This window comes from Schistocerca nitens, chromosome 9, assembly GCF_023898315.1.
Source record: "Schistocerca nitens isolate TAMUIC-IGC-003100 chromosome 9, iqSchNite1.1, whole genome shotgun sequence".
Taxonomy (NCBI): domain Eukaryota; kingdom Metazoa; phylum Arthropoda; class Insecta; order Orthoptera; family Acrididae; genus Schistocerca; species Schistocerca nitens.
In genome coordinates this window covers 254,368,310-254,512,488 of record NC_064622.1, presented here as the reverse complement: position 1 = coordinate 254,512,488, position 144,179 = coordinate 254,368,310, and the positions used below count along the sequence as shown (strand labels likewise).

The window sequence follows — 144,179 nt, the reverse complement described above, 5'->3', positions numbered from 1 at the left end:
AGCTTCTAGTCAAAATCATCATGTCGGCGAGTCGCATGTCGGTCATTGTTACGTCGTTTCGGCGGTTCCATATCAAAATTCGGTGTACCTTGCCAATTTCTTTCATAATTTCCGAAGTGCCCTGAGTTATTATTTTAAGGCTGTTCCGTATTTCTATGTCCCTCTTCCCGTATTGGAGCGCGAGTGTCCTCTGAAATACGTAATTCTTGTATTACCTGTGTCAGCTGATCTTGTGCTTCCCGGATTTCTCTTTGGTGTTGCGTATTAATTTGATTCTGATTTTGTTTGAATTTCCTAATTTGTTCGCATTCTTCTGTGTCATTAAAGACTACTGGTTTTGTGTCATTCAGATTATCATCTACCTTCGTAGATAAATTATTTAGCTGATCCGAAAGTTCAACTACTTTCTCTGATAATGAACTAATTTCCTCCATGTGTCTTTCTACTGTGTCCTTTAAGTTTTCCTGAGATTTTGCAAGTTGCGTAACCGAATCGGTAGATGCAACTGAGTCCATTTTAGCTTGCAAGGTCTCATGATTTTCATGAACAATAATTTGCAGTTCTTTTATGGCTGCTTCGTGATTCTGTAATGCATTTTCATGCCGCGGAAAAATAGGTTGGAAATGCTCACAAATTTGTGTTTTTAGTCATTACAGACTTTTTGAAATTTCGATTCTATTTTATGTATCTCAGTAGTTAAATCTTCACGTGTTTGTTCAAGTGTGGTGTCTAACTTTTGAAGCTTTTGCTGTTTTTGTCTCTGATTTTGTTCCATTGTGTCTAACTGTTGCTGTGTTTGTCTCTGGTGCTGTTCCATTGTGTCTTAACTTTTGAAGACTTTGTTCCATTGTGTCTAACTTTTGAAGCTTTTGCTGTGTTTGTCTCTGATTTTGTCCCATTGTGTCTAACTTTTGAAGCTTTTGTCCCATTTGTTGCATTAATTGTAATAACAATGCACTGGTGTCTGAAACATGTTCCTCAGTGCTTTTCGGCAGTGAATTTGCACCGGCAACAATCACATTTTGACAAGCGGAAAATGCGTCTTGACTCATTTGAGAAAACGGTGAGAACCCAAAACCTAAGTCTACAGTATTTGCAATATTCCGATTCCTGAGGCGACCTGTTGCCGACCGATCGATCGATAATGCTTCCCTGTTTCACTGTCTACACCATTATTTGACGCCCGCTCCATTTCCCTATGCACAGTTACCAAATTACTACTTTGAATATTAGTTAATTCATTACATGGTGGCGCTAACACACTGCTTTCGTCTTCACTGTCATTTCTCAGTTTACTTTGGAGCCTAGTATTACGTCTTTCACACGCCATTATTGTCACAATATTTCACACGATAACTCAGAAAAGCACAATTTCAAGAGCAAAAATAAGAGAACACATTAACATAGCACTGAAAATAATATCTAGTTAATTGCAAGCGCAGCTGCGAAATACTTGCTGCAAATCTACATGCATGCCACTACTGTTTTACTGTACAAGAATGAAAAACTACACTGCAAAGGAAATTCTCTCTAGAATTACGCGCTAGCAATAAACAAAACCTACACTAATTACAAAAACTACAAAAAAAAATCAGAAGATTCCATTGAGGTATCCTAGGCTAAGGGTCGACGTATGAAACGTCCCCTTAGAAAAATTATACAAGACTGTGCTTAAACTGACACACAATATTTTTTAGCGCAACGCAATCTGACTTTCAAAAATCCCTACAAAAGAATGGCCCTGACTAACATTAACCTATACGTTTCGTTTCACAAATCACTTACCTCAGAAAAATCTTCGTTACTCGAACTACTGCAATACAGCGAGCGCCACTACTGCCAGCTAAATAAAAGATTCAAACTACTGAAGGCACTAACTACTGATAGGCGTAGTTAGCAAATGAAAGATTTTGATAGAGAACAAACAATGTATTTACCTCAATAGTGTTCAAAAGTCATAATGTATATAGCAGTTCATGATATCCAGTATTACAAATTTCAAAACTCCGCCATCTCTCTCCTCACATCCACCACTGCTGGCGGCTCACCTCCAACTGCGCAACGACACGCGCCGCTCACATCCAGCTGCCCAACACTACAATGGCAGACAACAATCCAAACCAGCCACAGACTGCACACAGCACAGCCAGCGACTTTCATACAGAGCGCTACATGGCGTTACCAATGAAGAAAACCTAAACAGCCTACTTACAACTCGTCCAATGTTTACGCTCCTTACACCAAGAGAGACGGCGTTTGGCATTTACCGGCGTGATGTGTGGCTTATGAGCAGCCGCCTGTCCATGAAATCCAAGTTTTCTCACATCCCGCCTAACTGTCACAGTACTAGCAATATATCGTGATGCGGTTTGTAAGTCCTGTGTGATGGTCTGGATAGATGTCTGCCTATTACACAATAACCCTCTTCAACTGTCGGCGTTCTCTGTTAGTCAACAGACGAGGTCAGCCTGCACGCTTTTGTGCTGTATGTGTCCCTTCATGTTTCCACTTCACTATCACATCGGAAACAGTGGATGTTTTAGAGTGTGGAAATCTCGCGTATAGACGTATGAGACAAGTGACACCTTATCACCTGACCAAGTTCGAAGTCTGTGAGTTCCGCGGAACGCCCCATCCTTCTCTCTCACATTGTCTAGTGACTACTGAGGTCGCTGATATGGAGTACTTGGCAGTAAGTGGCAGCACAATGCACCTAATAGGATAAAAGTATGTGTTTTTGGGTGTCCGGATACCTCTTAACCCATAATGTATGTTTGCTTCTTTCCATACGCGTTTCGCTCCCTTTATCTAGGGAGAATCTTCAGTGGCTTGTAATACAGGTTGTGGCATTCAAGAGTGGCATTAAAACTAAGGGTGGATGTAAGTGACAAGATATACGATGAGATTGCTATCCTCAGTTACTGTGAAGGTGAATTACAGGATCTGTTGGATGGGGTGAACAGTCCAACGAGTAGAGAATACGTATTGAGAGTGAAACGGATGTAGCAGAAAGGAGAATAATCCAGACTGTGGATCACGAAGTAGATCTACTAACTTGGAAGTAAAATTACGCATGACGGACGAAATAAAGAGGACATAAGCAGCAGACTAACATAGCCAAATATGGCATTCCTGATCAAGAGAAGTATACTGGTATGAAAAAAAATGGACTTCATTTGAAGAAGAAATTTCTGACAATATACGTTTGAAACACAGCATTGTAGAGTAGTGAGTCATGGACAGTGGGAAAACCGTAACAGAAGAGAATCGAAAGATTAGAGATTTTGGGCAATATAAACATGATGAAAATCAGGCGGACTGATAAAATAAGGAACGATGTGGTTTTCTGCATAATAGGTGAAGAAAGGAACGTATGGAAAACACTAACAAGAAGAGGCAGGATTAGGGACATGTTTTATGTTGTCAGGGAGTAGCTGCCGTAGCACTAGAGGAAACTGTAGGAGGTAAAAACGGAAGGGGAAGACAAAGATTTGCACACATCTGACAAATAATTGTGGACGTAGGGTGCAAGTGCTACTCTGAGATGAAGATGTTACCGCAGGATGTCTGATGGCAGTGTTCATCGAACCAAAAAGAACAACGATGACTCAAAAACACAATTGACATGAGAATGACAATAAGTCAGATAAACCGTTATATTATTTTTGGCGTATATGAATACACTGTAGACCAACACTGTTGTGTCTTTCCTAGAGGAATATGCATTGTCCTGCCTTGCCAACATTAGAAGAATGTATTATTGTGTCATAAATGGGAACATAAACGCGTAAAAAATGAAGTAAGATCTTATAAATGACATCATCCTTGAAAAATTAAATAAAGTACAGCACGTATATGTAAAGGAAGCAAAATTAAATTTACATTTCTATAGCCAGAATATTCAGAAATTTAGTACTTCCGGACAATTCGTAACTCATAAGGACAAAAAGATTAGATGTGAACAAATTCTGGACCTTAAAAATGAGCTATAACAAAATGAACTATCAGTTTAATAAGTCACAGCTGCAAAATACTAACGCGAATTCTTTACAGACGAATGGAAAAATTGGTAGAAGCGGACCTCGTGGAAGATCAGTTTGCATTCCGTAGAAATGTTGGAACACGTGAGGCAATACTAACCTTACGACTTATCTTAGAAGAAAGATTAAGAAAAGGCAAACCTACGTTTCTAGCATTTGTAGACTTAGAGAAAGCTTTTGACAATGTTAACTGGAATACTCTCTTTCAAATTATGAAGGTGGCAGGGGTAAAATACAGGGAGCGAAAGGCTATTTACAATTTGTACAGAAACCAGATGGCAGTTATAAGAGTCGAGGGGCATGAAAGGGAAGCAGTGGTTGGGAAAGGAGTGAGACAGGGTTGTAGCCTCTCCCCGATGTTATTCAATCTGTATATTGAACAAGCAGTAAAGGAAACAAAAGAAAAATTCGGAGTAGGTATTAAAATTCATGGAGAAGAAGTAAAAACTTTGAGGTTCGCCGATGACATTGTAATTCTGTCAGAGACAGCAAAGGACTTGGAAGAGCAGTTGAACGGAATGGACAGTGTCCTGAAAGAAGGATATAAGATGAACATCAACAAAAGCAAAACGAGGATAATGGAATGTAGTCAAATTAAATCGGGTGATGCTGAGGTAATTAGATTAGGAAATGAGACACTTAAAGTAGTAAAGGAGTTTTGCTATTTAGGGAGTAAAATAACTGATGATGGTCGAAGTAGAGAGGATATAAAATGTAGACTGGCAATGGCAAGGAAATCGTTTCTGAAGAAGAGAAATTTGTTAACATCGGGTATAGATTTAAGTGTCAGGAAGTCGTTTCTGAAAGTATTTGTATGGAGTGTAGCCATGTATGGAAGTGAAACATGGACGATAACTAGTTTGGACAACAAGAGAATAGAAGCTTTCGAAATGTGGTGCTACAGAAGAATGCTGAAGATAGGGTGGGTAGATCACGTAACTAATGAGGAGGTATTGAATAGGATTGGGGAGAAGAGAAGTTTGTGGCACAACTTGACTAGAAGAAGGGATCGGTTGGTAGGACATGTTTTGAGGCATCAAGGGATCACAAATTTAGCAATGGAGGGCAGTGTGGAGGGTAAAAATCGTAGAGGTAGACCTAGAGATGAATACACTAAGCAGATTCAGAAGGATGTAGGCTGCAGTAGGTACTGGGAGATGAAGAAGATTGCACAGGATAGAGTAGCATGGAGAGCTGCATCAAACCAGTCTCAGGACTGAAGACCACAACAACAACAACAACAAATGACGTTACCGAGCGACTGAGGGACGAAGCGGCTACATATGTACGTGATCTACATCTATACACACTGTGGGCAATCCAACATACTGAGCCTGGCGGAGGTTACCTTGAACCACTACTAACAATTCAGTTCCCTGTTGCAGGACTGGAGCGAGGGAGAAGCAACTGTCCATATGTCCCCGTAAGAGCTTTGAACTCTCTGGTCTGGTCTTCATAGTTTTACGTTGGTGGCAGTAGAATCTTTCTGTAGTCAGCCGCAAATGATCTCTAAACTTTCTCAATAACGTCATCTTCCCTCCATGAATTCCCAGGTAGTACACGAAGCATCTCTGTAATATCCGTGTATTGACTGAACATACCAGTAACAAATCTACCGGCCTGTGTCTGAATTTCTTCAACGTCTTTCTTTCCGATCCGGTGGGATCCTAAACAACTGAGCAGTACTTAAGAATGGCTCACACTAGTGTCTGATAATCATGATGAATAAGAGCGCTACAGCAGTAAAATAAATTACTTCTGCTTTAGAGTCACATCTCCAAGGATGCGAATTTATAATTTATTCCAAACGGCAAGCAGTTTCTCGGCGCTAGAGCCACATCTTCAGGGATAAGAATTTGTAATTTATTCCAAACGAAGGGAATAAATTATAAATCCTTATCCCTGACGATGTGGCTCTAACGCCGCGAAATTAGAAGGCTCATTAATAAGGGTTTATCACACAGGTGAAGCGGTCTAATTTTCTGTACTCTGCAAAAACTGTCACACTAAACCAAAGCCGACCGCCTCAGGCAGCACACGGTTAACAAAAAAATTGGTTCAAATGGCTCTGAGCACTAGGCGACATAACTTCTGAGGTTATCAGTCTCCTACAACTTAGAACTACTTAAACCTAACTAACCAAATGACATCACACACATCCATGCCCGAGGCAGGATTCGAATCGGCGACCGTAGCGATCGCGGGGTTCCAGACTGTAGCGCGTGGAACCACTCGGCCAACCCGGCCGGTCCGTTAACACTGTATTCGAACATTACAGGGTTTCCCTCCACATCTGCGTTACCTTTCATTTGTCTACATTTAGAGTAGGTTGTCATTCATCGCATAAAATACAAATTGTGTCTACGTCATCTTGCATCCTTCTATAGTCACTCTACGCCGACACTCTCCAGTACACTACAGCATCGTCAACGAACAATCGCAGATTGCTGCTCACCCTATTCGTAAGATCATTTAGAAGGCGAGGCAGAGTGCATAGCATTCAAGGATCTGGAGGGACGTATAGAACTAAGGGGGTAGGGGTCTGATATCCATGCAACATTTGAATGGCAAAGGTTTTTAGGTGTGGAGAACAATAGAGGGGTGCAAGCCTCAAGTTCGGCCAGTACGTAGTTTTAGTAGTCTTACTCTGTTGTGGATTTGCTGTTGGATGGTTAGTTGGTGAGGTTTGCCCGCTAGTTGCCGGTAGATGAGTAGTCCAAGGTAGTTTAGTACCTTTAATCGGTTAGGACAGTGATAAACGGTGAGGTAGAAGACGGAAGGTGCGGATTGTACGTACTAAAATATTGCCTGAGGTTTAGAAGAATGATCTTCAGGAATCATTGGTCACATCAGGCGGTAGACTGAGGGGGGGGGGGTGGATTTGGAGGGACTGTTAGGATTTCTGGAGTGTAGGACAAAGGGCGAAGAAAGGGGTGTCATCTGCATACTAAAGGAGATGGACTGGTGGGTGTTATTGGGGTATGAAAGCGGTGTAGAGAAGATAAAGGAAAGAAGTGTGGAGTCTTGGGGCACGCCTGCAGTTGAATGGAAGATAGTGACAAAGGATGGTCGAAAAGAGAGAAAGGATGCTATAAGGAAGACATAATTAATTGGAAGTGCGTAGATATGGAGTTTGATGAGGAGGCCAAAATGTCATACATGGTCGTAGACTTTCTTTAGGTAGAGAGAGACGAAGATGGCGGAATTACGGGTGTTGAGGCTGATGTGATAAAAGATGGATGAAGTGCAGGAGCCTGTCATCAGAGGAGAAAGTGTGCCGGAAGATGCACTGGTTAACGGGAAAGACGTGATGTTGGTTCAGGTGCTGACGGATTCGTAACGAGAGGATGGATTCGAAGACCTTGCGGAAGAAGCAGGATGTGTAGCAAGTATTACCAATTGCTTACTTTTAAGAAAATTAGATACCGGAAACTCTCACTAGCATCTGATAGCACCGATATACTTGACTGCTCTTATTTCAGAAGAACTTCTTATTTCGGACGAATCATTATGAACGGTAGCACTGCCTTTCCACCGCTCCTGGGTAGAGGCAGAACCACACGGTGCTGCGAGGTGGCGGTCCGTTACGCTGCGTTTACGCACGCTGCCCCCCTCTGTGGGCCGCGGCGCGAACTAGGTGGCAAGGTCGCAGACGCCGCCGGCGCAGACGCAGGCGCAGCCGCAGCCGCAGCCGCTGGTACCGTTGCCGGCGACCAGGCGACCAGCCTTGAACTCGCCGACGAAAACGAAAGGAGTGGCGGCGACATTTGCCGCTAACATCCCGCTGCTGATGCGTCCGCCGTCTCATTCTGAGAGGTGCGGCACTCGTTCTCATCTTCACCGAACACTCCACGGCAAGTGGCTAGCCGCTGGCTAACGGTGTGTTAACAGCGAAAGGGCATCCACGACAAACTTCACCCGCTAGGTGGCTTACGGGGTCTAGTCTTAAAGTTTTAATTATCACTTGACAAATTGGACATGTGATGGTGATTCTGTTAATCCAATTATTATTCATCGGTCGACGTGACCCAAATTACCTAACGATGTACGATTTGCGGAGACTGTCGTTGCAAGCCCGCCGTTGTGACCGAGCGGTTCTAGGCGCTTCAGTCCGGAACAGAGCTGCTGCTACAGTCGCAGGTTCGAATCCTGCCTCGGGTATAGTTGTATGTGTTGCCCTTAGATTAGTTAGGTTTAAGTAGTTTTAAGTCTAGGGGACTGATGACCTCAGATATCAAGTCCCATAGTGCTGACCTGAATACCCTTGATTATTTCCTACGGGGTTATCTAAAGTCACCGGTGTATGAGACCCCACCGGATGCGGAGATGGAATTAGTTGCCAGACTGTGATGTGATTCGAAACACACCAGGTATATTTGTCAGGGTACGTCAAAATATTGCTCGACGATGCCATACTTGCATTGAGGTTGACGACCGTTTCAGCAAATTTTGTAAGATATAGTACAAATTCTACGTTCATTGTGTCAGTGATGATAATTACAGTTTGCGAGGTGCCGGGGCTAATAGTGTATTTATCACTAAATTCTACTAGAATCCACATGTGTAAATCATGCTCTAAGCCCCCCCTATTCTAACTCCGACTTTTGCTGTTGCACAAGGATAAAACAAATACGCGAACTGACTCTAATCAACCCTGCTAGTGGAGTAGAAGAGAGTTTGGCACCTGCAATAATTTAATTTGATAAATAAGTTAAATAAACAAAGGTTTCATTAGCATAGTGAGGAATGATAGGGTTGCTCTATTGATTAACAGAAAGAAAGTTCTGTCCAAAATAACAATATGATTTATTAAGATTAAACGCAGAATAGTAAAAGAGACACAGGAAATATAAAACATCAAATTGGCTAAAATTGGAGATTCATACAAACACAGTAAAGGTGAAGTTGTCCCTAACTTAGATCGTGAGGTTTAAGACGAAGTGGTATGTGGAGCCAATTCCTTTCTACTCAAATCTCAAGAGAGACACACAGCTAACCCAATAGTAATTGCTGCTACTCGAAACTGAACAAAGTTAGAAAAGGATGAACAGGCGCGCTCTGCTGAGCTCTGATTATCACCTAGGAAAATCCCTATCTGCCGGTGCTGCGGACGTACATTACCAACAGTCTTCTTATCTCCCAGAACACGATCTGGCGTACCGCAGGCGAGGGCTGGTTGCTCCGACGTCCTCGACCGAAAGGCGACTGCCGACTACTCAGAGCACCCGTACAGGCCGAACACCGAACATTCCCGCCCCCACGACAGTGGCCGTGGTTACGTTCCAATCAGCAACTCGAAAACCGGCGGAAATTCCACTCCATTGCCGGAGCACTACCATTCCACCAATGGAGATTCTTGGCGCCAATTTCTGTGCTGATTTTGCAGAAAGTGCGGGAATTTTCCCGCCACAACTGCGTGGGTACACAAGTCATTCCCACGCCTCGCTGGTAGCCCGCCAGAAAGTGTTTTCGCAAAGTTTCTCTGAAGTAACGGAACCTCTAGCCCAGCCGCTACTTCACACCCCAGCGGGCGTGTCTCTTGACAATGTCGGCGTCTGAAAAGCATTCACTCGACTGCCTCACACACGTCGGCTTAACTCTCTCCAGTTCCACAGAGCCCGCCTGTCACCGGCCCACCCGGGTGACGAGAGATGCTGCGTGGGAAGTACGCGTGTTAAGGAAAAGCAACCCTCCACCGCATGCAACTAGAGAGGAGAATCGTAAGATAGAAATATGAGAGGGGGCTCATGCCACCTCTCATTGCCCCTACGCCATTTTAGATTGTAATTGGTGAGCGGTTGGCTCACTTAGGAGCAAGGTAGTGAGTCAATCGCCCAAGAACAATCTTACAAAGTGACTCCACATACCGCACTCTATAAAAAAGATCATTGCAAATGAAAAATGCAACTCATAGAGGGAGGATTATTTATGATGTAGCCAACTTCACCTTCTTAATATGGAACACTAACACTCACATCACACATCCATACCCAGGGAGCCCCTTCCAAACACCGATTCACGCAGACATTCACGCTCTAAACATGGCCCGGGCATCTGAGCCAAATATGGAGCAGTTTATTCTTTACAATCAGAGTTGGAGTGCTCCGCAATTAAATGCCCAAGATGTTACAACAATTTTAATCATTAAACTAACCTGACCTCACTCACACATGATAATATTTAAGTTAACAATCTCTTTGTGAGTTTTCAGAATCTAGTTACAACCTCCGATTCATTCTGTCTCCCTGCAGCAAGAATAACCTTTACAAAATGTTCCCTGAACTGATGGTCCATTCACAATGACAGTGGTGGTATCTGCTTCAGTTTATGGGGACTTCAGGCACACTGTTAGCATACACACAACAATAAACACAAAATACAAAAAAAACATGATGTGGAGAACAATACAGTAATCTGTAATAAGAATTACAGTGTAAAACACAAACGCATACAAGGTATAACATACATTACAGAAACAACATAAGAGAAAGAAATTTAAGAAAAACAAAAAAAAACAAGGTTCATGGGGCATCAAATTGTGCGTGCACATTGCACAAAGTTCACGACTGTGCTGAGAATGAGGCACTAAATCACATTGTTAGAAATATCCGTGGCACTTCACTGATTCCACTGTACTGACATCACATAAGGCTAAACGTCGGTTGTAGTTGCTACGTTGTGGCAACAGCAATAGGGAGTTCTGGAGTGTCTGCAGTACGCTGTTGAGATTGTAGTCAGACCCACGCATATGATCACGGCCGTATGGTAGGAAGACACAGTGATAGGCTCTCCTCACGTCGATTAATTGTCTCTGAGGTCTACTCGTTGGGATACATCACTAGTCTAGGTCTCTTCTCTCGCTGGACAGAACTTTATGTTTCCCAATATTGCAGTTCGACGAGGGATGATGGCACGTGGAGTGACTCCACAAGTGTGTGAGGTCATCCATACAGGATCGAACTAGGAGCGACTATTGTTAAAAACTGCTCTCTAATAGAGAGGAGAAGTAAGACATGAGACCATACATTTGTTAGTGTGGCACGATACTGCTTTGTGTATGCAGATCGGCCAATGCTAGTGAGTTGTAAAAACCCAAACAGGTGAGTATAGAGCGTCCCTTTCTGTCCTGAGGCACATGAGGCGCAGGTTCTGACACGATATGTGATGTTCTTCGTGTACTCACGACAACGTGGTCTGCCGCAGGGAATCCCTCCAAGCGGCTGCCGCGTCCGGAGAGCTAGCAGGCTGTCGCGTGTCAGGGTCAACGGCCAGCCCCACTTTCGCTTGTGGCGGGGCGAGGGTCCCGTGTAATCCCTCAGGTAGGCAGCCGGGTGACTGTCAGCGTGTAGGACGGGACGCTCGCCCTCTAGCAGGTAGCCGAAGACCTCTTGTTTTTGCGCTGGCTGGCCTCTGCATTGCCACGTTCCTCGTCATCTGTACAATTCTTACAAAAGTCTTATGCCTAACTTTTTCCCATGACCTTCTATGTTATAATAAATTTACATAATGAAACATTGATGGTCTGTCATTTCAGACACTCTTATTTTACTTTTATAGTTATTAATCTATGGCAATCATTATAACATCTAATCTAGACATGGAAATAATTTATTTTGATATACGTGTAGAGACCGATCTCAGTAAGTACATGGTGTGTGATAACTGATGCTTTGTAATGGATGAACAACTAAATGTGCGGGCCCGCACTAATATTACTATTAATTATATAGATCGACAGTAGACATGCTTCAAGAATTAACTACCATATCCCAACGATCTACATTCTACGTCTTTTAATTAAATTATGTTGTTATGCAGGTCTAAGTTTTACTGTGCTATAAAGAACATGCAACTACGCTACTTTCGCTCGCCCGTCGTCCCTCCATCTCGGGTCTGTGGTTTGGTGACCTGAAAAATAGCAACTCAACAGGCGCGCGCCACACTTGTGGTAGAAAACCCCCACAATATTAATCTAGTTATTGTTAAATCCTACAGTTTAACTTATCCTAGTATCGTACTTTCCCTTTTATTTATTTATTTATTTATTTTATTTATTTATTTATTTTTTTTTTTTTTTATTTACCTTATACAATACCCTTACATAGTTCCTGTTACGCTGAGGTGTCTTGCTGCTCGCCGCTATTGACGACAGTGATGTGCGCGCCGTACGACATGACCTTCGAGTTTTCATTACGCCTCACTGAAACTCCAGAGACTGGGTTAGCCATGGCTATACATGACAATAAATTTATAGTTGCAACTTCCTTCTCTATGTGAAGCGGTTTTCGCGATCGAAGTACACCTTTCCAGAAGCAATGTAATATGACCAAGCCAGGACTGGTTGCTGTTGAGGATTCAGACACCCAACACACGCCAGCTACACAGTATGTCACGAATATCCAAGTACAATTCCTTGGTGATTCATCTGTGACAAAAACGAGCAGCACGCTAAATCCCCAACCAGCACATTAGCATGGTAGGCTTTTCTGCCCTCATTTCTCTCGTCTAGGGCACCATTAGAGTCAAATGCTCACAGGTTCACCCCGACTTGCAAGACAACGATACCGGCGCAGCTCTGCAAAAACTATACTGCCCATATTCACCCTCGAAATCGCGCAATATACCACAATCGTGCAGTGCACTGACGCGTGCCTGCAAGCATTGGTATGAACGTCTCACGAACTGGTTGTGGCCGCTATGGAGCGTATCACGACCTCTCAGAACGCTTCTAAGAGCACGTTCTTGTATGCGCCCGTTTGTGCGACGTCTCGTCACTCATCCTTATCCCTTAACATGGACACCAGATAGGAAAGGACAAAAACATTGCTCATGAAAAGGTAGTGTCTCCTACTCCATCGACATTGGAGATCGCAAACATAAACAAAAAGAGGATAGCAGCAGTAAATTCTTATGCAAGACAACGCAGCGTGTTAATACTTTAGCAGTCTTAATCTATTAATGTAACGATTATTGTTCCCCGAACAAAGGTTCATATATTTGCCTATTCTACTATGTACATTTCTTACACTACTACTATTCTACGAACTCCTTTATGTGAGATATGTGGTGGAGTCCTATGGACTTCTTTCCTTTCAGCGTCTCCAATTCATAAGCATTGTGGTGAGCTGCTCTCCTTATACGGTACGGGCCGTTGTAAACAGAATAGAATTTTTGGCATTTCATTTTTTGTTTGTTCGAAAGTCGGAAAGACTTAACGAGCACCTTTTGTCCAACTTGGAAGTGTCGTAGACGAGCTCCCCTGTCGGCACGTCTCTTCCTGACCTCTGCTGCAGCCCGTATCCTCTTGAGAGCCAAATCCACTATGGCTTGGTGCTGCGTTCGCGCCCTTGGTGGGAAGTTTACGACCTTGGTTATCAAGTCCTTAGGAATCCAGTTTTTTAGTACTGTAATGGGTGCCAATTTTGTTATCCCATGGGGTGCCTCATTGATCACCTCCTGGAAGTCTTTAAGGAAAACGTCCCATGTCGTGTGCTGTTTGTTACAGTACAACCGGCACAAGTTTCCGAGTTCTTTAATAACCCGTTCTGCAGCATTCGAGCTCGGATGGTGTGAAGATATAAAAATGGGATCAATTTTACATCGACGCAACGTCTCCTTCCATGTTTTTGACTTAAACTGTGGCCCGTTATCAGAAATGATTCTACTCACATGACCAACCTGTGGTAGGAAATCCCGGATGAGGGCTCGTGATACAGTTCGTCCTGTCGCCCTCTTCAGTGGCGTAAAGGTAACGTATTTGGACGTTAGTTCAACAAACACTAATACGTAAGTATATCCTCTTCTTGTTCTTGGCAAAGGTCCCATCAAATCTGTTGCTGCTAATTGTCTTAATTTGGTCGGTACGATTGGGTATAATGGTGCCTGCATGCTCACAGTGGTGTGCTTAGCCTTTTGGCAGTCTTTACACACCGACAGTACCCTCCGAATTCGACGCTCCATGTTTCGAAAGTAACACATGGTCCTTAGCTTGAGATTGCACTTGCGTGGTCCGAAGTGTCCATAGCTAAGGTGAGTATGCCATATAACCTTGTTTATTAGGTGTTCAGGGATGCATACCCCCCATTCAGTGTCATTGGTATAATTTCGGTGGAAAATTATGCCTTTACGCAAGAGGTAGAACTGCCTGATGGTGGCGTGTCTTCTGTCTATCCATTTCTGCTTCAATAACACTAGGGCAGGGTCCTTGTCTTGCTCCTTCTTGATGTCCTGCATACTACAGGTAATAAAATTCTCAAAGGCTACTTTCTGCATATAGTAAAGGCAGTAGTGATTTTCCTCTAGATCTTCTTCCATGTTGTGCTCAAATCCGATCGGTGACCGTGATAAGGCGTCTGCAATAATGTTCTGACTGCCGGGGATATATTCTATCGAAAAGTTGTACTGCTGTAGATATGATGCCCACCTAATGAGCCGCCTGTGATTAAGCTTTGCAGTCATCAAGAACTCGAGTGCCTTGTGGTCTGTGTAGACTTTCGTCTGGCGACCAAACAGAAGGTATCTGAATTTTTCAAACGCCCATACAATAGCCAGCGCCTCTAACTCGGTTACTGAGTACTTCCTCTCACTCTTGGCTAGTACTCTGCTAGCAAACGCAATTGTCTTCCACACCCTGTTTCCTTCATGTACATAGTCTTGGAACACCATGACACCCAGACCGGAGTATGAACTGTCCGTTACTATGCAAAGCTCTTCAGCTAAATTAGGGTGTGATAGGATGGGTGCTTGTAATAATGCGAATTTTAATGTTTTCCATTCGGATTCGGCCGCCTCATCCCATTCCCAAGGAATCTTCTTTCCTGTAAGTTGATGCAACCGAGGACTGCTCTGAGTTTTGACATGTATAAAGCGGTTGTAAAAATTTATGATCCCCAAGAACCCCCTTAACTGCTTCTTTGTCGTAGGAATGGGAAACTTTTCAATCGCTTCGATCTTTTCGGGATTTGGCGCAATGCCCTCACCCGTGATGATATGTCCTAGAAATTTCACAGAGGACGTCCCAAAATTCGATTTTTCGATATTGATAGTCACACCGTATTCCTTGAATGTCGCTAGGAGTTCACCGAGGACCGCATTGTGCTCTCCCCAAGATTTCTCCGCGATCAGCAAATCGTCCACATAGCTGGTGACATGACGTTTCAAATTATCGCTTAGTATGCCGTCCAGCCCCCGAATGAATGCGGCAGATGAAACGTTCAAACCAAATGGTAGACGACGAAACCGGTAACATCTTCCAAATGCTAAAAAGGCTGTGTACTGTCTGCAATTTGGATGGAGCTCGATCTGCCAGAAACTCGATTTTAGATCAACTGATGAGAAGATTGATATTCCATGGAAGTTTTGTAAGAGTTCCTCTAATCGTTCCGGTCTGTCTGTTTCGGGTTCTATTATGGTATTAATTTGTCGCGAGTCCAAGACTAAACGAATACTACCATCTGCCTTCTCGACTACTCTTAACGGGTTATTATAGGCTGAAGCCGTAGGTTCTATTATTCCTTCACTCAGCATTCGCGTAATTTCAGCTGCTACTTTCTGTCGATATGCCAAGGGGATTGGATAGGGTGGCACACGAAACTGGTTGTGCGGACGTACACGAAATTCATATTGGAAGTTCTTTATTGATCCTGTCTTGGGAAGGAAGACCTCCGCATGTTCTACTAGTAATTTATGAAGTTCTTTGCGGTGTTCGCCCCTTATATTCTTTATTGCTTCCACTTTTTCTCCTATTTTCTCCTTTATTTCTCCCATTATTCCGACTTCATTCTCATCCGTGTCCTCTCCCCTATCCGCAACGTCGTCCTGTTCTTCCTTTCTGTCTTTCAGACACGCATAGTTTATCCGAACACAGTTAGACGGTAGTTGAGCTGGGATCAGCTGATCGTCGAACTTAATGTGGACGGGATTCCCTTTCCTCAAAACCACTTCACCTCGTCCTAGATCAACTATCGCTTCATGTTCATTTAGGAAGTCCGTTCCTATTATCATGTCGATCGCCAGATTTGGCACGATCCAGAAGTTAGACTCTATTTTGTGTCCTTGGCAGGAGAATTCCAGTCTTGTTTGTTGGGTGACCTCCGTACATTTACCCGCTAATGCCCCTTTTATTTTGGTTTTCTTAACCGATAGGACAGGCCAGTCCATCTCCTGAGAGCACCTCTTGTATGCTGCCTCAGATATTGCTGTTATGTAGCTTCCACTATCTATTATCGCATTCAGACTCTTTTCAGCTATTGCTACTGTGATAAGAGGCTGCCGATCATGTCGAGGAGTTGCTTTATGTTCCTCGAGCAGGATTTCTGATAAATCTTCGTAATGTATCATCCGTAGTTGGCCAGGTCCGAGATTACGTGCGAAATTCCGGCGGCCTGTGTTCGCACTAGTCTGGCGTCAATCCCTAGTTAGGCTCCCCCTCCTCTGACGTGCATTAGGATTTGCGGGTCTGGTTTCAATCTCCTGGTTCCACCGTTGTCCTTGGTTTCGCTCTCTCCAATTACGGTCGCTTTGCCGTTCGTTATTCCTTCTATCCCAGATTCCTTGTCTAGATTGACCCTGCTCCCTGACGTTCTGGTTTCCGTGTCTTTGGTTTCCATAACCTTGAATAGCGTAACCTTGACTTCCGTAACCCTGGTTTCCTAACTGACCAGTGCGATTATGCAATCTGCTGTCGTCTTCTGTTCCTGGCCGGTGGTATTTGTTACTTTGCCCCTTCTTCCTGTCCTTTGCGTCTTGTTTATCAAAGACTACTTCGAGTTCGCGCAATAGAATCTTGAATGCTTCTATGTCAGCTCCACACTTGCCGACAAGTGTCTGTTGGTACCTAACTGGCAATTTGGAAAAGCAAAATTTAATGATTTCTCCGTTACTATATGGACTATCTAAAAATTGATTCTTCTTGAGTAAATCATCAAGAAATTTGGTTGCGCTCCTATGCCCGGACACTTCCAGTTCAGGACAAAATATTATTTCCTCTTTAATCCTATCTTGCGTTTCCTTTGACCAGTAGGTCCGCAGGAATGCACCAACAAATTCCTGATAAGTCCGACACGTCACTGCCACACCCCGCATCTTTTCCGCGGCTTGGCCTTCGATGTGTCCACACATGAATTCTAATTTTGCCTGGGTTGGCCATGATGCCGGTAATGAATTTGTAAACTGCATCACCCAGCTCTTCGGATGCATCGACCCTCCATTTTCTTTGAACTTCTGGAATTTCAGTATCGACAGGAAGTGATTGTGATCAAAATCCTGTCTGATCCTCGCACTGGTGTTGTCACTCGTTTCCGATACTTGCACGTCTGCTGAGTGTCCTGTTCTATCTTGCTGATAACTGTGATGTGCAACCTCTGTATCACAGTGGAAGTGGCACTCAGAATTCACTCTCCTAAGTGGGCTATAATTATTGGAGCTATTACTTGCTGTTTCTGCGTGTGCATTGTTAGTTCCGCACTCTGTCACTGGGCTAGAGCACGGCGGGCTTTTCCTCGGAGACACAATTCTGTGTACTCCATCATGGGTATCCGAACGCGCAGTGCTCGTGTGCCCGTTTTGCTCTAGTTTTGCTATCCGCCTCTCTACTTCTTCCATTCGTTTCGTGGAGTTCGCAACCGCGATATTACCTTGAGTTTTTAAGAATGCTAGGGATTTTGAGTGGGATTGTGTTGTACGTCGCAAGCGCCCTGCGAGTTTAGAAGTTGCTTCCGCGACTTTCATTGCCCCTGTTGCTGCAGTTTTGGCAAGGCCTGCTACTTTTTGTGCTACCGTTGACATTTGTTTTGCTTCTCCACATTCTTTCTTTATTGTTAATAATTCCCCACGAATTTCCCCTATATGCGAAATTATTGCCTCCGTGTCCTTCTTACGCTGTTCGTCAGCTTCTTCCTTCTCCTTCTTACGTTGTTTCTCCTCTTCTTCCTTCTCCTTCTTACGTTGTTTCTCCTCTTCTTCCTTCTCCTTCTTACGCTGTTCGTCAGCTTCTTCCTTCTCCTTCTTACGTTGTTTCTCCTCTTCTTCCTTCTCCCTCTTACGCTGTTCGTCAGCTTCTTCCTTCTCCTTCTTACGTTGTTTCTCCTCTTCTTCCTTCTCCCTCTTACGCTGTTCGTCAACTTCTTCCTGCTTCTTACGCTGTTCGTCAGCTTCTTCTTTCATTGATCGTAGGAAGCTCAGTATTGGGTTTACGTCATCTTCTTGATCCTCTTCAAACATGGGCGATGTAACTCTGGACACCCGGGCGCTAGAGCTCTGACGTGACCGAGCTGGCCTCTGTCTGCACTCGTTCGTTTGACTATAAACTTCTGCTACCGTCTCGACCTGTGTGCCTGTCTCTGTTTCATCCTCTACTTCACTATCATAATCACGGCCGCAACGCAGCTCTGAGATCGCGTCCAAATCACCTTCCTCATCAATGCCCCTGGCGTCCTGTCCTGCTAAAAATGTGCCCATCTCATCTCCGAACCTATTCCCGTCAGTAAACTGCCCCTTATCCATTATGCTATCCTCTTTTGTTTTAGCTTCGCCCGATAATAGTCGTGCCTTACTTCTCGTTATCATTCATAAAAACAAATTCATCTAAAATGCACAATAAAATTAATCTACTCCATATATTTTTTACACATAAACATAAAATTTCAACAACGCTGTTCCAACGCTGTAATCACAAACACAATTTGATGTGGTACAGAAACCGCACACAAATCCGACAAAGTGCGATGCGGTACAGACACCACATCAGCGAAACACAAAAAAAACAATGAACAAAAAATATATACACTGAAAACAAAAACTGTAGTCATGCGCCGCTACTTAAAACTAAACGCGGAACTACCAAAAAAAAAACTTGGGTATTAATCATTAAAAAAAATAGAGAGAAAAAAAATTGAATGTTCCTACTAAGAATCCTGTTTGTTTATCAGAGATTCACAGGAAAGATCCGAGGCCAAGGGTCGCCATATTATGCGAGGTGCCGGGGCTAATAGTGTATTTATCACTAAATTCTACTAGAATCCACATGTGTAAATCATGCTCTAAGCCCCCCCTATTCTAACTCCGACTTTTGCTGTTGCACAAGGATAAAACAAATATGCGAAATGACTCTAATCAACCCTGCTAGTGGAGTAGAAGAGAGTTTGGCACCTGCAATAATTTAATTTGATAAATAAGTTAAATAAACAAAGGTTTCATTAGCATAGTGAGGAATGATAGGGTTGCTCTATTGATTAACAGAAAGAAAGTTCTGTCCAAAATAACAATATGATTTATTAAGATTAAACGCAGAATAGTAAAAGAGACACAGGAAATATAAAACATCAAATTGGCTAAAATTGGAGATTCATACAAACACAGTAAAGGTGAAGTTGTCCCTAACTTAGATCGTGAGGTTTAAGACGAAGTGGTATGTGGAGCCAATTCCTTTCTACTCAAATCTCAAGAGAGACACACAGCTAACCCAATAGTAATTGCTGCTACTCGAAACTGAACAAAGTTAGAAAAGGATGAACAGGCGCGCTCTGCTGAGCTCTGATTATCACCTAGGAAAATCCCTATCTGCCGGTGCTGCGGACGTACATTACCAACAGTCTTCTTATCTCCCAGAACACGATCTGGCGTACCGCAGGCGAGGGCTGGTTGCTCCGACGTCCTCGACCGAAAGGCGACTGCCGACTACTCAGAGCACCCGTACAGGCCGAACACCGAACATTCCCGCCCCCACGACAGTGGCCGTGGTTACGTTCCAATCAGCAACTCGAAAACCGGCGGAAATTCCACTCCATTGCCGGAGCACTACCATTCCACCAATGGAGATTCTTGGCGCCAATTTCTGTGCTGATTTTGCAGAAAGTGCGGGAATTTTCCCGCCACAACTGCGTGGGTACACAAGTCATTCCCACGCCTCGCTGGTAGCCCGCCAGAAAGTGTTTTCGCAAAGTTTCTCTGAAGTAACGGAACCTCTAGCCCAGCCGCTACTTCACACCCCAGCGGGCGTGTCTCTTGACAATGTCGGCGTCTGAAAAGCATTCACTCGACTGCCTCACACACGTCGGCTTAACTCTCTCCAGTTCCACAGAGCCCGCCTGTCACCGGCCCACCCGGGTGACGAGAGACGCTGCGTGGGAAGTACGCGTGTTAAGGAAAAGCAACCCTCCACCGCATGCAACTAGAGAGGAGAATCGTAAGATAGAAATATGAGAGGGGGCTCATGCCACCTCTCAAGTTAACTATAGTTAAAGTAAATAAAGAAATACACAGTACTCTCATGTCCTTAACCTTGTTTCACCGATCCAGGTACGCCACCTCAAATCGTTCAGAGGAGCGTCTTCTATGTCCTATTAAATTTTTACACACTCTTAGGGAAACACCCAGTAGGTACGACTTCTGTAGAACCACATTTTTATAGAATCTTAGAGCAATTCTCAGTGCATTGGGAATGTTACCCAAAACTACTTCTCACAAAAGAATGCTGACTATCAGCAGTGAGGTAAATGCTTGTTACATAACATGCTTCCTCTTCACCACTCCTCTCCCTACCTCTTGCGTCTCAAATTAAAATATACTGAATTAAAACGTGTACACTTAGACCCAATTTTTTTAGATCACTATATTGCTGGAATCCTTGCTTCTGAAATGGATTCCAGTGCTTTGTGTCTGATAATAATAATAATAATTGTAGGCCCCATAGCAGTACGGCACCATTAAGTAGTTGCTATTGAGTTGTCAATCATTTCGCTTATTTTTGCGAAGTGAATAACGAAGCAATTTCTGATCTGTTGTGGGAACTACCCACAACTCGGAGAAGGCATTTTCATAAGATATTTAAGCATTTGTGACGTACAAGTCTCAATTTTACTGTCATAGATGCAGCGTCCAAAGCCCAAAGTGTGTGTGCGTATTGGGTGGTTTACGTGAAAAAGATGTTCATACACACGTATCACAATCAGTAACCCCCACAACAATTAGTCATATGTTACAAGTGATTTGGTCCCGTAAGCGAAACACAGTTCAATCCATATTTTTACCCCTCAGAAAATTACGTTTTACCCCTTAGGAGATTAATAACCCCCAATTTGGGAACCAATGCACTGGAGGCATCGTAAAGGCAATGCCCAGGGAAGAAGGACTGCTCACTTTAAGAGCACTGAAGGCCCCGATTCGCCGCTAGGCAGACATGGGTGCACACCCACGAGACGATACGCCGACCATTTGCACGGGTCTACCAACCTCTGCACTCAGTCGTGCTGAAAACAGGAAAATGGAGACTTCAAGAGAAGAACAAAGCTGTGTACTGCGTTTCCTTGCAGAGGAAGGTGAGCGGTGAACAAAAATTCATCGTACAGGTGTACGGAGGACACCGCTTTTCCGTTGCGATTTCGTCGCTCAGTCCGATCTCTGGGGAAATGGTTGTCATCGTAGCTCGCCGGTTCTTAAAAATAAGGGCATGCACGTGCTGGACGTGCTGTCGGGAATGCGGAGTGGCGTTTAAGGTTGTGCGTATTCTGGCAAGGACCTCCGTCCTACCTTGAATCGCTTAGCGCCGTGCCTCGACCCTTGCACCAGACATGCAGCAACCTTCGTATACTTGTGCCGTTCTTTGTCGAGTTTCCGTCGCCCGCTGCCAGAAAAAGCGTTATATCCCATTCCTCTTCTTCTGAAGCCCCTGATTCTCTGTTTTCAGCACGAAGGCGTGCGGTGACGAATCGACGTCGGCACGTGGTCAGTGTATATGCACAATTACCCCTCCATCTTCCCTCACAATTTTCCTCGTCTGAAATAATCTTACGTTCACGTCATTGCCCCTTCAATGCATATACACAACAATCAACAACTATGACGATGACACACGTTCCTGCGTTTCACACACTAAATCATTTATCTTGGCATCCCAGCTTTATTACTGGATATATTTCCTCACGCTGTCAGTTTGAAATTTCTTCCACCAGTCAGTTCAGACCGGCTACCTCTGTGTCTCACACCACCAAATGGAAATGTTTAGTTTATCAGGAGGCTCGAACTCATCATTTTAATCACTGTTCATTGTAATTACTAATTCGATTTGTCAACAGAAAAGAAAGATTGTGTTTCAATTTCTCCTCAAGGACGATTGGAAAACGATGGGGATGGAAATCAGCTGCCGCATCTTCAATGAAACTATTCCGACATTTGTCGGAAATCACGTAATACCAAAATTATTATGATCGGTTGGCACTTTGAATTTCTAATTCACCAAAATACAAGTAGACTGTCTTAACCACTAAGGAACCTCGCTCCGTGATATACTGTATTGATTGTAGGACATCAGTGAAAGACTGCTGGCCGCGGTGGTCTCGCGGTTCTAGGCGCTCAGTCCGGAACCGCGCGACTGCTACGGTCGCAGGTTCGAATCCTGCCTCGGGCATGGATTGTGTGATGTCCTTAGGTTAGTTAGGTTTAAGTAGTTCTAAGTCCTAGGGGACTGATAACCACAGATGTTACGTCCCATAGTACTCAGAGCCATTTGAACCATTTAGTGAAAGACTACGCTCCGTGATCAGGCAGGACCGATTCATGAGAAGTGACAGGTGAAATGGTCCTGAAGATCATGCCACTTTAGAATGAGCGACTTCCAGCCCCTAGTTTTGTGGGTACTGGGCATGAGGTACAGTACGACGGGTGGTCGTAAATTTGCAATGTTCACGTCGAAAAAATAGCTACGTACTTTTTTTGTTTGTTTTCATGTATATGTATGTAGCTCTTCTACAAAATAAAATTCCTGCGTCACAGTATCGTGGCACACCTCTAGAGGAGGCATAAGTGGCGTATCGCGCGATATTTCCATTTTCTGCATTTCAAGGGAGATCATCACAGCAACAACCGATGATGAGTTGACGTTAGTGTATGGCAACAATGTATCATCATGAGGCACAGTGGTTCGATGACACAGACGCTTTCACTGTCACCAAACAAGTCTGAATGACGAAGAACAAAGCGGCAGACCATTTCTCTGTGAAGAACGAGGAATCGCAACGGACGTACCGAGTAGTAATAATTAAAGTGCAGCTATTTAAGGAGGCCCAGTGTGGGTTGTAATCATCGTATGGCAGGGGAACTTCGTAGATGTGCTAATGCGTTGATGTGGAACCGATTTGAACTGGAAAAAAATCAGTTCCAATTTTGGCCACCAGGTGTAAATGTGGCGGCAACATCTCGTCGACGTCTCCAGTGCTCATCTCGAGCATATTGTGTAAGCGGCGGTTAATGATAAAGTCAACGTTAAGCTTATGTCTGATCTTTCCATCGCATGTCGCGTTCTTAATTAATTACGTGTGGAAACATTCCTATACGTCTTTCTTGCGTTCACCGCGCCAGGTTTGCACCTACTGTCCAAAAGTGAAACTATTTTTTTTTGTTTTATTTTTTGCTGCCTACATAGATTCTGCATTAACGTACTAGAAATATACACCACGTTTCGCTACCATATGATAATCATAGCTCACGCAGGACATCTGTGGATAGCTGCAGGTTGATTATATTACTAATGGCGCCGAATCACAATCGAGACGAAAATCGACAAAATTAAATCACATATGGATGTTTTTACATCTTTCATGACTTTTGAACTAGATGAAGGTTGCCGCTCACTGGTTTCCCCGATTGGTCACAACCATTCATAAGGCTCAGCGAACAGAGGCAGCAGCGGAAATGCTGCATGCAGTTGTGTCGGGCCACTGGTATGACTTCAGCCTACTCACCTTGAACGAGTGCTGAGTATATCGCTATGACGTCGAGATGAAGGACCAAAGTATGCTGTGGGAACATGTGGATTCACCACCGCTGAAACAGGTGAAGATTGAGGCGTCATCGGATTCAGTGATTCTGCGTGTTTCCTCGGAATGCTACTGCGTGATCCGTATTACGAAACGGCTATCCGGGGGCAAAAGTCCACTTGCAGGTTGCCTTCTGACGGTTTCCAGGGACGACAAAAATTTGATTTTCAGTATTTCATACAGTTATTGGTCTAATGTAAAAATTGAAAATGCTGTCATAATCTACTTAGCAGCATGTAGAAACTTTTGTTAAAGGTTTAACACAGTGCGTGAAGTATTGCAGTTGGAAACTGCATATGTGCCTGGAGGCAGCTGAACTCCCGCTGCGGGAATTATCCTGGCTTTACAACAACTGTTGCAGAAACAGTCTTAAATGCGTAGGAAGTTTATTTGCTCACTGATGACCAGTTTTGGACGGCTCGTCTGTTATCAGATCACCCCGAAGAAAAATATATAGCAGATGTTACAAAACATGGTAAGAACGACATAATAAAATTACACTACTATCCGAAAGTCTATAACATACCTTGATCATAAATCCTGCGTTACTAGAGGCTTCACTACGTGGCATGGTACCACATTTATACGTTTCGTCGCCTATAACGCTGGAGATACAGATACCTAGACTTATTCATCCATTATTGGAGGATCAGAGCGCTTGGAGACTTGCAACAAACGTAACGCACAATTTCAAACCTTGTTCTTGCTATCAACCACCATCCCTCAAACTGACGAAAGGAAAAATGTTTACCACTTACTACATCTGTCGCTCCCATGCAGTGAAACTGTAACGTCGAGCAGGTCCTTTCAGTTTACTACTTCTTTAGTTCTTTTTTCACGATACATTTTGTAGACAGTATCCAAAATTACCACTAAACGTACCTGCAAAATTATATCACAGCACGACGAATATTTTAGTCATTCAAAAAGAAACGAGGCAGAGGCTTTGAAGAGGAAACTGTTGAAGGGATCGTAAAAAAAAAAAAAAGTGGTACCTGTAAGAGTGCTGAGGCCAAAAGCCCGCCACTAAGGGGACATGGGCACACACGCACGTGAAGGGGCAATGACGTGAACGTAAGTTTATTTCAGACGAAGTGAGGGGTAAGGGCGCATATCAATGGCCAGATTCGTAGGCGACGTAGGCCTTCTCGTCTTATGATACAATCACTTACAAGAACTGAGGAGTGGAATATGCATCAAATGTAGTATAGAAATGCAGTTAATGAGGCAAAAATAAAAAACGGTTGTAGAGCTATCGAAATGAAACTTGTTGAAGATAAAAACTGGTTAAAAAGAAGATAAAAATAGGTTAAAAGAAGTGAAAACTTCAGCTAAGTATGAACATACTTGCTGAAGGGAAGCTACAAGTAAAGGAAATACTAGTTTACGACAAGATCTACAGTACTTGTGACAAATTGGCGAGATTTATTAATCTAAAAATTACGTATCCAACACCACGTCGTCTGAGAAGTATATCCTGGTGGAACCAGAGGAGGAGAAACTGAAATAATTAAAAATGGGTCGAAAGCGAACGATTTTAATAAATGATTGATGGTTGAAAATATGTTATGAAGAGGTGGTTAAAACACGACAGTAAACAAAACTTAAGTAGCAGCAATTTTAAATAGCTAGAAGAAAGTTCAGCATCAAAAGGTGGCATCTTTGAGACGTACGAAAATAATATCCAGATACCAGAATGAGTAATTTCTTCAGATAAAGTCTGTGGTCGTTATCACTCTCTGAATGTATGTCATAGCCTATAGTTAAGAGACACAAAGGGATCAGTGACATTTAGCTGCTATTGGTCATTGAAATACATTAATAGGGAATGCTGAAAATTTGTGCCGGACCAGGATTCGGACCCGGATCTGCCTGCTCGCTAGGCAGATGCTCTGACCACTGTTTTTATTTTATTTTTTTCATTTTGTTCGTCTTTGTTCTCGGGATTTGGTCTGGGTGGACGTCAAACGACAGCCATGCAAGTTCATCGTCGAATATTTCGCTCTTCCTTTCCACACAGGATAACCAGACTTGTCACGAAGGAACAGGCTGGGTTACTGTGCCGGCGACCACCAGGCCGTACGGACGTAATCAGCAGCGCAACGGAACGGACTACCCTATCATGCCTCCCGTCTGAACCAAATTCTCAACTTATCGGCACAGTACTGACGTAGTGCCCCCGCCCATTATCCTTATTACTTGCAACATTTAGCCGATTCCGTAAGAGATCTAATGTGATGTCCATCTGTACTAAACGGATCACCCGCCAACCTCATGTGATGACTGTTCTTACGGACATAACCGAAAGAACACATCACATACATACTATAGTTATAAACGGTTATCTACAGCGGAGCATCAGATTCACGCAACAAATAGTGCCTTCCAGGACAACCTGCAAAGTAAGGAGCAAACCTCGTCACGTATCTCAGTGCCAATCTGGAGGGTCTCAGGTACTCCACAGAGTTCGAAGAACGGAGTCCTACTTTTATGGGGTTGACAGTTGGTCACGAACGTGATAAAACATCATTACACTGTACGAATGACAGCTGTCATGTAGCCAAAGGAACAGGAACAGATAATTACGGTTCCACAAAGATAACCTTTATGTCCCCAAAACGGATATAGACCAAGAGAACAAAGAATTCTCAAAAAGTAAGAGGCAAACTGCAGCTATTAAAACCATGGTAATACAAACATATAAGGTTCATTCAAATAAAACCTGGTCAGTGCGTTTACCTTTTTTGCCTTCGTAGGGTGGCGCCACATAACTGCGGGTATGGCGGCGCCATCTGTTGGTAGAGAGACTGACGCGTGCGCACCGTTTGATGTTGCATAGCGCCAGTGTGGTTTCACGCCGAAGAGAAGGTGGTCTCACAAGTTATCGTCCACTACCGAACATCCAGGCGAGTAAACAGGAGCAATGATGGATGATTCGATTTTTGGCCGCGGAGGGAGTTGGAGACCGTCAAATGTGTCGACGGATGGAGGCTGTGTACGGAGAGTACAGTCTGAGCCGTTCAAGTGTTGTGGAATGGCGCAAACGACTCCTTTAGGGGCGCGAGTCACTGGAAGACGATGCTCGTTCTTTACAGGCTCACCGTGTCATCACACTGAAAATATTTGCGGAAGTGAATGCTTTAGTCTTGGACAGGCGCAGAATCACCGTGGACGAGATCCATCGTTTACTGGGAATTAGCGTGGGCACCGCCCATACCATAATGCATCAAGACTTGAACTTTCGAAAAATCTGTGCACACTGGGTCAAAACGATATTGCAGCAGTTTCGCTGAGAAACGCTGCAACATCCACCTTACAGTCCCGATCTTTCACCGTGTGACTCTCAAGTGTTTGGACCTCTAAAACAAGCTATTCGCGGAGATCGATTCGCAACGGACGACGAAGCGTGTGACTGGGTCCAGGCGTGGATCCGACTGCAGCCTACTAGCTTATCCAAGGATGGAATTGACCGCCTAGTGTCGCAATGGGATAAATGTGCCAACAGTTTCGGAAACAATTCTTGAGTATGTGTACTGTGCATAACTACATTTTGAGTAAATAGAATCGTTACCACTACGTAACACTAACTAGTGACCGGCATTAGACTGCTGTTTATATACAGTGTTACATTTACACTTACACAATCATGATTTCGGCTTCAAAGTGCCATTATCAAGTGTTTTAAGTGTTATAAATTGCTTAGGATGGCATACTGTCGTATTAAAATACACTATTAGACACATTGTCTAAGAGCCATTATTTCTGGCAGAGCCTACTGCTTTGTTTCATTACATTTATGACATTCAGTCAAGATGGTGTACACTGTAATGAAACAAAGCAGTAGGCTCTGCCAGAAATATTGACTCTTAGACAATGAGTCTAATGGTGTATTTTAATACGACACTATGCCATCCCAAGCAATTTATAGCACTTAAAACACTTGATAATGGCGCTTTGAAGCCGAAATCATGATTGTGTAACTCTAAATGTAACACTGTAAATAAACTACAGTCTAATGGCGGTGCTGACTTTAAAGAAATATACTATGACTGTGGCCACGCATAATGAAAAAATTACTAGCGACCGGGTTTCATTTGAAAGCCCCTTATAAATGCAGTTTATTTGATGCCCGGCACGACTTCCTCTCCTGTGCCAACTTCGTCTCAGAGTAGCACTCACACCGAACGTCCTCATGTTTCTGTTGGACGTATCACAATCCAGGTCTTCCAATATCCTTTTTACCCTTTGCAGCCGCATCTAGTAACACGAAAGTTATTCAAAAAAATGGTTCAAATGGCTCTGAGCACTATGGGACGTCACTGCTGAGGTCATCAGTCCCCTAGAACTTAGAACTACTTAAACCTAACTAACCTAAGGACATCACACACATCCATGCCTGAGGCAGGATTCGAACCTGCGACCGTAGCGGTCGCGCGGCTCCAGACTGTAGCGCCTAGAACCGCTCGGCCACCTCGGCCGGCAAAGTTATTCAGAAATGGTTCAAATGGCTCTGAGCACTATGGGACTTATCATCTGAGGTCATCAGTCCCCTAGATTTAGAACTACGTAAACCTAACTAATCTAAGGACATCACACACATCCATGCCCGAGGCAGGATTCGAACCTGCGAGCGTAGCAGCAGCGCGGTTCCGGACTGAAGCGCCTATAAGCGCTTGGCCACAGCGACCGGCAAAGTTATTCTCTGATATCATATCTACACTGCTTGACAATTCCTAAGAACTGACGCTTGATAAGGAACAACTTTCATTTGCTACGAACAACTGATAATTGCTAAGTAACATCCGACTAGTGACGGGACTGGACGTGTTAAGTGCAGTGAACCCCGTGCACGAGCACTTTCTGTGCGTTCGACAGGTCCTGCAGAACAGTATTTAACAAAGGTTGTTTTGGAACGTATTTGTGTGACATTGCGTACGGCACGGCAACGAGTCCGCAAGAGATCATTTGAGTGCTTACGGTTGTGGAAAAGCAGTTGGATGCCTCAAAGCCAGTCAAACTGATCCTATTGTAGCCAAAAGCGTCCTCTCGCGATTAAGGAAGGATGCCGAAGGGGAAATGCTATGGCGAAGTATGACGGTGGCCGTAGATGGACCACCACACCACAAGACGATCGATGCGTAGCCCTAGTGGCGAAGAGCAACAGACATATCACTCTTAGCTATATCATGCAGACTTCGCAACCGCTGCCTATACACCTATATCTGTGTAATTATTTCGTGGCGAGTAATCAGGTTGGTATGTACGCTCGGAATCCCGTTAAATGTATCTCACTTAAACCACGCCATCGTTGAGAATGTGTTCGTTAGTGTAGGGGGCATCAACAATGGTCCAAAGCGATGTTCTCCGACGAATCCCGCTTCTCTGTGGCTCGTGATTCTGGCTACTAGTTAGCGTGGAGAGAGAGGTCAACCACGTTGCAGACCACAGGATGTTCACGAACGTCATTGGTATGGCCTAGGCGTTTGGTGTGTGCAGGCATTATGCACAATGGCCGAACACTGCTGCATATCATCGCGCAAGCTTCCGTTACAGAAGAACTGTATTGCAGGAAGATTATTCTGGATCATGTCAGTCTATTTAGGGGTGCTGTAGGTCCCTATTCTCTGTTGAGGGACAACAATACTCGCTCACACAGGACCGCATGTGTGTCGGACATTGGAAAGTGAAGATACTGAAGGTATGAAATGGGCTGCTTACTCCTTGGACCTAAATTATGTATAATATGCCTTGAATGCTTTTAGCAGACGTGTTTTTCAACAAACACTCCCTCTTCGAACCGAGTAGGAACTGAAGATCACCTACAGAGAGGAGTGGGACAATATCCCTCGAGGATCGTCAATAGTTTTGTAACCAGCTTGACCGGCCGGAGTGGCCGTGCGGTTCTAGGCGCTCCAGTCTGGAACCGCGAGACCGCTACGGTCGCAGGTTCCAATCCTGCCTCGGGCATGGATGTGTGTCATGTCCTTAGGTTCGTTAGGTTTAACTAGTTCTAAGTTCTAGGGGACTGATGACCTCAGAAGTTGAGTCCCATAGTGCTCAGAGCCGTTTTTTTAACCAGCTTGAATAACAGGTAAAAAATGTGCATTACTCCCCGAGAAGGGCTTATTCCTTACAGAGAGTTTGATATCGACCTTTATGTTGGAAGCCCGACACGTGTCAAACATGAACGTTACTTACATTTGTTATCCTGCTTTCCCATGTGGTGAAATCGGTACCAATTTCGTCATAAATATAAATGTACTATTACGTATATATACTATTCCGTAAATATGCTCTTGTGTATGTGCAGCCCTTCTCGTCGTCCATCAATTTTTGTGGGTATTCATGTCGTACAATGCCTCTCTTCCTTAGCAATTGTCAAGCAGGCTATCATCCTGTCCCTTCTTCTTGTCAGAGTTTTCCACATATTTCTGTTATTACCAATTCTGTGGAGAATATCCTCTTTTCTTATCAGTATATGTAATTTTCATCATCCTTCTGTAGCGCATCTCAAATACTTCGATTGTTTTCTTCTCAGTTTTCCCTATAGTGCATGACTGACTTCCGTACAATGCTATACTTCAGATGACCATTCTCAGAAATGTCTTCCTCAAATGAAGGCCAATGAGCTGACCGGATTGGCCGAGCCGTTCTAGGCGCTACATTCTGGAACCGCGCGACCGCTACGGTCGCAGGTTCGAATCCTCCCTTGGGCATGGATGTGTGTGAAGTCCTTAGGTTAGTTAGGTTTAAGCAGTTCTAAGTTCTAGGGGACTGATGACCTCAGAAGTTAAGTCCCATAGTGCTCAGAGACATTTTTTTGAAGGCCTTTGTTTGATACTAGTAGACTTCCTTCGGCCAGGAAAGCCGTGCTTGCCCTTTTTAGCCCTCTTTTTGTATCTTCCTTGCTTCGTCCGTCATACGTTATTCTTTCGCCAAGGTGACGGGAATCCTTCACTTAGTCTACTTCCCGTTCCCCAAGTTTGTTGTTCACCGTATCACTAATCACTTTCCTGCTAGTTTACTGCCAGTACATGGTCTGCGTTCAGTAGACAGTTCATTTCGTTCAGTATGTCTCCTAAGTCTTTCTCACTTCCATGAGGATAACAATGTCATCAACGAGTCGTGTCGGTGATAGTCTTTCACCTTGAATTTTAATGACCTCTTGAATCCATCTTTTAGTTCCGCCATTGTTTCTTCGATGTACAGATTGAACAGCAGGGGTGAAAATAATCCGGGAACATATTTCTTGTTCTTCAGTTCAAAATGTCCCTTTCGATTCTCATACGTGTTGCATATTTCCCGTCTTTGCATGCAGCTTAAACTTTTTTCGAATATCTTACTCCATTTTACATTGCAGTTCAGATTTGGTAATCACACTAGACAACTTAAATTTGGTCACGTGCGGTTCCGCTAGGCTATCAATCGCAACCATGTGGCTTGTGCCCATTGTGTGAATGCTGTAAGACAATGTAAAACATCTTTTCCTTAGGTGCCCATGAACGTAGCCACACCAAAAGTGGCTATTGTGACTGCAGTCAATGATCGCTTATCAGCTAACACTAAAAACAAGTTAAAGACAAAAGTATTAACACTGCATCGCTTACATTGATTTCTAACTGAGAAGTAACTATATTTAAAATCAAGGTGACGGACAGATTTTCAATCAAAGTCATTTACCCATTTTATGCTGTGGTACATGTTATGGCGTTAAGTTACTTGTAATAGTTTAATATGGTTACTAATTAGTAATGTGACAAGGCTCTGGAAATTTCACACTGCCGTACTTCCGGCCTAAGCGAGTGTACGTGAGAAAACATATTAAAAGTGATTCAAATGGCTCTGAGCACTACGGGACTTAACATCTGTGGTCATCAGTCCCCTAGAACTTAGAACTACTCAAACCTAACTAACGTAAGGACATCACACACAACCATGCCCGAGGCAGGATTTGAACCTGCGACAGTAGCGGTCACGCGGCTCCAGACTGAAGCGCCTAGAACCGCACGGCCACACCGACCGGCGGAGACATATTACTAATGTAATATGTGCTAAGGATATATATATATATATATATATATATATAATATGAAAAATATATATTTTAAGTGTATTTTTGTTCCATTTCTTGCCGACGCAGCATTCCAACGGCAGAACCATCGCTGCAGCAGACGTAGATTACGTGGAAGCCAGCCATGCAAGAGGATCCCGAAATTTAGTGTTTCAGAACTGTGACTCTACTGTAAATAAAAAAGACATCGCGAAAATAAAGTAATTGCATAACTAAAATACATCATGCAGTATGTTATACTGAAAAGAGTCACTTCTTGTGTAGTCGTTACGAAGAACACACGAATGAAATCACATGTCGTTGTATGTAATGCCTGTGTTGGTGATACCAGCATACTATAATAAAATGAGAATATTCTGATCCAATAACGATCAGTTCTATAAAAAATATTCAGTAATTTTTTAAAAGATTGTGCACTTTTACTTGCTTAAAGAAAAAGTTAAAAGGAATGAGGGGAAATCAATATCCAACTGTCGCTCAAGAAATGCAAAGAATATCTCTTCGAAATTACGGGAAAACATTTTATGCGAATAAAGAGTCATTTCTGTGATAACTACATGGAATTAAAAGGAATCTTCTTTATTGTTTCGACGATAAACAAACATGACAGAATATCAAGTGAAGAAAATTGACGCGGAGTACGCACTCCTGGAATGTTATGTCGCGCATCGTGTCGCAGTTACTAAACAAAAGCTGTCCGCAAACTGTAGATATGTATCTACCAGCAATTGTGATAGAGCCACTTCAGATGCACCATTATGTAGCCAAAAATGAATAAAAAGGTGGTAGAACGAAGTTCCTTAATTATCGATCACTAGGTGGTCTAGGGGTGCCGGCACGGTAGCTCAGCGTGTTCGGTCAGAGGGTTGCGTGCTCTCTGTAATAAAAATACTGAGTCAAAGAATCCAACGATGAACTTGAACGGATGTCTTGTGACGTCCGCCCAGACCAAACGGAACGAACAATATCGAACAAAAAGAATTTAAAAAAAAAGGTGTAGCGTCGTTGATTGATAATCAATACGTCTTCGGTCCCGGGTTCGATCCCCGCCACTGCCTAAAATTTTGATAAATAATCAGCATTGACGGCCGAAGACTTCCGGCATCAGAAGTCAGCCTCATTCTACCAACGGCCTTGTCAAAGAGGGCGGAGGAGCGGATAGAGGTTCAGGGCACTCTCTTGTCCTAGGGGTGGGAAATTGCCCCTAAAGGCGGAAGAATCAGCAATGATCACCGACATGAGGATGCAGAAGGCAATGGAAACCACTGCATTAAAGACAAGTAACGTGTATCCACAGGACATGTGGCCTGCAATTGAAGAAGTGTCATGATGATCTCTCCATTGGAAAAAGTTTCCGGAATAGTACCCCATTCGGATCTCCGGGAGGGGACTGTCAAGGGGGAGGTTACCATGAGAAAAAGATTAAATAATCAACGAAAGGATAACGTTCTACGAGTCGGGGTGTGGAATGTCAGAAGCTTGAACGTGGTAGGGAAACTAGAAAATCTGAAAAGGGAAATGCAAAGGCTCAATCTAGATATAGTATGGGTCAGTGAAGTGGAAGGAAGACAAGGATTTCTGGTCAGATGAGTATCGGGTAATATCAACAGCAGCAGAAAATGGTATAACAGGTATAGGATTCGTTATGATTAGGAAGGTAGGGCAGAGGGTGTGTTACTGTGAACAGTTCAGTGACCGGGTTGTTCTAATCAGAATCGACAGCAGACGAACACCGACAACGATAGTTCAGGTATACATGCCGACGTCGCAAGCTGAAGATGAACAGATAGAGAAAGTGTATGAGGATATTGAAAGGGTAATGCAGTATGTAAAGGGGGACGAAAATCTAATAGTCATGGGCGACTGGAATGCAGTTGTAGGGGAAGGAGTAGAAGAAAAGGTTACAGGAGAATATGGGCTTGGGACAAGGAATGAAAGAGGAGAAAGACTAATTGAGTTCTGTAACAAGTTTCAGCTAGTAATAGCGAATACCCTGTTCAAGAATCACAAGAGGAGGAGGTATACTTGGAAAAGGCCGGGAGATACGGGAAGATTTCAATTAGATTACATCATGGTCAGACAGAGATTCCGAAATCAGATACTGGATTGTAAGGCGTACCCAGGAGCATATATAGACTCAGATCACAATATAGTAGTGATGAAAAGTGGGCTGAAGTTCAAGACATTAGGAAGAATCAATACGTAAAGAAGTGGGATACGGAAGTACTAAGGAATGACGAGATACATTTCAAGTTCTCTAACGCTATAGATACAGCAATAAGGAATAGCGCAGTAGGCAGTACAGTTGAAGAGGAATGGACATCTCTAAAAAGGGCCATCACAGAAGTTGGGAAGGAAAACATAGGTACCAAGAAGGTAGCTGCGAAGAAACCATGTGTAACAGAAGAAGTACTTCAGTTGATTGATGAAAGGAGGAAGTACAAACATGTTCCGGGAAAATCAGGAATAGAGAAATACAAGTCGCTGAGGAATGAAATAAATAGGAAGTGCAGGGAAGCTAAGACGAAATGGCTATAGGAAAAATGTGAAGACATCGAAAAAGATATGATTGTCGGAAGGACAGACTCAGCATACAGGAAAGTCAAAACAACCTTTGGTGACATTAAAAGCAACGGTGGTAACATTAAGAGTGCAACAGGAATTCCACTGTTAAATGCAGAGGAGAGAGCAGATAGGTGGAAAGAATACATTGAAAGCCTCTATGAGGGTGAAGATTTGTCTGATGTGATAGAAGAAGAAGCAGGAGTCGATTTAGAAGAGATAGGGGATCCAGTATTAGAATCGGAATTTAAAAAAGCTTTGGAGGACTTACGGTCAAATAAGGCAGAAGGGATAGATAACATTCCATCATAATTTCTAATATCATTGGGGGAAGTGGCAACAAAACGACTTTTCACGTTGGTTTGTGGAATATATGAGTCTGGCGATATACCATGTGACTTTCGGAAAAGCATCATCCACACAATTCCGAAGACGGCAAGAGCTGACAAGTGCGAGAATTGTCGCACAATCAGCTTAACAGCTCATGCATCGAAGCTGCTTACAAGAATAATATACAGAAGAATGGAAAAGAAAATTGAGAATGCGCTAGGTCACGATCAGTTTGGCTTTAGGAAAAGTAAAGGGACGAGAGAGGCAATTCTGACGTTATGGCTAATAATGGAAGCAAGGCTAAAGAAAAATCAAACGACTTTCATAGGATTTGTTGACTTGGAAAAAGCGTTCGACAATATAAAATGGTGCAAGCTGTTCGACATTCTGAAAAAGTAGGGGTAAGCTATAGGGAGAGACGGGTCATATACAATATGTACAACAACCAAGAGGGGATAATAAGAGTGGACGATCAAGAACGAAGTGCTCGTATTAAGAAGGGTGTAAGACAAGGCTGTAGCCTTTCGCCCCTACTCTTCAATCTGTACATCGAGGAAGCAATGATGGAAATAAAAGAAAGGTTCAGGAGTGGAATTAAAATACAAGGTGAAAGGATATCAATGATACGATTCGCTGATGACATTGCTATCCTGAGTGAAAGTGAAGAAGAATTAAATGATATGCTGAACGGAATGAACAGTCTAATGAGTACACAGTATGGTTTGAGAGTAAATCGGAGAAAGACGAAGGTAATGAGAAGTAGTAGAAATGAGAACAGCGAGAAACTTAACATCAGAATTGATGGTCACGAAGTCAATGAAGTTAAGGAATTCTGCTACCTAGGCGGTAAAATAACCAATGACGGACGGAGCAAGGAGGACATCAAAAGCAGACTCGCTATGGCAAAAAAGGCATTTCTGACCAAGAGAAGTCTACTAATATCAAATACCGGCCTTAATTTGAGGAAGAAATTCCTGAGGATGTACGTCTGGAGTACAGCATTGTATGGTAGTGAAACACGGACTGTGGGAAAAACGGAACAGAAGAGAAACGAAATATTTGAGATGTGGTGCTATAGACGAATGTTGAAAATTAGGTGGACTGATAAGGTAAGGAATGAGGAGGTTCTACGCAGAATCGGAGAGGAAAGGAATATGTGGAAAACACTGATAAGGAGGGGGGACAGGATGATAGGACATCTGCTAAGACATGAGGGAATGACTTCCATTGTACTAGAGGGAGCTGTAGAGGGCAAAAACTGTAAAGGAAGACAGAGATTGGAATACGTCAAGCAAATAATTGAGGACGTAGGTTGCAAGTGCTACTTTGAGATGAAGAGGTTGGCACAGGAAAGGAATTCGTGGCGGGCCGCATCAAACCAGTCAGTAGACTGATGACCAAAAAAAAAAAAAAAAAGGTGTACAATTCACCCGTAATCTAGGGTCAGCTTATTTGGTAACTAATCAAAACGTCCTTGATCATAGACTCCAAACCCACCACCGCTTAATTTTTGATTCACAATCAGCATTAGTGGCCGAAGACCCTCATTCTGCCAACGGAATTGTCAAAGAGTGCGGTGGAGCATTTAAAGGTTCAGAGCACCGTCTTGCCTTTGGGGTGGCAAATTGCACCTAAAGGCGGAAGAATCAGCAATGATCAAACGGCATGAGGATGCTGAAGGCAATAAAATCCACTGCATTAATGATACATAGCGTATCATGTGACTGACAATTGAGAAAGTGCCATGATGATCTCTCCATTGGCAAAAAATTCTGGAGTAGTCCCCCATTCTGGTCTCCGGAAAGGGACTGCCAAGGGGGAGGTGACCATGTGAAAAAGATTGCATAATCAACGCAAGGATAAGGTTCCAATAGTCAGAAGTTTCAACGTGGTAGGGAAGATAGAATATCTGAAAAGTGAAACGCAAAGGCTCGATCTAGATACAGTAGGGTGAGTGCAATGCTCGTTAACTCACAAGGGGTCAGTGAACTGAAATAGAAAGAACACAAGGATTACAGGTCAGGTGAGTATAGGGCAATATTAATAGAAGCAGAAAATGGTATAATGGGAGTAGGATTCGTTATCAATACGAAGGTGGGCCAGAGAGTGTAATACTGTGAACAGTTCAGTGACAGGATTGTTCTTATCAAAATCGACAGCAAATCAACACCGAAAACGATAGTACAGGTACTCATGTCGACGTTGCAAGCTGATGATGAAGAGATAGAGAAAGTATATGAGAATACTGAAAGGGCTACACATTAAGTGAAGGGAGATGAAATTCTTACAGTCATGGGGCACTGGACTGCAGTTGTAGATGAAGGAGTAGAAGAAAAGGTTACGGGAGAGAGTGAACTTGGGACAAAGAGGAGAGAGACTAATTGAGTCCCGTAATACTCTGTTCAAGAATCACAAGGTATACTTGAAAAACTCTTGGTGATACGGGAAGATTACATCATAGTCAGACACAGATTCCCAAACCTGATACTGAATTGTAAGTTTACCGAGATGCAGATATAGGCTCAGGTCACAGTTAGTAGTGATGTAGAGTAGGCTTAAATTTAAGAGATTAATCAGGAAGAATCAATACACTAAAAAGTGGGATCTGGAAATACTAAGAAATGACGAAATACGCTTGAAGTTCTGTAAGGATAGTGACAGTAAGAGTGCAACGGGAATTCCTCTGTAAATGGTAATGGAGAGAGCGGATAGGTGGAGAGAGTACATTGAAGGCCTCTATGAGGAGGCAGATAGAAGAAGAAACAGGAGTCGGTTTCGAAGAGACAGGGATCTAGTATTAGAATCAGAATTTTGGAAGACTTAAGTCAAATAAGAAGGCTTAGACAACGATCCATCAGAATTACTCAAATCACTGGGGGGGGGGGGGGGAGGGGGGGAAGTTGCAACAAAAAAAAAAATGGTTCAAATGGCTGTGAGCACTATGGGACTTAACTGCTGAGGTCATCAGTCCCCTAGAACTTAGAACCACGTAAACCTAACTAACCTAAGGACATCACACAACACCCATGCCCGAGGCAGGATTCGAACCTGCGACCGTAGTGATCGCGCGGTTCCAGACTGTAGCGCCTAGAACCGCTCGGCCACCCTGGCCGGCGCGGTAGTATCGCTTACACAAAGTATGATAAGGTGAAGCTGTCATTTGTACTCAGGCGATACATGTAAAAAGGTTTCCGTCCTCATTATGGCCACACGACAGGAATTAACAGGCTGTGAACATGAAATGGTAGGTAGTTGGAGCTAGATGCGTAGGAAATTCCTTTGTGGAAATCGTTTGGGAATTCAGTATTCCGAGATCCACACTATGGTATCGATAGCTACGATGCCACAACGTAGGTGCGCTCTGCTAGGCTGGCACTACGACAGACACCGACGACAGCGCACTCCAGCCGGAGCGGGAGAGCTCTACGAGCTCCGCTCCGGATTCTGCCCATTTCATCAAGAGCAGACGGGCGGGACACTTCACTTCAACCTCAGCTTGCTATTGAGACTATGTACTACTAACGACGGGTCTAAGGCTTCGCACCTCAGTGCAAAGTTATGTATTCAGTTAATATTGTGATATAGTAAAACCATTTATAAGAGCAGTACCGAGAGATTTTCACCTTTTCCAGCTCATACTCACTTCCTACATTCGGCCTACCCTTCAGTTTACAGGAGCAGACCGCCTTCCAGGCGGGATACAAAAGTTAGCGACTAGGCTATTTTTTTTCCTATCATTTCCTTTTTGTCTCGGTATTGCTGTAGTTTTTTTGTGATATCCCAGTGTGACCGTGTGGATGCATGACTGCTACCCCCTGTCGCTATAAGACTTTAATTTGTGTAAGCCATGGCTTCGCCAGAGGAACAGGCTTCAGGTCGACAAATCCTACGGATGTGTGTTGATTTTTTTTTAGTCTTGCTTCCATTATCAACCGCAACGTCAGAAATGTCTCTCTGGCGTCTTTACCTTTCCTAAAGACAAACTGATAGTCATCTAGCACATCGTCAATTTTCTTTTCCAGTCTTCTGTATATTATTCCTAACTTGGATGCTTGGGCTGTTAAATTGATTGTGCGATGATTTGCGCACTTGTCAGCTCTTGCAGTCTTCCGAATTTTGTGGATAATATTTTTCCGAAAGACAGATGGTTTGACGCCAGTCTCATACATTCCACACAGTAACGCGGATAGTCGTTTTGTTGCCACTTCCCCCAATGATTTTAGAAATTCTGGTGGAGTGTTATCTATTCCTTCTGCCTTATTTGATCTTAGGGCCTCCATAGCTCTCTCAAATTCTAATACTGGATCCCTATCTCTTCTAAATCGACTCCTGTTTCTTCTTCGATCACATCAGACAAAATTTCCCCCTCACAGACGTCTTCAGTGCACTATTTCTACCTATCCTCCCGCTCTTCTGCATTTAACAGTGGAATTCCCGTTGCACTCTTAATGTTGCAAGCCTTAGTTTCAATTCACCGAAGGTTATTTTGTCTTCCTTATATGTTGAGTCAGTCCTTCCGACAATCATTCCTTTTTCGATTTCTTCATATTTTTCATGCAGCCATTTCGTCTTAACTTCCCAGCAGTTTGTGTCTATTTCATTCCTCAGCGACTTCTATTTCTGTATTCCTGAATTTACCTACACATTTTTGCACTTCTTTCATCAATTAGCTGAAGTATTTCTTCCGTTACCCATGGATTCTTCGCAGTTAACTTCTTTGTTTTTCTTCCCAACTTCTGTGACTCCCTTTTCAGAGATATCCATTCCTCTTCAGCTGTACGGCCTACTGAGCTATTGCTTACTTCTGTATCTATAGCGTTAGATAACTTAAGGGTATTTTGTGATTCCTTAGTACTTCATCATTTCACTTCTTTGCGTGTTGAATCTTCCTGACTATTTTCTTGATCTTGACCCTACTCTTCATCACTACTAAATTGTGATCTGTGTCTATATCTGCTCCCGGATTCGCCTTACTATCCAGTATCTGATTTCGGAATCTCAGCCAGACCATGATGTAACTAACTGAAGTTTTCCAGTACCACTCGATCTTTTCCAAGTATAACTGCTCCTCCTGTGTTTCTTGAACAGAGTATTTGGTATTACTAACTGAAATTTATTACAGAACTCAATTTGTCTTTCTCCTCTGTCATTCCTTGCACAAGGGCATAAAATTTATTACAGAACTCAATTTGTCTTTCTCCTTTGTTGCCCAAGCGCATATTCTCCTACAACCTTTTCTTCTACTCCTTCCCCTACAAATCCATTCCAGCCTTCCGAGACTATTAGATTTTCATCTCCAATTACGTATTGTATTAACCTTTCAGGATCCTCATATACTTCCTGTATCTCTTGCTCTTCAGTTTGCGACTTCGGCATGTATGCCTGAACTGTCGCTGTCGGTGATGGCTTGCTGTCGATTTTGTTTAAGAACAACCCTATCACTGAAATGTTCACAGTAACACACTCTCTGCCCTATCTTTCTATTCATCACGAATCCTACTCGAGGTATACCATTTTCAGCTGTTGTTGATATTAACCTACACACACCTGACCAGAAATCCTTGTCTTCTTTCTATTTCACTTCACTGACTCCTACTATATCTGGATTGAGAGTTGGCATTTTCCTTTTCAGATTTTCTAGCTTTCCAACCACGTTCGTGCTTCTGACATTCCACGCCCCGACTCGTAGAACGTTATCTTTTCGTTGGTTTTTCAATTTTTTTTCTCATGGTCACCACCCCACTGGCAGTTCCCTCCAGGACATCCGAATGGGGGATTTTTACGGAATCTTTTGCCAATGGAGAGATCATCACGACACTTTCCAATTACAGACCACATGCTTCTTTAATTGAGTGGTTTCCATTCACTTCTTCATCCTCATGCCATTAATCATTGATGATTCTCCCCCCTGGGTGGAGTTTCCCACGCCAAGGGCAAGAGATTGCCCTGAATCTCTGTCCGTTCCTCCGCCCTCTTTGACAAGGCCGTTGGCGGGATGAGAGTGAGTTGGTAGTCTTCGGCCGCTAATGCTGATTATTAATCGAAATTTAAGTGGTGTCGGGTTTCGAACACGGGACCTTGGACGTTTTGATTGCTAATAAAAGATGCTACTTATAGACTTGCAATTATGTGCAGTAGCCTAGCAGCCAGGAGAGGAGATACATGGATTTATTTCTGGAACAAAAGTTTTTGGCGTTAGAGAATATAACCATATTTTATGGCAGATGTGTCTTTGATTCAGTCATCCTTTATCAAAGCAGGGAACATAATGTACACCAGATAGTATAGGAAATGAGCGCGGCGCGGAGTTGCCGCTCGTTTAGAGGCGCCATGTCACTGACTGCGCGGCCCCTCCCATCGGAGGTTCGAGTCCTCCCTAGCGCATGGGTGTGTGTGTTGTTCTTAGCATAAGTTAGTTTAAGTAGTGTGTAAGTCTAGGGACCGATGACCTCTGCAATTTGGTCTCTTAGAAATTCACACACATTTAAACATTTTTTTGAAAATGAGCACAACACACTTTTGAAGCGTAAAATTGTAACTTTCTTGACATAATGCTCTGGAGAAATTGTATGAATATATAATTTTGGAAGCAGCCTTGTACAGCCAAGCCAAGTCGCGACGTCCTGAACACTATGAACATGTGTATTATACGCAGCCCCGAATTTTACAGTTATCGCCAATAAACACAGAAACTGAGAAAGGACTACGAATTTTAAAGCAAATTTAATACGATAGTGGTTTTCATTCATAGTAGAACGTATGTGTAACAAACTGAAATATAAAAGCGGAGACGTAACCAATTAAAGTAGTACCAGCAATATGAAGTATATTAGTTCAGAACATAAAAATGATGGAATATTTTCAAATATAACTTTTAATTCTGCGTTTAAGGTAAATATTATTTAAAAGTTATGTCTTCGATGTGACATAAAAATAGCAAATAAGTTTTATCAAGTCCGACGGGTGCGGTTTTCCGTGTAATAGTATTGTGAAAAGTAAAATGGGAGGCAGCTTCTTGACACGTTGCAAATAATATACTCGTAGATACGGAAAAAAGCTTGGGAACTGGAAAGCATCGATAAAAATCTGAGAAAAGAATCGATAAATATAAAAAAAAAATTGTGCAGCGCTGGCGTAGAGCATTATCTGGACACAATGGACGAGCTAAAACTTTGTGCAGCAAAGCGGAAGGAACCGGATAAATTAGTAAATGGACGTCATGAAGTCATGGGCTAGATTTCGACATGAGCGGTAATCAACTGCTCTAGAATGCTCAATCCATGCCTGCTGGGCCGACGGTCCAGTCCTGCTGCTGATGTCTGCGACACTCGACTGACTACGACGCAGAGAACATGTAACGGACCTCGACCAATTCTGCGTTCTAGTTTACAGTTCCTTTTTAACTGTCACAAGATAAAGAAACAAGAATCATACGTGTAACAAATTCTTGATAGAACGTTTACACTTCTCATTTTAACGAGACAGGATAACGCACATAATGCATTTTTATCCCTTTTGTAACCACCACCAAATGTCGATAATAAAAGAATTTTTACTCTATTTTTCTTTTTCTTTTCTACTATATAAAATGTGGCAGAATACTTTTATGTTAGTGACAACACAGGGCCTTCTTGCGCGGCAATAAGGTACGACAGTTTTTACTATCCCTTTATTTTAATATACGTAGCTTTTAATTTGGTTTTTAATTCTGAAGATGGCCGTTTGAGATCGTCCAAACAGGTAATGTGTGATGACATTTGTGTTTATGTCGAAAGAAGAAACATTATAACAGGAATATAAATTCCGTAGGTGAAAAGGAATATTGAAGTTAAACGCAACGTTGGCTATGAAGTCGTTAAAAACAACGCTGAAGCTCGTAACGGACACAACTGATGCAAGAAATATGCCTTGGTTTTTCAAACCAATTCAGCAGCAGACTGAACTGTTTCAGAGAACCAATGAAATCTCTAAACCGTATTTTTGTAGCAGTTTGGACTTGGCTTCCCTCTCTTTCGGCATGCGGATGCGGTACCTGTGCTTGATGCGGCTGGACGTATTAAGTAGCGCCTCGATACACTCCTCCAATAATACAGTGCTACTACAAACGAAATGTAGCTTTTTTTCGCAAAAGGAATGCAACGATGTGAACTGATGGTTTTATAAATATAAATAATATTTGATAACATAGCCACAACAAACCGAGAATTTATCTGATGCTCACAAAAATAAATACGAGAAGCATAGACCATACACACAGAAAGACCCATGACGTTTCCACAACAATAATCTGAAATTGACGAAAATCCCAAGTAACCTACGTCTCTCGATGTGTTTCCGATAGCATATTTCCAAAACGTACCTAATAAAGTTACGAGAGTTGCTTAGGTATTTCGTTTAAGAGACAAAATCAGCTTCCTGAACCCCGACAGCACATAACTTATAAGATTCAAGGGAAAGGAAAGACTTTCTGAGGTACAACAGTAACTCTTTGGGAGATTAGAAGAAGTTTTTTTGTGTTTCATACAGTTTTTCGCAATTTTGTGCACCTTTGTCATTCCGCTGCTATCTGTTGTAAGGACGATGAACTTTTTTACTGCAGTGGAAGTTTTCAAATCTAAGCGGTGCTCAGAAACTGATCTGTCACTCTGTAATTGAGTTTTCAATACAGTAAGGTCTGCCCACTATCTACAAGCTTATTTTAAAATCTACGAAATACGTCCAAAAAGGGTAATTTTTGAGAACATTTCTCTTGGAAAACAGCGTTTTTTTTAATTACTTCAAAATGAACATGAACAGTCACATTCGCTAGAAACTTCTTTTTCTATGAGGTTATCGGTATCGGTCTGGTTTAGACCATATCCATACATCACACCACCACGATAGACGAAAACGAACCATTAGCGGTAAGCGTTCGAGGAGTCGTTGCGCCTGTTCCGTTCTCAGCCACTACCATAATGGTGTGAGGTAAGAAGATGGTCTAAAACAGACCGAAAACAGTAGCCTCAAAGAAGTTTCTTGCGGTTGTGACTGATCATCTTCATTTTTATGTCCAAAAACTTTGTCTCCTTTTCCATTGCGTGTTTGGATACAATTGTTGCACACATACAATCAACGGGCTGCATTTTTCAGAAAAGTATCGTTATAGTATTCTCACTATTGACAGCTGTGTGTGTATAGACTGTGCACACCACACGTCTATTGAACTGGATACAGAGCCCCTGAGTCAAAGGATACTCGTATAATGCAACGAATGATAAGAGTGGAATGGCTGAACCCTTTGTCTTTCATTCGAGAGCATTTAGTCTTCCATGACAGGTAAATAACTGGATGCATCGTTTCAAAAACTCACGGCCGATCTCCATTTCTATGCTATATATTCTTATTACAACGTCGGAACAGTAAAGCTTAATATCCTTTTACTGCCATAACTCAAGTTATGGCAGTTGAGCGGTTCATTGTGTTTAGTAAAATACTTAGGAACACAGCTGTCAACGTTGTATTGTTGCTCTGTACTTTATTGATGATAATGTTTGCAGCTAACTATAAGCGACGATTAAGTGACTGCCAAGCCTCTTCCTGTGCAGTGACAGAAATTTTATTTTTATGCAAAAGCACATAAATGCAAGGAAGAACAATAGAGGGATATTGTATGAACCTAGATTAGGTATAAACGCGGAGAGGTAATTGTGTGAAACATTGCAGTTGAATGTACATCACTGGATGATCTGTGATAAATAGCAGTTACTCAAATAAACAAGGAAGTGAACTCTCCAGCAAGGAATTTACTGTTGTCTATTACCATTCCTTACTTAAAAGGATGTAAAATTAATGCAAAAATATGCAACGGGGAACCTGTGAGTGATAGTGTATTTCCGCACAGGAGTCAAAATCTGTTCCAAAAATAATTTCCTACAATAGTCAATTGTACGACTTAAGCATCAACAAGACAAGAGAAGTAGGTACCTTTTGACGGATTTCAAGCATTATCCTGTGAGTATCTGTGCCTGCTAGATACTGTTAACATTTTCCTCTGTGGTAGTCAGATTTCTGAATTTTACATTTGTTTCTGTGCTTCATATCCCCAGCTCTCCTGGGGATGGACAGAAGAGATCTAAACAGAAAACAGTTCGTGACTGTCAAAGTTGGGTGACCTGTGAGAATGCATCTGACCTTTGCTGCAGAGATTCCTTTACCTAGAGTACTCCCATGTAATACCGTGAGTGAAAGTCGAAAGATAGAATCTGATTCATCCGTCTTTATTGTCTGGCGCTCTCTTCAGGAAAGAGAATTCTAGATTTATGTATGTCATTGATAAAATATTATTCAACTGTGTCGTATCGCTATTGACGTAATGTGATGCAAGACTGTATTTAATTAAAACATTGAAAATACTTTTTTACGGTATAAGAGTCATTCCCGGCGCAATGGGAACGATGGAAAGAAAGCATGAACTGCTGATGTTCCATTCGGCCAGTATGAAATATGACAAACGAACAGGGTTCAAAATTCTGAAAAAATTACTAAAACTTCATTTCTTAAATAGATTCTTATAGGATGCAAACCGTAAACATCTATCTGCCAGTTTATACTCTTCCATATTACTCACTTTCGCTACACTTAAAGAAACCGATTGCAAACGTGAGGGTTTTACTTTCTTTCAGACCAAAATAAAGTGCTTAATGAAACCACTTTTCCCCGATCCATGTGCTCCCTAACATGTTGCTGCTGTTCTTGTTGTTGTTGTGGTCTTCAGTCCAGAGACTTGGTTTGATGCATCTCTCCATGTTACTCTATCCAGTGCAATTTTCTTCATTTGCAAGTAAGGACTGCTCCCTACATCCTTCTGAATCTGCTTAGTGTATTCGTCTCTTAGTCCCACTCTACGATTTTTACCCTACACTCTGTCCTTCAATACTAAATTGGTGATCCCTTGACGCCTCAGAACATGTCCTTCCAACCGATCCCTTCTTCGAAACAAGTTGCGCCACAAATTCTTCTTCTCACCAATTCTATTCAGTACCTCCTCATTAGTTACTTGATCTACCCATCTAATCTTCAACATTCTTCTGTAGCACCACATTTCGAAAGCTTCTATTCTCATCTTGACTAAACTACTTATCGTCCAAGTTTGCTGTCTCTGACAGAATTACAGTGTCATCGGCAAACCTCCAAGTTTTTATTTCTTCTCCATAGAATTAAATTCCTACTCCAAATTTTTCTTTTGTTTTCTTTACTGTTTCCTGAATGGATAGTTTGAGTAACATCGGCTATAGACAACAACCCCGTCTCACTCCCTTCCCAACCACTGCTTCCTTTTCATGCCCCTCGTCTTTTATAACTGCCATCTGCTTTCTGTACAAATTTTAAATAGCCTTTCACTCCCTGTATTTTACCCCTGCCACTTTCAGAATTTGAAAGAGTGTATTGCAGTCAACATTGTCGAAAGCTTTCTCTAAGTCTACAAATCCTAGAAACGTAGGTTTGCCTTTCCTTAATCTAAGATAAACCATAGGGCCAGTATTGCCTCACGTGTTCCCACATTTCTACCGAATCCTAAATGACCTTCCTCAAGATCGGCTTCGACCAGTTTCTCCATTCGTCTGCAAAGAATTCGTGTCAGTATTTTACAGCTGTGACATATTAAACTGATAGTTCGGTAATTTTCACACCTGTCAACACCTGCTTTATTTGGGATTGGAATTGTTATATCCTTCTTGAAGTCTGAGGGTATTTCGCCTGTCTCATACATCTTCCTCACCAGATGGTAGAGTTTTGTCAGGACTGGCTCTCCCAAGGCCGTCAGTAGTTCTAATGGAATGTTGTCTACTCCCGGACCCTTGTTTCGACTCAGATCTTTCAGTGCTCTGTCAAACTCTTCACGCAATATCATATCTCCAATTTCATCTTCATCTACATTCTCTTCCATTTCCATAATATTGTCCTCAACTACATCGCCCTTGTATAGAACCTCTATATACTCCTTCCACCTTTCTGCTTTCCGTTCTTTACCTAGAACTGGTTTTCCATCTGAGCTCTTGATAATCATACAATTGGTTCTCTTTTCTCCGAAGGTCTCTTTAATTTTCCTGTAGGCAGTATCTACCTTACCCCTTATGATATACAACTCCACTTTCTTACATTTGCCCTCAAGCCATCCCTGCTTAGCCATTTTGCAATTACTGTTGATCTCATTTTTGAGACGTTTGTATTCCTTTTTGCCTGCTTCATTTACTGCATTTTTATATTTTCTCCATTCATAAATTAAATTCAATATCTCTTCTGTTACGCAAGAATTTCTACTAGCCCTCGATTTTTTACCTACTTGATCATTTGCTGCCTTCACTATTTCATGTCTCAAAACTACCCATTATCTTTCACTGTACTTCTTTCCCTCATTCTTGTCAATCGTTCCCTAATGTTGACCTAGTAGATAATGTCGGACGTTCCATGCGGCATTTCGCGGATGATGCTGTAGTATACAGAGAAGTTGCAGCATTAGAAAATCGCAGCGAAATGCAGGAAGATCTGCAGCGGAGACGCACTTGGTGCAGGGAGTGGCTACTGACCCTTAATATAGACAAATGTAATGTACTGCGAATACATAGAAAGAAGGATTCTTTATTGTATGATTATGTGATAGCGGAATAAACACTGGTAGCAGTTACTTCTGTAAAATGTCTTGGAGTACGCGTGCGGAACTATTTGAAGTGGAATGATCATACAAAATTTATTGTTGGTAAGGCGGGTGCCAGGTTGAGATTCATTTTGAGAGTCCTTAAAAAATGTAGTCCATCAACAAAGGAGATGGCTTGAGTATTGCTCGTCAGTGTGGAATCCGTACCAGGTCGGGATAACAGAGGAGATAGAGAAGATCCAAAGAAGAGCGGCGCGTTTCGTCACAGGGTTATCTGGTAAGCGTGATAGCGTTACGGAGATGTTAAGCAAACTCAAGTGGCAGACACTGCAAGAGAGGCGCTCTGCATTGCGGCGTAGCTTGCTGTCCAGGTTTCGAGAGAGTGCGTTTCTGGATGAGGTATCGAATATATTGCTTCCCCCTACTTACACCTCCCGAGGAGATCACGAATGTAAGATTAGAGGGATTCGAGCGCGCACGGAGACTTTCCGGCAGTCGTTCTTCCCGCGAACCATACGCGACTGGAACAGGAAAGGGAGGGAATGACAGTGGCACGTAAAGTGCCCTCCGCCACACACCGTTGGGTGGCTTGCGGAGTATAAATGTATATGTAGGTGTAGAATGCTCTCTCTGAAACCCCCTACAACCTCTTACTCTTTCAGTTTATCCTGTTCCGATCTCCTTAAATTCCCACATTTTGCAGTTTCTTCACTTTTAATCTACAGTTCATGAACGATAGATTGTGGTTAGAATCCACATCTATCCTGGTATTGTCTTACAAGTTAAAACCTGGTTCCTAAACCTCTGTCTTAATATTATATAATTTATCTGAACCCTCCAGTGTATCCAGACCTCTTCCACCTACGTACACAACCTTCTTTCATGGTTCTTAAACCTAGCGTTAGATATGATTAAGTTATGCTCTGTGCTAAATTCTACTAGGCGGCTTCCTCTTTGATTCCTTTCCCCCATTCCATATTCACCTACTACTTTTCCTTCTCTTCCTGTTCCTACTATCGAATTACAGTCCCCCCATGACCATTAAATTTTCGTCTTCCTTAACTATCTGAATAATTTGTTTTATCTCATCATACATTTCTACAGTCTCATCATCTGCGGAGCTAGTTGGCATTAAACTTGTACCACTGTTGTAGGCGTGGGCTTCGTGTCTATATTGGCTACAATAATGCGTTCACCATGCTGTTCGTAATAGCTTAACAGTGCTCCAATTTTTTTATTCATTATTAAACGTACTCCTGCATTACCCATATTTGATTTTGTGTGTATAACCCTGTAATCACCTGACCAGAAGTCTTGTTCCTCCTGCCACCGAACTTTACTAATTCCCACCATATGTAACATTAATGTATCCATTTCGCTTTTCAAATTTTCTTACCTGCCCGATTAAGGGACCTGACATTCCGTGCTTCGATCCGTAGAACGCCAGTTTCGTTTCTCCTGATAACGAATTCTTCCCTAACATATGAGAGTGAATTTAAAAATACAAGTAAAATTCCTGTAACAAAATTGTAATTTCTGATATTCTGCGTTGCCTTCAGTAAAATGAAATTCATTAAGAACAAATTTAAAAATACGAGTAAAATTTTGATGAAACACAGTTCTTCATCAAAATTCAGAAGATATTTCGTACAAAATCCTCATGGTTTTCGATAAAATAAAATGACAGTACGTAAAATTCTTCTTCCTGTTTACCCCACGTACGAAATAGTATTACGAAGTAAATTGTCTTTGAAGAACATCACAGAGGGAACTCTGGGATAATAACTATGCCGAGTGCGGCGGTTAGATAACTAGACTCGCATTCGGGAGGACGAGGTTTCAAATTCGTGTCCGCTCATCCATATTTAGATTTGCTGTAGTTTCTATAAATTGCTCCGGACAAATGCGTTGATGGATGCTTTGAGACGACATGATCGATGTCCACCTACATCCTTGAAACAATCTGAGCTCGCGCTCCGTCTCCAATGACGCCTATGTCGATGTGACGTTATATCTGAACCTTCCTTTTTTTCTCAGTCCTTAAAATGCTCTAAAATAGTGTTAACACTTTATAACGAAAAATATAAACAAATGGAAGTAGATTTCCGGTCAACTGAAACTGTGGGGAATCGTTCCTGTGCTTTACTTGCACGAAGACAATTATTCCGGTCTCAAGAGATTGCGTTTGCTTTCATATAAGGGCTAGTAAAATGGAAACGAGCCAGGTGGTAAAAAGTAAGGAAACTATTATTTCACAAGTGCACATTATTATAAACCGAAGGCAACCACACAAAAAAGTTATACATACACATCCAAGCAGTGAACTCCAGATTTTAAAGCGGGTAGATCTGTTGCACATATAGCTGATTGAAAGCTCTTTGATCTACTATAGCTCTATTCATTGAATTCCACGTAGACTCACACTACAGTTTTGCAACGTTTTTTGTTACGTCTTCTGGTGCATCTCCGTACAAAAGCTACCAGTGCAATTATAACAGCGAAGAAGTAATAATATAGTCGGAGCAAACAATTTGTGGATTGACTAAAAAAGCTGGACGTGGGTTAACCAGATTTAAATCTACTTAATGTTAAACGTAAAGTGATTGTATTATGAGCCTCTGTAAGAGGCGAGTTTTGCATACTGATTTTGAACATATGTTGACGTATTGAGGACTGACTTACATTGCTTTTTTACATGTTGCTATTATAGTTTACGACTGACAAGGTGTCGACACCGAGCTGTAATATCCTCAGTAACTGCGAAAATTCAAACATGCTTGACCACCTTACGCTTGTGTCGTCCCAGCACGAATCCCTACAAGAATGATAAAACTGACTTAAGTTAAGGTGAAACCATACCGCTTATTCACCCGAAAAATCAGTTAAACATCAAAACCAGCCGTTGTATATCAAATGTGAAGATACCCTGTGCAAATAAGAGCAATACTGTTGTAACTATTTCATCCGGATCATGTGACTGGCCCTTAATGAAACTTTCATCGTAAGGCGGTGACTGTAGCGGAGCAGAACTGATATCGCAGCCAGCATAAACATGCAGAACTGAACTTACTGATTGCCGATGCAGTTAGAGAGCCGATAACACCTTCTTAATGTTGCCAAACTGGTAGTGCGAGTCTAAAAAAAACAGGGCTTGTAAGGCCCAACGGTATTGACGGACCACCGTGTCATCTTCAGCCGATTTGCGTCACTGGATGCGGTTATGTAGAGGCATGTGGTCAGCACACCACTCCCCTGGCAGTGATCAGTTTTTGCGACCGGAGCCACCACTTGTAACTCAAACAGCTCCCCAAGTGACCTCACAGGGGCTGAGTGCACCCCGCTTGGCAGAAACCCTCGCCAGACTCCTACACAAGCGCTAGCCCAGCCCGACAGCGCTTAACCTCCGTGATCTGCCGGGAACAGGTGTTACACCTACATCTATAATCTACAAACAACCTTGAGGTGCATGGCAGAGGGTTGGTCCCATTCTACCAGCTACTAGGTTTCTTCCTGTTCTACTCACGTATGGAGCGCAGGTAGAATGATTGTTTGAATGCCCCTGTGTATGCAGTAATCATTCTGACCTTATGCACACAATCCTTATATGAGCGACACGTAGTGAGTTTTAGTAGAGTCCTAGAGTAATCATTTACAGCCAGTTCTTGCAACTTTGTTAACAGACTTTCTCGGGATAGTTTCAGTCTATCTTCAAGTCTTCCAGTTCAGTTCCTTCAGTGACTCTGTGACACTCTTCCGAGGTATGAACAGACATGTGACCATTCGTGCTGCCCTTCTCTGTATACTTTCAATATCCCCTGTTAGTCCTATCTGGTATGGATCCAGATACTTGACCAATATTCTAAAACTGGCCACGAGGGTGATTTTTAAGCAATCTCCTTCGTATATTGATCCCAGTATTCTACCAATAAACCGCTTTACCCACGATTTAGCCTATGTGATCATTACATTTCATATTCATACAACGTGTTACACCAGGTATTCGTAGAGTAGGCCGATTCCAGCAGTGGCTCATTGACATTATAGTCATAAGATACTATGTGTTTTAATTTTACATTTCTGAACATTTAAAGCAAGTTACCAACCTATGCAGCGCTCTGCAATCTTATCAAGATCTGACTGAATATTTAGCATTTAATTTCAGATAGTATTTCATTATACATAACTCCATCATCCCCAAAATGCCTGATTTTACTATTAATATTGTCTGCATCGTCATTAATATACCACATTAACAGCAAGGGTCCCAAGACACTTGTACATCTGAAAATGACTCTTAACCCAAGATAACATACTGCATCCTCCCCACCAAAAAGTCCTCAAACCAGTCATAAATTTCACTTGATACCCCATGTCTTCGTACTTTTGACAATATTCGTAGGTGTTGAACTGAGTCAAATGCTTTTCGAAAAACAAGAAATACACATCTACCTGACTGCCTTGACCCCCATGTGATAAAGGTGGGGGCTAGGTTTCACATGATGGTTAGCACGTTACCACAACGGCAATGTCGTTGGCGACAGTGTAAGAGATCTTCAATCAGCACCGCTACAGTGCATTAACGAACTTTCATTCACATATTTGTTCATTAGTTTTATCCTTTTTAACACTTGGACTTCACTGGTTGAATGTTCTGTAAATTATTTAATTCAAAATCCATCCCCATAAGTGTTAATAGGTTAATCCCGGACGACCAAGGCCTTCATGAAAGAATGTTTGCGGCTACCTTCGGAATCATGACTGTGTCCGACCGCGAGTGCCTTTGTTGAGGTCAATAGACATTTGGAAATAGCATGGGGAGAGATCGGGACTGCAGGGAGTATGTGTAAGGGCTTACCAACGAATCTTCTGCAGCGTACTTGAAACAACCTTGGAGACATGTTGCCGGACATTCTGTTGGCAAATTGTTTCGACCAAGCGGCAGAAGTTCCGTTGTGAAGCCCCTACACGTCCTCCACACAGTCCCGATCTCTCCCCATGCCATTTCCATGTTTTTGGAGCGCTGGAGATTGACATTCGTGGCCCTTGATTTGCCTTGGACAAAGAGCTGCACGACCGGTAAAATTATGGCCCCTTAGGCAATCGCAAGCACTTTTCATGAAGGCGTAAATACATTAACAGTTACGACGATTACTTTTGAAATAATGAATAGTCTACTTACTTTTTTTCCATCTGTCTCGTTTTCATTTGACTGCCACTTACAGATTAATTTAGGTATGCTATAAGTTTTCTGTAAAAATTTATCTGTAAACGAAAATAACGAATATTATTTTTTCAAAAACTGCCTCTTCGTGTGGCGTGTGCTTTAGATACTATGTTCAACAGATGAGCTGTACCGACTGTTGGTTGGCCCTGTGTTACGCACGTGAACAGCGTCGTGAAACAAAAGCTTAAACTTACGTTAGTGAAATACTGAATCTGAAATAATTAAAACTACGAAGGTTTGAACTTCAATAGTGGCAACTATTTATTTATAGCCTGTACAAAATAGATACTAGTTTCATGGTTTGACTGATCTTCAAAGTAGTCTCCAGCAATGTGTATAAGTCGAACATATCGGTAACAGTTTGCACTGTATTTGCTTGAGCATTGTCCTGCAAAATGATGGTCATGTCCCGCACAAAGTGTCATCAGTTCTGTCTGTATGATGTTCAGTTTTGGAACACATTCTACGACCATCTTAGAAGTGATGACGCTTTCTGCAGGACCTGACCATCATTTTGCAGGACAATGATCAAGCACGTACAGTGTTACTGATTTGTTTGACTGATGGGGCTGCTAAGTGCTGTACCCCATACTGCACTCCCCTGACTTAAGCCCTCGTAAGTTCAAATCGATTTATAAACTGAAGGAAATATTTCACGGCATTCGCTTCAGAGCTGCTACAAATTCGTCGTGCAATAGACCGCGCCGCTCGAACTGTAAACACAACTGTCACTGCTAAGAGTATCCTACGACATCCACATCGCTGGCAACGGGTTATACACAATGCTGGAGACTACTTTGAAGGTCAGTAAGACTTTGAAACACGTATCTATTTTGTACGAGCTGTAAATAAGTAGTTTACACTATTAAATTTCTAACCCTCATAATTTAATGAAATGGCAAAAGTAACTGACTGCTTAGTCAGTGAAAACTATTTAACAGAAACCCAGTTCTGAAGTAAATTATGGCTGTTGCTTACATGAACTGCAGTTTCTGATTTGAAGTTTCCGCAAAAATAAAATATTGCTGTAATAAGAAGAAAAAGAAATGTCTGAGAATACCTATATTTTTGAGTGCAAATTAATCTGCCTGCTTAGCACAACATCTGATAATTCTACGCACTGTTTCCTCGTAAGAATGCAAAATGAGTTCTGCCCTGAAATAGGACAAACTTACCTCATCCTATGAACGTTGTTTGTGTCTGGTGTACTGACGGTGCAGAAAACTAATGGAAATCAGCAGGTGCAGCAACTAAATAAAAAATAAACTACTGAGTACATAATTTGTTTTGCCCTTGTCAGAAACAATCTATGACTTCGTACGGCGTAAGGTGCAATGCACGCACGACAAAACCTTTAAAACTTTAATAAGAATGATTGACGAGGCTTTTACTATAAAGAAAGTAGTTCTTGCAAAATTAAAACCTGATTATTCTCAAAACGACTGTACAACGTAAGACGAGCCTAACAATTACTAAATTGACTCAATACAAAAATTATAGACATTCCAACCAATTGCGTTATTTGTGACATAACGTAAGCAAAGAGATAAAATTATCACTAATCAAGAATGTTATTAGTTATTTTAGGGACAATGATTACCTTCAGTTAATAGTTCCGACAAATGAATAATTCACTTTTGTACATGCACTGGTTAACTTGAAAAAATCCTCCAAACAATCTTCTCCGTCAACGAATAAATAAAGTATGTTCACATACAAATTTTCACCTCCATAACGACGTATATGAGATAATTTCTCTCATATTCAAAACTACCAGATCTCCTTCTCTTAAAGCTCAACTGTTCACTGATAAGAACGCTATTGCGCTCTACAACTGAACAGCACACCACTGATTGGATTCAACACACAGTCATGGATCTTACCTATTACCCGTGCAGTGCGCTCATGTATCTTTGTCCCAGTATAATTCAGGTGAATTATTTGCAATGACAGAAAACGTATGAAAATATTACAATACCTCTCATTTCATAAGACAATAGTAATGAGATTTTCAAGGATGTAGAAAATATCTCAGAAATTGAAAGTTATTTAGAATACACCCGTGGTAATCCTTAATCCAGTTGCATCTTTTCCCGTATTGGTGTCAGATATACAAGGAGCAATAAAACTGATTTCGTGCCCTGAGATGTTCATAGTTATCTGTGCATCGTGTGTACCAGGATGTAAAAGAAAGAGGTGTGGACGAGCGAAGGAGTTAAGACGGAATCAAATCACACTTTCCGTTCAAGGGCTGACTCCATAATGGATCTACCTTCCCCTTTCTTTACTCTCGCACGACCACAAACTCACACTGTGCTTTCCAGTTTTGTATTCTTTTGTAGGTCGTTGGAAATTAGTAGAATACTCCCAGTGAGATGTACGCAACATTCCAGAAGCATTGGAATCTAACAACTGTCTCCATCGTAACTCATGCGAATTAGTTTCATGAGCACTAAAAACTGTCTTCATAGCTGTACTAAAGAGGCTAGCGATTGTGAAGGCTTTAGACAGTAGAAAGTACCGTCACTAATAGCTGCTTACGCATTTGTACAACGACCCTGTAGCTAATTATTACGGAAGCGCCTCTAAACAACTTTTTTTTTTCAGGAGAGATCCTAAATTGTTAAAATTAATGGTGAAACCTTCAGCTTTGCACGGTTTGCTACTAGTTTCGGTCAGTGGTCATTATCAAGCTAAAATTGTTCAAACTATGGTATAACGTTTCTGCCGTTTATGCCAGCTAAGCTTGATAATGTTAACTGATGGAAACTAGTAGCGAATTGTGTAAAATGAAGAACAGCTGAAGGTTTCGCTATGAATTTTATCAATTATTTGGCGGATGAATACCCCCATCATCTCGTACATAAACATACTAAATATTTTAAAAATGCCTAGTATAGACTGCTTTAGAGCTGTTCAAATAAAATATTCCATAGAAAATTTGTTGCAGAGAGACAGCTGTTAGAACGTAACTCAAAGAAATAGCCGCTGAAGATGTCCTTATACCATAAATTCCATCTTTGACTTCAATGCAGATTCCAATTCTCTTGACAACACCATCTGCTGGTACCTCTCGTTTGGACGATGTCTTGGCGTTCTTTTATAGAGGCTGAACGGTTGGGGGAAAGGTACTGTTTATAATTCGATCACTTAGTCTTCTGGTTTAACCTTTTTACTTTTTTAGCACACCTCGCCTTGCAACCATCCCCACAGACAAAAATCTAAAGTGTTAACGTCTGGGGACCTTGATGGTCAGGAAACGTGATCAATTCTGATGAGAAATGTTTGGTTTAGCAGATGTCTCACCTGACGACTCAAACCTGCAAGGTCACCGTTGTACTGAAGAAACGTACTCATCCTTGCAGCCAAAGGGACGTCTCGAAGTATTACTGGTCACCGTTTTTCAAGAAAGTCTAGATGACAATGGGGTAACACAACACGCCCAATCAACTGTCTCTCATACGACACCACACATTCACAGACAAGCGTTCTTGAACATTTGTCTCCACAAGGCATGCTAGTTCGCATCGTGTCATCGACTCGAGTTACGAATGTTGTTGATACTGCCACGGATGAAAGGGCCTCATCATTGCACATCATTAGCCAAATCCCATAAAATTACCGGATGTATTCAAATTAAGTTGCTATGGCATTTAAATCATTTGATTGAGTGAACTCTCAAATGTGCGCTTCGCAATACGAACACACGGAGATCATTTTGTAGCTAATAGGTGGCACTTGGCGTACCTGTATTCTAGAACGAAGCGCAGGCTATGTATAGTACGTGGCAACTGATCTGACTAAACAACCATCATAGCGAAGAGAGTATTCGTGGTGATTATGCGGAGGGTGCACAGTTACCTGAGCGTTCGCAGGCGATCATCAACGAATAACGCCATTATGAGACATGAGGAAAAACCATGGGCTCATTTGCAAATGCAAATAGCCCACACTGAGAAGAAAAACAATGTCACAAAAATGCGTATTGTTTGTTACTCAGTAGGAAAAAAAAACGAAAGCGCGTAGACTGTTTTGTCGTCTACCAAACCAAACAGCCTTAGCAGGTGATACGTAAGTCAGCCGTATGGCTGATACATATTTAATATGATTTGACAGCAACCACTAGGATCTTTAAATCTGATGTCATTGAATTAATGGGAGTACATGGCGATTTTCAACTGCCCAACGACGAAACTCCAATCGTATACCTTCATTTCCTCCGTTAAAGTGTTGAATCTGATGTAAATGCTACGAATGAAGGTCGTTCTTAAGTAATCCTGCCATGTTTTTGTATGTTGCGAACTGAGACGTGTAGAAATTCTTTGGCATTGTATCACTCCCATGCACTGTAGTGAAATCAGGAGTAAACATTGCCGGCCGCAGAGGCCTAGCGCTTCTAGGCCCTTCAGTCTGGAACCGAGTGTCTGCTACGGCCGCAGGTTCGAATCCTACCTCCGGCATCAATGTGTGTGATTTCCTTAGGTTAGTTAGGTTTAAGTAGTTCTAAGTTCTAGGGGACTGATGACCTCAGATGTTAAGTCCCATAGTGCTCAGAGCCACTTTGAATTTGCTACGCTGCGGTTAGAAAATCGTCCACCATCCCAAAATGGTTGATGTACCTCTGGATAAACGCTGCGTAGTTATCCTGCTGGAAAAGGAGGATCAGATTTTTGTGGATGTCCATCTTATTGCATTGACGAAGGACTTCAGCTGCTTGTATATGAGAAAAAGTAACACCACTGCTGCATTTGGAGAATGTCTTTATTCTCTCACACGACTAGTTTCGGCGGCACATTACTATCATCTTCAGGCCCGATCACTGCCAAAAGAGTATTTGATTTGTTTGACGCAGTTACTATGGGTTCCTTATTACTAGCACACGTGGACTAGTCTTCATCAGGAATCTATACTCGACGAAATTCGATAGACACCTGATGAAAACTAGCCCCCGCGCATTTCCCAAAATTTCGGATCAGTTTTGACTGATTTCCTTCAAATTTTTACGCGATGCTCTAATAAAAATTCTGACGGGCATAGGCCATATATTTTTAACTACATAATACGTAGATAAATAACACATAAAGTGGACCGAATGTTAGCTGAAATCTCTACTTTTTCATCAATTCTTGCTAGTAAGCCACATAATTTTAAACCACATAATACATATAATTACAACATATAAAGTGGACACGTTATTGCCAAAAATCTCGAATTCTTCGTCGATTCCCGTTACTTATATACACAATGCGCTTGGTTTCATGTTAAAATAGACTGCGAGAAAGAAAATGATTTGGTATGCTGTGAAAACATACGGTTTACTTTTCTTTCTCGCAGTCGGGTTTTACTAGTTTTGTGAGTGGTGGGTGTGGTAAGACGTCCTGCCAACCATAATAAAATGAGTTCTCTGTATCTATTTAGAACGAATTGTTGGGAACTTTATGACGAAACGGACACATCATGGTGTACAGTCTCTGAAAATAAAACTCCAAAGAAACAGAGACTATTGCATAGTACTCTCCGAAGTAAATAGTGAAACGGCAGCATGTTTTCAGAGTTATTCTATTTACACGATCTGTCTTGATATCTCATTGATGCCATCTTCAGACCCCGCTGAAACCCACGAATTCACGGAGTGCATAGGGGATTGAAGAAGGCACTAATGAGATGCCGAAATTAGTCGTGCAAATAAAATAAGAACTTGCGGAAACATAATGCTCTTCGGCCATTTTTCTTTGGTAAATATCCGACCGGCCGCTATCCCCTATCCGCGAGTGAGCATTAGAGCCACTGCATTGTAGGTCTAAGACGAAGCTTACGGTTGTATATATATAAGATATTTCACCAAATCAAATAACTTATTGTCTATTTACAGCTTGATAGGTACACCAAAGTTAGTGTCCAGATGTGTATGGATGGGACAACAACTGAAACTGAAGGTGACGAAAGAAAAGCAGACATACTGACCTTCATTTTCAGATGTTCCTCTATAATGGAATATACAGGAATACGGCCCCGAATTAATTCTCGCATCACTGTAATGATGACTGATATAGACCAGTGATGTTAAGAAACAACTGAAATCAAACTGAAAAAGGCTCCAGGGCCCGGTGGAGTCCCTGTCTCATTGTACACCGAATTTTCTACTATAATCTAGCGTCGATCACTCAACGAAAAATTGCTTAGGTAGTTGAAAGAAATTTTGGAAAAAGCATGTTTGTGCCGTCAGCTGTACAGTTGTATATTTATTCTCTACAGGTTTCAGTCGTAACCATCTACCCAGCGCGGCTTTCAAATGTTCTTTATTACTTTATGTACTAGAAAAATCGATTTTACTGGTATTAATATAACAACAATAGTTTTTCTGAGTGGTATAAATAGGGGAAGGCGGGGAAAGATGGGGAAGCTAACTTTAAACCCTTACAAAAGGGACAAAAATAAACATATTCAAGTAGGTCTGATTATCATTTGTTTACTTAACCATTGAATTATAATAGCATGCAAAGAAACCTGCAAACTTGTTACATTTAGTTAGAAATATCTCGATTTGAAACATAAACTACCAATTCCCCGTCTTGCCCCATATGCGGGGTAAGATGGGGAACTAGCATGAATTCATCTCTAAAACATAAATGAGGACTGGAATAACGAAATCATGTGACGATAAGGTTTCGAAACATGGTTCTGCGGATTGTAAAATGAGGTATTACGTTTTATTTAGGCCTCTTACTTTCACATAGTACACAAGTGTGGACAGCCTCGTCATCATCACTTTCTATCCCTGCACAAGTGTCGTGGGCCCAGCGACCTCAGCTAATACACCGTATCCAGCCTCCTTCAGAGAAGTCATAGCAGTATAAACATTCTTCACTCTCTTCCTCGTTGTCATTCGACCACAGTTTATTATCCCTTGAGCATGAAGGGGTGGTTAAGACGTCGGTAACGTTCTTAACTTTTTCGTTGTCATTATGTCCTTTTGGTGGTATCCCAGGTTTATTAAACGTCTTTGAGAAGAGTTTTCGTTTACATGCAGCAAGTTTGGGGACTCCTTTTCATTTAATTTCTTCAGATAGTTCACTCCTATAAGGAGATTCGGTTAAAACAAAGGGTTTTCCACGCCTGTTAGATGGTTTCCTTTTGGTTTTTTATCCACCTTTGGAATAGCTAACACCATTTCAGGGCTGGTAACCTGAAAGTTAGACGAAACAGAGGCTGGAACGTCAGTTGTTAACTGTTCAGGTGTTTTACGTCTTGACAACATCTCTGGTATTTGGACTTCCGTTTCTGTAACTTCAGATGTGTGAGCTTGATGAATGTCTGTAGTTGAACGGGGAAGGTAATCACTTTCTTAAAACACATTTCTGTTTACAGGCCAAATGCCTGTTTTCCGAAACCCGTTCACTGCTGTGGTAGCTGAATGAATGAAGGCTTTGCCGAATAAAGTTGCGATCTGATGCAGCGTAACAACTTCTCCAGGATGGGTGCGAAGCCACGACCTTACTTCATCTTCGTAAAATTTTTGAGAGGTTTCATAAATGCCACGTCCAATGGTTGAAGACGGTGTGAGCAGTGTGGTGGCAAACACAGCAAGACAACCCCATTTTCGCGGGCCACAACTATCAGTTCAAAATTCTTGGTTTGCGTTTTGTGGCCGTCCAATATGGGAAGTATTAGTCTTTCCTTTGACGCTCCAGTAAATGCAATAAACTTCTTAAACCAAGTCAAAAATAGTTCTTTCGTCATCCAACCAGTTTCTTGGACTTCCGCCCAGACACCAGGGGGCAGCCAGTCTCAAACGCTTGTTGCATTCGTTTTCGAGGATAAATTAACATAGGTGGTACGTAGAACCCCTACGCTGAAACATAGATTTCTGCAGTCACAGTCTGGCCTCTTTCTGCTGAAGTAACTGCTCCCATCTGCCAGCGCCCTTTCATAGCAATCACCTTTGTGTGACCTTTAGGAATGACTGTTAAACCAGTCTCATCGCAATTGAAAATTTTGTCTCCCGTAAACTTGAATGTGTCTAATGGACTTTGTAACTGATCGAAAAACCGATCTACAGCAACTCGATTAAACCCCATTGCTCGTGCGATTGATGGGGCCTCAGGTTTTCGTATTGTTAAGGTAGGATTTCGTGCAAGAAACCCATTTAACCAATCTCTTCCAGCAGATTTGGCTGCAGTGTTAAATGGATGTTTGTGTTGTATTGTTAAGCTAGCTGAAAAGCAAGTTCCCAAAGTTCTTTAAGTGTTAGGCCAAAATACTGTCTTTCCATCTGTGTTAAGTAGTCTTTAAGTTCTGCCTCTTGTTCTGGGGTAAACACACTAGTGATTGATCCTAACCTTTTCACAGTTGTATAGCCAGGATTAGCACGTTTCTTTGCCACATGTCGTTCAGTCGTTGTCTGTGGCACGTTGAACTGTTGAGCAGCCCCGAAAGAACCCACATGACCTTCTATAAAAGCATTTACAGCACCTTCGATTGACTCCACTGACCAATCTTGCCTAGACGTTTGTCGCCGATACTTGCGAACCATCTGAAATAAAACACGTGGAACGTACTATTGAGTCAGATCATTCCTGGTAATCTATATTAGATAGTAAATTCCATATTTCCAATAGTCAGTCGTTAAAGCATAGCAAGAATACTGACTTTGCACGTTTTGTGTATTTTTATTCACCATATATCCTAAAGCGTACTTTGTAATTAATTAGGAAACTTTGGAATAACAAATACCATTCTATTTACAATTGTATTCAACGTATAAAGTCCGTGTTCAGAACCCACAGCGAGGTAAACACATGAGGCGATAAGAACGTAATGGTTGGACAAATAGTAGGGGCAAGATGGGGAAGAATGCTGTCAGGTTATGTTACGCCTACATGAACACTATTTAGTGAACATTGACTACTGCACAGCAGTTTACTGTTAATAAGACGTACTATTCAGTGCTATATATACAGCCTGTACAAATGTTCACGAAACACATGTTATAGGACCTCGAAAGATGTAAAACATAGCAAATCAGTATAATAATTGTACGTACCTTGTAAAGCTCACGCTGGCCGGAGTGGCCGTGCGGTTCTAGGCGCTACAGTCTGAAGCCGACCGACCGCTACGGTCGCAGGTTCGAATCCTGCCTCAGGCATGGGTGTGTGTAATGTCCTTAGGTTAGTTAGGTTTAATTAGTTCTAAGTTCTAGGCGACTGATGACCTCAGAAGTTAAGTCGCATAGTGCTCAGCGCCATTTTTGTAAAGCTCACAGAAACCGCCGCGAAACTAAGGTTCGGCAATGTCAACACACTAGGACCTGTGTATTGATGATGTTGACGTAGCTATCCACAGGTGGCAGCACTCTAACTGTAGCTTATAGCCCTTCCCCGTCTTACCCCACCTCCTCGTCTTGCCCCGCCTACCCCTACAATTTTTTTTTTTTTTTAAATTCTACGTCGACAGGCTCCAGATATCAGCGAACAAGTGAGCATTGGTATGAATATTTACCGATGGTCTTTGAGGCACTCTTCATCGGAGCTCGTCTTTTTTACCTAGCTTTTAGCACTTGTGGATTTACGCTCATGATATCTTGTGATACGATAGACGAAGTTCAGTTCACAATAACATTTCCTTCATTGTAAAGTATGAAATATACACGAGAGTCTTTCGTACGCAAGGAAACTAATTATAAGCAAATTTACAAGTAAATTCCTTCCACACCGTACAACAAATAGATCGTCGGGAATTCAGTTCCGAGCTACATCCAATTTTTAATGATTATATCCTGTGAAATGCTCCTTCTAATGAAGAAAGACGATTGCAGGTAATATTGTTTCACAAATTATCTCGAAAATATTAGCCACAAGATAGCATACATTATTCCTATTGGCGCTGCGCATGTAGTATGAATACTTCAAATACGCAACAAGACTAAAGCAGTTTATGCAAGCACTTTAATGTAACAGACATATTATTTCCTCATTTCTAGTTGATTTTTATGGTCAAAGCGATAATACAGAAATTTTTTAATATTTCTTTTACATATGTAAGAAAGAGTACATGGAGGTGGCATAGTTCCACGGCAGATGAAGTTGCAACATCATGTAACGAACTGCTGGAAAGAGGTTACAGAGGAGCACGCAGAAGATTCAGGATTTGGAGAAAACGCTGATACGGACGATGTTGCTACTATTTCTACAGCTTCAAAATCTACCACAGCAACAGATGGTATTATGGCTAACACAGTGTCAATTAGACCAGTGGGTGACGAAACTAGTACAGATTAAGAAGGTAGAGTAGACTGTTTGAGGAAGCATTTCATGATACTTGTGAAACTGTGGTACTGAGATGGCTGCTAATAAGAATTTATTTGCATTATCTAAAACTGTTTGTGAACCACAAACCAGTACTAACTATCAAGATTTTTTATTCTCTACCACACGACCTCTACTCTACTGTTGATTATTTCTTTCAAGGTGTTGCCAATTATTTCGTCATGGCTGTCAACAAATTTGAGTTCTGTGGTTGGTCTTGGATTTTTTCGAGTAAATTCCGAAGTATTTCGGTCTTTTCTGTTTCGTCTATTGTGATGGTGTCGTCGATTTGTACACCCGGTTCACTGATGATTCCACAGTAAGTGGGGTTGCATGGGTCGAAACCTCGTGACTCCAGTCATTGTTCTGCATTGGTAGATTTTAAATCTAGCTTGGTTGCTGAGAGAATTTCATTCCGTTTTCGACGTTGTCGTTTGATTTGTCTGTTTAATTTTCTCTCTCTTTCACTATGTCGAAATTGTATGTAGCATTCTGTCTTTGTGTTCTATTTAGGCATGGGCAAACGATACTCTCGTTCGAAAGAGCTCGAGATTTCCGGATTCGCCACAGCTTTCGATACAGTATCGAGCTTGTTCAAACAATTACGTGACAGAAGTGCAAGACATAGGGTCCTACGAAAGAAATTACCAACTAGCCTCAACAATAATCTATGGCTCTGAATAAATTTCATGGAACAATGGAGGAAATACTACATAATCCTACCATTGCACGAACTCACACTGCGTTTGAACAAATTTAAAATACTGTTTCATACAAGATGTAGGACATATAAACATTTATGCCGTTTTGTAAGTAAAGATAACAAAGACGAAAGCGTTGCCCTCCAAAAAATACTGCTGGACTGAACCTAGTATAATATTTTATTTGATTATCAGAGGCGGTAATGATTGACCAAGTAGGTTAGGAAATGAGCAGTTCAATCGCTGTTTACGTATTTGAATGACAGGTAAAAACATTAGTAGATTTTAATCAGTCTGAAAACTACACGGCAACATTCAGATGAAACAATCACGACAACTAATAAATAATTAAATGCCGGACAAACGAAATTTATCGTAATAAAATGACTATAATATTTATCGCGGAAATAAAGAACAGCGGACTCACCTGTCTTCGAAATAGTGCGATCAAGCCACCGCATACTGTAGGGCGACTGAAATCTCGAGAATTGCAAATAATCATGAATGCAATCTTTTATTCATAAATTGGTTGAATGTTGCTTTTTTTGTGATATGTTACGATACAGCATCACCGGTCTATTGCGGTCTAACTGTGTTGGTGAGGCAGTAAATTTATCACAGGGCAGTGACTGCGTCACTGCAATTCACTTTGGAGGTGTGGCGGTGGGACTTGTAGTCCCCTACCACCCTCTGACGGTGACAGTACTGCATCAGTCAGGCAGAAAAATTTAGCCTAACGTGGGCAGATAGGGTGGGAAAGTATTGGACGTAGAATGGGGGCTAGTCCCGCCAAAGGATGCGTCCGTGGTGGGCGTGCCAGGCCTATCGTTAGCCATGGTCGGAATCCAATTCCTCTAGGATGGTTAGGGAAATCGGATGTCGATGCCAGCGGCGTGAAAGTGTGGTCCCAAAGTGGCGGTACCCATGGACAGTGTCCCGCATGGCACCCACTTTCTCATAGAGCCGCCGCGCGTTGTTGCGTATGGTCGTCTTTAGGGGGACGATATCTGCTTCATCGTGGAGAGTGACAATTCTGGTGAGTGGCGGGGCGTGCAGTCTCCACCTGAACACATTGTTCTGCAGGCGCTGCAACGTCCACATCCTGGTGACACTAATCGTGGTCCATGCAGCAGATCCACACCTGAGGGCAGGCAAGATAACTGTCCGGTAAATGCGGAGCTTGGTATGCAGGTTAAGTTCCCTACTGCGGAAGAGTGGGTACAAAGCCCTGATTAGCTTCTGCCCCTTGTTAGCGACATACTCCACATGACAGTGCAAGAGCACCTTGTGGTCCATCAGTACCCCGAGCTAGAAGGTTGTCGGGGACCAGGGCACCTGCACGCCTGCAATCGAAATATTGCGGCGGAGGACTGGGGGCCGTTTCGTGAAGTAGACTGCCGTAGTTTTGGCGGCATTGAGAGCTATTTTGTTTGTCCGGCACCAGGTGATGGGGCGTCCACCGCTGGAGGCGGGCGATGACGGCGTCAGTAATGCGGCCAGTGGTGTATAGTGCTGTGTCGTCAGCATATTGTGCAAGGTGGCACTCGGGGATGACCGGCATATCATTTACATAGATATTAAAAGGGATGGGAGATAGCACCGATCCTTGTGGAGTGCCTGCCGACAATTTTGGGGCACGCCAGAACGCATTCCCCGTTGAGCCACTAGGAAAGTCCTACCACGGAGGAAGTCATCCACGATCTTGACATAAATATCAGGTATAGGGGCCTGAGTCAGCATCTTGTGTACGAGATTGTCTTGCCAGATCTTGTCGTAGGCGTTTTGCAAGTCCAGAAAAACGGTAGCTGTCGACTTGGCGGTGTTGAAGCCTTTGCAGATGTGTTCAGTGATCCGTAGTACCTGAGGTTCGGCAGAGAGGAGCGAAGTGAATCAAAACTGTTCAGGACGGATTGTCCCAGCTGCCGCAAGAGGTTGGGAAAGTCGGTGAAGGATCACAGATTCAAAGACCTTCGCCATAGTATTTAGGAGGCTGATGGGCCTGTTGTTGTGGGGACCGTAGGGTCCTTGAACCTCTTGGGGATCGCAACCAACTTGGCTTGTTTCCACTGAGGGCGGAAAAGGCCAGACGTGAGACAACAGTTTAAAATCTTGGTAAACAAGATGAGTGGTGTGCGGGGAAGGTGGCAAAGATGTTCATTTAAAATTCCACCCAATCCAGGGGCCGACCAGCCACGTTTCCGTCGAACGATGCGTTGAATTTCTGCCATGGACGTAAGAAGGGGAGCAGACTGGGGTGGGCAGTTGCGGAAAGCAGCAACAGCTGTCAGGACTTCATGTTCTTCGTGTAGTTCGTTCGGAGAAATGTCCTGGACAAGAGGATGGTTTTGGGCCTCGAACGCATCTGCCAGCGTTTCCACAATATGGAGGGTATCATATGACAAGCCAGCTGCCATGCGAATAGGATGGGCAGTCGCTGGCGTAGAACGCCGCAGGGTGCGAATGACAGCCCAGTCAGATTTTTGGTGGAGTGAGAAAGAGGACATCCTGTCCTACCATTGTTCGAATCTCCAGTCGGCGAGCCGGTGACAGAATTCGCGTTGGAGGCGTCTCATTTGGCGTTTGTCCTGAGGGTCACGAAACTGCTTCCACCGCCGGCGGTGTTTAAAGTGAAACTTCCCCTTTAAACAATTATAAATGACTGTGCTTCAGCTGAAACACAATATTTTTAGCGCAACGCAATGTGACTTCCAAAAATCCATAGAAGAGAATTGCCCTGACTAACATTAACCTGTACTTTTCACAAATCACTTACCTCACAAAAATCTTGGTTACTCCCACTACTGCCGGCCGGAGTGGTCGAGCGGTTAAAGGCGCTACAGTCTGGAACCGCACGACCGATACGGTCGCAGGTTCGAATCCTGCCTCGGGCGTGGATGTGTGTGATGTCCTTAGGTTAGTTAGGTTTAAGTAGTTCTAAGTTCTAGGGGACTGATGACCTCAGATGTTAAGTCCCATAGTGCTCAGAGCCATTTTTACTCCCACTACTGCAATACAGCAAGCGCCACTACTGCCAGCTAAATAAAAGATTCAAACTATGGAAGGCACTAACTACTGATAGGGATAGTTAGCAAATGAAAGATATTAATAGAGAACAAACGTTGTATTTACCTTAATAGTCATCATATATATATATATATATATATATATATATATATATATATATATATATATATATATATATATATATATAGAGCAGTTCATGACAAATTTCAAAACTCCGCCATCTCTCTCCCCACATCCACCACTGCTGGCGGCTCACCTCCAACTGCGCAACGCTACGCGCTGTTCACAGCCAGCTGCCTAACACTACAATGGCGAGTATTACAACAATGCAAAGCAGCCACAGACTGCACACAGCACAGCCAGTGATTTTCATACAGAGGTGGCGTTACCAATAAAAAACCTAAACAGCCTACTTACAAACTTAATCCTGGAACAAACTATCATCGTGGCTGCTATATATACAGGTAACATTCGTGTCTATTGTCTTTTGTTTACGACTGCCAGGAACATGAGCGGTCAAGTATCAATTATTATAAAAATAAATGGCTCTGAGCACTGTGGGACTTAACATCTGTGGTCATCAGTCCCCTAGAACTTAGAACTACTTAAACCTAACTAACCTAAGGACATCACACACATCCATGCCCGAAACAGGATTCGAACCTGCGACCGTAGCGGTCGCGCGGTTCCAGACTGTAGCGCCTAGAACCGCTCAGCCATCCCGGCCGGCATTATAAAAGTAATTCCGTGTCCCATGTCACATCTTGTTTGGTATTTCCTATCTCTTCGGGGAATCGGAATTGTATGTGATCCCAGTGGGGCAGAAATATCTTCGTCACTCATCGCTAAATACTTTATTAATACTGGACACAATTTCACCGAGCAGCTGCAGTGAATCTGTTTCGACGTCACGTCTGGAAGCAATTGAAAACATGACGACATAATCACGAAGGCTATCGACTTGTAGCGATGTGTGTTGGGCAGGACCAGGGAGTGAAATGCCACGCGACCGCTACGGTCGCAAGTTCGAATCCTGCCTCGGGCATGGATGTGTGTGATGTCCTTAGGTTAGTTAGGTTTAAGTAGTTCTAAGTTCTGGGGGACTTATGACCTCAGCTGTTAAGTCCCATAGTGCTCAGAGCCATTTGAACCATTTGTCAGTCTTACCACACATCGGTTACAAGAACTGTAGCGCTGCTTATTAAACAAAAGATGTTGATATTTGCAGTCGTAAGGTGATGAAGTTTTAGAGCGTAACGGATTTCTATATGTTTTGATAGGAAACATAGTCACATAGTGCTCAGAGCCATTTGAACCATTTTGAGGGAGTGAAATGATACTGCCAGGGGAAAAGACGGTACTACTTGTCCTTTATATTAAATCATGTGGTATTATTGTTTTGATTATACGAATTATGTTTTAAAAACCTGCATTTGAGAACAATATTTCATAAAAATTATTTCTCATTCTAAGTTTTATGACAAGTATGCAAAAAACGAATCGTGTGAGTTTTGTGGCTGGTGTGAGAGGAGGAGGGGTGGGGTGGGGGTGGGGGAGTAGGAGTTTATGGCTGGAGAGCTGCGCCCAAACACCCAAAACTATCGAAGTTGAAGTACTGTTCTCTACAATAACTTAACATGGTAACTCCCGTAGCCACTGCTATAGTAATCTCACGATATGAATTATTGGACACCCCCTTCAAAAAACACACTAGTCCGTTTGGAGCGCTGTAGAAAGGATATCATATGGCCGTGTGATCCTCCTCAGCTTGCGTTAGACGTGTTATTGAACTGGTCTATAGCGGCTATGTGGAATAAGAATGTCAGGAAGAGCTATTATGTTTAGATGTCCCCATACTTACGCTACTGGCCATTAAAATTGCTACACCAAGAAGAAATGCAGATGATAAAAGGATATTCATTGGACAAATATATTATACTACAACTGACATGTGATTATATTTTCACGCAATTTGGATGCGAAGATCCTGAGAAATCAGTATCCAAAATAACCACCTCTGGCCGTAATAACGGCCTTGATACGCCTGGGCGTTGCGTCAAACAGAGCTCGGACGGCGTGCACAGGTACAGCTGCCCATGCAGCTTCAACACGATACCACAGCTCATCAAGAGTAATGACAGGCGTATTGTGACGAGCCAGTTGCTCGGCCACCATTGATCAGACGTTTTTAATTGGTGACAGGTCTGGAGAATATGCTGGCCAGGGCAGCAGTCGAACATTTTCTGTATCCAGAAAGGCCCGTGCAGGACCGGCAACATGCCGTCGTGCATTATCTTGCTGAAATGTAGGGTTTCGCAGGGTTCGGATGAAGGGTAGAGCCACGGGTAGTAACACATCTGAAATGTAACGTCCACTGTTCAAAGTGCCGTCAATGCGAACAAGAAGTGACCGAGACGTGTAACCAATGGCACCCCATATCATCACGCCGGGTGATGCGCCAGTATGGCGATGATGAATACACGCTTCCAATGCGCGTTCACCACGATGCCTCCAAACACGGATGCGACCATCATGATGATGTAAACATAACCTGGATTCATCCGAAAAAATAACGTTTTGCCATTCGTGCATCCAGGTTCGTCGTTCACCACCGCAGGCACTCCTGTCTCTGATGCAACGTCAAGGGTAACCGCAGCCATGTTCTCCGAGCTGATAGTCCATGCTGCTGCAAACGTCGTCGAACTGTTCGTGCACATGGTTGATGCCTTGCAAACGTCCCCATCTGTTGACTCAGGGATCGAGACGTGGCTGCACGACTCGTTACAGCCATGCGGATAAGATGCCTGTCATCTCGACTGCTAGTGATACGAGGCCATTGGGATCAAGCACGGCGTTCCGTATTACCCTCCTGAACCCACCGATTCCATATTCTGCTGATAGTCATTGGATCTCGACCAACGCGAGCAGCAATGTCACGATATGATAAACCGCAATCGTGATAGGCTACAATCCGACCTTTATCAAAGTCGCAAACGTGATGATACGCATTTCTCCTCCTTACACGAGGCATCACAACAGCTTTTCACCAGGCAACGCCGGTGAACTGCTGTTTCTGTATGAGAAATCAATTGGAAATTTTCCTCATGTCAGCACGTTGTAGGTGTCGTCCCCGGTGCCAACCTAGTGTGAATGCTCTGAAAAGCTAATCATTTGCATATCTCACCATCTTCTTCCTATCGGTTAAATTTCGCGTCTGTAGCACGTCATCTTCGTGGTGTAGCAATTTTAATGGCCAGTAGTATATACGCTGAGTGAGTCCTTCCGATAACCATTTCTTATTCGATATCTTCACATTTTTCCTGCAGCTATTTCGTCTTAGCTTCCCCGCACTTCCTGTTTATTTCATTCCTGAGCGACTTGTATTTCTGTACTCCCGAGTTTCCCGGAACATGTTTGTACTTCCTCCTTTCATCAATCAACTGAAGTATTTCCTCTGTTACCCATGGTTTCTTCGCAGCTACCTTCTTTGTACCTATGTTTTCCTTCCCAACTTCTGTGATGGCCCTTTTTAGAGATAACCATTCCTCTTCAACTGTACTGCCTACTGCTCTATTCCTTATTGCTGTATCTATAGCGTTAGTGAACACCAAGCGAATCTCGTCATTCCTTAGTACTTCCGTATCCCACTTCTTTGCGTATTGATTCATCCTGACTAATGTCTTGAACTTCAGCCTACTCTTCATCACTACTATATTGTGGTCTGAGTCTATATCTGCTCCTGGGTACACCTTACAATCCAGTATCTGATTTCGGAATCTCTGTCTGACCATGATGTAATCTAACGAAATCTTCCGGTATCACCCGGCCTTTTCCAAGTATACCTGCTCCTCTTGTGATTCTTGAACATGGTATTCACAATTACTAGCTGAAACTTGTGTATTACAAGTCACTGATACTTCTCGATCGACATCCCAACTTTGCTGACGCCAGTTTTAAACTTTCTGTAGGTAGAGGGCCCTGAATTGTAGAGCGCAACACGGTAGGGTGTAACGTAACGATTTCGGCGGTTGAGAAACAGACGTACGGTCGTCAAGTTTCTAACTTCAGAAAACTGAATTCACGAATTTTGAAAGTTCTTCTACACACGGAGTACCCTACCCCTGAGCAAGGCGATGTCAGACCACACACGAACGCTGTGACATCTGCAGTATTCCGACGCATTGAGTTTACTGTTATCGATCTGCATCCATGCAGCGCAAGCCACCGTACAGTGCGTGGTGGAGGATACACTATACAACACCTAGTGATTTCCTTTCCAGTTCGGTCTCAAGGAGAGCGACGGTAAACGACTATCTACATGCCTCCATAAGAACCCTAATTTCTCTCATCTTATCTTCGTGGACCTAGGGCGAAATGTATGTAATCGGTCGCAGAATCGTCGGCAGTCAGCTTCAGATGCCGGTTCTCAAAATTTTCTGCACAGTATTAGAAGGAAATAAAGTCGCTTTCCAGCAGGGATTCCTACACTACTGGCCATTAATATTGCTACACCAAGAAGAAATGCAGATGATAAACTGGTATTCATAGGACAAATATATTATACTGGAACTGACATGTGATTACATTTTCACGCAATTTAGGTGCATAGATCCTGACAAATCAGTACGCAGAACAACCACCTCTGACCATAATAACGGCCTTGATACGCCTGAGCATTGCGTCAAACAGAGCTTAGATGGCGTGTACAGGTACAGCTGCCCATGCAGCTTCAACACGATACCACAGCTCATCAAGAGTAGTGACTGCCGTATTGTGACGAGCCAGTTGCTCGGCCACCATTGACGAGACGTTTTTAGTTGGTGACAGATCTGGAGAATGTGCTGACTATGGCAGCAGTCGAACACTTTCTGTATCCAGAAAGGCCCGTACAGCACCTGCAACATGCGGTCGTGCATTATCCTGCTGAAATGTAGGGTTTCTCAAGGATCGAATGAAGGGTAGAGCCACGGGTAGTAACACAGTTGAAATCTAACGTCCACTATTCAAAGTGCCGTCAATGTGAACAAGAGGTGACCGAGACGTGTAACCAATGGCACCCCATACAATCACACCGGGTGATACGCCAGTATGGCGATGATGAATACACGCTTCCAATGTGCGTTCACCGCGATGTCGCCAAACACGGATGCAACCATCATGATGCTGTAAACAGAACCTGGATTTATCCGAAAAAATGGCGTTTTGCCATTCGTACACCCAGGTTCGTCGTTAAGTGTCCATTGCAGGTGCTCCTGTCTGTGATGCAGCGTCAAGGGTAACCGCATCCTATGGTCTCCGAGCTGACAGTCCATGCTGCTGCAAACGCCGTCGAACTGTTCGTGCAGATGGTTGTTGTCTTGCAAACGTCCTCATGTGTGGACTCAGTGATCGAGACGTGGTTGCACGATCCGTTACAGCCATGCGGACAAGATGCCTGTCATGTCGACTGCTAGTGGTACGAGGCCGTTGGGATCCAGCAAAGCCTTCCGTATTACCCTCCTGAACCCACCAGTCATTGGATCTTATCATTTGTATATCACAGTATCTTCTTCCTGTCGGTTAAATATAGCGTCTGTAACACGCCATCTTCGTGGTGTAGCAACTTTTAGGGCCAGTAGCGTATATTCTCAGTTCTGATGTTTATGGCGTTACTCAGTGTTCATCCTACAAAACTGATTGTTGACTATAAGAGGTATACTATGTTTTCCCACATGTTACCGTAGCTGTGCAAATAAATGGTTCAAATGGCTCTGAGCACTATTGGACTTAACATCTGAGGTCATCACTCCCCCAGACTTAGAACTACTTGTACCTAACTAAGCTAAGGACATCACACACATCCATGCCCGAGGCAGGATTCGAACCTGCGACCGTAACAGCATCGTGGTTCCGGACTGCCACAACGGCCGGGGTAGGTGTGCAGACATGGAAAGTTTTACCCGTGCCTGCAGCATCGTTAATGAGCAATTCGACATATGTGCAATCGTAGTAACATCTCTTCGTGTAAAAGTAGGCTATGGGCATATTCTACACCAGACATATGTCATGGTATTAGCCGTTTACAGATTCACAGCACACATATCTATGTGACACACTTATTACTACAAACGGATTAGAGCACGTACTTACGCCGTTGGTTAGTCCATTAAATCTGTCATAATTTCGTTTGTTTTCCAGTATAAATAATTACGCAATGAGGAAATTTACAAAAGGACGTGCAGTGTACTATACGTAAATTGTTAATTGTGTATAGAAACAAATATTGGCATGACACTGTGAATGCTGTAGACCTATAATATTAACAATAAAAGATGTAATAAGACAGATTTTGTAAGTCATTTTCTTAAAAATACATTAATGGCGACTCATATTCACCTTCTTTCTCGATTATGACATGTAGCTACTTGAAAGCGGTCTTGCGACAACATATAAAAACATTTGAATGTAAGTTCGAGCCAGTCGTTGTGGCCGAGCGGTTCTAGGCGCTTCAGTCCGGAACCGCGCTGCTGCTACAGTCGCAGGTTCGAATCCTGCCTCGGGTATGGATGTGTGTGATGTCCTTAGGTTCGTTAGGTTTAAGTAGTTCTAGGTTCTAGGGGACTGATGACCTGAGACGTTACGTCCCATAGTGCTCAGAGCCATTGGAACCATTTTTTAAGCTCGAGCTTAGCTAACCAGTATCCGCCAGGACTTCATGTAAAAGATAGGTTAAACATTTAAATCGCCAAACAACAAAGCATAGGAAAAGATTTCCATACTATAGTGTAATTAAAGTATCAAACTAAACACATTTAACCCATCCTCAGCAAAGTCAAATATGCTGCCATGTAAGCATGCCAGACATAGTCGCTCCCAAGAGGCTATATGCTAATGGTTTGTAATACTGCCTCCACGCTCGATAATGATTTCATTTCGGCATAGTCACAGATATAGGATATCGTACCTAGCAAACACGACTCAGTAATGATTAGGTCCCGCAGAAATTAGAAATTGCAAGGGTGTCGATTTCTACGTTCACTTACTGTTCCAAATATGGGATTATGATGGGGTGATTTAGCCGGACAGTTGAGGTGCAACAGAATGCCTTTTGAGTTCGTCAGACCAGGCACGTATGCTTCCAGCCCAGTCAACACGGCTGTGCTCGGTTTGAATGACAGGACTGTTCACAGCGTACTTATCACAAATAAGAAAACACTTGATTACCTAGAATATGGAAATAAACAGCTGAGATCAAGTTCACGATAACCTGAATGAATGAGCCCAAGTCACTGTACAAAAAATACCCTAATATAAAAAACTATCTCTGGTCTTAAAAGCATGCTGCAAGTATTGCGGGTTAAAGGCATTAATGGGCCGTTGCTGCACACTCTGCGATTTATCATCCGAAAAGAAGTAGTACTAGAGTACAAGTCAACTACCATACTTGTTCAGTGCTGCTTGAGTTATTTAATATACAGGATGATTACAATTATAGTTAAACTTTCAAACCGCTGTAGAAATAACACACTGGTCAGAATGACGTCAAATTGCAACGGGATATTATCGGAGAAGAGAGAAAACGTGTGGCAGAAGAAAACTAAACATTTACAAAATGTAGCAATAGATGGCGCTGTAAGCATCATAATTTAATAGTGTCAAATGACAAATGAATCATACAACAATGTCTAAGGTGTACGTTTGATGTAAACCAGCTGTACTACTCAGTGTGCGTGGGTGCACAGGTGTGATACTGTTAGTTACGTAAGCCCATTCACCGCGGCATGGTCATATCACATCGGATGAGAAAAATCGGTTTCTAATTGTCCTGAGATCAAAAACCGCAGGAAAAGCATCAATCACACCGGTTTTTAACTGTCCTGAAGCCAAAAACCGCATTAAAAGCATCAATAAAAATCAAATCGGATTATTAATTTCCGTGTGACCGGCGCAAAACATTTTCAATATGCTTTCTGCGTTTCTGCAACAAGTTGAAATCGAGAAACAGAATGTTCCACAACTGATCTAAGTTTGCAATAGGAACACTGAACACACGAATTAAGATCAGGTGATCGGGACTTCCAGGCTGTAGGGAAATGGCGGCTGATAATTCTAGCACCTCCGAAATGACATTTCAGCAGCTGCTTAACTGTATTTGCAATGTGCGGAGGTGCGCAATCTTGCATACAAATGATCCCCTCCACACATCCACGCTGTTGGAGAGCACTTGCCACTGACGTACAGGTAACAGGACCGGAAGCACATGTCTCTTCGAAAAAATATGGCCTTCTGATACATGATGTCGCTAAACCGCACCACACAGTGACCTTTTCAGGACAAAGTGGTACAGGTTGATTTGCGTGTGAATTTTCCGTTGCCCATATTCGACAATTCTGTGTACTGACATATCCTGTCAGATGGAAGTGGGCTTCGTCTGTCAACAAAATCTTCCAAGGCCAATCATCGTTCACTTCCATGAGAACAAGAAATTCTAAAGCAGAGGGCTCTCTTGTTGGCAGGTCAACAGGAAGCAAATCGTGTACCTGTGTAATTTTGAATGGCCAGCAAAGAAGGATGTTTCGTAGGATTTTACGTACCGTGCTCACTGGTATGTGCAATGTTCGGGCAATTCTCAGTGCACTACACGTTTGCACGCCACCGCTCGCCTCCTCCTGCATTGCTGTGGCCACTGCTTCCAGGTTGCACGCCAAAAGAACCCGTCTTTTCGAGTTTCCAAATCATTTTCTCCAGACCCACGACAGTCATCTGACCAACGTCTTTTTTCGGAACTTCTGCAGGGCGACGTGTGCACACTCATCATTCTTGAAATACAACTTTATAAGCAGATCGCGATCCTGCATTGAGAGAGTCATGGCGAACGTCGCAGACGCGAATGCAGGAAAAGCCGTGTAACTGGCGTGTTTATACCAACTTCAGTGGGTCGTACGCGATCCTGCATTGAGTCATGGCGAACGTTGCAGACGCGAATGCAGGAAAAGCCGTGTAACTGGCGTGTTTATACCAACTTCAGTGGGTCGTACGCATGACTGGTGTTTTCACTTAAGTATTTTGACACATACAGCGCCGTCTATCGAACAATTTTCACACTATTTTTTTTTTCTTTTGCGATATGTCTTCCCCCTTCTCCGATAATATTCCGTTGCAATTTGATGTCATTCTGAGCAGTGGTGTTATTTCTAAAGCGTTTTGAAATTTTAACTCTAATTATAATCACCCTGTATATAATGGAGCTTGCTGAATAGCAATGCCTCGGAATATATTTGTGAATAATATTAAAGCATTTTAAATAAAATAAACTTTACTAACATTCTACATTATTATTCTTCAACATATCAACGAACATATTTCTCAGATTGAGAGAACAGTTTGTTGATAACTGTAGAATATTTGACTTTGTTGCCGGAGGCACAGCCCCGACCTTCCTGCACCGCTTGATCATTATCAATGTGAAGTCTTCGGACGGGTTCTTTAAATTCTGGCAAAGATGAAAATCGGATAGAGCCAAACTGGGACAGTTTGGAGGATGATCCTGAGGAATTCCAAATTCAGTTCTTCAGAGAGTACTCAGTGGCAATGGCCCCCACTTAGCTAGCATTTATCCCGAATCTCTATTCCAGCGCTTCGTCCCAAGCGACTCAAAAAAAATCAGGTGACTCCTTTATAGAAGAATAAAAGAACAGAGCACCAAAGTTAATAGACCTCTATCTTTAAAAAGGGTTCACTGCACAGTTTTTGGACTTTCTTTAGTTCCAACATAATAAATTTGCTTGAGAGGGAAAAGCCGCTGTCCACAAATCAACGAAACTCAACTTCCTCATTCCTCACGTCCTGTTCCGCGAATTATGGTTGAAGGGCAACAGATGGATTCCATACTTCCAGATTTCGGAGAAACCTTGGACACGGTGGTGCACTGATGCTGTTAACGACGGTATGAACATATGGAGTAGCTTCCCGGATACGTGAATGTCTCGAAGACATTTTAAGTAACAAAACCCAGTACGTTGTCCTCAACGATGAGTGTTCTGAGACAAGGGTATCGTCAGGAGTGCCCCAAGGAATTATGATGGGACTTATGCTGTTTTCTATATACATAAATGGTCAGGCGGACAGGGTTATTAGCAATGTGCAGCTGTTAGCTGGTGATGCTGCGCTGTAAGAGAAAGTATAGCCGTTGAGTGACCGTGGGAAGATACAGGATGACGCAGACAACATTTATAATTGATATGATTAATGGCAGCTAGTTCTAAACGTATAAAAATGTAAGTTAAGGCAGATCAGCGGGTAAACAAATGTCTAATATAGTATTAGTACTGTGCTAATTGATACACTCACAAAGATCAATATATAGCCGTAACGTTGCAAAGCGATATGAAATGAAACTACCATGTAAAGGTTGCAATAGGGAAGGCGAATGGTTGTCTTAGGTAAATTGGGAGAATTTTTGGACACTATCGCTCATCTGTAAAGGTGACCGCATAAAGAACACTAATGCGACCTATTCTTGAATATTCCTCAAACGTTTGGGATACGCAACAGTTCGGATGAAAGGAAGACATCGAAGCAGTTCACTGGCGACCCGCTAGGTTTGTTACCTGTAAGTTTAACTAACACGTAGGTATTACTGAAATGCTTCAGGAATCCAAATACACTACTGGCCATTAAAATTGCTACACCACAAAGATGACGTGCTACGGACGCGAAATTTAACCAACAGGAAGAAGATGCTATGATATGCAAATGATTAGCTTTTCAGAGCATTCACACAAGGTTGCCGCCGGTGGCGACACCTACAACGTGCTGACATAAGAAAAGTTTCCAACCGACTCTCATACACAAACAGCAGTTGACCGGCGTTGCCTGGTGAAACGATGTTGTGATGCCTCGTGTAAGGAGGAGAAATGCGTACCATCACGTTTCCGACTTTGATAAAGGTCGGATTGTGGCCTATCGCGATTGCGGTTTATCGTATCGCGGCATTGCTGCTCGCGCTGGTTGAGATCCAGTGACTGTTAGCGGATATGGAATCGGTGGGTTCAGGAGGGTAATACGGAACGCCGTTCTGGATCCCAACGGCATCGAAACACTGGCAATCGAGATGACAGGCATCTTATCCGCATGGCTCTAACGAGTCGTGCAGCCACGTCTCGATCCCTGAGTCAACAGATGGGGACGTTTGCAAGGCATCAACCTTCTGCACGAACAGTTCGACGACGTTTGCAGCAGCATCGACAATCAGCTTGGAGACCATGGCTGCGGTTACCCTTGGCGCTGCATCACCGACAGGAGCGCCTGCGATGGTGTACTCAACGACGAACCTGGGTGCACGAATGGCAAATCGTAATTTTTTTCTGATGAATCCAGGTTCTGTTTACAGCATCATGATGGTCGCCTCCGTGTTTGGCGACATCGCGGTGAACGTACATTGGAAGCGTGTATTCATCATCGCCATATTGGCGTATCACCCGGCGTGATGGTATGGGGTGCCATTGGTTACACGTCTCGGTCACAACTTGTTCGCATTGACGGCACTTTGAACATTGGACGTTACATTTCAGATGTGTTACGACCCGTGGCTCTACCCTTAATTCGACCCCTGTCAAACCCTACATTTCAGCAGGATAATGCACGACCGCATGTTGCAGGTCCAGTACGGGCCTTTCTGGATACAGAAAATGTTCGAATGCTGTCCTGGACAGCACATTCTCCAGGTCTCTCACCAATTGAAAACGTCCGGTCAATGGTGGCCGAGCAACTGGCTCGTCACAGTACGCCAGTCACTACTCTTGATGAACTGTGGTATCGTGTTGAAGCTGCATGGGCAGCTGTACCTGTACACGCCATCCAAGCGTATCAAGGCCGTTATTACGGCCAGAGGTGGTTGTTCTGGGTACTCATTTTTCAGGATCTATTACCCCAAATTGCGTGAAAATATAATCACATGTCAGTTCTAGTATAATATATTTGTCCAATGAATACCCGTTTATCATCTACATTTCTTCTTGGTGTAGCAATTTTAATGGCCAGTAGTGTAGTCCTTTAATTGACCATTAAGTGTGTTTTTTTTCCATATCGAAAATTTGATCCAGAACGAGAATCTGTTCCTCTATCCTGAGTAATAATCAGAATCATGATCCTTTCTTGTTTCAGTATTTTAAGCCCCTGAAGAATTGGTGAAAAGTCCATTCACGAAATTACTGGCTTAAAATTAAATACAATAGTATACCGCATGGAAAATGGCAGCTTGCACATTATTGAACCAAAACATTATGATCATCTGCTTAATAGTTTGTTTCTCATTTTTGAAACGAAATACATAATTGATTCTGCAAATCAGGGAGCCGACAGTGTGTTCTTAGGTTTGTGTAGGTATGTCGCATTAAATGTCTACACACTGTTCATGAAATTTGCATAAATAGCAAGCTGCTGATCTGTTTACACGGCTATGGTGCCCGACAGCGACGCAGATGGGTTCCACAGTACTTACAACAAGCGAATGTGGTCACCGAGACTTTAATGTGAGTTCACCACAATGATCCTCAAGCCACTGTAGCACGGTTGTGGTTTCGAGACACGGACAAGTATTCTGCTGAAAGATGACATCGTCATCGGTCAAGACATCAAGCATGAAGGGGTGCAGATGGTTCGCAGTAGTCAGCGTCTCTTCGATTACTAGCACAGGTCCCGTGCAAGCACAGGAGAATGTCTTCCTCAGCATAATACTGCGCCCACCAGTCTGCGCTCATGGCGCGCTGGTACTTGGAGACGCCGTTCACATCGATACCATCGCCCTAGTGTAGATAAAATTTGATTCACCCGAAGATCCTACCCGTTTCCATTGATCGACGGTTGAATCCCGACTTTCCCGTGCCCACTGTAGTCGTAACTGACGGTGTCGTTGCGTCACCATGTGAATACGTGGGGGTGATCTGCTGCGGAGCTCCATGTTCAACAATGTAAGATGAATGATGTACTCCGAAACACTTGAGGGTGCACCAGCGTTGTGCTCGTTCGGGAGAGATTTCACAGATCACCATCCATGTTATTTTACAGAGCAAACAAGTCTCAGAAACTCGCTCTCTGTCCAGAGTCGGGGACGTCCAACCACTTACACCTAGTGGCAGTTTCGCTGTCCTTCCACCTCTTTCGCTAGATACGACAGTAGCACGAGAACATTCGACCAGCTTCTCCGTTTTCGGGACACTGTTTCACAAGTTCTGCGTAATAATAATCTAACCTTTACGGAAGTCGGTTATCTCAGTGGATTTCCCCATTTGTAGCCCATGTCTTCCCCTCTGTGATCCCCCGCCCGTGTCTCCCGCGCTTACATAATTCGCTTGCACACTTTTTTTGTTACCACTTTGTATGCAACGCCACCAGGCGGCATCAGACGTCGCGGTGGACGGTGATTTTGTCATAGTGTTTTGGCTTATCACTGTCTAGCGAAATAAGATACGCGGTGTGGTCGTGGGAATATGAATATAATGTGACAGTCCTAACACGAACGTGAAAGGGAACGTGTTTCTGTTCTTTGCTCTGGTATTGTTCACTAGTGAGGAAATTTGCGTTGCAAAGACTGGTGCAGACTTAACTTACATTTTATGAATAGTGTTTCACAAAATTTGTTCGCTTTGTTTTTGTATGTTCTTTGTTCACTAGTTTGGATGGGATAGTTTTACACGATTTTTGTTTCATGTTGTGTGATTGCTTGAACATGAGAGCCAGGGCCCTAGCCGGTTCAGATAATAGCTTGACTGCGAACAAAAAGTACTTCTCTGCGCGAGAAGTAGAGTATAATGTGTGTCTCTTCACTGCAACAACTGAAATTTTTGACACATGTAGTGGAAACAGCTCATGATATTTAACTTTTGAGGCAGTTTAGTGTTAATTTAACGTGATGTTTCTTTTGTTACTTCAAGTTAATGCATTTTTCGATAGGAATTCCTAAATTAGATTGTCTAATACTTTATACATTGTTTGGAGCTGTTTCGCTGTACGTTCCCAAACATGCACCAATAATTTGAGAAATGCAATGAACATAAGTGACGTAAAGGAAATATAACAATAAATAGTACAATAAGTTATCGAATCAGGGCATGAAGGCTGACAGCAGTTAAGACATAAGGCAATCTGTCAATCGAATAGCTGAAAGATCAATTACGAAATACTTCTCGAAGCTCAAAAGAGAAAGCCAAACTAATAAAGGAAGAAGAAATACGAAAACAACGCTACTCAGTACTGTGAGACGACATGAATGGAGCTTCAGTCACAGCCTCTGTATTTTGAAAACAGTTCTGTACAAATCGTTTCAAATATTCCACAGATGTACAACGTTCTCTTTGAAAACTCCTCCTCAATTTACTTAAACCGACACGAAGATTCGTGCCTCAGAAACCTCAAGAAAAGAACTATATTTCTTTTTAGAAGATATCTTATTCGCCATTGACTGTGAAAATTATTTGTTTTTAGTATTTCATGCAGCTCGTTGAATGTATCTATATCCTTACAGTTCAAATTCTCAGATACCACGATGACATGTGTACATATCTGAGGATTTTAAAAGTGTCTGACAGTTGCTAAAGCACAGCCCTTTGCTGTGTACCACTTGATTCACTGGAATAGTGAAAATAAGTAATTTCTTCGGCCATGTTTTCGAAAAACTTTAGCCTGCTTGAGAACCATTAAAAGTAATCAAACTCTAATTCATTACCACCCGTCAAACATGGAACCATCAAACAGTGCAAGAGCGTAAGACACCTACTTGAAAACAATGTTACGGGAATGGGAGTGGAAGTAGATGAGGATAAGATCAGAGTTACGATACTGTTAGAATAATTTGCCACACCACCGAAGGCAAATGTCGAAACAAATCAAGTGGATCGACGGCATGAAAGTTTTCACATACAAAATTTCGTCACTATATATTCTGGCAGAGCACAATAACGACATGAGTCAAAAACTGGGGAAAATTTATTTTTCAGCTCATCGTGAGACCTTTTTAATCAGATATTTTCAGAACACGAAACCGTTTCAATTACTAAAAAAGACGACAACAAATATACAGTGAAGCACCAAAGAAAGTGGAATAGGCACGGGTATTGAAACACAGAGATATGTAAAGAGTCAGATTACGGCGCTGCGCGGTTACTGCTGCTACAGTGGCAGGTTATCAAGAATTAAGTGAGTCTGGACTTGGTGTTATAGATGACGCATGAGCCTTGGGACACAACATCTAGCTATGAAGTGAAGATTTTCCGTGCGGCCATCTCACGAGTATACCATGAATATCAGAAATCCGGTGAAACGCCGACACCGATGTGGGCGGAAAAAGATCCTGCAAGAACGGGAAATTGGAAATTTGTGGTATGTTCTATGGGACCAAACTGCTGAAGTCATCGGTCCCTAGGCTTACACACTACTTAAACTAACTGAAACTAATTTACGCTAAGGACAACACACACACACACACACCCATGCCCAAGGGAGTACTCGAACTTCCAACGGGGGGAGCCGCGCGAACCGTGGCAAGGCGCCTAAGACCACACGGCTACACGCGAGGCACCAAGATGGGACCGACGACGACTGAAGAGAATCGTTAACCGCGAAAAAAGTGCAACCCTCCTTTAAATTGCTGCAGATTTCAATGCTGGCCATTAAAAAGTGCCAGTTGCGAACCATTCAACGAAACATCATCGATATGGGCTTTCGGAGCCGAAGGCCCACTCTTACGCCTGGTCTGGGCCCGTCAACACCGACACTCGACTGTTGATGACTGGAAACATGTAGCTTGGTCGGACGAGTCTGGTTTCACATTATATCCAGTGGATGAACGTGTACGGGTATGGAGACAACCTCATGAATCCATAGACTCTGCCAGCAGAGGACTGTTCTAGAAGGTGGTGGCTCTGTAATGCTGTGGGGCGTGTGCAGCTGGAGTAATACGGGACCCCTGATACTTCTAGATACGACTCTCACAGATGACACGTACGCAAGCATCCTGTCTGATCACCTGCCTCCATCCATGTCTACTACTGTCATTCCGACTGACTTTGGAAAGTCCTGCAAGTCTATCCCGACACGTCCAGAATTGCTACGGCGTGGTTCCAGGAACACTCTTCTGAGTTTAAACACTTCAAAAAGACAAAATTGTTAAGGCTTTCGTGGCCACTTGTTGGCAACGTACCGAAAACTAAGCGCAGATCCGACGCAGCGTATCAGTCGGAATACGAATCGATTAATCAAGACGTCTTCTCTGCCGGCGGACATACAGAGAAACCTGCGCAACACGGAAGCCCTACCACCTCGGCTGTATGGATTACCCAAGATCCATAAGAACAACGTTCCACTGAGACCGATCGTTAGCGCTCCTGGCTCACCACCGTATAAACTGGCAAAACACCTGGCCTCTCTGCTGCAGCCACACGTGCGGAAGACCGACACATACATTAAGGACTCAGGACATTTCATTGAGAAGCTGAAGAAACTGAAACTTGCACCAAACGACATCCTGGTCAGCTTTGATGTTGTTTCGTTATTTACGAAAGTGCCACTCAGTGACGCTCTGGAGCACATCGGTTCCATGTTCCCGCAAGACATCAAAAAGCTCTTCCATGCATGTCTCACCACGAGCTATTTCACGTGGAATGGCGATTTCTACGAACAGCTGGAAGGCGTCGCCATGGGTAGTCCTCTCAGTCTAGTGGTGGCCAACTTCTTCATGGAACAATTCGAAGCACAGGCACTGGACTCGGCGACTTGCAAACCTAAGGTGTGGTACAGGTACGTCGATGATACTTTCGTGGTGTGGAGCCATGGTGAAGAACAGCTCGGTGACTTCCTAAGACACTTGAACAGCCTCCATGCCAACATAATATTTACCATGGAAGTAGAAACTGCCATTTCTAGATGTGCTGGTCACAAGGGAAGGCGAAAACCTGGGACACAGCGTGTATTGAAAACCGACACACACGGACCGATACCTGCACAAACTGTCAATCCACCAGAAAAGAGGCATGATTAGTACGCTCGTAACGAGAGCAGGACGAATATGTGAGCCGCAACACCTCAAACGAGAAATGCAACACCTGGAAACTGTTCTGAGGAGCAATGGATACTTCACAAATTACATTAGAAGTGTAACAGAGCCCAACACTCGGCGAAATAAGGAACCAGAAAAAGAAATGTCGGGTACGGCCTTTCTGCCATACATTCCCAGAGTCACGGACAGAATCGGCCGTACATTGCGCAAACATGGCGTAAAGACGATTTTCAAACCGACAAGGAAGATCAAAGAGTGTCTTAGATCGGCGAAGGAGAAAAGAGACCCACTTGCAAGGTCGGGAATATACCGTATACCATGCACATGCGGAAAAGTGTCTGTCGGAATGACTGGACCATCAATTAACACCAGGATCAAAGAGCACAAGCGACATTGCAGGTTGGGGCAGGTGGAGAAATCGGCCGTGGCAGAGCACGCACTGAATGGGACCGACCACGTAATAAAATTCGCCGACACGGAAGTTCTAGCTGTAGAGAAGCACTATCACACGCGCTTGTTCAGAGAAGCTGTAGAAATACAAAAACACGCGAACAGTTTGAACAAGAAAGAGGAAAGCCTTAAGGTAAACGGATCCTGGCTTCCCGTACTGCAGCGAACGACCGTCGCAGGTAGCAAGAGGAGAACCGCACCGGAAATGACCGCGGAGAAGCCCTCGGACGTTGGCGCGCCAGGTACATATAGTCTGCGTCCGCGAGCTCGCCTCCAGTTCACCACCGGCAATGGAGGGTGAAGCTTTGACAATGCCAGCCACTCGTGCTGGCGAAACGTCAGAAAAATCATTAGATGAACGTCGGCCTAAGAACCCGAGACAGAAGCCAATAGGCAGTTTGTCAACTTCAAAAAGAGTTCAAATGGCTCTGAGCACTATGGGATTTAACATCTGAGGTCATCAGTCTCCTAGAACTTAGAACTGCTTTAAACCTAACTAACCTAGGAACATCACATACATCCATGCCCAAGGCAGAATTCGAACCTACAACCGTAGCAGCAGCGCGGTTCCGGACTGAAGCGCCTAGCACCGCTCGGCCACAACGACCAGCTTAAACAGCCACCATACTCAACAGACAAGAACATTATTGATTATGTGTGGGATGCCTTGCAACATGGTGTTCAAAAGATATCTCCAACCCCTCGTACTCTCACGAATTCATGGACAGCCCTGCAGGATTGTTCGTGTCAATTTCCTCCAGCACTACTTCAGACATTACTCGAGGTCGTGTTTCGGCACTTCTGCGTACTCACGGAGGCTATACGCGATATTAGGTAGATGTACCAGTTTCTTTGGCTCTTTATAGTAAGATCCAAAGAAACACACGGGACGAATTTCAGACCCTTTGTGTGTCAAATCTGGGGTAAAACAGCAAGGTGGGTTTTGCCCATTTCTGTTCAACTGCGTGCGTGTGGAAGTAATTTCCAAATTGTCGCTAGTATGTTTATATCATTAAAGTTAACTGTATAGTCTGATTAATTTGTATATTTTGTTATAAAGATAGGATATTACTGCAAGAAAACAGCACAAAATACATTCAGAAAATATAATTAATTTAAATAACTAAAGAAAATGTAACTGGAAAGAAAGACAATTAAATTTTATGTAAAACAAATGATAAAAAGACATAATCTCTCTCAGAATAGGAGAAATACATCTCCAACTAATCCCTTACAAATTATAAACGGACTATGTGACTCAAAAACACTAATTTAGAACGGGAAAGCAGGTATCGAAAATACTGAAAACAGAAAACACAGAAATATTTGAAATATACTCGGACCAATATGTATAGGCTTTTATTTCAGGCTAGGAAGCAACCAATAAATCAAACAGTAGAGAGACATTCCCAGATTGAAATTTTATGAATGAAAGAGTAAAGCAAAGGCAAAGACCATAAAAATGATCGGGTAAATTTAAAAAAGGAAAACTGGCCAAAATTGGCAGCTATCCAGAAGAGGTAAATTTTTCGGTGTAAGGTTCAACAGTGATTAATTGTTGACCTGCAGAAAAAAACGAGAGTCTGATAAACTTGGTCTGAAGCAAGGAAAGACGCTCACAACAAAAGAATGAAAGAAATATGAACACAAACAAGGTCCAACGCGTACAAGAACTTTTATCGATCGCTAATGATCTCACTGGCATAAGAAAATAATAAGAGCAAATTTCATAATTGTTTTTACGTTGCCATTTTAATCCTGGAATTTAGTTGTTAAGCGTAGAACTTCATGATTCTTTTGTTTATGCAGGTCCATTATTAGATGCAATTTGTCCAACTTCTAGCGATTGGCCCAGCGTTCCCACATTAAAATAAAATGAAATATGCATCTGAATAATAAGTCTGTGTTGAAACAGCTAGTACTGTCTTGCTCTCTCTCCTGTATTCTAGTAGCAGGCCTAAGTGTTGCCTCATTCGCCACTTTCAGTGTGCACTGAAGATGCTTCAACCGGTTTCCCTAGCCGGCAATAAACATGTTGCGACGGGTGCAGGCGGCTTATAGTCCACAGCAGGTGTGCTGAACCACATGTACTGTGGCAACAGCATGTAATTCTGAACACTGAAAGTTCCCCCCCCCCCCCCTCCCTCTGTCTCTCTCACTCACTCCCTCTTTCTCTTTCTCTTTCTCTCTCTATCTCTCTTTAATATGCCCCAAATGACTGGCTACACACCTGAGTACTGTCATCGTTGACAGTACGGCTCCCTTCATTTAGTACTCACTCTATGTAATATTCTCACTTTCTGTGGGAAATAAATTGCTATCTCTGTACCTTCCTTGCTGTGTGTGATTTATGTGACTCTTAGTGACCTGGTATCAACTACAGTGTGACGTTGAGCCAGCCTATGGCAGATGACTGCTATGTTGGTAAAGTTTCGTCACTATCCATAGGAGACTGCGGAGTTTCGCAGAAGAGCAGTTACGAGTAATTTATTTGGTACTGGGGTTTACGTTTCCACGAACGATCAGTCAGACTAATTCTACACCTAAATCTACATACACACTCCGTGGGCCATCTTACGGTCCGTAGAACCACTACTGGTCATTTCCTGTCCTGTTTCACTCGCAAATATACGGAGAGAAAAGCAATTATCCCTACACCTCCTACGAGCTCTAATTCTCTTGTCTCTTCTTCGTGGTGCTTACGCTACATGTACGTTGGCGGTAGTAGAAGCCTTCTTCAGTCAGCTACAAATACCGATTCTCTAAAGTTTCAGAATAGTTCATTGTTGACACGGTCAGTCAGGGGGTATCTGCAATATGTGATAACCGAAGAGAACGTCACAAGCCAAGATCACTAAAAAGACATTTTATTGGCTTACCGGTTTCGACGGAGCTGTGCTTTCATAAGCATAAGATTCGATGATGACAGCATAGCTCTGTCGAAACTGGTCATACAATAAAATGACTTTTAAGTGCTCTGGGATTGTGTACTTTTCTTCTGTTATCATTTCTCAATACTGTTCCTCGAGAAGAATATCACCTTGCTTCCAGAAATTTCCATTTGAGTTCCCGAAGCATTATCGTAATACTTGCATTTTGTCCAAACCTAAAGGTAACGAATCTGCCTGCCGCTGAATTGCTTCGATGTCTTCCTTTAATCTGACCTCCTACGGATCCCAAACGCTCCATCGGTTCTCAATAACAGATAGCGCTGGTTCCCTATGTGCGGTCCCCCTTACATGTGAACTACACATTCCTAAAATTCTCCCAATGAACGGGGGTCGCCCATTCGCGTTCCCTACTACGACCCTTATTCTCGCATGCTCGTTCCATTTCTTATCGCTTTGCAGTGTTACACTTTGATATTTAATTGGCGTTATTGTGTGAAGCAGCACACCGGTAATGCTTTACTCGAACATTACGGGTTTATTTTTTCTACTCATCCGCAGTAACTTACATTTTTCAACATTAAGAGCTACCTGCAATTCATCACACCAACTAGCAATTCCGTCTAAGTGATCTTGTATTCTCCTACAGTCACTCAACTACGACGCCTCCCCGTACACCATAGCATCACCACAAATAACCAGATCATTTATGTACAAAAATTGTAGGTGTAGAATTCTGGCCAATAAAGTGTTTAGCAATATTCTTACAGTTGATGTGACTAAATATTTATGTAAAGCTGTAGGGACACTAAGGCTAATTGTAACGAAGACAAATGCGCCAATAAGAATAGCATTTATAGAAAATACAGAGAGGTTGACTGATTTTCTGTCCAGTAGACTAAAATATTGTGAGATATTTTCTGTATACCATCTGGTGTAAATTTTTCGCCAGGATGATAGTTCACAGGTAGTAAGGAATACGTTCAACGTCAGCGAAATGGAACGGAAGAGAGATCAGTGTAAATGTCTGTCCAAATCGTTAGTTCTCCGCCACTTCAGTCTGTATCACCAACATTCTCGCATTCTCTAATATTTGTACCAATTGTTGACTCCCACTTCCAAAGGTTCATTTAGGAGTTATTGTTATAGAAATAACTTGAAAATATATCCAGCACTTAGGCTCCGATGCCACTTTTAAGCACGGTTTTTTTTAGTAGCGTGGCTAACTCTGGAACTTAGAAACTGACACGCATTCATAACTGGGAACACCAAAGGGCACCTAAAATATGAAATTAATAAATTAGAATATGCTATTGTACTACGGCATCTAGGGTTAATTAGCATGGTGCTATAAGATGTGGGGGACAATAGTAGAACCAGCAGACTAAGACAAGAATATCAAAACAGATTGCAGAAACTGTAGAATGTTTTGTAGTGATGAAAAGATTAGCACAAGATACGGATAGATGATGGACAAATGTAAATTTTAAAAAAATTATTCCGGTCTTACCTCCTGGTACGGAATGAAAGAAGGAATGGGGCCTGGCTGACAGGAACATACCTGTCGAAATATGTACTGATACAACACATTATGGTGACATATTTCTGTCTGAGATAGTGCCGTCGTACGAATATGCAACAATAATTCCAGCCAGCCAATTTCCGGCTAACGATTTTGAAAGGCTTTCCTTGGTCGTAATCCTAAAAGCAGAACTATAAGTCCTCTATCAGAAATTCACAGCTTGGACACGTTCCTCTACCAAATCGATGTCTGCAGTTGACCACGATCTAAGATTTGGCGTCCTCATAACTTTGCCACGCAACAAAATGTGCACAAAGTGGTTTTGAAACACTTGAGATTCAGTCCAGCAAGTTATTATGTACAGAGTAGTTCACGCACACTAAAGACTTGCGAAAAGGAACAGAACTGTCTCAAGCGTCACATTTTGTTATAATTCTCTCCACTTACAGTCAAAGTTTTCAATAAATGGGAACTGATTTTAAGGCAATGTATGGAAATAGGAATACTTCTCAAATTGATCCCTTTTGGAACTATTTGTTCCCGCCCTGCTCGCTGTGTTCTGTTTGAGTGGATACGGGCTCTACGATGAGCTGAGATCTGATAAAAATTGGGTATGGAATGAAATATTTAAAATTAAGTATCTTAGTCTCTTTTCTCTACGTATGATTTAATAGCTGCCCTCATACACTCGCATGACAGCATTAATCTTTTTGAGTACAAAGTAACTATTAATTCTCAAGTAATTTACCTGTCCCTCTTTACACAGGTTACAAAGCAAATGCAAACTTCGTATGTTGGTGATTATATTAAGAGACCTGCATCAAGCATATACGAAAATTTTGAGCGAGGTTTATAGATGGAGAACCGATTCCAGAATATGCTTTACTCCTAATCTTGTATTATTCTTTACATCACTGTTTTGTCACATCCCAATTGTGTCTTCCTTTACGCGTATCTACATTCACGTCGATCGTCGCCACTGGCTTTGATCAACAACATACCTGACATCTTCGTCACAACTTTCATTCAACTTAAAATTGAGTTCTAACGTTAAAAAAAAATTGTCGAAATGTTTCGGTTTGTCAGTTGGATAAGGTAGTCGGGCTAGTTATTTTACTGACTTTAAGTGTTGAGTAGGACTTCGTATTGCACATACTATCTTTGAAAGATCGTACTTAATGGGCCATAGTCTGAAAATTGTTTATGTAACTGAACTCAAGTAATGGCTCAAATCGTTCTGAGCACTATGGGACTTAACATCTGAGGTCATCAGTCCCCTACTTAAACCTAACTAACCTAAAGACATCAGGCACATTAATGCCCGAGGTAGGATTCGAATCTGCAACCGTAGCAGTCGCGCGGTTCCAGACTGTAGCTCCTAGAACCGCTCGGCCACCGCGGCCGGCAACTGAACTGAGAGCGAGATCTCAGCAGTATTTCTGCTGCACCGAAGTAACATACGAGAGTAGTACACTGTAGGGTCGGGGCTCAAATCACAGTCTGATCATCTTGCTTACCGGGGTTCCCTTTAAAGGATTAACGCGAATGCCGAGATGGTTTCTTCGAAGACGTTTCACTTTGCAAACATTACGGACAGATGTTGTTTGTCGAGGAGGAGGACGAGTAGATTAAATAACGTCCCGTCTACATAGAGGTCAATAGAGACGGAGCAGCAGCGCGGATCAGGAAAGGATAGGGGAGGAACTCGGCCGCGCCTTTTGCCTGAAGCGATTTAGGGAAATCACGGAGCACCTGAATGTGGATGGTCGGACGCAGGGTTGAACCGTCGTCCTCCCGAAAGCACGTCCAGTTGTGCTAACCACTGCGCCACCTCGGTCGGTAGGTGTTATTCGTGCTGCTGCTGGTGGACGCATAGCACTTGCAATAGCTTAGCTAGAAATTTAAGATTTTGTGAGTAATATGCGAATCATTCCAGTTTAGTTTGTTTTTATCAATAAATAATGAGTTTTAAAATAAGGTCATTGTCTTTGAAACTATCCATATTTCTTTATATGTACCGGGTGATCAAAAAGTCAGTATAGATTTGAAAACTAAATAAACCACTGAATAATGTAGATAGAGAGGTAAAAATTGTCACACATGCTTCGATTGACATGGGGTTTTATTAGGAAAAAGAAAACACCCCATGTTGCTAGACGCGTGAAAGATCTCTTGCGCGCGTCGTTTGATGATGATCGTGTGCTCAGCAGCCACATTCGTCATGCTTGGCCTCCCAGGTCCCCAGACCTCAGTCCGTGCGATTATTGGCTTTGGGGTTACCTGAAGTCGCAAGTGTATCGTGATCGACCGACATCTCTAGGGACGCTGAAAGACAGCATCCGACGCCAGTCCCTCACCATAGCTCCGGACATGCTTTACAGTGCTGTTGACAACATTATTCCTCGACTACAGCTATTGTTGAGGAATCATGGTGGACATGTTGAGCATTCCCTGTAATGAACACCATCTTTGCTTTGTCTTACTTTGTTATGCTAATTAACGCTGTTCTGATCAGATGAAGCACCATCTATCGGACATTTTTTGAACGTTGGTATTTTTTTGGTTCTAATAAATGCCCATATCATTCAAAGCATGTGTGTCAATTTGTACCCCTCTATCTACATTATTCCGTGATTTATTCAGTTTTCAAATTTATACTGACTTTTTGATCACCTGGTATATAAAACAGTTCAGAGTGTGCTGACACATCAAGGAGAATGTGAATTTTAGCGTAGAAGCTGCAACAGACTGATTATCCTTATTGAAGACATATTGTTGTTACGTGCAAGTCTGCTGCGAGATATACAGTGTGATCTACTTGCTCTCAAGCCAAGAGGTGCAACGAAAGCAGTGTGAAGTGTGTCAGGGAAGCTATTGCCGTGCTCTTCACGCGGTCTCATTCCGAGCGGGCATTCCTGACACAATCCAGGTTACGCGCACACGTCGAAGACGCAACTAGGCGACAATGACTGCTGATCGGCTGTGCCAACACGGCGCCGCCCGAGGTGTGAAAAGTGACATCTGGGAAGAGCCCGCCTGGGGGCGGCACGGCGGGGGCGGCGCTGTCGCAACGGCGCCACCGGCCAGCCGGGAAATGTCAGCCGGGATGGGACGCGGCGGGCTGGCGGGCTGGCGGGCTGGCCTTTGGCGGCGCTCCCTCACACTTATGCAAATGCTGGCGACCGGCGCGTGTCGTCAGCGTCGCCTGCGCCCGTCTGCTGCACCTCCACTCGTCTCGTCTCGTGTCGCATCTGCACTCTCACAATCTCCTCTCCACGCTACTCCCCAGCCTACCCTCACTGCCTCGGCAAAAAGTGAGTAATGCGAGATCACATATCTTCGAGCCATCCCACACAAGATGATGCACATTTCATTAAACTACGTTTGTACTCGTTCCCTTGCAACTGCACAGCAAAACAGGCACAAGACGTATTCACAAACAGCTTGTTGACATGTACAATACCTCAATGCTGCCACATAATACAATGTACCCATTCTGTAATATATCAGATGTCGGAAAAATCTCTAATGAGATAGACGGAGGTGAATCTTTCGGTCCATATTGTGCAACAGCTAGATTCGTTCGAGAGTATGCTGATACAACAGCGCCATACTTATCAGGCGTGTATAACTGATCACTCGACAAAGCATCCGTAACTAAAGACTGGAAAATTGCACAGCTTACACCACTAAGAAGAAAGGAAAAATGAGCAACCTGCTGAATTACAGAACCATATCACTTAGTAACGCCCTTAGATTGTGTGCAGATAATGCTGCCATTTATCAAAAGTCAACAGAATATCGCCGGACAGGGTGGCCGAGCGGTTCAAGGCGCTACAGTTTGGACCGTGCGATCACAGCGGTCGCAGGTTCGAATCCTGCCTCGGGCATGGATGTGTGTGATGTGCCTAGGTTCGTTAGGTTTAAGTAGCTCTAAGTTCTAGGGAACTGATGTCCTAAGAAATTAAGTCCCATAGTGCTCATAGCCATTTGAACCAACATAATATCAAAGCTAAAAGAAAAATTATTTAGACGTAATATTGCTATCTTGCGAAAAGTGGCAATTGACTATAAATGCCGGCCGAAGTGGCCGTGCGGTTAAAGGCGCTGCAGTCTGGAGCCGCAAGACCGCTACGGTCGCAGGTTCGAATCCTGCCTCGGGCATGGATGTTTGTGATGTCCTTAGGTTAGTTAGGTTTAACTAGTTCTAAGTTCTAGGGGACTAATGACCTCAGCAGTTGAGTCCCATAGTGCTCAGAGCCATTTTTTTGACTATAAATAATGAACGGTGTAATGCTATTCACACCACTTATAAAAGAAATTCGTAACATTTCAGTTACATTATTTAATGACAACCAATTCAACTAAATACGTAGGGACTACTACTGCGAAAATCTTAAATTTGAACGATCACATAGATAATGTTGTGGGGAAGGCGAACCAAACACTACGTTATACTGCCAAAACAATCGCAAGTTGCTACAGCTCCACTAAAAAGATTGCCTGCACTACTACCGTTCTCTGTTAGAATACTTGTGTACATTATGGGAATAAAAAAGAATTACAGGAAGTTTTTAATGGAATGAACAGTCTAATGGGTACAGAATATGGATTGAGAGTAAACCAGAGAAAGACAAAACTAATAAGATGTACCAAAAATAAGATTAGCGAGAAACTCAAACCAAATGTGGTTCAAATGGTTCAAATAGCTCTGAGCACTATGGGACTTAACTGCTGTGGTCATCAGTCCCCTAGAACTTATAACTACTTAAACCTAACTAACCTAAGGACATTACACACATCCATGGCCCGCATCTCGTGGTCGTGCGGTAGCGTTCTCGCTTCCCACGCCCGGGTTCCCGGGTTCGATTCCCGGCGGGGTCAGGGATTTTCCCTGCCTCGTGATGGCTGGGTGTTGTGTGATGTCCTTAGGTTAGTTAGGTTTAAGTAGTTCTAAGTTCTAGAGGACTGATGACCATAGCTGTTAAGTCCCATAGTGCTCAGAGCCATTTGAACCACATCCATGCGCGAGGCAGGATTCGAACATGCGACCGTAGCGGTCGCGTGGTTCCAGACTGTAGCGCGTAGAATTTGGTGATTATGAATCAGACGAATGTAAAGAATTACGAAAACTATGAACCTTCCTGTCAGATTAAAACTGTGAGCCGGACCGAGACTCGAACTTGGGACCTTTGCCTTTCGCGGGCAGTGCTCTACAATCTTTTTTTATTTATTTTTTTTTTATTGTGTATTTGTGTTTTTCTTCACGATTCTGCGTCTCATCCTTGCGCAGTGGCCATCATAATCTTCTCTGTATCGTTCAAATTTTAGTATATGTACCGCCGAAGTAAGTACAGACCATTTGAGCTACCCAAGCACGACTCGCGTCCCGTCCTCACAGCTTTACTTCAGCAAGTACATCGTCTCCTCGCTTCCAAACCCCACAGAAGCTCTCCTGCGAACATTGCAGAACTAGCACTCCTGGAAGAAAGGATACTGCGGAGACATGGCTTTGCCACAGCCTGGGGGATGTTTTTAGGATGAGATTTTCACTCTACTGCGGAGTGTGCGCCGACACGAAACTTCCTGGCAGATTAAAACTGCCGGAAGTAAAGCTGTGAGGAAGGGGCGTGAGTGGGGCTTGGGTAGCTCAGATGGTAGAGCACTTGCCCCAAGTTCGAGTCTCGGTCCGGCACATAGTTTTAATCTCCAGGAAGTTTCATGTCAGAGCACACTCCGCTGCAGAGTGAAAATCTCATTCTGGAAATATGCAAACTATGATAAGGAATAATGTAACCTCAGAAGCAATATTACTGTTAACGGGCAAAGAGAGTATTCTTGGCCAAGAGAAGTCTGCTAATATCAAACATAGACCTTATTTCGAAGAATAAATTTCTGAGAATGTACGTTTGGAGCACAGTATTGTATGGTAGTGAAGCATGGACCATAACAGAATCGGAACACAAGAGAATCGCATTGTTCTCGATGGTGAGTGTTCATCGGAGGTGAGGGTATCATCTGGAGTACCCCAGGGAAGTGTGGTAGGTCCGCTGTTGTTTTCTATCTACATAAATGATCTTTTGGATAGGGTGGATAGCAATGTGCGGCTGTTTGCTGATGACGCTGTGGTGTACGGGAAGGTGTCGTCTTTGAGTGACTGTAGGAGGATAAAACATGACTTGGACAGGATTTGTGACCGGTGTAAAGAATGGCAGCTAACTCTAAATATAGATAAATGTAAATTAATGATGATGAATAGGAAAAAGAATCGCATAATGTTTGAATACTGCATTAGAAGTGTAGCGCTTGACACAGTCACGGCGATTAAACATTTGAGCGTAACATTGCAGAGCGATATGAAGTGGGACAAGCATGTAATGGCAGTTGTGGGGAAGGCGGATAGTCGTCTTCGGTTCATTGGTAGTTTTTTGGGAAGATGTGGTTCATCTGTAAAGGAGACCGCTTATAAAACATTAATATGACCTATTCTTGAGTACTGCTCTAGCGTTTGGAATCCATATCAGGTCGGATTGAGGGAGGACATAGAAGCAATTCAGAGGCGGGCTCCTAGATTTGTTATTGGTAGGTTTGATCATCACGGAAATGCTTCAGGAACTCGGGTGGGAGTCTCTGGAGGAAAGGAGGCGTTCTTTTCATGAATCGCTACTGAGGAAATTTAGAGAACCAGCATTTGAGGCTGACTGCAGTATAATTTTACTGCCACCGACTTATATTTCGCGGAAAGACCACAAAGATAAGATAAGAGAGATTAGGGCTCGTACAGAGGCATGTAGGCAGTAACTTTTCCCTCGTTCTGTTTGGCAATGGAACAGGGAGGGAAAATGCTAGTTGTGGTACGAGGTACCCTCCGCCACGCACCGATTGGTGGATTGCGGAGTATGTATGTAGATGTAGATGTAGGTGTGGATGTAGATGTAGAAGCATTTGAGATACGTTGCTACAGAAGAACGTTGGGAATTAGGTCGACTGATAAAATAAAAAATGAAGTTCTATGTTAGAACGTGTATTAAGGCATCGGGGAATAATGTCCATGGTACTAGAGAGAGCTCAAGAGAGCAAAAACTGGACGGAAGACAGAGACTTGAATACGTTCAACAAATAATTGAGGACGTAGGGTGCAAGTGCGACTCTGAGATAAAGGGGTTAGCGCAGAACATGAATGCCGCGCGGGATTAGCCGAGCGGTCTGGGGCGCTGCGGTCATGGACTGTGCGGCTGGTCCCGGCGGAGGTTCGAGTCCTCCCTCGGGCGTGGGTGTGTGTGTTTGTCCTTAGGTTAATTTAGGTTAAGTAGTGTGTAAGCTTAGGCACTGTTGACTTTAGCAGTTAGGTCCGATAAGATTTTACACGCATTTGAATATTTTAGAACAGGAATGTGTACCGGGCAACATCAAACCAGTCGGAAGCCTAATGATTAAAGAAAACGGGATTCTTACAAGAGAGGATTAACGGAGGACATCGAGAAAGTCCAAATAAGATGATGATGATGTTGGTTTGTGGGGTGCTCAACATTGTGGTCATCAGCGCCCGTACAAGTTCCAAATCTTTCTATTTCCAGTCTCGGTACTACCAGAATGATGATGAGATGATGAGGAGAACACAAACACCCAGTGCCCGGGCGGAGAAAATCCCCGACCCGGTCGGAAGTCGAACTCGGGACCCCGTGACCCAGAGGCATCAACGCTAGCAGCTAGACCACGAGTTGTGGACGGTCCAAATAAGGACAGCTTGTTTGTACTATCGCGAAACAGAGGACTGAGAGCTACGGATATGATAGGCAAATTGGGTTGGCAGTCATTAAAGGACAAAAATTTTTCGTGGCTGGAAGATCTTTCCACGAAATTTCAGTCTCCCAGTTTTCTCCTCCACGCGTGACAATATTTTGTTAATGCCCACTGACATAGAAATGTTCATCGCAAAAAAATAAGACCAGAGTTCGTACTGAAGAATTTAAATGTTCGTTTTTCCCACTCGCTGTAGGACAGTTGAGCAGTAGAAAAATATTATGAAGGTTGTAGCATGAACATCCCGCCACGCACTTACGTGTGAATTACAGAGTAATCATGTAGATGTGATTGTAGATGAAACATTACGATCACGGCTCACGGTCAGGTTGAATTCGGCCTGCCGGTGTTGCGGGAGCGCGAAGCGGTAAGGGAAATATACTAACTGCTTGAGGATTCACTCTATTGACTATAAGAGCCGCAGTATGGGGAAATACACTTTGACAAAACCAGTGTCTTGGAATCGGCAAAGCTGTTCTGCTGTTGACGTGCTACGTCGTGAGCATCTCTTAAAAATATCTTAGGGACGGTCAAACGACGAAAATGTGACCATGTGTTAGATGTCTACGGCTAGTCACAGAACGTAGACCAATCTGTCATAACAAAAGAACTGCAAGTAATTTTAAAAAGCATGAAAAACAGGAAATCATGTGAACCCGACGGTATTCGTATGGAACTTTTAAAATACGCTGGTCGATTTCGTGATTTTAGATTATTACATTTATGTAATGAATGCGGGTACTGCTGCAAAATTTCACAATTGATAGGAAAGATCAAAGAAAGAACTACGAAAATTGTAGAGGAGTCAGATTGCTAACCTCGCGGTCTATAACACATCTGCTGAAATAATTAATCATGTATAAGAATCGTAACAGAGACTTTCCTGTTAGAAGAATAGACAGGATTCCGGAAATGTCGTTCACGCAATGACGATATAAGTTATGCATGCCCACCTGAGATGGAGACGTTCACTCTAGCTGCGCAGTGTATAATCCCTGTAGGTGGTTTACCAGGAGATGGTGTGGTGGCACCCCCAGTTGCAATTTCTTCGCCCAGAAGAGGGTTATATTTAACACATTTATCGCAAGATGGAAGAGGTGTACAGACAGCAGTGTCCCGCACGGTGCACGATGTTCCGGTTGTAAGAGTCATGAAGCGTTATTTGAGGCCAAGAAGGCAGTCGAGCTCCTTCAAAAATTTCGATTGAAGTTATGGAATATCTTCCTTACAGCCCCGATATCTCCCCATGTGACTCGTATATCTTCGGCCCCTTGAAACAATTTCTGAGAGGTCGACGTTCACCTGCGCGAGGCACTGTCGGAAACTGGAACCATCGGCAAGGCAGGAGCTTCTATAGCAGGGGTATCCAACCTTTCGGCTTACCTGGGCCATATTAAAGGACGCCGAATATTTTTGGGCCGCACATAATATACCGAACACCAAGAGCTACCGCTGAAAAACTCGTAGGTATGTGGTTAACATAGCTAAGTAATTTAGAATGTATGGTTCTTTAATCTATAAAATTAAGACTGAATTAATTTAACGTTTTGTCCATGATGTTTCGTTAATAATTCTGTATTAATTACATTTCATACAATTAATATGAAACTTTACTCTGAATTTGGGAAACTAATACATCAGTATCAAGTTCGATCGAAGTGGTTGATATTCTCATGATCTTCCCAAGGTGTTCATCTGAGATTTTATTTCTATATTTACTCTTTGTGCAATTTACTCTTGAAAATTTTTGTTCACGAACGTACTTGCTACCAAACAGGGATGGCATATACGAGGGTTTGAACTTTAATAGTGGCAACTACTTACTTACAGCTCGCACAAAATACATACGCATTTTAAAGTTTTACTGATCTTCAAAGTAGTCACCAGCATACTATATAACCCGTTGCGGCGATGTGGAAGTCGTAGGATATCTTAGCACATCCAGTTGTGTTTACACTTCGAGCGGCGCGGTCTATTTCCCGACAAAATTTGTAGCAGTTCTGAAGCGAATGCTGTGAAGTGTTTCCAGAAATCGAGTTAAACTCACGAGGGCTTAAGTCAGGAGAGTGCAGTAGGTGGTATAGAACTTAGCAGCCCCATCAGTCAAACAAATCAGTAACAGCTTGCACCGTACGTGCTTGAGCATTGTCCTGCAAAATGATGGTCAGGTCCTACAGAAAGTGTCATCACTTCTGTCTCTATGCTGTTCAGTTTTGGAACATGACCTACGATCTTATAAGGCATGAATTTGCAGCAAGGAATATTTATCTCAGGGCAGATGTGATTTATGAACGTCAATAAAGATCAGTTCATTTTAATTTTTTTAAATTTTGTTTTTATTGGATGAAAGACTGCAACTGTATGCATTCCATATGAAAACCTTCTGGCAACGTATCTACAATGTGTATAGAAGGTGTCAAATAAAGACAAGAATTTTTATTATTTTTTCGAAAATGGTGAAAGCGATTTTCACATTCTTGGATCATACCGCAAAAAATGGCGGCATGTTTCATCCCGTCTTTAAGATTATGTTTGGCAAATATATTGAAATGAATAGATTTCTTTCCACTTACTTGTGCTTGCCGTAATTTCAGTTTCAGTTCAAACCAGTTCATTGTTTGAAAGCAGGTTTCTACCTTTAAGATGTTTTTTTAAGTCACCTAAGTGAGCAGTCAAACCTATCAAAAATGCTCCATCTGCCTCCCAGATCGCATCGCCATTTTCTGGCACAGATTTGTCTTCGTTAATTAAGCTATAAAATCTTTTTATCATCTGGCCTCGACAAAGGTAACTGACTTTTGTAAAATGTTCGATATCACCATACTCAGCATCCAGACTCCTGGAACTGGCGATGATTCATTCTCAAAATTATACAGATTAACACAGAGTTTCCTTGTATTTCCTTAAATTAATTTCTAAATCTCTAGTTTCACAATTACAGCCGAAGTAGTTGTTAGGTAGCAGACCAGCGCGTCTGACGGATTGCTCGGTTGTATGAACGATATTCTGGAGATATAGCACAGACGGCATTGTTAAGAACAGGACAGACGAACGAGGGAATACTAACGAGAGAACACCATTGTAAGGCTGGAGTTTCAAATTGAAAATATTCACTTTATCATAACTTCACATAAAGGGAATTTTACGATCTTTTTTTTACCGATCGTGCAGTAGATGCTCACTTCTTGGGCCGCGCTGATACTGATATTGGGCTGCATGTGGTCCGCGGGTCGCGGGTTGGACACTTCTGTTCTACAATGAAGCCATCCACTGCCGTCCCACGTGCTGGGATCGGCGTTTCAGTGCCAACGGCATTTACGTATAGTTGTACTGTTCCACATGAACTATAATTATAGTAATGTTATTAAAATTTCTGCACATGCAACTGTAGTCTCTTTTTCGTTTGGGCGCACCTTACATATTTACATGAATAGAACTTTAGTGAAAGGACGAGAAGTCAGTTTAAAGACGCATATAGCTGTTAGTGGTTTCGAAAAAACCTTTGGCAGCCTGATAAAAAAGAAACTATGTGGCACAATGACTAAAGCTAGCATCTAAGACGCCTTATCAAAACAAATTGTAAGAGTGGATCTATGAATGTACGTAAGTGAGTTCCATATTTTCCCCTAACCACCTTGATCGATTTCAGCTGGACCTGGTACACATATCAATTAATGTCTGAAGGAACCAGTGTCTCACTATCACAGACCTCCTTTTCAAAAAAATGGTTCAAATGGCTCTGAGCACTATGGGTCTTAACATCTATGGTCATCAGTTCCATAGAACTTAGAACTACTTAAACCTAACTAACCTAAGGACATCACAAAACACCCAGTCATCACGGCCTCCTTTTCAAACGGGTGGGAATGGTTTCGAAAAATATCGTAGCCACGATGCGCAGATAGCCATATTACATCTAACCAGTATTTGAGAATGAGAGAGACCACTTAACAAACTTTATAGAAAATTTCCAACTATTAACAGGCTTTTCATCGCTGACACACACCACCAAATGATGAAAGGAAAAAAAGTTTATCCCCTACAACATTTTTGCTGTCCATGCAGTAAATCTGCTGCATCAGGCATGACTTTTTAATTGATTTCTTGTTTACAACAAAATCTATTCGTAAAAAATTTTCAGATAGTATTATGATATATTGCTGAAAGGACCTGCAAAAATATATCACTGGACGACACGTACTTCACAAGATATGATGTCATAAACACTGAGATGCATGAGGAATTTCCGCGTTATGCAGGACGCATGAATTTGTTACTTCTTTACCACACGTCTGCTATGAACACATTCCACAGACAGTACACCCACCTATTCCACTGAATGTACCTGCAAAATTATATCATTTTACAACACATAGTTCAGTAGGTATGACGTCATAAACATTGAGCTGCTTCAGCTCAAAACTGCAAAGCGAAATTTACTAGAGACACAGCTACAATACGTGTAGAAATTAAGTGAAATGTGTAAATATATGTGAAATATATATGACAAGTGCGTACGTGGATAAAGCTGTGGATAAAAGGCTTCTTCTAAGCCAAGCAGGAACCAGTAGCATTCAATTGGGTTGGAGGTGGTAAAGTGGTGAGAGAACGGGAGGAGGAGATGACAGAGAGGGGGAAGGCGGAGATGGACACTTAGACGGCCTCCTTCCTCCCACTTAGCCTATGATGGCACAGACAATCTCAACCGCCCTTCCTTCATCCCTTCCCCTGCCGACTCTTACTGTTGTGATCAAGTGAGTGCACTCAATATCACTGTGGAGGAAGTTGAGTGGGAGTTAAATTTCAAACCTGAGTCCCAAATCCGAAAAGCCCTTCGATTTCACCACCATTCTGGTCCTACATTTCTCATTTATGTGTTTTCCAAAGATCCCTCAGCCATAGGTCATCTCCTTCTGATTAGAGCCTTCATGTATCACCGCAAACACGAAGTTGAGCCATCCCAATCCGAAGCCCAAGCCTACCATTGTCACAAATGCATCATCTACAATCATCATTTATCTTCTGACTGCAAAATCTCTCCTATGTGCCCCTTCTGGAAAGCCTACGATTGTCCCCAACCATTTGCAGCTCTTGCAACCAGTCCCATCCTACTTACTCCTATAAGTGTACAGGCAAACCTCCTCCCACCACAGCTAAACTGATCATCCCAATCCGTCCTACTGGCACACCACTCCACCCAAACAACCGTATGTTCTACTCCCACAGTTGAAGACATCATCCGCTTCATAAGGACTGTCCTTCAAAGGATCCACCCATTTCAGCATTCACATGTGCTGTATCAAGTCACCTTGGCAGCCTGTTCTCTATTTAAATACCACTTCCACATATTCCCAAAACTACTTCGACTTCCTCTTTTCCCGAGTAGACACACATGTCCAACACATTCCATCTCAAACCTGAGCAGCCCCTTCAACCTCACAACATACTACATTCCTTCCATCACAACTTGCCTCACAATCATACGAACAACCTTTTATCCTTCTCCACACCTTCAACGCCCGCTCTGTATCTTAATTTTTTGTTTCACTCTCCACTACGCCACCGCACTCTTTTCCATCTACCATTTACCTGAAGCTGATCTTCAAGCGGAAGCCACATCAACATCATCTCCTGCAATTTTCGCCTCCGAGCAGGTCACCATGAAACACGAACTCCAACGCATCAACATCACTTTGACATTATCAATACTCATATCTTGTTCACTTTTCTATATTTTAATACAATTAGTTTGTTCGAACCTGTAGGCTGAAGAGCAGCTACATTGCTGCTGCCACCCAATCACCACATAGGGGAATGAAATGACAATAAAGAAAAAACAATACGAATGTTACTGGTGAGCCAGTCCTTAAACTAGTTTTTGAACGCCAGTAAAGCAGACATAGTTGACAAATTTTTCGACAGTTCAGATACTTCACCGCATTTGGCTGCAGAGTGGGGGCACTTGAGCTACGGGCTACTTCATGCAAAATTTCCAGAAGTACAGAGGGGGGTGGGGGGGAGAACGTTCCTCTCCCTTCCGCTCCCCTCCCATGCCCTCCCATCCCTTCCCCCTCTTGACCTTGGCAAATGGCAATTTGTTAGGATTCCTGTAATGGCCTTGGAGGTAAGGAAGTGCTGATGCTGCTTGTCAGCTAAATTAATGACATGCACAGTTGCATGAAATTTCAGTGAATGACCTCTCGTTGGGTTCAAGGTTATCTTGTTACTACTGTCTTGGATCTTAAAGTATACTCTACTGTAGCAAAGCGGATGGACGCAAGTGGTGGTGGTCCTTAGTTACGTGAATTTGATCTTTCATCCTTTAAGTAATCAAAAGTGAACTGTGCTCTTTTCCGTTCAAGCAGGACTACTACTTTCGCGAGGGATTCTCCATAAACATGACCGAGATATGGGATTGAATTAGCATCGCTGTCAGTGTAAAACTGTAAGTTGAGTTCCATTAGGTTCTTGTACCTTGAACTGTCTTTACTGACACTGAGTACCGTTGGTACAAATCTCTCACACTAGTGAACATGTAGCTGTGATACACTGTCCTTATAGCACTCTCGTACGAAAAAGAATTTTTAAATTAGTGTTATCTAAATTCAGTTTCCTCTCTGCTGACGTTTCAAAACGAGATTTATCTTCGAGAGATCGAACGGAAAGTTAGGTTTCCTTTATTGCTTCTATATTGCAGTGTAACACAATTACCATTGGCGAGATTTAATGTATTGTTTCCACTTATGGAGAAAAAGGAAGTTCAGGATTTAAAGCACGGTCGTCAACGAGGCCATTAGACGAGGAGTTTTGCTAAGGATGGGAATGAAGTCTGCAGTGACCTTTTCACGAAAACCACTCTGACATTTCTGTTAGTCAATTTGAAGTAACCAAGTAAAACCTATTCTAGGATGGTCGGTTGAGAATTTGAATAGCTATCCTATTTATTGCAAGCCTGACGTTTTAACATTACGCCACCCCGTTCAGTAGAAAGTACTGACCCCATCAAGCAACCGAATATTACTCACATATCTTACGCAAGCAGTCGTAGCTACCAAGAGTTGTCAGAATTGATGACCCCACCTCCATCCCATTATCATCGGCCGGCCGTTGTGGTCGAGCGGTTCTAGGCGCTTCAGTCTGGAACCGTGTGACCGCTACGATCACAGGTTCGAATCCTGCCTCGGGCATGGATGTGTGTGATGTCCTTAGGTTGTAACCTCCCCACAGAAATTTTTAATGTCAATAATATTGAAATTGTAACCTCCCAGCAAGAATATGAAAGTCAATGTTAAGTGAAATGTTGTCTTCCCACAAAACTGAATAATAAAAATGAGCCAAGCGTAACTTCCTTGCAAAATTAAAGAATAATAATGGCCCAATTGTAAAGTCCCCACAAAATTAACGTTAAGATGATTACTCATTATGAAACGTCCCCTTTTTGAACAATTTTACAGGACTGTGCTTAACCTGACACACAATATTTTTTAGCGCAACGCAATCTGACTTTCACAAAATCCCTACAAAAGAATGGCCCTGACTAACATTAAACTATACCTTTCACAAATCACTAAATCACTTACCTCACAATAATCTTCGTTTCTCCCACTACTGCAATACAGCAAGCGCCACTACTGCCAGCTAAATAAAAGATTCAAACTACGGAAGGCACTAACTACTGATAGGGATAGTTAGCAAATGAAAGATATTAATAGAGAACAAACAATGTATTTACCTTGATATCATCATATATATAGCAGTTCATGACAAATTACAAAACTCCGCCATCTCTCTCCCCACATCCACCACTGCTGGCGGCTCACCTCCAACTGCGCAACGCTACGCGCTGTTCACATCCAGCTGCCGCTGCCCAACACTACAATGACAGACAACAATGCAAACTAGACACAGACTGCACACAGCACAGCCAGTGATTTTTATACAGAGGTGGCGTTACCAATAAAAAAACCTAAACAGCCTACTTACATAGCCCCCATGCTCCCCACAAAAAATTTTACAAATTGTTTAGGGCAGTGGCTTATAATGATTTGATAAAATTATTCATAATTACAATAACAAAGAAATCAAGTGCACACACTTATTGATACAATGTTGGTCAAAAGCTAAAATTTTCTCACAGTCCATAAAGACAGTCCTGATCGTTGATCACAGTAAAATTGCCGTGTTTTTCACAAAGTCTGAGCAGTATAAGAAAATGCTCAGGGAAGTAGTGGATTTCCATGCAGTCTTGAAGAAGTAGTGTTGTCCTTCCAATGGAAAGACAGTGCTGACTCTTGACATGCAGACAGGTAATGGGCCACAACAGAGCAAACCCACAGCGGAGTCAATCGAAGTTTTGCAGAATATCGTTTGGTAGGTCATCACAGAGCAGACCCACTGCAGTCGTGGTAGAGATTACGGTACTGGTGGGCCACCAGAGGTGCAGACCCACTGTAGTCCTTGTAGAAATAATGGTACTGGTGAGTCAGCAAAGACGCAGACCCACTGTAGTCCTTGTATAGACGGCCAGCAGCCATCTGTTGCGACTGTGCAGGTGCACAATCACCATCAAAGAGTCTTGCGGAGAATATAGCAAGTCCATTAACCACCACATGTGCACTCACAATTTTTTTGGAATGTCCTTAGAACCAGCAATTCTGTTATCCAGTCCCTTGCTGAATTATTAACACACGTGCAAACACTAACAGTCCCTACTTCTCACATATTGTCCATATACTATGACCAACAGAAATGTGTGCAGTGAAATGTAACTTACAAATTAATAATAAGATGAACTGGTGTCAATTACAATTTTATAACATGAGAATACAATTACAAAGGTACAAAATACATCATTAAAGAACATAACAATACAGATAACATTTGTAGTAAAACAGGCGTTACAAAAGAATAGAAATAGACATATACGTCAGTGTTACAGGAATTATGACATGAGTACATACATAAAAGATCAGAATAATTATTGAAACATCGAATTCACACATGAGCATTAAAACAAAACAGAATAAATAATGTCTAAGCATCTTTACAAAGTAAATAACATATTATCAATGCAAATTATATTTGAGGATAACAGTATTCCTCATCATAGTGAATGTAACTTAAGTATTAGAAGAGAAAAAAGTTCTATGAAACAGTACACAGAGACAGGAAGAAAACAAATACACAAGGGTGCACAAACACATAGGGGGATAACACAATGGAAAGGACAGGGTTCGTTTTCAGTGTAACTTTTGGTACTGCAGTATTTTGCGAACAAAACCTTTTTTGTTCTTGGAGATCTCCCTTCGTTCATCATTATTCCCAAAAAGTCCTATCTGTACCTCTTTTCTGTATTCTAACCATATTTCTTTCAAAATAAATATGGCTCATTGTACAATACTCATTTAGGCCCAAATCGTTTTCATATAACTTTCAAAGCATTCTTTCCCTATTCTCCATAGTTAGGTTCTTATATAGTCTACCCCCTCATATGCTAGCTTAAATCTACTGAGCTCAGATGCTAAACTAAGGGACGAGGCAATGCAGCAGCACAAAAGAATTAACACAAACATCAATGACAAAAAAAAATGGAAAATTGCAAAGCAAGCTACAGGAAATCTAAATTACCAAGCAATGCAACGTTACAACTAATATGAGCCAATGTGCAGCAACAAGAAAAATAAATCAGTAGTAAAACTAGCTTAACAGAGTAATACAAAGGTAAATTCAGTAACACTATGCCTGGCAATCAGCAGAAGCAAAGGTAATAAATTATATCTAAACATGACATAGCTCAAGCAGAAAAAAAAATATTACACTAAAAATGGCCATGTCTAATACCTATGTCACATCTTAACACTAGAGTGATGCATCACGAGAACTTACACTAGCAGATAAGTTACCAAATCGTAAAGAAATTATTTATGCAATTCCTGTGAAGGGAAATGTCTATTTGTGCTCCCTCATTTTTTTTTGAAATATCACAAAACTAATATTTACTGGATCTGCAGACAGAAAATATTTATATTAGTACATCTATAAAATTTTATTTGAACCAATGCTGCAGTGCAGCTAGAAACTAGATATCAAATGAAATAAGCAACTATGTACAAAGTAAAGCATAAAAATATCATTCAGTAGTCATGAGGCATTTCATAAGTTAGTAGAAAAATCTCTCAACTAGAGAGACAGTAGTCATTATCAGGTGTATAGACATAAAAATATTTCTCGTCATTTCATTAGGCATCTCAGAAAATATCATAAATTAAGAGCTCCACAGTGAAATCATATGTTTTCAAGTTCGACCGTGTCGTTTTTGCGATGCTTTCTACACAGGAATGTCAGAAGCAAGGTTAATGGCCTCCTTTTTTTTTTTTCTCCATCTAATGGCTTTTTCTCCGGGCGGCTGGCACACCTGGCCGCTCGCAACGCATTACGTCACGGTCACTTACCTTTCTTACTGAAATATTTACGACAGCAGTTTCCGCTACAGTGGCAGTCTCATATAAAAAATATTCACAGGTTGAGAATTTGGTTACAAATGTGTAGATACAAAATCCTATGAATATAACAGTGTTCAAAACGTTTTCGTCGGCATTGTGATACATTCATGCATTTACGCACATTTCATAACTCTTAAAGTACGATTCTTGGTTTCCAACATACTTCTTATTCCTCATATACGGTAGCATCAACTTATTGATCATAAACATATCTCAACAACATAGTACACATCGTCGTCGTAATAATATCATAACATCTCAGTCAATTCCCAAAATCGTCGTAGCTTCCTCCAATAATTTCAAAACCTAAAACAAATTCTCTGCTCATTTCGTTAGTGTCATCTACCTCAAACGTACCTTAAAAATCATGATCTCATACCAAATATATCATTCAAAGCTCTCATAATATCACAATGGTTCTGAAAAAAATATGAACAGTTCACAAAGTACAAACAACATACAAATTCGTAAGTGTGAAGTTATCCAATGGTGTAATTACGTAAACATCTGTCACTGATGTAGTAAAAAAAAAATGTTTATCTCTCAGTTAAATAATCAGATAGCTGTGTAATTCTGTGTTAGAGAAATATGGTACTGATGTGTAAAGTTGTATAAGCAAATACCATATTAGCTAGGGCTCCTTGTGTTTGCCACACACATGGTACACAAAGTAAGCGTGTACCCCCCTGAGGATTAATGTAATTATATGCTCAGGTGTTACAAATTACAGCAATGGAATGAAATGTGTCACGGAAAACTTTCTTTGTAATTCAAAAATCTTTAAAAATAAGTGTTTTAAGTATAAGATTAATCACTCAAATGCGTGTACTGTAGCGCTAAACTGTGCATCTTGTTGCAACATAATCTCTGTGGAAGTGTCGTAGTCATCGTCCTCCGAAAGTGAAGTTCTGCAGAAGTCAATGTACTTACCTCATGATACACCAAATTTCAAGTAAACCAAAATGTTGCATTAAAATCTCATTAGCAGTACCAGTATGTGTCCGAAGTATATAAGCCTGATAGTCGTTATGTAATAGTGCAACTAACAAGCAAGAATGTACAAATACAACACTGTGTAGTCTGTTCACTATAACAATGCATTCGTAATTTCTGTGTAAAAATGTTCCCTAGGTTCTAGGCTGGATATTTAACTTCAAACATTGTTGCATGTTAACAGTTTCTTAAGTCTGACAAAGCATACTAGAAATGTGAAGTGAAAAGTTTTATGGCAAAGACAAAGTTAAAAAGCAGATTATCTTTCAATAAACGGTTTTAAATGTGAAATGTGGTGTAAACCCTTACTCTTCCTAGTGCACAGAGTTTCAACTTCCAAGCAATTATCATGTTGTATACATCGGTAAAGAATGCTAAAATTTTTCTCAAGGCTAATGTCTTATGTTATTTTTCTCGGAGCCAGCGGGCGCACGCGGCTGCCTGCTGTGCGAGTCATTGTCTGTCTCTTTGTTGGCGCGCGCCGTTATTGGGATTAGGAGACCTAACTTCTACAAATTCACCTTGCCGAGAAGGCCCTGCCCTGTTTAAATCCCGCCAGTTCTGATGCAATTCAGGTCTGTCGTTACGATCACATCGTCTGTCGTCATGTCGGTAGATGCCATAGTTTCTTTCTTGCCGGTCACGTGGTGGAGAATTTCTCCCTGAATCGTAACTGCGCGCTGGACCGTTGCATCTAAAGTTATTCTGTCTCCCTTGATAATATTTATTTTGGTTCCCATATTGTCTGTTTCTCTGATTGTCTCTGTGATAGTCATTGCCACGGAGAGGTGATCTTTCCCTGTAGTTATTACTACTCTGCCAACGGTTGTCATACGGGTGGTGTCTGTTTTGTTCACGATTTGTGTTGTGAGAATAGCCTTGTCGTGTCCAGTTATTACTTCTTTCATCGCGGAATTGCGACGGATGTGACCTGTAATCGTTGTGTTCCTGGTTTCGCGTTCCGCGATTGTCAGTGTCAATTTCCAGTTCTTGTAAGAGTCCCTGAAATGCTTCAATGTCGTCTTTGCAACGTCCTGCCAAAATAATATGTCGTAAATGTTCAGGCAATTTCATTAAGCAAATGCGGATGAGTTCTGAGGGGCTGTATGGGTTTGAAAGATACTGATTGTTATGCAACATGTCTTCAAAATATTTCATAAGACTGGAAAATTCAGATTGTTCAAAACGTTTCATCATTATGATGCTATGTTTTACTCGGTCTTGTGTGGCTTGAGACCAATATGCTGAGAGGAAGGCATGATAAAATTCTCCTTCACTGTGGCAATCGTGAATGACCGATCGCATTCTTACAGCTGGTTCATTCTCTAAGTAGCCACACATAAATTCTAATCTGTGTTCTAACGACCAGTTGGGAGGAAAACAATGAGAGAATTGATGGAGCCATGCTTGTGGATGAATGTCGTTGCCAGAATTCTTAAACGTTTTGAATTTACGTGTAGTAATGAACAGCTTATAGTCAAAATCATCGTGTCGGCGAGTCGCATGTCGGTCATTGTTACGTCGTGTCGGCGGTTCAATCTCAAAATTCGGTGCACATTGCCAATTTCTTTCATAATTTCCGAAATGCGCTGTGTTATTATTTTGTGGCTGTTCCGTATTTCTATGTCCCTCTTCCCGTATTGGGGCGCGAGTGTCCTCTGAAATACGTAATTCTTGTACTACTTGTGCCAACTGATCTTGCACTTCCCGGATTTCTCTTTTGTACTGTGTATTGATTTGATTTTGATTTTGTTTGAATTTTCTAATTTCTTCATACTCTTCAGTGTCAGTGAAGGCTACAGGTGTTGTGTCACTCAGATCATCATCTACCTTTGTAGATAAGTTAGTGAACTGATCAGATAGTTCAGCTACTTTATCCGATAGTGTACTTATTTCCTCAGTGTGTTTTTCTGAACCAAGTTTCAGAGTATCTACTGTGTCCTTTAAGTTTTCCTGAGTTTTTACAAGTTGCGTAACAGAATCGGTAGATGCAACTGAGTCAATTTTAGCCGACAAGGTCTCATGATTTTCATGAACGATGGTTTGCAGTTCTTTTATAGCTGCTTCGTGATTCTGTAATGCATTTTCATGCCGCGAAAAAATAGGGTGAAAATGCTCACAAATTTGTGTTTTTACGTCATTGCAGACTTTCTGACATTTCGATTCAATGTTATATAACTCAGTAGTTAAATCTTCACGTGTTTGTTCAAGCGTGGTGTCTAACTTTTGAAGATTTTGTTCCATTGCGTCTAACTGTTGCTGTGTTTGTCTCTGGTGTTGTTCCATTGTGTCTAACTTTTGAAGATTTTGTTCCACTGTGTCTAACTTTCGAAGATTTTGTTCCATTGTGTCTAACTTTTGAAGCTTTTGTTGTGTTTGTCCCATTTGTTGTATTAATTGTAATAACAATGCACTGGTGTCTGGAACATGTTCCTCAGTGCTTTTCGGCAGTGAATTTGCACCGGAAACATTCACATTTTGACAAGCAGAAAATGTGTCTTGACTCATTTGAAAAAACGGTGAGGACGCAAAACCTGAATCTACAGTATTTGGAAAATTGTGTCTTGTCATTTCGGATTCCTGAGGCGAGCTATTGCAGACCGATCGATCGATAATGCTTCCCTGTTCACTACTTGTTTCATTATCTACGCCATTATTTGACGCCCGCTCCATTTCCCTATGCACAGTTACCAAATTACTACTTTGAACGTCTGTTAATTCATTACACAGTGGTGCTGGCAAGCTACGCTCGTCGTCTCTATTATTCCTCAGTTTACTTTGGAGCCTAGTGTTACGTTTTTCACACGCCATTATTGTCACAATATTTCACACGATAACACAGAAAAGCACAATTTGAAGAGCAAAAGTAAGAGAACACATTAACATAGCACTGAAAATAATATCTAGTTAATTGCAGCTGCGAAATACTTGGTGCAAATCTACATGCATGCCACAACTGTTTTACTGTACAACAATGAAAAACTACAACTACAAAGGAAATTCTCTCTATAATTACGCGCTAGCAATAAACAATAGCTACACTAATTACACAAACTACAAGAAAAAATCAGAAGATTCCAGTGAGGTATCCTAGGCTAAGGGTCGACATATGAAACGTCCCCTTTTTGAACAATTTTACAGGACTGTGCTTAACCTGACACACAATATTTTTTAGCGCAACGCAATCTGACTTTCACAAAATCCCTACAAAAGAATGGCCCTGACTAACATTAAACTATACCTTTCACAAATCACTAAATCACTTACCTCACAATAATCTTCGTTTCTCCCACTACTGCAATACAGCAAGCGCCACTACTGCCAGCTAAATAAAAGATTCAAACTACGGAAGGCACTAACTACTGATAGGGATAGTTAGCAAATGAAAGATATTAATAGAGAACAAACAATGTATTTACCTTGATATCATCATATATATAGCAGTTCATGACAAATTAAAAAACTCCGCCATCTCTCTCCCCACATCCACCACTGCTGGCGGCTCACCTCCAACTGCGCAACGCTACGCGCTGTTCACATCCAGCTGCCGCTGCCCAACACTACAATGACAGACAACAATGCAAACTAGACACAGACTGCACACAGCACAGCCAGTGATTTTTATACAGAGGTGGCGTTACCAATAAAAAAACCTAAACAGCCTACTTACAATTAAACCCACAATAATTTTAATTAAATACTGAACCAAGAACTGTATGTAACATCTTAACACAAATAATTAAACCTGATAAATTTTATAAGGGCAGCTGCGCTGACCTTCAGCCCTGTGAAATAATTAAACCTGATAAATTCTTACCTCCATAACACTGCATCTATATCTGCTCTTATTTTTCCGCACAGCTCTGTGCAATGCTGGCGTATATTTAATTTTGATTCTTGGAGGGAATGCATAGGAAATATTATTTAACTTGAAATGAATCTTTTTCTTTAAAAAAGTTACTTTATAGAAAAATTATTATTGGGGCATTTTTTGAACAAATTAATTACAATTAACATATGTTATTAGCTGAGCGCAATTCTGCTTCATTACCTTCTATAATAATATACATATCGTCCACCACATTCCTGACCAGACTCGTGGGCAGAGCACACCGCGGATGCATGCCGACTCGCTACACACAACTGTATCGGACTGCTACTATTCTCCAACTGTCTACTCTCTCTGTCCACTCGCCACATACTACTGAACTCTCGCGCGGTCAAGCACAGACTAGCAACGATAAATAACTCTCTGGTCAGAGATTCTGTCATGCCTCGCCATCGCTGGCAATGAATACATACGTGTTTCAAAACCCTCCACTGGGGGGGGGGCAAAAATTTGGCAGCGATGGTGAGTCATTTGGACTTGCCATAAGCAACAATTTTTTTTAAGTAACTAACTTTACAATCACAGAAAATACAGATACATAGGTGTAGAACATGAAGTAAATATAGTGCACATGCACCGAGTATAGAACATATCAGACAATGACAAAATATATATACAATGAGTAAAATCATGTTAACAAAATGACAAAAATGCACATGCACTGTAGTTCAGAATATATCATCAAACCACAAAATGTATATACAATGAATACAAATCATATTGATAAATGAGAAAAGTGCACACGCACTGTAGTACAGAATATATGATCAAATCACAAAATGTATTAATAAATGACAAAAGTGCACACGCACCGTAGTACAGAATATATCATCAAATCACAAAATGTATTAATAAATGACAAAAGTGCACACGCACTGTACTACAGAACATATCAGAAAACCACAAAATGTATACGTAATGAGTACAAATGGCATAAAGTGCACACGCACTGAAATAGTGAACATACCAGGAAATCACAAATGTATAGGCAACGAGTACAAATCATATTGAGAAATGACAAAAGTGCACACGCACTGAAGTTCAGTACAAAACATATTAACAAATGGCAAAAGTGCACACGCACTGTAGTTCAGAACATATCAGAAAATCACAAAATGAGTACAAATCATATTAACAAATGGCATAGAGTGCACACGCACTGTAATACTCTCTAGTATTTTTCTACAACAAATAAACATATCAAGGAGTGAACATGCACTAGAGAAGTCTTTAGTAATTTCAGGACAACTGATCTTATTAACAAATGAAAGGAAGTGCACACGCACTGTATATGACTTTTTCATTTTACAAGAATTAGGAAAGGAATAGGAAGGATTGCATCATGGTTGTAGCACTTTAGGTTGCACGCAGCTGCACTGAAAGTCCATATCTTTCTACAGATGCACAACACCAAGTGAGACAATCTACAATTCTTTTCCCAGAAGTATTAATCAGCGTAGCCAAGACACTGAAATGTCGTAGTAATATTCCATGTTATCCTTTTGGTAGTACACTAGGTACACCAAACAGTGGGATCATAATAGCATCTCATCGCTCATTGTGGTGGACAGCATGTCTTGTCAACACCACGTTCTTGTCTGTTACAGCAACGTAGAATTAGTGCAAAAACCAAAGATAGTGCTCCATGATCATGAGGATACACAGGACAAACGGATATTGCAGTAATTCCAGATAATTAGGTTAGAAGGTGAAGGACGTTAAGTCACATACTAGTCTTCATTGAGAATTACACTAGTAATGGGTGGCACTCATCGCCTAGTCATTGAACATTTCTGTACCATGTATGTAGTATTACAGAATAATGTTCATGAGTAACTTTACAGAGAACATGGGCATTCATTGCCTAATTACAATCATCAGAAATCATTTACACGGAACATTGGCATTCATAGACTAATTACCATCAGAAATCTTTTACAGAGAACATTGGCACTAATTCCCTAATTACCATCAGATATCATTTACACAGAACATTGGCATTCATTGCCCAATTACAATCATCAGAAATCATTTACACAGAACATTGGCACTCATTGCCTGATTACCATCAGAAATCATTTACAGAGAACATTTGCATTCATTGCCCAATTACAATCATCAGAAGTCATTTACAAAGAATATGAGTTAATAAATGGCATAATTAATCTAATTATAGTAAACATTGTCTTCATAGTTCATCTTATTACATTAATCAGTGGCATTCATTTGCCATTTACAAAGCATTTTTTGTGCTAGCAATGCATTGCGTTGGGTTCGATAATTAATAACAATAGTTGCTTTTGAGTTATTACTGCAAACGAAGATGTGTAACGTCATTCGTCATGAGTCAGCTGTATCAAGATTGTGAAACAAGTAGAGTATATGTAATCACATTCATAAATGACATGGGTTTAATGAACAACTGCTTATAGTACACTAATTTCATGAATAATATCTCCTGCAAAATATACAAAAATGGATTATTAGACTGAAAGAAGAAACGCATTTTATGCTGAAAAGTAGTGAACTTCGAATTAACAGGTAGTGAAATGCGTATAAAATGTGTTCTCTAGCTGTCCTTTCCAAAACCTTCAGTCATCATACTATGCAATACAACACATACTGTCAAAACGAACTGCAACCAATACTTAAATAACTACAGAGCACAAATACATAAACTTCAACATCATCCTCATCTGTAAAGAAAAAACTTCATTATCCATCACTTCATTATCATAATTCCATTATTATTATCACCTGTAAAGAAAAACTTCATTATCCATAGCTGCATATTCTTCATCATTATTCATCACCATTCATTATCATCTACAACAAAAATCACTTCTTTATTCATTACACAACTATTCCTTATTTCTAGCATATTTCCTCACTAAAACTAAGATGTGAAGTTCTGTCTGACAGCCTGCATCAATCGCTTCGTATTCTGAAAGAAAAAATTAGTTAAGACTGCTATTCTACGATGTGTATAGTATATTCTTGTTAATGCTTGTTAATTCTGATCCATTTACTCTTCCTCATAAGGTTTTTGCATCTTCTTTCGTTTATTCCGTAGGTGAAATTCCCATTTCTGTTTAATTTCTTTATTTTACATGTTACTTCTTTCTGAAAATGATGAACGAAGATTAATGTCTTGCATTTAATTCATATACCCATTAGATAAAAACTGGTTTATAGTGATATAATTAAGCATACAGCATAGCATAAAAGAAAATGTATTATGTCAAAAAATATAGACAGTGTTCAGATGCAAAAATGTACACAGAATATCATAATGCAGCAGCAAAAAATGTAAAAATACTCACGATGTTGAGATATCGTAGGGCAAAAATGTCAAAGTCAACTGGTGTTTGCTATGTCTTAACTATCTCATAATGCATACAAACAAACAGGAAAACAATCATACATACATAAAAAAAATGGAAAATGTGCACGGTCTGATGTGTAACGACAAGAAAAGCGACCTGCTAACCTTACCTTGCCGGGCACTTCCCAAGAAAAAATACGATAATCATCAGTAAGTAATCACATAAATATAATTGCATAAGTGGTCATAAAATGTGTAAGTTCATCTGGAAAAATATGCATGGTCTGATGTGTAACGACAAGAAGAGCGACCTGCTAATCTTACCTTGCCGGGCACTTGCCAAGAAAAATACGACAATCATCAGTAAGTATTCACATGAATATAATTGTATAAGTGGTCATAAAAAATTAGGAAACGGCATTACAGTGTGATAAATCATAAAGTATGTTCATTCAATAAAGGGTTTGATGTTAGATATGTGGTGGTTTCCTTTCGATTTTCTTGTTCTCAATGTTTCGACGTGTACAACATTGGGGTGAGGAATGCTGCGAATTCGATATGGACCTGCGTATAGAAGTTCAAATTTACTGCACCTACCTTTTATTTTGTTGGATAAATAGTGTGTACATACTAATATCTTCTGTCCAACGTGAAAGTCACGGCGTATACAAACCTGTTTTTGTTGTCTTCTCCTGCGCTCTGCGGCACGTTTGATGTTGTTCAGCGCATTGTCAATTATTTCATGGTGTCGTAGTCGACGAGATGTAGGAAAGCTTACTAATTCTTTAATTTTGTTATGTGGTTCAACATTTTTCAGTATAACAGATGAAGATTGCATAGTAGATTCATTCGGTATGCCGGCCGCGGTGGTCTAGCGGTTCTGGCGCTGCAGTCCGGAACCACGGGACTGCTACGGTCGCAGGTTCGAATCCTGCCTCGGGCATGGATGTTTGTGATGTCCTTAGGTTAGTTAGGTTTAACTAGTTCTAAGTTCTAGGGGACTAATGACCTCAGCAGTTGTCCCATAGTGCTCAGAGCCATTTGAACCATTTTTTTCATTCGGTATGGAATTAATTACATCCTGGAATGAGTGTATGTGTGTGTCCCAATCAATATGTTTTTTATGGCACTAAATTCTACACAGTTTACCAATTTCTTTCATTATTCGTTCACAAGGGTTCGAAGAAGCTGGTACGTGGATATATATATCGGAGAAATGTTTCTAGCTCGTAACATACGTGTCCATATAGAAGATCGAAATTGTGGTCCATTGTCGGAAATTACTTTCATCACATGCCCTACATGAAATAGAAAATGTTTTACAAATGCTTTCGAAACAGTTTTAGCAGTAGCTTTGCGTAACGGAGTGAAGGTAACAAATTTTGAAGTGAGTTCAACAGCGACAAAGATGTAGCAAAAACCTCTATTAGTTCTGGAAACGGACCAAAAATGTCTACAGCGGCCATATGTCTCAATTTAACAGGTACAATGGGATATAATGGTGGTATATGTGAAGTTGTGTCTGACTTAGCTTTCTGGCAGATTTTACATGACGCTAAAACTCGTCGTACACGTTTCTCCATTTTGGTAAAATAACAGTTCTGTCTCAGTATAAGAAAACATTTTCTAGCTCCGTAATGTGCGTAACTTAAATGAGTATACCAGATTAATTTGTTAACAAGTTCGTCAGGAATGCATAATAACCAATTGTTGTTGTCAGGATGAGAGCGGCGAAACAGAATGTCATTGCGTACAGTGTAATGGTTTCTAATGGTAACATTTTTCCTATCTTGCCAAAGGTGTTTAATCTCTGTCCATACGTTGTCTTTATTCTGCTCTTGTGCTGTGTTTTGTAATGACGACGAAATAACATTTTCAAATGCAACTTGTTGAATGTACATGACGCTGAAATTTGCTTTGCAGAAGTTGGTTGCGATGTCTTGCTGATTGTTGCCGAGAGAACGAGACAGTGCGTCTGCTACAACATTTTGTGTGCCGGGAATGTGAACTACTGTAAAATTAAATTCCTGTAGGTAAAGTTTCCATCTGCTTAATCTGTCGTATGTAAATTTAGCCGAAAGTAAAAACTGTATAGCTCTATGGTCTGTATAAACGGTAGTGTGTCTTCCATAAAGAAAGTGCCGAAATCTCGTAAATGCCCAAACAACACATAATCTTTCAAGTTCAGTAACAGAATAATTTCGTTCCGCAGGTGACAGAATGCGACTTGCAAATGCGATGTTTTTAATTATGGTAGAACCATCTTCTTCAATTTCCTGAAAAATGTGTACGCCTAAAGCGGTGTTAGAACTGTCGGTAGCAATGGAAAAATTTCTGGTAAGATTTGGGTGCGATAAAAGTGGTGCATTCAACAAGGCTTCTTTCAGGTTCACTAATTCAGAATGTGCTTGCTTATCCCAGGGCCAAATAGTGTTTTTACCTGTCAATTGACATAATCTGGGGGTATCTAAAGCAGGGTAATGAATAAATTTACGGGAAAAGTTAATTAAACCCAAAAAGCTGCGTAGTTGTTTCTTCGTCGTAGGAACAGTAATGTCACGTAAAGCTTGAAGTTTTTCCGGATCAGGCGCAATGCCTTCTGCTGAAATTACGTGTCCAAGAAATTTTATAGAAGTTTTACGAAAGTGCGATTTACTGAGATTAACTGTGAGTCCTTGTGCACGAAAAGTTTGCAACAGTTGTTCTAGAATCAGATTGTGTTCAGACCAGTTAGCTTCTGCAATAAGAATGTCGTCTACGTACGTTGTGATTCTGTCTTTAAGTTCTGTCGGAAGTATTGTGCTCAAACCGCGAATAAAAGCTGCTGAAGAAATAGTTAAACCGAATGGTAATTTACAAAATTGATAACAGTCACCAAAACAAAGAAATGCTGTGTACTTTCTGCAGTTCGGATGGAGATGAATTTGCCAAAATCCCGATTTCAGATCTAATGTTGAATAATTAGCAGTACCGTGAAATTTCTGCAGTAATTCCTCTAGTGTCTGTGGTCGATCTGTTTCATTAATAATTATGTCATTGATGTGACGTGAATCAAGCACGAGGCGAAGTGAGCCACCCTTTTTCTTAACAATATGGAGCGGGTTTATGTACGGACTAACTGCCGGTTCAATAATTCCTTGGTCAAGCATAGCTTGCAATTCTTTCTTAACTTGTTCTCTATGGATATATGGAATGGGATAATGCTTGGCTTTAAATGTATCGTGCTGTTTGCCTTGAAATTCATACATAAAACCGGACATAGTACCAGGAATGTTATCGAAAACTGGAGCTTGCTGTAAAAGAATTTTGCGTATTTGCGTGCGTTCGTCGTCTGTATTTGCACTGCTCTGTTTAACTTTATCAGAAATCATCTGTATTACGTCGTAGTGAGCTTCATCTGGAGTATTATAGTTATGTACGTACGTATCTGTGAACAATGTGGAATTACAGTCTATGTTACGTGATGCAGAAATGACATCTGTCCGATTAATTGTTTGTTCTTCTGCAGATAATGAGTGCTGAAATTCTAAAGCCAATTGCACATTTTCATCCTTCAACATTAAATATGAATTTTGAAAGTCAATGACTGCGTCGTGTTGTACCAGAAAATTAGTACCTAAAATAACGTCTGTTGTCAGTAAAGGAACAATCCAAAAATTTGAGTGAAATCTATGACCTGCAATACAAAATGATAAATGTGTCTGTAATTTAACGTCTACTCCTTTACTCGATACTGCTCCTTTCACTTTCGTTTTGCCTAATGGTAATGTAGGATAGGTATTCTCTTTGTTAGACTCATTGAAAGTTTCTTCATTTATAATTGACATAGGTGATCCAGAATCGATTACTGCTGAAAATTTCGATGATCCAATTTTAATTTCGATGACAGGATGTGAAATGGTTTTCTGAACAATTGGTCTTTCCTGCAAAAGAGTTTCTCTGATGTCGTCAAAAGTAATAACATTTTCGTGAACAACATTCTGCGTGTCTAAAGTAGTGCTTGTGTTATTGGAAGACGCGACCTGTACTGTATCTAGTCAAATCCTATCTGACGTGCTGTTATTTTCGGCAAGATGCTGTGGCGTTTCCACTATTTGAAATGTTCTGTTATTTCTTCCAGACATATTACGTTCTGGATGATATCTACTATCTGGTTCATTCATGAGAATATGTTCTTGCGGATGATTTTGCTGTTGGTAAGACCGACTGTTATTAGATGTACTCTGAAAATTGTGCTCATTGTTTTTACGTCTGTCGTGATAGTCATTTCTATACGGCGCATTGCGATAGGAATTAAAATACTGTGTTTTCTGTACGTAGCTATTTCCTTGCTGGCGTGCGTTACTATTTGTTGTAGCTGGGACTATACGTGCACGCGGCGAAACATTAAAGCTTGGTTGACCTTGTATATTACATTGTTGGTTAAGTATGCTAACCGGCTGACTTTCATGCTGTTGCGGTGAAAAACGTCTATTGTTACCAAAATGTGGTTCCTGTTGCTGATAATTTTGACGATATTGATAATTAAAATTTTGTCTGTTATTAAAGTTCTGGAGGTTGTCGTTCCTAAAGCGTCTGTTACCTTTGCTATTGAAATTACGTGGCTGATCGTAATTGCTGTACGTTTGTTGACCTTGATTATTATAAGAAAAATTTTTGTTTATAAAGGAATAATCCGATTGCTGTACTCCCAAAAGCTGTAACAGATCTCTGAATGCCGAAATATTTTCCTTCTGTTGATCCGTTAAAAGTGACACTCTTAATGACCGTGGTAATTTAGAATTGCATAATTGTATAAGTGCAGATTCACTGTATGGTTCACTTAAGTACTGATTATGTTGGACCATGTGCTCAAAAAATTGCGTGACACTGGAAAAATTTGAGTTCTCATAATTCGGTAAACTAATTAGTTGATCTTTAATTCCGCGCTGTGTCGTTTTTGACCAATATGCTGACAGAAAAGCATTCTGAAACTCTTCTACCGAATAGCATTGCCTCGCGATCGGTCTCATACGAGTTGCCGGTTCGCCTTCCAAAAAACTGCAAATAAATTCAAGTTTATGTGTTACGGGCCAAGTCGGTGGAAAAGCAAAGCTAAATTGTTGTATCCAATCCAGGGGGTGAATCTGTGTTATGTCATTTTTAAATACTTTAAATTTTCTCACTGATAGAAAATGTTTGTAATCAAAATTATCGTCTCTGTATGACGGAACAGATTCAGGATTGTATAGGAATCTGTTTGACTGTGACTGTTCAGAATCTAACTCACGTACTCTCTGTAGATTACCTAAATTATACTGGCTATGTGACTGTGAGAAATGTTCGGAATTCGCCGTATGCTGTGACGTGTTATTAACTGAAATATTTTTCATCTCTGTTACTTCTTGCTCTAGGGTTGACAACTTTCTACGTAATGTGTTATTAGACGAATCTATCTCATTGATTGTCTGCTGTAGATTTTGAAATTCAGGTGTTTGGTTAAACAAAATCGGTACAGTATCGTCTGATTTGCTGTCATTATTATTTTCAATAACGTCAATACGACTGGCCTATTCATCATATTTTTCAGTCAGTATTTTTACCTGATCATCTTTTTTAGTGTCAGAAGCATTAATTTGTTTTTGTATTTTACGTGTAGTTTCGTTCAATTTTTTAACGTCTGCTTTGATGACATCAGAATCCCGTGGTAGTTCTAATTGTTCGAGACTGTCTGTCACTGTCTGAAAGTCTGTTGTGTGTGTGTCTGTTTTCGATTTAAGATCGGAAATTTCATCACGTAATTCTGTGTTCAACTGCTTGATGGTATTAATTTCGTCGGACACTGTAGCAATATTGTTGTCTACGTATCTTTTTGCTTTCGCGAACAATTTACGTTTATCTTCTTGTCTCTGTGCAGTGATTGTTCCCATGACTTGTCGATTTACTTTACTCTGTTCCTGTATAAATTTACGGAAACGCGTATCACTGTTCTGTAGGTGGTGATTAAAACGCTCGTCAATTTGACTATTCTGTTGGTCGAATTTCGCGTCTATTTTTGTATCCAGTGTGCGCGAAAGTTCTGCTGTCATCAATTTAAACTCGTCCGTAACTGTGTTGCTTTTTCAGAGCATTGTTTACCGACTGCACTAATTTCGTCTCTAAGTGCTTCTGTTGTAGTTGTTTGCATATCCCTTAATTCTTGCGCAACAGATCTAATTTCTTCGCTACTTTTCCTAGCACAAGCCTCAATTTCCTCGCGTAATTGTTCCTTAGTATCATGACACTGCGCGGCAACGGCTCTAATCTGTTCACTAAGCTGTCTGGAATTGTTGTCTAATTTTTCATTTAACTGTCTGGAATTGTTGTCTAATTTTTCATTTAACTGCCTGGAATTGTTGTCTAATTTTTCATTAAGCTGTTGTTTGAGATTTTCGTTATTTTCATTAAGATGTTGTTTGAGATTTTCACTAAGTTGTTTGTGATTGTTATCTTGTCTTTCATTAAGTTGTTTGAAATTTTCAGCAAGTTGTTTGTTATCTTCCTTAAGGTTGTCTTGTTTTTTATTAAGTTGTTTGAATTCTTCTTTCTGTTCTAGCAATATTGCCATAATTTGATCAAATCTAAAATGAACATCTCTATTCTCTATACTGTGTGGTGGTGTGTCTGCAGTTGTCACGTTTTGTGTATCCATTTGGTCATTCTGTAATTTACAAAAAGGTTTGCCAATCGAATATACACTGTTAGTCACTACACCAGAATTAAATAAATCTGTCATACTCTGATTACTCTGTTCATTTTCATTAGAAAAATTTGTCTGTTCATTACGTAAATCCTGCAAACCGGGTGTGTCAAGCTGGGCAGCGCTCATTGCAACAGAGCACCCAGCATCATCAATTGTCGTTAAATTAACAGAGGGCACAATTGGATTCGTCTGTTCATCACTAGGATCAAAATCAACATTAGTGGTTTGTACACACTGATTGTCCGTAAATGGAGGATTGTCATCATTACATTGCGTGTCGCAAGTACTATCGATCAAGTTGTTTAATTCGGTTATTTCACTCATTATACCTCGCGTTGTACTATTAACAGTTTTTCGCGGCATTTTTACACAAATCACAATTATTCAATAATGAAACAAAGACAATACAAAATGCAACAAACACAAATACAACAAAGAGCAACTAATTGCCGATGATCTGTAAAAGAAAGTGACAAAAATAGTAAAAGCGTTGCGCCAAATATTAATTATATTTAAGTAAATAAGAGCAGATATCTGACTACTTATCAGAAGATTCTCAAAGAAATACGATCCTGACCGGGTCGCCAAGTGTAACCTCTCCGCAGAAATTTTTAATGTCAATAATATTGAAATTGTAACCTCCCAGCAAGAATATGAAAGTCAATGTTAAGTGAAATGTTGTCTTCCCACAAAACTGAATAATAAAAATGAGCCAAGCGTAACCTCCTTGCAAAATTAAAGAATAATAATGGCCCACATGTAAAGTCCCCACAAAATTAACCTTAAGATGATTGCTCATTAAACCCGCAATAATGTTAATTAAATACTGAACCAAGAACTGTATGTAAGATCTTAACACAAATAATGAAACCTGATAAATTTTATAAGGGCAGCTGCGCTGACCTTCGGCCCTGTGAAATAATTAAACCTGATAAATTCTTACCTCAGTAACACTGCATCTATATCTGATCTTATTTTTCCGCACAGCTCCGTGCAATGCTAGCGTATATTTAATTTTGATTCTTGGAGGGAATGCATAGGAAATATTATTTAACTTGAAATGAATCTTTTTCTTTAACCCTCCAGCAGGCGCGTCAACTTCCTTGACGCCACTAGTCGCGATGTATCTTGTGGATACATGCGACGATTTTTGTGGTTTTTTGTTTGTTCACAGGTTCTTTTTCTTTTGTTTTTGTTTTATTACCTTTATTGTTACAGATTTTACAAATGCAGAAGTGAACGTCATTACACTTTCAAATTAACAGAAATATTTGACATTTTGTAATAGAGAAGTACATGAAATTCTTTTAAAATTGATTTTATTATAGATACAAATAAATTATTGAACTAATCAGAGCATGTCTCTTTTTACTGATTGCCCTCTACAGAAAGACATTGTTCACAAATTATTTTTGCGTGCTTTTGCAAACAAAGATGTGTACCGCATTTTTCACATGTATACTTGCTGAGACAAGTCTTTTTTGTCTCCCTGTAGCATGACTGGCACCTTTTTCTTTTCTTGTTTTCTGATTCCAAGGATTTTTCAGCGTTTTCTTGAATTTTTCCTTTAGGTTTGTACTTTACTATCATTGACTTTATATCATCAGGTAGAGTCATAATAAGAGCTCTTCTTTTGAGATGATCTTGCAGTAGAGTCAGAGCCAAAGTTTTGAGGTACTCGCGCCGATTTGAGTATTTATTCTTGTTGACCAAGAAAATTACTCTTTAGTTGATGCCTGCAATGTTCAACAGGTGGAAAAAAATCACCATAGGCCATCTTGTTGACCTAGCTACATTGTAGGTTGCACAGAGTTTGTCAACTACATCAACTCCAGATTTGGCGTCATTATAGTGTAGAATAATTGATGGTTTTTTCTCTAAACCTTCCGAAACCTCACTTGACGATACATGCATACTCGAAAGGAGGACTACAGTTTTCCCGTTTTTCGGGACATACGACACGAGGGTTTCATTCTTGCTGTAGCCAAATACGCTATCATATTGCTGTCTACTTTTTGGTGCTACGAAATTCGATGGCAGTTCCTTCTTGTTTTCTCTAATTGTGCCTACAAACGACAGTCTCCTTTTATGCAGTTCTCTTACTAAATACAAACTAGTGAACCAGTTATCTGCTGTAATGTTTCTACCCGTCCCATATATTTGTTCGGCAATCTCAGAACTACTTCTTTGGCGGAGTTGTTATTCTGAAAGGGTCCTTCTGGTTGTAATCCACAATATATTTCCATGTTGTAAGTATTATAAAGCTTGGCATCACATAGGCAGAAAATTTTGATGCCATATTTAGATGGTTTGGATGGTAACTGGCGAAATACACACCGGCCTCGAAATGCTGGTAGCTGCTCATCAACTGTGACGTTCTGACCGAGGGAGTTGTGTGTCTTGCAGTTATTCAAACACATGGTGATCAAAACGAACACAATTTATTAGGAACAGGAAACGCTTTTCGGACATGGTCATTCTAAAAATATTCAGACCAAGGTCATCTGCTGTCCAGAAGTCGTGAACATTCTGTCGCCCACCACGGAACACACCAACAAGGTATAACAAGCCAAGAAAGGATTTTATTTGGATTGCGTCTGTGTCCTTGCAGTCACTCTCGCGAGCAAAGTTTCCTTTTAGATCAGCAACACGCCTGTTAGTGTTGACCACAATTAGATCTAGGATATCATTACTGATGAATAGGCTCCAGCAGTCAATTGCAGTTACCATTTTCTTTGCGTCTCCAACTACCCCAGGCAGTTTGGTTAGTATATTATGAGGCCGTGTCTGTGTTGCTTTCCAAGGCACTTTCCTCCATTTAGTTCCATCCTTACCCAAAATAAAAAAATAGTACATTACACCATTATTTGATATTGTTATTATTACATCTGAAAGCATATTTATTGTCTTTTCTACTCACCAAAATAGTAATGTTCATCAGTTTCCTGCGCTTCATTATTTTCCTCTTCATCAGATTAATGATCGAGTATATCTTCGTTTCTGAATCAGTTTCTGCAAGATCATCTTCATCTTCAATGGATACCTCGTCGTCGAGAAGAAGGCGATGTACTTCTTCCAAATCCTTAGGATTTTCTAGATCATATCGTTTACTCATTTTGAAAGAGAGTACACGTAGCTACAACGAAACGTTGCTTCATTTAGAAGACAACAACGCAACTGCCGACGTGCGTACGCTGCAAACAATGCAACAGCTGCAGTCATTATCGGCGACAAAGCCTTACCCGAATTGGCGCGCTGTATCTGATAGATACAGGCAGTACACGTTCCCACACCTGACTCATTTATGACCTTGTCAGTATCGAAATAAGACTGAAATTCCTGTGAAGCAATAAGAAAGGTATGACACAAGATGTCGTGGGCCAGCAAACCGTTACGACTGTTCATTGCGGTAATATAACAGCAAAAGTAGGTCATGTATCTCACAGATACATGCGCGACTGTCGGAGGGTTGTATGTAACATCTTAACACAAATAATGAAACCTGATAAATTTTATAAGGGCAGCTGCGCTGACCTTCGGCCCTGTGAAATAATTAAACCTGATAAATTCTTACCTCAGTAACACTGCATCTATATCTGATCTTATTTTTCCGCACAGCTCCGTGCAATGCTGGCGTATATTTAATTTTGAATCTTGGAGGGAATGCATAGGAAATATTATTTAACTTGAAATGAATCTTTTTCTTTAAAAAAGTTACTTTATAGAAAAATTGTTATTGGGGCATTTTTTGAACAAATTAATTACAATTAACATACGTCATTAGCTGAGCGCAATGCTGCTTCATTACCTTCTATAATAATATACATATCGTCCACCACATTCCTGACCAGACTCGTGGGCAGAGCACACCGCGGATGCATGCCGACTCGCTACACACAACTGTATCGGACTGCTACTACTCTCCAACTGTCTACTCTCTCTGTCCACTCGCCACACACTACTTAACTCTCGCCCGGTCAAGCGCAGACTAACAACGATAAATAACTCTCTGGTCAGAGATTCTGTCATGCCTCACCATCGCTGGCAATGAATACATACGTGTTTCAAGGTTAGTTAGGTTTAAGTACTTTTAAGTTCTAGGGGACTGATGACCTCAGGTGTTAAGGCCCATAGTGCTCAGAGCCATTTTTGAACCATCAATAACGCCCCGTGATTCGCTCTGATGTTCAATAGACGATTAACTTCTGGTATGATGCTGTGCTACCGAAAATGTTCTGAGCGTTGTTCGGGTGCCCGAAAGATCAATAACTTGAAGGATGATTAGTGCCAGAACAGCAGTCTGCTCATTTTCATAAGAGGGGCACTGTATCGACCATTTAGCATTTCCCGTACTCACACACACACAGCTCTGCTTCTGGTAAGGCAACTTTTTAAGTAATGACTTAAACTCAAAAGCAATTAAGATAGAGGTACCTATCAAACATAAAAAGACTACAATGCTTTTAGGTATATGTTCGATAAGCACTGAAATCTTTGAGGCGCCATTTTGGTCCATGATCATTCACTGAAACAGCTGTCCAACTAATGTAGTTCTCCGATCCGTGTTACACATGGATACAACTCGCCCAAACAACGATGAAGAGACTTCTAAGCATAATGCAGAATAAGCGTGTTCAACCTGTTTCAACTCTTCCTACCGGCCCCCTCTCCCCCGCCCTCTCTTTACTACCCTCCCTCTCTGTCTCTTTCTCTCTCTCTGCCTCCCTCCCAAACACTCTCTCTCTCACACACACACACACTCACACATCTCCCTAGACAGTATCATTTGTCAGTTTCACGAATATGCCAGCGAAAGCAGGAGAAGATTCAGATACCTAAAACGCAATATGTCACGTCAAGCATGCTGAATATTCTTAAACAGACTTGCAATCCACTTACCCGAGGGAAAGTGTGTATCGATTTATGTTGTTAAACGCTTTTATGGTTTCCCTAACTGTATCGAGGTAATGGACAATTCTCAAACAACTACTACATTGTACTCATTATTATAGTCACGATGTTTGATACGGTGGACTCCTGTGAACTGCTTACACTTCTAATTTCGACGAATTGTCCTCCCACGCTATCTTGATACGTCTACCTTTTGTGTTACGTATGTATTCATAGTCAAGTCTTGTTCATGAGTCTAAGGCATTTGCTTTCACTTCTTTCATTTATGGTCATCCTGCAGATGATTTAAACTGAAAACTAGGCTAATTGTGCAATGATGATTAATATAATAGATTTTTGGGTTTTGAGATGTCTGTTCTGAATAGTTGAGAGCTTTGGAGCATAGTTTGCAGAAAGTTTTATAACATAAAAGCCCAATGCAACAATATAACGCATTGCTTACATTCTGAGTCGTAATTTATTCATCTGATTGTCAGTATAAGAAGATTTCTGTTCCTACTTTAGCACGGGAACTATATTTTAGAGCTGTACAGCACATGTACTTCGTTTCTGTTAACTCTTGGGAAACATAAAATAAAACAGTGTTGTCGTTGTGGTCTTCAGTCCAGAGAGTGGTTTGATACAGCCCTCCATGCTACTCTATCGTGCGCAAGCTCCTTCATCGCCAAGTAACTGCTGCAACCTACATCCTTCTGAATCTGCTTAGTGTATTCATTGGTCTCCCTCTACGATTTTTACCCACCACGCTACCCTCCAATACTAAATTGTTGATCCCTTGATGCCTCTAAACATGTACTACCAACCGATCCCTTCTTCTAGACAAGTTGTGCCACAAATTCCTCTTCTCCCCAATTCTATTCAGTATTTCCTCATTACTTACGTGATCTACCCATCTAATCATCAGCATTATTCTCTAGCACCACGTTTGGAAAGCTCAAATTCTCTTCTTGTCTAAACTACACTCCTGGAAATTGAAATAAGAACACCGTGAATTCATTGTCCCAGGAAGGGGAAACTTTATTGACACATTCCTGGGGTCAGATACATCACATGATCACACTGACAGAACCACAGGCACATAGACACAGGCAACAGAGCATGCACAATGTCGGCACTAGTACAGTGTATATCCACCTTTCGCAGCAATGCAGGTTGCTATTCTCCCATGGAGACGATCGTAGAGATGCTGGATGTAATCCTGTGGAACGGCTTGCCATGCCATTTCCACCTGGCGCCTCAGTTGGACCAGCGTTCGTGCTGGACGTGCAGACCGCGTGAGACGACGCTTCATCCAGTCCCAAACATGCTCAATGGGGGACAGATCCGGAGATCTTGCTGGCCAGGGTAGTTGACTTACACCTTCTAGAGCACGTTGGGTGGCACGGGATACATGCGGACGTGCATTGTCCTGTTGGAACAGCAAGTTCCCTTGCCGGTCTAGGAATGGTAGAACGATGGGTTCGATGACGGTTTGGATGTACCGTGCACTATTCAGTGTCCCTCGACGATCACCAGTGGTGTACGGCCAGTGTAGGAGATCGCTCCCCACACCATGATGCCGGGTGTTGGCCCTGTGTGCCTCGGTCGTATGCAGTCCTGATTGTGGCGCTCACCTGCACGGCGCCAAACACGCATACGACCATCATTGGCACCAAGGCAGAAGCGACTCTCATCGCTGAAGACGACACGTCTCCATTCGTCCCTCCATTCACGCCTGTCGCGACACCACTGGAGGCGAGTTGCACGATGTTGGGGCGTGAGCGGAAGACGGCCTAACGGTGTGCGGGACCGTAGCCCAGCTTCATGGAGACGGTTGCGAATGGTCCTCGCCGATACCCCAGGAGCAACAGTGTCCCTAATTTGCTGGGAAGTGGCGGTGCGGTCCCCTACGGCACTGCGTAGGATCCTACGGTCTTGGCGTGCATCCGTGCGTCGCTGCGGTCCGGTCCCAGGTCGACGGGCACGTGCACCTTCCGCCGACCACTGGCGACAACATCGATGTACTGTGGAGACCTGACGCCCCACGTGTTGAGCAATTCGGCGGTACGTCAACCCGGCCTCCCGCATGCCCACTATACGCCCTCGCTCAAAGTCCGTCAACTGCACATACGGTTCACGTCCACGCTGTCGCGGCATGCTACCAGTGTTAAAGACTGCGATGGAGCTCCGTATGCCACGGCAAACTGGCTGACACTGACGGCGGCGGTGCACAAATGCTGCGCAGCTAGCGCCATTCGACGGCCAACACCGCGGTTCCTGGTGTGTCCGCTGTGCCGTGCGTGTGATCATTGCTTGTACAGCCCTCTCGCAGTGTCCGGAGCAAGTATGGTGGGTCTGACACACCGGTGTCAATGTGTTCTTTTTTCCATTTCCAGGAGTGTAGTTATCGTCCATGTTTCACTTCCATACATGGCTACACTCCATACCAATACTTTCAGAAATGACTTTCTGCCACTTTAATCTATACTCGATGTTAAAAAATTTCTCCTCTCCAGAAACGCTTTCTATGCCATTGCCAGCATACATTTTATTTCCTCTTTACTTTGACAATCATCAGTTATTTTGCTCTCCTAATAGCCAAACTCATCTAGTATTGTAAGTGTATCATTTCCAAATCTAATTCCATCAGCGTCACCTGATTTAGTTAGACTACATTCCATTATCTTCGTTTTTCTTTAGTCGATGTTCATCTTATATCCTCCTTTCAGGACACTGACCGTTCCGTTCAATTGCTCTTCCAGGTCCTTTGCGGTCTCTGACAGAATGACAATGTTGTCAGCAAACAGCAAAGTTTTATTTCTTCTTCATGGAATTTAATTTCTACTCCAAATTTTTCTTTTGTTTCCTTTACTGCTTGCCGGACGCGGTGGTCTCGCGGTTCTAGGCGCGCAATCCGGAACCGTGAGGCTGCTACGGTCGCAGGTTCGAATCCTGCCTCGGGCATGGATGTGTGTGATGTCCTTAGGTTAGTTAGGTTTAAGTAGTTCTAAGTTCTAGGGGACTAATGACCACAGCAGTTGAGTGCCATAGTGCTCAGAGCCATTTGAACCATTTTTGAACCTTTACTGCTTGCTCAGTATACAGACTGAATAACATCGGGGATTGGCTACACCCCTGTCTCACTCCCTTCCTAACCACTAGTTCCCTTTCATGCCCCTCGACTCTTATAATTGGGCCGGCCGCGGTGGTCTTGCTGTTCTAGGCGCTGCAGTCCGCAATCGCGGGACTGCTACGGTCGCAGGTTCGAATCCTGCCCCGGGCATGGATGTGTGTGATGTCCTTAGTTAGGTTTAAGTAGTTCTAAGTTATAGGGGACTGATGACCTAAGATGTTAAGTCCGATAGTTCTCAGAGCCATTTGAACCATTTGAACCAACTCTTATAATTGCCATCAGGTTTCTGTACAAATTGTAAATAGCCTTTCTGTCTCGGTACTTGATCCCTGCCACCTTCAGAATTTAAAAGAGAGTATTCCACTCAACATTGTCAAGTCTACAAATGCTAGAAATGTAGGTTTACCTTTCCTTGATCTATCGTCTAAGATATGGCATAGGGTCAGTAGAGTCTCACGTGTTCCAACATTTCTACGGAATTCAAACTGACCCCCGCCGAGGTTTACTTCTACGTTTTTCCATAAAACAGGATGTTCATTAATTTTTTTCATCCTTCATTGTACCTTTGCTTTCATTATTTTTCTCCATCGCATCGGATACTTTTTCACTGAATGCAGAGTTCATATTGTGTGTGCACTCAATAACTCTCTTACTAGTAATGACCCAGTTTTATGCTTCACAGGAAAACTTAAATATTTTAACTTCGACCCCTGACCTATTTTGTAGGTGTATTACTATGCAGAAATGTGAAGTTTACGTTGATGGTATTAAAGTACTAGTAACTTTGCGGAACAGCACAATAGTCTATATCATGTAAACAATTAATCTCTAATATACACGCTAATTATCGTTATTTCTCACGTTTCTCTGGGTCATTTTCTGTCGCCATTAACGTGGACGAAAGCGAACCACAAATACGAACGTAACGACAAATATGATTATTCTTAGATAAAAATATTTTACTTACTTTAATAAATTTAACACATATTGACGAATTTTTAGACCGTACCGTGTGATACACCAGCTATATTGAGAAGTATGTAGTTCCTATTTTTCGTGGGACTTCTTTCTTAATTCCTATTTTCTTTCGTTGAGTCACATCTTGCGGCGAAGTCTATCGTATTTCAAGATAATATCATGGTGATAGTCTACGGCGGTGATTCTTTCCTATTGGATTCGCCACGTATGGAAACAGTTCATTATAAAAATGTTGGAGCTAATCAATACTAAGGATGTATTCTAGTATCGTTATCTTATTCCTCTCAGCTTTTGCACACAAGAAAGACATAAAAATACTTGGAGCTGACAAGTAATTTACGTACATATGTTCAACGCAATACGCATCATAGCTAATGAACACATCATTTTAATCTTTTTAGCCTGTCTCTGTACCTAAACATGTTATAAGGCAACATGTTCCGGAGTAGCAATACTTAACACAGTCTCATTACTCTGAAATGAAATCCTACTACGTATATCTTCTGATTATTACAATGAAGGCTATATTTGTTACGGCTGTTCCATTAAGGATGATGATCCCTAAAAAGAGTAATAACGCAGCGTTCTCCAAGAAGAATGACGCAGAGTCATAACAGCGAAATTACTACTTGATTGTTTGTACGTGAAGGAGTCGTAATTCCTTAATGCAAAGTAATCATATTTTTCGTGTAGAGAAGGAGAATAAGATAAAATGTTTCTAAGGGACTAACTACTAGAATTCTTGTTAGAAAGAAAGAACGCTTCCAAATGAAGTCCATAATGTACTTTAAAATTTGTGACTTCCGTGAAAAAAAAAGAAAAAAAAAGAAAAAGACGGTACGGAAACGGGTATTTGCTTTTCACACAGGTAGTACGACTGAGGATTAGAAGTGTTTTATAATGACATGTATAGAACACATCTGAAAACAAGTTATAGTAAAATTGTACTGTGGTTCCTCACAGATTGCCGCGTGGAGTGGCCGCGTGGTTTGAGGCGCCATGTCACGGATTACGCGGCCCCTCCCACCGGAGGTTCGAGTATTCCGTCGGTCATGAGTGGGTGTGTTGTTCTTCGCATAAGTTATTGAAGTCACTTTAAGTAGTGTGCAAGCCTAGGGAGCGATGACCTCAGCAGTTTGGTCCCTTAGGAATCCACACACATTTGAACATACTTGTCTTAGATTACTGAAGGTAAAAAAGATAAACAATAGTAGAAATATCTAGCACCTGAACTGTTTAATGTGGCATTCATTATCACAGGATTTACAGTCTTAGAAAACTTCAAAAGAACATCTCCTTTCCTCAAAACTTCATTATGTCGTTTCTTTTCAGAAAGCGTCTTCCTGATAATTCTCTTAAATTTCTGGCTACTCATCACCTCAATCATCTGAGTCCGTAACTGCTCTAGGGTATGCTTTACGACTCATACCTAATTTAGAATCATATCTAATTTAGAGCCATGAAATAATCCAGATGTAATTTACCCTTGCCTGCACGCCTTTTCCAAACATACGTCTCCTTCTGATTACTGAAGAGTGTAATCGGTTTTACTGGCTGAAATTTACTTCACAACTGAGCCATTCGCATCTCTGCTACCTAGCTCACATCTCCCTATCTGCACTCACTGTTCGATGCCATTATACACCCTGCGTCTTCTCCTTGTGATGCAGACAAGTAACCCGAACTACTGTTTTTGGCGTTGGATTGTTGTCAGTTATGATCAACTGTCCACTATAACTCACTTTTTGCCCTATCTACCTGTTCCCATATTATCATTTTCTGATTCCCCTTGCTTTTGCCAAATATTCACAAGAGGACACTAAATCCTTGTCTTCTTTCCATTTCAGTTCACTGTTAAACACTACATCTAGACTTATCTGGATTTGTTTTTTCAGATTTTTCTTGCTTCCCTACCACATTCAGATTTCTGGCTCTCCGGAACATAGAATGTTGCGCAAACATTTTCTCATGGACATCCTTTCATTGGCAGTTCCTTCCCACAGATCCGAATAGAGAGCTATTCAAAAGTCTGCTGCCAATGAAGAGATCGTCATTATACATCATTTAACCATAATTTGTTGTTTATGAACTGCAGATTGAAACTGGAGAATTTACAAAGTTGTAGGGAATTAAAGGGATGGGACCTGGATACACTGAAAAAACCTGGGACTGGTAAGAGTATCAAAGAGAATAACAGAAAATAATTCAGAAACAAGAGAGGCGAATACAAGAGAAGATAAATGTGTACATTTAACAGATCAAATATTGAAGACACCAGAAGATCAAATATATAAAATGACAAAGTTCAGTATAAATCCATGGGTACTGCAAGGGATGTCTTTAATAAGTGGCACAGATGGTTACCGTGTTTTAAGATCTGGAGATATGTTTGTTTCCGCTAGAGAGCCACAGTAATCACTGTACCTTACAGAAACAGTGGAAGAAAATAACCTTTCAGAAAGCTATCATACACGGCAAAAAAGTCATCAACGATCAAGCAATATCTGCAACACAAGATTGTACACATACTGAGCGAGCTACCAAATAGCGCAATAAGATTCGCGCAAAACACACACATATACTAACAAACAAACGAAACCCACTAGACGGTATTTCAAACTTCGAGGCCGCCAGTCGGAAACAAAACAGTGAAACAAACTTCTGTCAAGAGCGTATCTAAAGCAAACGTGCAGTGAAAAGTGTGTTAAAGGTACAGCAACATATTATCGTCCAGAATACGACAACGAACACTATTAAATGTAAGTTAACTCTGTGAGAAGTCCACAACATAACAAACCACACCAAATATACTGATCAGCCATAACATGACCACCTAACTAATAGCCGGTATGTCCATCTTTGGCATGGGTGACAGCGGCGACGCGTCGTAACCTGGGAGCAGTGAGGTCTTGGTAAGTTGCTGGAGGGAGTCGGCAATACATCTGCAGACACAAGTCACCTAATTATCATAAATTTAAGGGAGAGGGACGAAAAGCACTGACGCCACCTCAATCACATCCTACATGTATTGGATCGGGTTCAGAACTGGCGAACTGGAGGGCTAGCACATCAACTGCAACTCGTCACTGTTTTCTTCGAACCATTCCATCACACTCGTGGCCTCTGAAACGCCACATTATCGTGTTGAATATGGCATTGCCGTCGGGAAACATGATCGTGATGAAGGGTACGTGGTCTGGAACCAATTTATGATACTCCTTGGTCGTCATGATGTCTTACACGAGCGGCCGAAGTGGCCGTGCGGTTAAAGGCGCTGCAGTCTGGAACCGCAAGACCGCTACGGTCGCAGGTTCGAATCCTGCCTCGGGCATGGATGTTTGTGATGTCCTTAGGTTAGTTAGGTTTAACTAGTTCTAAGTTCTAGGGGACTAATGACCTCAGCAGTTGAGTCCCATAGTGCTCAGAGCCATCTTACACGAGCTCCACTGGACCCGTGCATGCACATGTGAATGTTCCCCAGAGCGTAATGGAGTCTCCGCCAGCCTGTCTTCATCCCGCAGTTCAGGTGTCTAGGAGCTGTTCCCCTGGAAGACGAAGGATTCTCGCTCTCCCGTCTCCATGATGAATGAGGTATCGGGATTCATCAGACGATGCGACGCTCTGCCACTACCCGAACGTCCAATGCCGATGGTCAATTGCTCGGTCCAGTCGTAGTTGCCGATATCGTGGTGTTAACGTTGGCACACGATTGGTCGTCGGTTGCGGAAGCACATTGTTAATAGTGTTCAGTGCATTGCGCGATCAAACACACTTTGTCCAGCATTAATGTCCGGTGTTAGTTCTGCCACCATTCGCCGCCTGTCCTGTTTCACCAATCTGCCCAGCCTACGACGTCCGACATCTGTAACGAGGCGTGGCTCCCCAATCCCACGACGTCTGGACGTTGTTTCACCTGGGTTTCGCCACGCGTTGAAGCCACTCACCACAACATCCCACGAACTCCCGACAAGTAATACACTTAGTGAAATGCTTGTGCTGAGCTTCCGGGCTTTCACGTTCTGCCCTCGGTCAAACAGACAGATGGCGCGTCTTCTCCATTCTACACCAGAACAGCACACTCACTGATATTACGTGCACCGTGCATGTGTCTGACTAGCAGTCATTCCTCGCCGGGTGACGCTGGAGGCGTTTATGTCGATAGTAAGTCGCCGATCATAATGTTCTGGCTGAACATTGTAGACTGCAAACCAAAATGTCTCGAAATTTTGCTGCTCGCCACATGGCGTTCTAAATATAAATGAAGTGAGAATACCATATTTTCCAAGGAAATAAAAATCAAGTACAGCTCAGGACATGTGAACCATAGTAATGGCAAGCGTAAGGAATGGGTATATGCCATTATCTTACCCAGTTATGTAGTTTAAATGTTACAGTACAAATAAAAATTCAATTAAGATGTTGTCCTAGCATTCCTGCGTAGGAATGCCGTATTAATCTAGACTTGTGGGTGATTTCTGTTGGCAGCCACAGTGCACACAAAATATAAAAAAATGTTAAAGAAGTAAATATGCATATGGAATTTAAATGACAATGATGTCAGTACATTCTAAACCTACATAAAGTTTGCATGTGCATACTTCAGAAACCATAAAACAAAACCTGACTGAGGATGACACAATTTCAGCTGAACAAAACAAAAGTAGTTTTAGTTTGACAAGGGGGATCCTCTTCCATTAATTCGTATTGAGCTATCTGGGGGTGCAAATAATACTGATTTCTCAGAGAACATTTGTTACTCTCGTACTGCCTTGAACTCATTCTGATAAGTGGAGTTCTTTACAATCAAGAATATCATTGGTAATGTCGAAATTTTCATAAATCATAATGCAGTACATAGAGGTTAAAATTGTGCTGTTCAGAAATCATCTTAGGAAATGTATAAAACGAAGGAAAACAAAGTTTTTTCGTTGAGACACCTGGGAGTATAATTATAGAACACTTTTCGGAACTACGCACTACCACCGAACGGTCGTGTGGCGTAGGCGACAGGAGAAATGTGAAAGAAAGTAATAACTATGAAAAAAGATTATCAGTATACCTAAGATGCAGTGCTACAGGATGAAATTTAAAAAAATACGCTGATAAAGTGGAAAGATAAGTAGACTGAGTAAGTAATGAAAACGGTATGAGGAATTCGGTTACCGGAATGGTATGGTATTGTTACGTCTATGCGCGATTGCCACTCGGACCAGTGTAACACAGCAATAAGAGACACCGTACGCAAGAAGTAATGAGACGTAACAGACTCGAATAAGTGATGTAGTTTATTGAGAACGTTGAGTGTAGTATTGAATGTCGTAACTGAAAAGAGTGAGTAGTTCACGAAGGACAAGAAATAAAGTACAAAATCAATATTAGTGTGAAGAAACGGAATTCTCATTCTACTCTTGAGCTCATATTGTGACGTCCTTAATCAGATGGCAAGAGAAATGGTAATTAGACGAACGAGGAAGAAACTGTCATTTCTGATTGGCAGTCATTTCTGATTGGCAGCATCTAATTTTGTCACGAAATTAACAGCGGATACATCCAATTTCAATACGAAATACTTTTTTTGTTTGTGATACTGGTTCTCCACTTCTTAGAACCGACCGTAAATTCTGTATCTGACATCGAATGGTGGGACTGAACGAGAATAAGTTTAGGGACACACGTTGTCCAGATAGATCAGCGAAATTCGGTCTTTCGTAACAGTTTATATGTCGTCACAGTTGCGTGCAGGCCGGCCGCGGTGGTCTCGCGGTTCTAGGCGCGCAGTCCGGAACCGTGCGACTGCTACGGTCGCAGGTTCGAATCCTGCCTCAGGCATGGATGTGTGTGATGTCCTTAGGTTAGTTAGGTTTAAGTAGTTCTAAGTTCTAGGGGACTGATGACCACAGCAGTTGAGTCCCATAGTGCTCAGAGCCATTTGAACCAAGTTGCGTGCAAATCATAAAGCTTTCGAGTTGACCTATGTGAGAATGTCTAGATGTCTGGTCATGACAAAGTGAGTCATGTATGGAAAATAGTGCGCGTTTGGTTTACTTCTAAGATGCCGAATAATATGTGATCACTACAGGTAAGAATATGGTTGTACTACCGAAAAGAATTATCTTGTAATTGACGTGCAGCCATGATGGCATTTAAACTGTTTTCCAGATAATGCTTCTCCTCACCGTTTGGCTGTAAAATGAGAAAGGCGATTCTTAAGCTCCACATCAACGTACAGACTTTTGGAGACAGATAAAGTGGATGGTTTCTAGAATGAAAGTTTCACTCTACAGTGGAGTGTGCGCTGATATGAAACTTTCTGGCAGATTAAAACTGTGTGCCGATCCGAGACTCAAACTTGCCCGCGATAGGCAAAGGTCCCGAGTTCGAATCTCAGTCCGGCACACAGTTTTAATCTGCCAGGAAGTTTCAGATAAAGCGGAAGTTTCAAAAGCATAACATTTATTTATCTAGAAGTTAAATTTATAAAATTATATATCTGGACCCGATTGAGCTAGGAGTCACGTTCAGATCGTAAAATTATCGTTACAGAGAGTAACACGTCAGATTTTCTACAATCTTGTACTGCGTTTTGGAGGTCTTGGTATCTCAGTAGTTGTTTGTACAACATGTGACGTGTTACACTGTGTAACGGTAATTTTATGATCAATCTAAACAGGTCATATCAATTTATAAACTTGATGAAAGTAATATTGAAGTTTGGGCTAGCTTTTCTACGGTTTTGACATTATGAAGACTTATGGGCCATCCTCTTAAGAATGACAAGTACGACGAGCTGAAGGATTAACAATCACATCTATCTGTTCATCAGTGAAAAAGAAATGTCACTTTGACATTGAGTCACTGAAAGTGTCAGACGTCCTTGTCCGGTATGTGCGAGTGACGGATTCATTGAATTGGTAATGGTCCCGTCTGGCGGAGAGTGTGATGTCCACAAGCGTAGCCGACGGCGCGTCTTCAGCCGTTAATCCAAGGATGTCGAGTAGTGAGCAGGAAGCGCATAGCCAGGACTTGAGCACGCAAAGTGCCCCTAATGACAGCCCAGGACCTCGCTGCCGGCGCTCCGCACCTATCCACACGCTGCTGCGTCACCACAGATGATGCCTGTTGCCTCACTTAGTAACTGCTGATTCGGAATGTCAGCAGCTAGGCAAGGGAACGATGCAACAGGATCTTGAGTTAAGCCGCTCAGTATTTCTCTCTCTACCGCTCAGTGAAAATGCAGTGCTGGCCATGACAATTGCAAGAACAGGAAGAACAGGGATGTTGGCAAATAACTAAATTTCATTTATTGTGCCTGTAAGGTATCGTAGAACTACAAAGACAAAAATATTAGGTGATTTCGGGGTATATAGAATGGGATATTTACAGGTTTGCCACAACTTCGTAGCATGACAACTGCAACGTTATTCCATCCGGTTTCATTCTCATGCCAGAGCTCATCAACGGTAGTGGCAACCCGTGACCCTGTGGGTGAGACGTCTGGAGAACGTGAATGCAAGAGTGACAACACCCTCTGTCTCTATGTCAGGGATTTACCGAGGTCATGGCGAGATAGACTTCCCAGGTCAAGGCCAAAAACGGAGGAGGGGCGCAAAAATCTGATAAAAAAGGCGATTTTGAAGCAACAGAGAGATGTGCGTGAGTTTTTACACATGCTACTCCTTTGTCACACTCGTTTCGTCCATGGGGCATCGTACAGAAACGATTGCTACCGCAGAAGCATTACGTGGTTTGTATGTCAACAGTGCTGCCACAGTGGAGTTTTTGCTACTACGCCGCTACGGTAGTGCAGGATCTCAAAGGTAGGCCAACGGGTGCAGTAGAAAATACACTCCTGGAAATGGAAAAAAGAACACATTGACACCGGTGTGTCAGACCCACCATACTTGCTCCGGACACTGCGAGAGGGCTGTACAAGCAATGATCACACGCACGGCACAGCGGACACACCAGGAACCGCGGTGTTGGCCGTCGAATGGCGCTAGCTGCGCAGCATTTGTGCACCGCCGCCGTCAGTGTCAGCCAGTTTGCCGTGGCATACGGAGCTCCATCGCAGTCTTTAACACTGGTAGCATGCCGCGACAGCGTGGACGTGAACCGTATGTGCAGTTGACGGACTTTGAGCGAGGGCGTATAGTGGGCATGCGGGAGGCCGGGTGGACGTACCGCCGAATTGCTCAACACGTGGGGCGTGAGGTCTCCACAGTACATCGATGTTGTCGCCAGTGGTCGGCGGAAGGTGCACGTGCCCGTCGACCTGGGACCGGACCGCAGCGACGCACGGATGCACGCCAAGACCGTAGGATCCTACGCAGTGCCGTAGGGGACCGCACCGCCACTTCCCAGCAAATTAGGGACACTGTTGCTCCTGGGGTATCGGCGAGGACCATTCGCAACCGTCTCCATGAAGCTGGGCTACGGTCCCGCACACCGTTAGGCCGTCTTCCGCTCACGCCCCAACATCGTGCAGCCCGCCTCCAGTGGTGTCGCGACAGGCGTGAATGGAGGGACGAATGGAGACGTGTCGTCTTCAGCGATGAGAGTCGCTTCTGCCTTGGTGCCAATGATGGTCGTATGCGTGTTTGGCGCCGTGCAGGTGAGTGCCACAATCAGGACTGCATACGACCGAGGCACACAGGGCCAACACCCGGCATCATGGTGTGGGGAGCGATCTCCTACACCGGCCGTACACCACTGGTGATCGTCGAGGGGACACTGAATAGTGCACGGTACATCCAAACCGTCATCGAACCCATCGTTCTACCATTCCTAGACCGGCAAGGGAACTTGCTGTTCCAACAGGACAATGCACGTCCGCATGTATCCCGTGCCACCCAACGTGCTCTAGAAGGTGTAAGTCAACTACCCCGGCCAGCAAGATCTCCGGATCTGTCCCCCATTGAGCATGTTTGGGACTGGATGAAGCGTCGTCTCACGCGGTCTGCACGTCCAGCACGAACGCTGGTCCAACTGAGGCGCCAGGTGGAAATGGCATGGCAAGCCGTTCCACAGGACTACATCCAGCATCTCTACGACCGTCTCCATGGGAGAATTGCAGCCTGCATTGCTGCGAAAGGTGGATATACACTGTACTAGTGCCGACATTGTGCATGCTCTGTTGCCTGTGTCTATGTGCCTGTGGTTCTGTCAGTGTGATCATGTGATGTATCTGACCCCAGGAATGTGTCAGTAAAGTTTCCCCTTCCTGGGACAATGAATTCACGGTGTTCTTATTTCAATTTCCAGGAGTGTATGCTGTGTAACCGAAGGCTCCCGATTTTTGCAAATTTCTGGCAAATGAGGACTGAATTGAAACTGTTTAAGCTGCACTGCTATGATCGAATAATAACTGAAATGGAAAACAGGTCTCGCATGTTCCACACCATTTCTTCTCAGTTTAACTTCCTGTCACGAACACCTTAAATGAGAGCTTTATGTCACATTTTGAAAGACATGCAACAGATTTTGGTGTGAAGCATAGCAAAAACATGCATACAACTATATTTGTTAAGGAAATAGAGATTTTCTAACTCCATTAAAAAGAGCTGATGAAGAGCACAAAGACAGCTTTCCAATTCAATATTTTAATTTTTTTAAAATGTCTATTTATTTTTTATTTTTATTTATTTTTTGTCAATGTATGCGTTACGATATGCCTGTCCGAACATTTAAATAGCTTTAAGATCCAGTGACTGTAGCATCTTTTCAACGCAGTTTCCTCACATTGAAGTAGACAAAAAACTATTTAATGCCGAATACAAGTGAGGAAAACTGTCAAATTCATCTGTCTCGTCGGCAGAATGCGACACAACTGCTAAATGTGACAACGATTCTCCACTCAAAGCAATGAAATGGAAAGGAAAATTACAGTAAAACGCATTTCCAGGAAGGAAATAATTTATGCATATTAATAATTTATGAGGATAAAATAAAATGTGTTCTTTATTGTACAGCTCTTTATTGTACATCGTAGTGAAATCCATGTATAGCGGGTTTCACTTTCAGATTTTTAGAACGTTTGTACAGTTTGCAGTATATTTGCTACAACGGTACTTTTAACTTGTGGTGTGCAATATTTTTCGTCTATATTAAATAATAATTTTCACTAAACGTTCATTTTTATTAAACCCACGTTCCAAATTACAAAATTTTCAGAATCTGCGAAGATAGTTTTCCCGGGATGGAGGGGGGGTTCCAGCTTTGAACTTTCTGCCATTAACGCAGTATCTGCTCTGCTCTAGGTAGCAAGGGTAAGAGGCGATTTTGCTTTATCTTATTCAGATGAAACGCCACAGAACTCACGAAGATAGGACACGACCACATTCCTCTATCCGTCATAACCTGCTGTACGAATCTGAGGTAATCGTGATGTGTACGCAGTAGCACTCTATACCACCATTCCAGATGCTGTGCTCGTATGACGATCACGAATGCAAACAGGCAACGTCGTTCTCCAAGGAGGCTCCATACACAGATATGTCCATCATGTTGACGGACATCTGAAAAGAAGTCTGTATCCAGTGCCGTCGTTTCGCCCACCAGTGTCTCCTTCCTTGCCGCCTTGTCAACATGTTAAGGCAAGCCTCAACAATAGTCACAGTGATGACATTTGTGGAACTGCAGGCGCCGTCGAACAGTCCGTCTGGAGCAGGCTTCTGCACGGCAGAGCGAACAATACTGAAAAGTTCTTAGACCAACCTCTAAATACTTCTGCTAGCCACTTGTCAGTTTATCCACTAATAGTACAGTTGTTTTCTAGTTACACACAAAATTTTTCATTAACATCTTTTTTTTATTTCAGATATTGGAGTTTGAAATTTCCGAGGTGCAAACATTTTGAAAAATGGATTAAGAGAGCAGTCGTGCGGTCATCCAGTACCTGCTGGAAAAGCGCAAGAGTGCAGAGGAAATCCCTAATTAAATTATGAGAACGTTACGGGAGGATTCCCTTCTTGTTCCACTGCGAAATGGTGGGTGGCGGAATTCAAGTGCAGCAACGTCGATGTGCAATATGCACCTTGCAGTGGACGGTTAGTAACGGCCATCACGGAGGAAAACGTCACTGCAGTCCAGGATATCATCGTGGCAGACCGGCGTATGACAGATCGCTACATTGTTGAAAGAGAGTGCATATCTCAGGAACGTGTTGGACACGTCATTAAGAGTTGTTCTTGTGATACACAAGGTTTCATGTCGACAAGCCGATAGTGCACATTTGTCCATAAATGTTGTATATATGTACTTATTGTCATCACACGATAAATAAATAAATAATGGTTCGCTAGTTGAATCGTTCACGTCATAGTTCTACAGGATGTATCAAAAGATACGTTATAAGGCTTGTGATTGCTAGATGGGTACCAGGTGAGCATACAGCGGCTATAAACTTATGTTCGAAAAAGTTTCATATGCGTGCCAGCATCTCTTAAACGTTGAGGAGGACGTAGGCAGTTTTTGCCACACAAGGAAGACAAGGAGTTCACTGTCAATAAAAACAATTAATTCACTTACAGGTGGTGTTCAGTATGACACCACCAACGTCGATACATTTTGTGTATTGCCTGATGGTGGAACCCTTGAAAAAATTCCCGGCGTATCAAAGATGCATGTATTCGTGCCACAAGATCTTGTAGCGACTCCAAAATCCAATGGTGTCATCCAGTCCGTAAGTTGGCAAAGTTGTCATTCAAGCGACCAAGTACCACATTGTCGAGATATGATTGACTGCAATTCCAATGTACATGGTTACCTTTACTGCTGGCCTAGCTTGTGTGGTCCAAACTGACTACGTCCTCCTCCAAATGGAACGAAGCGATTTCATACTTTTATTAGCAAAATATGGTCACATGCTATCTACCAACCACCACGCCTTGTAGCACTCCTTTTGATACGCCCTGCGTAGATGTTGTCTTATTTTTAGCATCGTTTTTGGCTTGGTTGTTACAGCGTCCGAACCTACTCAATGTGGCCCAAGTGTCTACGCATACGACATAATTATTACACGGTTAATATACAGCTGACTAGACAAAAAATGAATCACAAATTTAAAAAAATATATTAAAAAAAGACTTGATATTCGGTGTAGACCGCGGCTTCGGCAAAAGTCGGGCACTCTACAGCCGTGTGCTGGTGACCCAGCGGTGCAGCGAGGTTAGCGACAGCAGGAGAGAAACGCCAGAGACACGTCATGTTCGCAGAGATCGTAACCGTTTTTGAGACAGATCCTGTGACATTTCTCAAACGTTTGGTGACAATGTATGAATCACGTGTTCTCAAATTTCAATGCGAATCCTAAATTCAGTTGATACAGTGGAAATATCCCCCCCTCCCCCCTCCCTCCCCCCGCTACCTCCCACCGTCCCAGGAAGTTCAAGTCATTCACATCAGCTGGCAAGGCGATGATCTCTGCGATTAATCGGTGTTATCCAGGCTGAATCTCTGAAAAAAGAACAGTCAACGGAACACATTTGCTGCTCAACTAACGCCGTTGAGGGAGACCCTTAAAGTGAAATGGTCGGGATTTTGACGGAAGGAGCACTCTTGAGCAGGATATTGCGCCCGCGCGCACATCCATCATCGTGATGGCTGCCATCGAGTCCTGCGGCTTCGAACTGCTTCCGAACTCGCCTCAATCACGCGATTTGGCACCCTATGACTTTCAAGTCTTCCATAAGATCAAGAAACATCAAGCTAGTATCCATTTTCGATCAGATCAGATGATGACGTCATGGCTGCGGTGGAGGCCGTTTTTGCGAATCATGAAGGCACATTTCGCAAGGAGGGTATAATGGGCCTGCAGCACCGGTGGCAAAAGTGTGTGGCCGAAACATTGACAAATTGCCATAAATATTTGGACTACTTAGAACCTTCATTGGGTGGGTCGGGAACTTTCCAGATACGGTCGCAGGTTCGAATCCTGCCCCGAGTATGAATGTTTGTAATGTCCTTAGGTTAGTTAGGTTTAAGTAGTTATAAGTTCTAGGGGACTGATGACCTCAGAAGTTAAGTCCCATAGTGCTCAGAGCCATTTGAACCATTTAAACTTTCCAGGCAGCTCTCGTATGTCTGTCCTCACAGGTCCCCTAGTATGGCATTAAGCATCGCCTTCCTGAAACCATCGATTCCCAATTAGTACGAACTCGGTGTGCTGGCTCCCGACAAACACAATGTGAATCACCGTGAACTAATGTGCTAGATATACTGCAGTCTCGATGCACCACGATCCTGCAAATCTTTAGTTCCTACTCTAGATGGTAAACATATCTACTTCTTCCACCAGGCAAAGCTCGCTTTTCTCGCAACAACCGTCGCTCTACTGTGATTTCAGTATGAAACAC

At 42.1% G+C, this 144,179-nt stretch overlaps 1 non-coding gene across 1 annotated transcript; it reads right to left on the bottom strand.

The window, feature by feature from the left end:
- Positions 1–93,841: 93,841 nt before the first annotated feature.
- Positions 93,842–93,948, bottom strand: LOC126204722 (U6 spliceosomal RNA). Its single transcript, XR_007540528.1, has one exon. It is a non-coding gene; the product is annotated as a U6 spliceosomal RNA (small nuclear RNA).
- Between the last annotated feature and the right edge of the window lie 50,231 nt (positions 93,949–144,179).